General features: G+C 31.9%; 5 protein-coding genes across 10 annotated transcripts; 1 reads left to right on the top strand and 4 right to left on the bottom strand.

The window, feature by feature from the left end:
* Nucleotides 1-2667: 2667 nt before the first annotated feature.
* Nucleotides 2668-26745, bottom strand: LOC115884097. Its single transcript, XM_030902585.1, has 7 exons — nt 26602-26745; nt 26309-26489; nt 23484-23676; nt 18105-18217; nt 10560-10681; nt 6275-6497; nt 2668-2948 (listed from the first exon to the last, which is right to left on the bottom strand). Exons 1-7 carry the CDS (start codon nt 26605-26607, stop codon nt 2752-2754), a joined length of 1035 nt encoding a protein of 344 aa, XP_030758445.1. The 5' UTR covers nt 26608-26745; the 3' UTR covers nt 2668-2751.
* LOC115884090 (allergen Tha p 1-like) lies at nt 10435-18362 on the bottom strand. The gene is made up of 2 exons (XM_030902574.1): nt 18105-18362; nt 10435-10681 (listed from the first exon to the last, which is right to left on the bottom strand). Exons 1-2 carry the CDS (start codon nt 18295-18297, stop codon nt 10485-10487), a joined length of 390 nt encoding a protein of 129 aa, XP_030758434.1. The 5' UTR covers nt 18298-18362; the 3' UTR covers nt 10435-10484.
* Nucleotides 26746-40882: 14137 nt separating the features above from the next.
* On the top strand, nt 40883-48014 carry LOC115884091 (ejaculatory bulb-specific protein 3-like). Its single transcript, XM_030902575.1, has 2 exons — nt 40883-41122; nt 47420-48014. The coding sequence occupies exons 1-2, from the start codon at nt 40939-40941 to the stop codon at nt 47614-47616; spliced, it is 381 nt and encodes a 126-aa protein (XP_030758435.1). The 5' UTR covers nt 40883-40938; the 3' UTR covers nt 47617-48014.
* Nucleotides 48015-49613: 1599 nt separating this feature from the next.
* On the bottom strand, nt 49614-62151 carry LOC115884109 (uncharacterized oxidoreductase YjmC-like). Of its 4 annotated transcripts, none has more exons than XM_030902599.1 (8): nt 62065-62151; nt 61808-61999; nt 57358-57546; nt 57186-57301; nt 56402-56497; nt 56096-56291; nt 51472-51623; nt 49614-51416 (listed from the first exon to the last, which is right to left on the bottom strand). In XM_030902599.1, exons 3-8 carry the CDS (start codon nt 57542-57544, stop codon nt 51249-51251), a joined length of 915 nt encoding a protein of 304 aa, XP_030758459.1. In that variant the 5' UTR covers nt 57545-57546; nt 61808-61999; nt 62065-62151; the 3' UTR covers nt 49614-51248. The 4 variants fall into 4 exon arrangements, with proteins under 4 accessions (XP_030758459.1, XP_030758458.1, XP_030758457.1 ...); XM_030902598.1 differs by having other exon boundaries at nt 61844-61999; XM_030902597.1 differs by having other exon boundaries at nt 61844-62002; nt 62065-62132.
* A 7523-nt stretch (nt 62152-69674) lies between these two features.
* LOC115884080 (uncharacterized oxidoreductase YjmC) lies at nt 69675-115056 on the bottom strand. 3 transcript variants are annotated; one of them, XM_030902559.1, is made up of 8 exons: nt 114675-115056; nt 102091-102246; nt 87343-87531; nt 86188-86303; nt 81037-81135; nt 76817-77012; nt 73491-73645; nt 69675-70030 (listed from the first exon to the last, which is right to left on the bottom strand). In XM_030902559.1, the coding sequence occupies exons 1-8, from the start codon at nt 114808-114810 to the stop codon at nt 69845-69847; spliced, it is 1233 nt and encodes a 410-aa protein (XP_030758419.1). In that variant the 5' UTR covers nt 114811-115056; the 3' UTR covers nt 69675-69844. The 3 variants fall into 3 exon arrangements, with proteins under 3 accessions (XP_030758419.1, XP_030758421.1, XP_030758420.1); XM_030902561.1 differs by lacking the exon at nt 114675-115056 and adding an exon at nt 107160-107278; XM_030902560.1 differs by lacking the exon at nt 114675-115056 and adding an exon at nt 102312-102461.
* Nucleotides 115057-139749: the final 24693 nt, after the last annotated feature.

The raw sequence follows: 139749 nt of genomic DNA, 5'->3' as shown, positions 1-139749 counted from the left end.
ACGAAAAACGTAACAATAGGTACACTAGGCATTTGTTCAGTCCCATTTACGCTCAAATTAGTATTTTCATTTGAAAACTAGACTTTATTTCTAGATATAGAAAAAAGATTGAAAATAAAAGTTGTAGGGCTTTGCCTAAACCGCTATGGTCTTTTATCGCAATAAGAAAATTAAGAGGGCAAATCTGTCGAAAAAATATTAATTCGTATTATTTAAATACAAAATCCTGTATATTCAATATTCAGATATTGAATAAAAGGTATTCCATTGTATTTAAGAATTTTATTTTACTTATGTTAGCAAAGACCACATTTTGTTTGTTATTGGTTAGTTATGTTTTAATTTGTTTTAAAGTGCTATAACAACAATATTTTTTGATGTTCTTGCTTACCCGTTGGGTATATACCGGATACAAAACATCGGGTATTTACCCAAATTTCAATATACCGGGTGTTACCATTTATGCTAATTGCCTTGGACTGTTATTCTTTTAATGTCTATTGTCTATCTTATTGTCTAATCTAATTTAATTTACTTATATTAGAATTATCATTTTAATATTGCCTTAGCAGAAATTGTGTCTGTATTAATGTAAGTCTGTATTAATGAGTGTCTAGATTGATACAAATATCTTATTGCTAAAAAAATTAAAAAGTGTTCACGAATCACGAAAATTTTCTCCATTAAGTATAAAAAAATTGTGTGCGCCCTGTGCGTATACATGAAGTGAAACTTCTTACTAACAGCTATTAAATTGAAGGATTTGAATAATATTTGTTTGTTTATGAATGTTTTTCATAAATTTCAAATAAAAATAGAGGTGATCTCTCCAAAAAAATCCTTTATGGTTATTTCGCCACATGCACTGCAAGAAAATCTACAAAATAAGATAGTTATTTTTTGTAAACGCTTCTGCGTTAAACCTAAACAGAATAAATTTTAATTACGCCAAAACTATAATGAAAGAAGCGATAGCCTCTAAAAGAAAAATAAAAGAGGCTTTTTTAATACAATCTAATAAAAATAAATGTATTGCTCATGCATCTGTAGATGTTAGTAATGTATGGCAATCGCTTCTTTGATTTTAAAGAACATAACATAAATAAACATAACATACGTAAAATTTAAAAATATCATACAGAAAGTTTGGGGCTTTTTGGTTTTACCTTATTAAGTAATTGTTATCAGGTAGTAATTGTTAATTTTGAAGTTTAACTTGATATGCCATTTTTAACAGAACGTCAACAGTTTCTTGTAGACGTATCTGTTTTAATCTCGAATAGTTGAATTTAAATATTTTAAATAGTTTTTTTTTCTTTATTCTTTGTATTTTTTTGCTTCCGACGACCGAAAGAGATAACTTTCCGAAATGTTAAGCATTTTTTTCTTTGTTGGGCAAATTTGTATTACTATAAACATAACTTCTGACAAGCAGCGTCCGTTTATGTTTAACGCAGAAGTGTTTACAAAAAATAACTATTTTATTTTGTAGATTTTCTTACAGTGCATGTGGCGAAATACCCATAAAGGATTTTTTTGGAGAGATGAATCCGCCACATAGATATAGACATTTTTTACAATAGAGGTGATATAAAACCGTATACTCTTATAGCTTTATAATTTTATGTTTTTTTTTTAATTATTTTTATTAAAAACGATAATTCTATTACCTGGCCGGATAGCTATGGCCTTAAACCAAAATACTACTATATCTATATCTCTGACTACTACTAACTGCTACTAACCAACATTTTGTTTTGTGTAGTCTGTTTTTGTTTAAATGTTTTGTTCATTATTCATGGTGGGAATTTATTTTTAAATTAATTTTAATGGTTAGGCAACCAGTAAACTCATAAAATATGTATTTCTTTTACATAATCAAAATTGTCACTATAAATTTTACATAACCACTCTAAATTGCAGTCTTATTTAGACAGATGTCACTTGTCTTTTTATTATCCAATTCATTATTCGAATTCTCAGAATGTTGTTAACAAAAGTTTCATATTAAAATAAAATTTTAATCAATCACAATTGTTTATCTCCATCATTTACCGGATTAATAATACAGAAATTGCTGCTCAATTACAAACAATGCATTATTTATAGTGATTTACAGTAATTTTATTAAATTATACGAATATTCTCGTTGATTATTGGTTTGAAACAAATCTGACAGTGTCCTCGATTGAAAATGCGAGTTACTAACTCTAAATTCTAATTGTGAGCTAGCAAATGAGCTAGATGCCATCCCTAGACCGTTATTCAGAACCTACAAACCTATGTATGAAAATATGCATGAAATAAAGGTTAGTACAGTTTCAAGTTTATTATAGCTATTTTCTTAGCTGCGTATGGCAGAGATCGTTACCGAGTGTTGCCACAAGCTTATTTTTCACCGGGGTAGATTATCACGAGATAACGGGGTTAAACAGTTTTACAAAGGATCTATTTTTATTTCACTAGGTAGATCTACCCCGAATGAGGTAGATGTGGCAACACTGCTGCTGTCACTTTTCCTCTCGCTAGTTCGCGCGTCACGGCCATCTCGCATGCGTCTCGCGGCCGTCATTCAAGGTCGTGTGTTTAAAAAAACTGTTATATTTTCCAGATAAATAAATCTTTAATTTTTTTATGGTATTTCAAAGATACTGAAAGTAGATACGGTTTGAAAGCAATGATAATAATTTATTTATTATTTAATACAATAATCATTTCGTTCGTAATATAATGTTTCAGATATTATAATTCCTATAATTTGATTCCTCTTTCTTGAAGCTCCTTTTCGTACTTCTTCCTGTATATTCCGTTAGGATCGTATTTAGCTTCTAATTCGTCAAACAATTCTTTCCTTTTTTCTATCAGGAATGTGAGAGCTTTCTCACCAATTTTCCTTTGCTTTTCGCTACATTTCTGGCAATTGTTTTCTAATGCGTCAGGTATATTTTCTAAAAAAAAATGATAATATTTGATATAATTGGGTATAGAGATAATTTTAAACAGAGCTGCTTTTATCGATAGATTCCTCGGTTTTTTGTATTCGTCTCAATATCTTTATTTATATTAGAGATATTCGGGAGTTTAAAGAAGACAGTAGATATCAAGATAATAAGTTTTAGTATTAAAAGTTCCTTCCAGTCTTCCAGTTTGGATTTAATCAACACACCTATAAAATATTTTTTTTTTCAAACGTCACAAAAGTATTAATTTTTGCAACGTTGATTGATAAAAATATAAAAAAAGTTATTTTAACACATAGGCATAAAAATAAAGCATTTTTACGCCTCAGCGCCAAAGTATGAAAATATATTATTAAACTGACATAAAGTGTGAAGTGTCAAATTCAACGAGCCTCCCTCTCCTATATAATTACATACAAGGTATTACTTTTAAATCTTTTTATATTATTTGGAACGTTTGAAATTGTTTAAAAAATTATTTGTGGCGTTTGAAAAAAATAGCATGTTCTATTCGAAGTAAAAATGACTTTATGGGTTCGCTGTATGTCTACAGCCTCGCTACAAACCTCGCTACAAACCTACAGCCTCGTCTACAGCCTCGCTACAACTACAGCCTCGCTACAAAAAGTGTCATTTTTACTCCTAATAAAATAATATACTATTAGTGTTTTTGTAATGTCACCGTCATTGGAAAGTCATAACATTGTTGCTTGTTGACAGTCCAGAAGTTATATAAGTAGGCTATTGTTGTTTTAATTGTAAGATGTGATAGATATTTCAACTTCTAGGACTTTAAACCGATTTTTAAAACCTTGGAGTAACCAGGATCGGACTGGGATAGAGGGGCCCGGGTGGCATTGCCACTTTAAGGAATTTCTTCAAGCCTGGGTTAATTGTAAATGGGAAAGTATGGGTTGATAATAATAAAAATTAATAATTTGCAATTAGTTGTATTAAAAGATAAATATCGGGTGCGTCTCAAAATTGGCTCACCCCTATAACTTTTTTTATTTTTTTAGTTAAAAAAACGAGATTTGGTATGTTAGTATATGACATAAATAAGGATTGAGTGACCTCTTCACTTGTTTTTAGTCACTTCCGGTTTCACCAAACTTCTGATTTTTAAATGGCACCCTCGGTATTTTTTAAATTATTCGAGAGAAAATGACATTTTGAATAGAATGACATATCATATGTCAATTTTGACATTTTTGCATATGGTTTATTTGAAATTATACATTGCGGTTTGTAACGAAAATTTGACACGAAATACCAAGTGTGTGGTATCAAATTATTCGTAAAAAATGCTTTTTCCAAATATGCTAATGAACCACCCTCGTTTCATTTGAAAAAATTGAGATATGATTAAAAATACGATTTGAGCATTTTCTAACTGGCCAGGACAAGACACTAGAAACATTAGACGATCGAATCTATTTTTCCAAGGCTCATTGATTAAGAATTAGTGTTTTTAACATAGCCACGGCGCTCTAGATTGAATTTGAAAATACAATTTTTTATTAAGCGAGAATGTCAAAAGTTGACATATAATATGTCATTCTATTCAGAATGTCATTTTCTATCGAACGAAGTAAAAAAATACCGATGGTGTTATTTAAAAATCAAAAGTTGTAGTCATTTCCGGTAAAACAGGAAGGGACCAAAAACCAATTGAATACGTCAGTCAATCCTAATTTATGTCATATACTAACATACCAAATCTCGTTTTCTATCTGAAAAAATAAAAAAGTTATAGTGGTGAGCCACTTTCGAGAAGCACCCGGTATAGTTTCAATTTATTGAACTTTATTAAGCTAGCCAATCCACATTTATTGTAAAGAGAGTAGAAGTAGTCAATAAGTCGATCATTAAAACTGCTATTCTCCTTTCCCTGACTAAAGAAAAATAAATATATTAAATATTACTTAGTATAATCACAAGTTATGGACCCACGTATAAATAAGAAGAACATTATAACTAAATATAAGTTTAATTTTACTAATTAATTTATATCTATCTTAAAATTTCTTGATATGACACTAGATTGAAAGTGAAATTATTATACTAAGAAAAACGACATCCAATGCCGTGACTGATAAATATTGTTAATCCAAAAAAAAATTCGGGATAACCTCAGAATATTATCGGCACTTTTTTCTGTTCCATTTCTAGTTAAGAATAAAAGAATTATTTTACCTTTAGGTCATAAGACAGAGGGAGGTCCGCGGAGGCCGAGGCCCAACTGACAATCGCTACCCTGACTATATGGTCACTCTCTCCATGAAAGTTAAGCTTCATTCGGAACCTCGCAATTAGTGGAATAAATTAGCCGTTTCGATTACACTTTATACTTTTTAGTTTGTTTAATTCACAATGTTTAAAAAACACAATTAAAATGAATAGAATATCCTAGCAACAGCTTGCAATAATCAGTTCTATCGATAGAGAAAGTCTAATATTTAGCTTATAGAACAATCAACTTTTGATTTCTAACCACAATTTCTCTTGACGGAAGATAATCAAAGGCGAAAATGACATTTCTCGCAAATTTTGAAGTTTAATTAGTGGATAAGTTAATAGTCTGAAAATTTTTTCTACTAATTGAAAATGTCTACTACTAATTTTGACGTTCTGAATGCTTACATTGAAATTAAAGGAACGAACTTCTACGCTAATTGAAACCACTAATTTATTCCACTAATTGCGAGGTTCTGAATGAAGCTTTACTGCCAACAAACAACAATAATTTGAGTTTTCAATGACGGTGACATAAACAATACTATTTCATTGGTGGATTGATTGGGGCGAAACGCAAAAGCAAATTTATTAAAAACTAATAAGCTTCATTCTGAACCTCCCAATTAGTGGAATAAATTAGTGGTTTCAATTACACTTTATACTTTTTAGTTTACGATCATTCACAATGTCTAAAAAACACAATTAAAATTAATAAAATATCCTAGCAACAGCTTGCGGTAGTCTGTTGTATCCATAGAGAAAGCAAAATATTTAGCTTATAAAACAATAAACTTTTGATTTCTAACCAAATTTTTTCTTTTAGTGGAAAAGTCAAAAGTTTGTTAACTTTTTCGACTGATTGAAAATTACTACCACTAATTATAACGTTCTGAATGCTTACATTAAAATTAGGTGAACAAACTTCTACGACTAATTGAAACTACTAATTTATTCAACTGATTTCGAGGTTTTGAATGATGCTTTAGGCAAACTAATTATATATAACTTGGACTTGAATATTTAACTTGGAATTATATAACGGACGGACCGACGTGTTGTTAAACAATTATACTTACTTTTTAATTCAGCAGCTTCCGTTGTGCATCTTCCTCTATCCATAAGACAATTCATATAGTTTTTCAGCAACCTGTCGCTTTCCAGAACTTCATCTATGTTGAAATTGTCGTATTTTGAGGTGTACTTTTCCTCTTCCGGTCTTCCATAACACACACCACCGAATATAACAAAGACACAACTTGCTAAAATAACCGTTCTCATTGTTTGACGTTCGCTGACCAATTATCTGAATAGTTACATTTTTCGTTAATATAAATAGGATGGCAAGGAGCAACGATTAGGCAAATTACCTTAATTGAAAAACCCTCTCAATTAGTGATGTAATTAATGAATTTTATTTTTTATATTGGAATTTTTTGATGATAGTTTTTTTGCTCATTTTACGAAGTTTAATTACTTATTTCGCGGCTTTTACGAGGGTGTGTAATTAGTTCAAATTCACTAAAATATTAACAAAAGATTTAATAAACTATCCGCTGCCAGAGAGGTTTTTACATGCATAATAAGTATATTAAAAGCATAAAATACTAACAGTATGTGAAAAGTTGAAATAATAACACTAATTTATTTAGTTATTAAGTTATTAAGTACCAAAAAAGAACAAATTTGTGTCTTTAGCTTAAAAACGTGCTAACCACTTTTACGGACAATACATCAATTGGGCTCAAGGCAAAACCTCTAAATTTATCGTTACAGTCGTACCCCCCCCCCCCTGGTAGGTGAGAAACATGCCAAATAACTCTGTTTTGTTATTTTGACACTTCCCTTATTTCTTACTTACAGTCTTCAATTATTGTTTCTATTTATGAACTTCTTCTAGGAGATGTGAGTTCTTGTCGTTGGTGGGAAACTCTTAATCAGGTGCTAGGGGAATTCCCTCTGGCTCTTTGGCTAGATCTAAGAAGCATCTCACTGTTTTGTCCCTGGCTGTGGTGTCGTGCCCAGGAAATTGCACCTAGTCGTATAACATACCGGATGGGACTACCCTGTCCGTTATACAAGGCACCCTTCACTGTCTGTGGTCATGTCTCACGGGTGTTCGGAGTCTTCGCTTTACTGCCCGGACGAAGAGTAGACAACCTCACCAATAACTCCTAAGGTCAAAGTGATGCTTGGCTAGATAAAAGACTAGCCTCTACTGTTCTGAACATTGTGGCACCGGGGGGCACCTCGTTGTATTTACTCATTACTGCTACATGCGGCGCTCTGTAGAAGTGGACCGACTAACCCTAGCGACTCGTGGGAACACTATGAAATCAAGTATAAAGAACACCACCGGTGAAGCTGTATCGAAACCCCCTAGCAACACTGGGAACGATATTAATGCATGTACCAAGAGACCAATCCCAAAGGGAACTACAGGAGAGGCGACTGACACTTGCGCGAGACCAGCTTCCACAAGTGGCACACAAGCTATTATTTTCTTTAGTAAGGGTCGGGAGCCTACCTCTAGACCCAACAAGCTACCGTTTAGTCTACCCGGCCTGGATCAACCAGGCTTATCAACCAAGTTTGACAACCAAGTCTTATCGAAGCACAGACCAAAGAAGTACGCAGATACCTCCGCCAACTCCACAAAGGACTAGCTCAAGAAGAAGCAAAAGCAAAAATACTTCTTGAAAAAGGGGATAGGTACAAAGGTACAAAGAAACATACTGGCGCATCTCCACCAAAAAGTAAGCTCCAATGTAAGGACATCGAGTTGGCGAGTCATCAACTCGAGGGAGGAGAACCATGGTCAGATCCTCAAACTAGGAAATTACCTTCAATCCAAGGAGGCAATAGAGAAAAAGGTATATATCCTCTTTTATAGATTCCGGACAACACTGATATCAGGTCTAAGGAGTAACCAAGTTAAAGAGGTGAAGAAAATGGAGACATATCTTCCAGTCCCCACCTAACGCATACCTCAGCTGGAGAGAAGCTCCTCGACTGTGAAAGGTGCGGAGGGCTAAACCCCAACCGTGGAAGGGTGTATGTACATACGCTCGTAGAAGGTAGATGCCCGCTCCTCGGAGAATGAACATCTGTTGTCAGAAGAAGATGAGAAATACCCTCTACCCCCTACAACAGAAAGATATCCATAAATGATGAGTTATAAACTGTATGATGAGTTATAACTCAAGAAAGGGGGACACAATAGACTTTTAAGGTCGCGGTGATTAAACTCTGCGGTTAAGTTACTACTAATTTTACATTATACATTCTTCTATTTATGAAAGAGAACATTCAAAAGTGTAAAAAACTTATAACTATAATATACTATATGATTTCTGTAGGCGACGAACCATATATGCTGTTTTATGTAAAAAATATTGTCATACTAGAATAAATCCATTATATTTAGAATTTCATATTATTCAAATACTTTTCTATCATCCATTTACTTACAAATTTAATTAAAAAAATTATATTACTAATTATTTAATTTATATTTTTATTTTATTGCAAAAATAAAATGCTTTTTGTTTAACCAAGTATGAAAACAAAAAAAAACCTATACCATCCTCAGAATCTTAATTATTCTTTTTAATAATTAATCCTTTAAAAAATAAGTATATTGCAATAATACACAAGGATATTATTTATATCAAATTTGTTGACTTTCTGTACAAAATGGTGAAGGAGATTTTTAAATAATGATTCTAGTTTTATGGGATATAAAAAAATATTGGCGAAGAATGAATGGTCATTATTATATATTTATTAGCAATTTAATAAAATACGCTTTTAGATGCATCAAAAAAAAATTAACTTATTCACTTATACTTTTACAGTTTACATTAAACTACCTTCCTAATTTAACTAACAAAATATCAAATAATCTCAATATAATAGGATGTAAAACTATTAACGTAAATAAATAAAATTCCAATTTTATTAAATAATAAAGACAAAACTAATGTCAAAAATAAGTCGGGTGTATATAAGGTGGATTGCGATGATTGTGATGCTGTGTACCTTACATAGGCCAAACAGGTAGAAATTTAGATATAAGGATTAAGGAACATGTAAAGTCTATTAATAATCTCTAGCAAAGTTCTGGTCTCGCAACTCATTGTATAGTAAATAGTTACAAAATTAATGAAAACTCAATTAAGTTACCACATAGAGAAACAAAAGGCAGACGCTTAAATTACCTTGAACAGTTACACATACTAAAATCTGTTAAAAACTAAAATAATGTTAACGACCGACAAGGATTTTTAAACACATTTTTATTACCCTTATTGTAAACTCTCTGAATCCACCCCCATAGCAAATATATACGTATATAGTTACAGTGTAGTTAGACGATTAGTTTTTAAAAATCTCTTGAAAAAGGCCTAACAACCCGAAACATCTTATGTAGAGTTAAAGTTACTCTTATTAATTTTCTTTGATACATTTAAAAGCGTGTTTTATTAAAATACTAATATTTCAACGATGTTTCACAAGGAACAAACCACAGCCTCAGTACTATATATTTATTTGCATATATTCTGTAAATTCTAGATGTTATTCTGATATTTTTTATCAAGAAAATTAAAAAAAATATATAATTTATAAATGCTCTATACTCCCTGTAAACTGCACATAGCAATACTTCTAACGTCTAATACTCTTATAATAATAGAGATTTTTTTTAGTTTATTTCGTTATTTAGTTTGAAATCCAGAAATTTTCCCTATATATCATCCATTATAAAAATCTGTATTATTTTTTCCAGAAATTAAATTAAATCACATGATGTAAAATGCCAATTAATTAATGACAAATTATATGTTAATATAATGTAGGTATGCCAGAAGTAAAATATATTATTTATATAGTTTCTTAAAAAAGTTTTTGTATTAACAAAGATTTAGACAAAATGCGTTTTAATAAAATTACAGGTGATAACTTATTTCCAATCTGAATAATATTTACATCTAGTAGGAAATACTACCTTTAAAAAAACCTCGTATACTACATAAACATCAATAATTTAATTGAAAACATGCTAAATATACGTTAATAGCTTAATTACTTTTATACTCTCGATCGATTTGCCAAGGTCTCTGGTACAGGACATAACAAAAAATCGAAATATTACGATATTTTAGCAAAAAAATTACATAGGTGATTGAAAAATATTCTACAGTCGGTTTTTCTCTAGACCTATAATACAGAACACAAATTGATATCAAATCATCATACGTCTTTTATTACTGATAAAAAATCTATGTTCTACAAAGTCAATTTTTCTCTTTTTAGTTCTTCGTTGTATGCTCTTCTGTAAACACCCTGTGGATCGTAAATTACTTCTAACTCCCTAAACCATTGCGGTCTGTTTGTGATCAAATGTCGAATAATTTTCCGACTTCCTGCTTTTTGAGCTTCACTACATTTCGAACAAGCAGTTTGTAAAGCATCAGGTAGGTTTCCTACAATATGAAATAAATTTATTAGCATACTAGAGATAATAGTTATTTTTTATACAAGACGATAAAATGGTATTTTACTGTCGACCAAAAAAGCTTAATTCACGAGCGATGAAATCGCGAGTGAATTAATTTCGGGAGACGATAATGCAATTTAATCGTCGTGTATAAAACAATATTTTTTTCCATAGCGAGTTACGTTTTAAAAAATATTCAGAATTTATTATTTCAAGGAATTTATTACGAGTAGAAAGAATATTGTACTGGGTTGGCGTTGGTTTCTACGTAATTTGACAAATAAATAAAGCTGTCTCTTTAGTTGCCAGTTTTGAGTCAAAATTTTTTAATTCTCTTTCGTGTCGATTGCTGATTGATTTGGAGCCAGAAATGGCCCAAAACGAAATAAGTAAATTACCAACAGATATTCAGGCTGAAGCGACAAACGCCATATCTAAACTACTTCCATTTAAATCCCGAATAACTTATGAAAAGGAATATAAAAATTTTCAAAAATGGAAGCAATTAAAAAACGTGCGAGAAGAAATAAAGTTTTTAACTTATCCTCGCTTTTAAAGTATCATTTAATCTACCCTTGCGGCTAAAGTACTATTTTATCTACTATTTTTGATAGATATAAGGTAATATTAACAGTTGCTGTGGAAAAAATATAATTACTGATTCTGGTTTTGCGGTCTTTGTCTTGGTCTTGCAAAATAAGCAAATCCAAAACTAATACCAAGACTAGAGTTAGGTTTGCAAGACCAAGACCGAGTAGTGCCAGACTTACGCAAGATCAAGACCTAACACGCAAGACTCTTGTGGTCTTGCGATTTATTTTCTCACGTTTTTTATTTGCTTTTAGTAAAAATAGTAATTAAAAAATAAGATTTTTTTATTTACACTTGCTCACAATCTATGAAATTAAAAAAAATTGTGTGTGCATTATGTGCGCAGATTTGAAGTGAAACTTCTTATTAACAACTATTAAATTGAAGGGTCTGAAGGACAGGGGCGTATACAGGAATTTATTATAGGGGGGCCCAAATCAAAAAAGTAATATAGAATTTGCTTTTTAGGCACCATTTTAAACCCAAAAGCCTAATATTTAACACAATTTAGAGTTTTTAGGGGGGGCCGGAGCACCATGGGCCCCCCCTCTGTATCCGCCGCTGCTGAAGGACATGTTGTCCTGTAATCAAAACTATATTAGGTATTTACTGTATTGGGTCTGTACTTACTTTGTTACAAATATCGTAATCTTTAACCATACAAGGTGTTCAAAATTGTATACCAAACTTTTTAAAATATAAAATAGATTTTCTTCGTTGTATATTATTTCTTTGTTAGATGGAGAATTAAGAATGAATATTTTTTGTATTTAAAGTATTTTAAAATTTTCAGCGGTTTCGCAAATATTCTTTCAACGGTTAAATACCAGACAAAAATCATTGGGTCGCTTGATTTGGTTTGGTTAGTAAAAAATTACTGTTGAAAACCCCATATACAGGGTGGCGCCTCTCATACGCCACGGAGGCTCCAAGGAGAACGACAGTTTCTATTGAAATAAAATGTTGTGAGCGTATGTAGGTTAACTTAGAGCATTTTTTTAAAATACCGGGTGCGTCTCAAAAGTGGCTCACCCTTATAACTTTTTTTATTTTTTCAGATAAAAAATCGAGATTTGGTATATTAATATATGACATAAATTAGGATTGACTGACGTATTCAATTGTTTTCTGTCGCTTCCTGTTTCACCGGAAGTGACTACAACTTTTGATTTTTAAATGGTACCCTCTGTGTTTTGTTACTTTATTCGATAGAAAATGACACTCTAAATAGAATGACATATCATATGTCAACTCTTGACATTTTCCAATATGGTTTATTTGAAATTACAACATGCGATTCATAACGACAATTTGACTCGAAATACCAAGTGTGTGGTACCAAATTATTCGTAAAGAAATGCATTTTCCAAATATGAAAAAATTGAGATATTATTAAAAATACGATTTAGGCATCTTTTAACCGGCCAGGACAAGACACGAATAACATTTATTAGACGATCAAATCTATTTTTCCAAGGCTCCTTGATTAAAAAATAGTATTTTTAAAACATCCATGGCACTCTAGATTGAAATTTAAAATTCAATTTTGTTTTAAGCAAAAATGTCAAAAGTTGACATATATGATATGTCATTCTATTCAGAATGTAATTTTCTATCGTATAAAGTAAAAAAATACCGAGGGTGCCATTTAAAAATCAAAAGTTGTAGTCATTTCCGGTGAAACAGGAAGTGGCCGAAAAGAATTGAATACATCAATCAATCCTAATTTATGTCATATACTAAAATAATAAATCTGTTTTTTTTTTATCTGATAAAATAAAAAAGTTATAGGGGTGAGCCACTTTTGAGACGCACCCGGTATAGAAAGTTCTACAGTTTTGTGTGTCCACAAAAAAAGTTACACATCAAATTTGTGTTTTTTGTAATGGAACACCCTAAATATTAATTGATATTCGGATGCTTTTATGTAAGGAAGTTCATGTCTCTTCAATATATACTATTAAGGTTGCCTACTCTTTAGACAAATATTTTCCAAGATATTTTCATTTTTGTGATTTTGCGTCAGTAGATATTTATTATTTGATAAAATCTAGGCCGGCTGGTGAGATACCTTTTGATAATTTCACAAAAATTGTAAGGATGTAGAATAAAATCTTGAACGGTAATATAAAATTTTTAAACTTTTATAATTACTTTAAAACATATTTTAATAGTTACAGAATTAAAACTAGATATAAAATATAAATGTATAACTATGTGACAAAAATTAGCTAGATTAAATTAAATACTCAAAATGCTTCCTTTCCTGTTCACTGCATAAAATGATTATTTTTTCAAAAGATCTTTTCATGTTAATAATTTGGTGTTCTACTTCGAAAAGCAATTTAAAAATATTCAACTTTAGCTTGAAAATTTGTTTGAACCACACTATACTTTTTTTACAAAACTATTTTCATAATGTGCGTTAAAATTGCCCTCACATTACTTAAAAAAAATTGAAATGAATATAACAAACCAAAATTCCTATTAGAGCTTTTTCGGAAGCCTGGGACACCCTGCATGTTTTTTTAACTATTCAAATAGATAAATGTTTTAAAATGTGTATAAACAAAGCAGAATGTATTTCTCTTGTACTTTTTTTAATTTTTCCATGTAGAATTTTTTCTGTAAAGATCTGTAAAAAGTATAGGATTTGCAAGAGCCTTTTTAGATTTGCAAGACCAGGACAAAAGAACTTGCTCCTGCACCAAAGAACTTGCTCCTGCATTTGCTCATCACTAAATACAGTGCAAAAACTTTCTATAAGACTTTTAAAAAATAAATAAATTGAAAGTTGTTGTTGAAAATATTTATATTTATAGAACTAATTTTGTCTATTACATACAAAGTGGACTATTATTTTGGACATTTTTTAAAGTTGGACGTTGTATAATTATTGTCATTTTCAATAAAATTATGCTGTCATGTTATTTTTTATAAATTGTTATGGAGTAAAGTCTGATATTTGGAATAAATTTTAATTCTAATAATTAAGTCATACCATTATATTTTACAATTTGTTTAATAATAATAAAAAAAGAATTATTTTTTCTTAAGTCACTGTTCACAATTAGCTAAGTAGCTGAAATCATATGAAAACAAAACAGCTAATAAAATCAAAATAAACATAAAATGGTCAATACATATATTGAAAAAATATAGCGATTATAAATAATTTATGACAAAATTAAATACTGCTAAAGTAATAAAATTTTATGGACAAAAACTAAATTAAAAAAGACACTGTTTCTGGTTGTCGTTTTTAATAATGAACTTAGTTATGATATATTTAAAATAATTTATTAAAATATAATAATTCTCCTTAAAAATCTGTTTTTAATATTATACTTTATTTTTATTCCCTCTCATTATAGTTTACATTATCCGTATGATAAAAAAAAACGTCAAGTTGTCTTAGAAATGCAGGTCTATATCAGACACAACTTTAAACACAAAATAATTGTGAGGTTACTCTAAATTCATCATTTACTGCAACACTAGAAGAAATCTTTCGTTATCTTGACCGGACCAACAAAGGATTAAAAATAGATGGAGAATATATTAACTATCTAAGATTCGCTGATTAACATAGTCCTAATTGCCAATAGTCCTGAAGAACTACAAATACAAATTAACGCACTAAATACAGCCAGCAATAAAGTAGGTCTCAAAATTAATTAATAGGCCAGTCAATCTGGAGGTTGAGGTGGAAAAAATTAGTAACCAACCGATCTCAACGGGAATGTGTAGATAACGATCTCCTATTTAACCCCTCAAAAGTCCCATTCGGTCCCAGTGGGGGAAGTTTAAAAAAAACCGCCGCCATCTTGGATTTTTTCGTTTTTTTTAAATATCTCCGTTTGCGTAACTTTTTTCGAAAAAACTAAAGGTATGTTTTTTGTAGAGAATTAAATTTAGAATATTTTAGCTTCAATCACATTTTTTCCAAAATAAATAGTAATAGAGATAAAGGAATTTTTTACTATACGTTTTATAAATTTTCCAGTTATTTTTTTCCTAACCTAACCAATCAGTTATACTTCTTGCGTTAACAGTATAGTGTTAATATAGATAACCCAAGTATAAATTTAATAATTAAAACAGTTAAAAATAACGTTTAAATATTATTTATTAAAAAAAATATGGTTAAAAAAATTAAATTACAGTTATTAAATAAAATCTGCTATGACGTCATCCTGAGCGTTTCCTGCGCATTTTCGTCCTCACCTAAAATACAAAAGTTTGTGCAACTGATTCCGTAGCAATAGCCACACTTTGAAGAACATTTAAGACCCAGTTTTCTACAAGAGCAATTTTAAGAGCACTGACTCTTTTTGCAATTGCAAAAAATTAATTTTAGTAGGTCAGAAGGCACCGCCAAATCTTCTCTTTATTGAATAGATGTCAGATTGCCTTTTTGATCTTTCTTCCATCCATATTGTAAAGGATCTAACTTGCTACCAATCCATACTTGAGTCTAAAAAATACAACTTATAACATTTCCTATAAAAGATATAGTAGTCTTAAGGGCTTGTCTTGATGTAATCCTATTGTATAGAGCGTATCTCAGATGGTTAATATGTTTAATATACCTTGGGTAGTAATATAGCTTTAAAATATAATTTAATCCTGACTGAAACAAGTCAAAAATGTGCCTCTCGGTACTGAAAAAAATGATTTTTGTCAATACCTCAACGTATTTTTAGAAAAAAATTCTAACAAAAATGACTTTTCAGTCAGGATTAAATTATCTTTTAAAGCTATATCATTGCCCAAGCTATATTAAACATATTAAATATCTGAGATACACTCTATACAATAGGATTACATCAAGACAAGCCCGTAAGACAACCTTTAATTTAGCTAATTTGAACTGAGAACTCTGCAAAAGTCCATTTACTCAGGACATACTTTCAGGTAACTGTAAAGATATATTATCTATTATAGGAAATGTTATAAGTAGCTTATAGTAGATTCAAGAATGGATTGGTAACAAGTTAGATCGTTTACAATATGGATGAAAGAAACATCAAAAAGGGCAATATGACACCTATTCAATCAACAGAAGATGTGGCGCCTCCTGACCTACTAAAATATTTTTTTTTGCAATTGCAAAGAGAGTCAGTGCTCTAAAAATTGCTCTTGTAGAAAACTGGGTCTTAAATGGTCTTCAAAGTGTGGTTAGTGGTTAGTGCTACGGAATCAGTTGCACAGACTTTTGTATTTTAGTTAAGGACGAAAATGACGCTCAGGATGACGTCATAGCAGATTTTATTTAATAACTTTAATTTAATAATTATTTTTTTAACAATAATTGTATTTAATAAATAATATTTAAACGTTATTTTTAATTGTTTTAATGCTTAAATTTATACTTGGTTTATCTAGATTAACACTATACTGTTAACGCAAAAATTATAGCTGATTGGTTTAAAAAAACTGGAAAATTTAAAAAACGTATAGTAAAAAATTGCTCTACCTCTATTACTATATATTTTAGAAAAAAAATTATTGAATATAAAATATTCTTAATTTAATTCTCTACAAATAACGTATCTTTAATTTTTTCGAAAAAAGTTATGCTAACGAAGATATTTGAAAAAAACGAAAAAATCCAAGATGGCGGCCATTTTTTTCAAACAACCCCCGCTGGGACCGAATGGGACTTTTGAGGGGTTAAATAGGAGATTATTATCTACATATTCCCGTTGAGATTGGTTGGTTACTAATTTTTTCCACCTTTACATTATAAAACTCGGCTACGTTTACTGGCCTATAAACTAAAAGCAAAAACTAACGTAATACACAACGAACTAGTAAACAGAAAAAACATTCTAATAAATAACACCAAAACACCAAACCAAACACTGGAAATAAAAAGTTATAAATATATATTTGGAACAACTAATACACCAGCTCGGGATCTACCAGAAATCAAAAGAAGAATTTAGCATGGAGCACTTATTGAAGAAAGAAGAAACTCAATTATATTCAAATCTAGAATAGCTTTACCTAAAGAAGAAAACATTCTACCAATATAATACACTGGTGTATACGGTTACGAGTTGTTGAGGGCTGAGCCGTTTACTCTTTTTCTTCTTTTTTATACATTTCCCTCACTATTTCTTTCTTGTTCATTCTACCAATGTGTACTACCAGTCATGACCTATACATGCAAAACCTGGATATTTAAAATGGATATTATAAGGAAACTGCAGGTCGCACAATGCTCAATGGAACGAAATATGCTGAGAATAACTAAGAAAGACCGTAAAAGAATACAAATAGACAACAATAGGCCCAACTACAAAGAGATTATTTAAATATATAAGTAGACTACATCTTAATTGGAAATGGTTGGATAAGCTGAAAATTGTGATGATGATGATTAGTTGAAAGAAAAACATAAAAAATAAATAAATCTAAAAATCTCTGAAACCACACATAATTAAAAGGAAAATTGAATAATCATTACTTGTAACTTGTAATATTTTTGATTAAAATTTAAATTTTAACCGGTGGTTAAAACAATAATTATGTGTATAGTAGTATTACATTATAATAAAAAATACCTATTTATATAAACGGTTAAAGCAAATAATAAATAATTTCCATTAAGTACCTAATTATTAAAAATTAACTAATTAATTCAGTCAAATAAAAATAAGTTAGGTAATATTTGAATGAAAAACAGATCAAATAAGTACAAAATTATTATTAGTACAAATTATTATTATACAACAGATAAATGATACCGATATAAATAAAACATTTGTGAGGGCTGATAAATATTACTTATATAACTACTTTTAACTTACTTTTTAATTCTTCCCCATCCTTAGTACACTTCTTTCTTCCTACCATACAATCAACATAATTCTTCAACAACCTATCACTTCTGATAATAGCATCTAAGTCGACATTGTCATACCTAGTAGTGTACTTTGCTTGGGGTTTACACCAAACCAAGGTACATAAGCACAAAAGAACAAAAACAGCTAAATATTTCATATTCAAAATCTTAAAGCGTTCTTATTTTCTACAGATGTTTCATTCAGTCTGTGCTGATATGTACGAAATTTCTGGTTTTTATAAATGCGAATAAAAGAAGAAGAACAAGAAGATAGGCAGATGTTCAAACAGGCTTTACTGACGTCACTCAAAATTCTTTTTATTGTGGTGCTAAGTTAGATTACAAGAAAAAGACATAAAATTTTAAATAGTTTTTATTTGAATATTCATAAGTCCGTTCTGAAAAACAACAGTTATAAATAATACGTTATCTTTCATCTTTTCGTTCTTATTTTTTTATTTTTATATTGTTGGCCATTTAGCTAGCCATATACTCTCAGACGCATAAAACGCAACAGACAAATTTTTCGTCATTTTTGTAACAATCTCTATATAAATATATCAATTTTAATTCGTTACTCAGTTATTTATAAATTTCAGTATTTGGCTTAATATACAGGGTTAATTGAAAAGTTGTTTTTTACCCTAACTTTAAAACATCCTGTGAAATAATTTTGTGAGCAAATTTTCCTAATACATTATTTTATGGTCAGAACCATGACATTTGAGTATTTTTTTTTTGGTTCATGTCAATACGTACCTTGGTTAATTAAAAGCGAAATGAACTTGTCACCAACAATGCCCTTATATCATAGAGTATACTAAGTGGTTTTGAATTATGACCACGTCCTCATGGACGTCAATCTAGACGTCCAAGAACCTTCGTATGAGAACTTCTAATCGACACAATCGACTTATTGTAAGTTTATCTCTAAGAAACAGCCGCGCCGTTTGCCAGCTTTTCAAATTGATAATGAATTGCACTTAAGGAACGTACATATTAACTAACTGACTATAAGAAGAAGATTAAATGAAGAAAATCTTATGTCAAGAAGGCCTGCTTCGGGACCAGAAGTTACTAGATGTGTTGACTAGGCCCAAAAGCAAAGGCATGGTATTAATGTAATAATTACGAATAAATGTTAGTGTCTTCTTGAAAAACGAATATTTCCAACGAAAATATAGCTAATGGGATGAACCAAAAACAAACCATCGAGAAAAGATGTAACTAGATGATAAAATGATTTTTTAAATTTCTTGCTGTTTTAACATGTCACAGGGTGTTTCAAACTTTCACCAAAATATAAACATTTTGTTTTCCCTCGTATAATTAACAGATGGGGAGTTTCATTTTTAATTTAGAAAAAGATACTAAAAAGTCAAATAATTTGGCTACACACTGTTTAAAAAATTATCAAAATTGGCCCATTAAAACAAAATATATTAACCTTTAAAATGCATCAAAGTTTTAAGGTGCCCATTTTTTTGTGCCGGTGAATGTATTTCAAAAGCTATACATTTTAGTCATTTACTTTTCTAATGAAACAAACCTTTATTTTTTTACTAGAATCCAAAAATTAATTAATATATAGGGTGTTCCATTACAAAAAAAATAACTTTGATGTGTAACTTTTTTTGGGGACATCCTGTAGAACTCTGCAGAATTTTAGAAAATGCTTTAAATTGATAAGTTACATAAGCTCAAAAAATTTCGCTTCAATACAAACTTTTGTTCTCCTTGTAAAAACCGCGTCGTATATGACGCGCCACCCTGTATAATTCGATTTCAATCAAAATTTCAATTATTGGAATATAAGCAGAATAGGTATAGCTTATGCATTAGATTTATTTATTTCAATAAATTTACTTAGAAAAAGAATTAAAAAATCAATAAAATTAAGAAGGAAATAATTAAGAAATTACTAAAATTACTAAAGTAAGAAAATAAATGCAACGAAAAAAAAATGGGTAAACATTTTAGTATTTTATCTATAAAACACAATACAGAAGGTTTCAAATTAACACATTCACAGTAATTGAATTCTGAGATAAAAGTCTCTGGGTACTCCACTAATTTGCAATTTTTTCAATTATTATCAATACTTCTTGTTATTTTGGCATGTTATTTTTTAATATTACAAGGTGGCTTTGGTGTCTGTTGTCGTATTGTCATATTAACAATAATTGTATTTTGTGTACCGTGTACCTACGATTCAACGAACTGTTGATACACTCACATTCTTGCCTTAAACCTCCTGATACCGACTTCTTGTATGCACCGTTGTTAAATGACGGTCCCGCAAAGCGTTGATTCTAATATATCGATAGTCTAGAGCTTTAGTTTTGCGCTTTCTAAACACGCTTATTTCGGCCAGTATATCTAAAAAGTTTCACTACCCGTTTGATCATAGAGCTATTAGTGTGTTTTACTCTAGCATCATATTCATACTTTCTCCCATCTTCTTGGATTCACTTTTGCACAATCTTCGACATTAAGAACTATATTCAATCGCAGGTACAAAATATCACTAATTTTGAAATGAAGATTCTTTTACAAATGGGCTATCCGTTATTGTATCATGATGGGCTATAATATGCGAAATTTTTTAATGGTAATGATGTCATATTAGGGTTATACACACAACCAATATGGAATCACCCTTTATTTCTGACTAAGTAATTTATTTTGCAGTATATCCCTTATATTCATCCTGGCCTGGCGCAGTCCCTGTCTGTTAGTTGCTGGACACGCCACAGTACCTACATGTCTTTCCTTTGTGATTCCTGATCCTTCACTACCTTGACATAAAAGCCTAATTTAGAGGGCCCTAGAAGACAATCATCCCACATGAAAGTGCAGTAATGAGCAGAAGTTTTTCTCAATGCGCCCAAAGTCTCTTCAATTCCAGGCGTCTGCGTCCGTGAGGACGTTCTCTGTTTAACTGAAGAATAAAGAAATCAGAAAGAAACAATAATCAAAGAATAATAGACTCTGACTGGCCGTCAAAAGGCGCGTGGTCATCGTGAAACAAGAAGAAGAAGAAGAAGAAGGAATGTCCCAAAGAGACGTAGCAGAGATAGTAGGCGTTACCCAGGATCTTGTATCGAAAACATATATGCAAGGTACATATGTTCTTGGAATTAGGAACTCTCAAAAACAGGCACAGACAAAGTCGTCAAAGAATCACAATTGAAAAACAAGACCGCTTTGTGTGCCAAATTGCTAGAAGAAATCCCAATGTTTCTCATCCAGAGCTACAAAGACAACTTCTGGCAGCTACAGGTATAAACATTTCAGTTGAAACCATAAGAAAAAGGCTTCATGATCGAGGGTTGTACAATAGGAGAGAGTTACGGGTCTCACAGTTATCTCGGCAAAATAAAATTGTCCAGCTAAATTGGTGGCTTTAATAGCAAAACTGAACATTTGAGAATTGGCAAAATGTCCTTTTTTCGGATCAGACCAGGATTGGCCTAAAATATCTGATCTTAGGCCAATTCTGATCTCATCCAGAATTAACAGCAACCTAACCTAACCTAACCATCAAATTCGGGTTTTCAGAGCTCCAGGATGATGAGCGAGACTCCAGGCTGCCAAATCTGTACCAAAATATAAAGGAGGACTGTAATGTTCTGGGGAGGTATTATGCTGGGAACAAAAACTCCATTGTTACCACTTCAACAAACCTTAACGGTTCGTAGGTATGTTGATTTAGTGCTAGAACCAATCGTTAGACTTTGGAGACCTGCAATTGGGAATAATTTTAACTTCATGCACGATAATGCACCTCTTCATACCAGCAGAGTTGCTAGAAAATGTCTTGAAACGGAAGGTGTCATAGTTTTGGACTGGTCTGCATGTTTACCAGATCTAAACCCTATCAAACACTTTTGTGGGACCAGCTCAAAAGAAGGGTTAGAGCTCATTTCGTGGCCAGCTCATTTCGCTCCTAAAAATTAATCAAGGCATGTGTTGACATATGACCCAAAAAAAAAGATTTGAAGACATATGGTTTTGGCCGAAAAATAATGTTGTAGGAAAATCTGCTTAAGAAATTAATTCACAGGGCGTTTTAAAGTTACCGTAAAAAATAACCCTTCGATTAACCCTGTATAATAAGCCAAATACTGAAGTTTATAAAAAAAAACTCAGTTTACAAATTAAAGTTAATATATTTTTCTATCCCTGCTCTATAATATAGATGACAAATTTGGTTTACTTATAATAAATTCGCCACTATTAAATGAACCATTTATCTAATATACAGTGATCGAAATTCAAATGGCTATAACACTGGTCTACCTATATTGAGTGGCACGAAAAACGGACACATTAAAAATGTCATATACAGGGCGCGTATATGACTATATTTATTTATTATATATATAAATTATTATAATATTTTAGGGGTAGTGTATTTAAACGCTATCAGGAACACGTCTATGATTCTTTTACAAAAAAAGATGTTGAAAATGGTACATTTTCTTTCAAAATTCGGTGGCTCTCAAATTTTTTGCTTAAATTTTGAAACTTGAATAATTTAGTTATTTTGGACTTATTTGAAAAACGGTAAAGAGAAAGTATGTTCCTTTTATCGAGATCTACCAGCCCTGAAAATGCACTTGTTTAAGCCTCACCTTTTATTTTAAAATTCCTATTTTGTTATAGTAGACTAATTTTGAATATTTCTTAAGCAATTTGTAGCTTATTTTGAAGTGAATTGTTTTACTTTTTAGCCTCTTTTTTAAATTAAAAATTAAAGTTCCGATCTGTTAATTATACGAAAGAAAAATATATCGTTTAACAAAAAATTCATGAAAATAGGGTTACAATTAAGAGACATATCATGCCCTAAATTAAACGAAATATTTTCCGTTGCGTTTTTTTGCATCTGAGTCTAGTTCTGGTCATGTAATTTGTTCTTTCGGCGTTGCAGAAAAATAATTTACTTTTAAACAATAGAAGCTGACATTGAAAAGCGTTGTATTTATTTACTGTTACTATTTATTCCAATGAAAAGAAATTTTCGACCAACCAAGCTATAAAATGGTGGACCCTCGAGTGAACCTGATAGGTAAAAAGCTAATATTTGTTTAAAATAAATCAATTAAATTTTATATTACGAATCAAACAAATTTAGATAATAATATGTATGTGAATGACTATTTTGACTATATTGTATATAGGACTGGAAAATTATAAACAACAGTTTTAACGTTTTATTTTATTTTTAACAGTTCGACATTTACATTTAAATGGTTGTTCTGACAAACCTATATTTTCGTACTTCACTAATTAAAAAAAAGATATTTTTAAAATACTCGTTATTTTCTAGACTATTTACAATTTGATGCCTTCTTTGGCCAGTTCTTCTCTGTATTGCTTCTTGTAGGATCCTTCTTTATCGTATTTATTTTCAAGTTCTTTCCACCATTCAGGTTTGTTGTCAATTAAGTGACGCATAATCTTTTTGCTTCCATTCTTTTGGGTTTCGCTGCATTTCGAGCAGTCAGTATGCAGAGCATCAGGTAGAACCTCTATAAAATGATACAGCAAGTTAGAAATATTCTTAGTTTAAATAATATGTATGTTTCGATACTATTATACAGATTGGTTTACTGTTATTTTTTTCAAAGAAAAATTATGTTCTTTCTGAGTGGGTTATATAGGGCGGTGATAGGATCAAAATCATGCCTTTGATTTTGAGCCTAATCAACACAATGATATTATTATTGTTTGTTGGCAGTTACTTTAGCAGAGAGTGTTATTAAATCCAGAAGTTTTATAAGCTATTGTCGCAAATAAAAAACCAAATACAAAAAAAAATTGCGAAAATAAAGAAATTATTAAACAAAAAATAATAATATGTTTTTTGATGGCAGTAATATTACAAAAACAACAAACATTATTAGTATAAAGGGAAATTAAAACAACTTTCGGTGCACGTCATCAATGACACCATGCGTCGTCTTATGGAGTTTGCTGGTGGTCGTATTATGATGTGCAACCAAAGTTATTTTAATTTTCCTCTTTTGTTGTTCACGCTCTTCGACGCTACAATACTCTCGGCGTATTGTAGCCCAATGATTAGATTTTTAGAAATGATGTGAGTGATGAGGTATTTAGAGGACTACTAAATCTATAATTTAAAATTATTTTGAAAAGGTACAGAGTGCCCCAAATAATAAATATGAAAATTGCATTTTTTAAATGGAACATCCTGTATATTATTACGTTTTTAATTCCTACGATTAATATAAAGGTAAATTTGATTAAGGTTTACCGCACTTTAATCTTACCGTTTCTGAAATATTGACGATTTTGTAAAAATGCAGTAACAATTTTAATGCTTCGTTTCTCTAGGCGTATTAAACTATTTAAAACCAAATATTGTACTGAAGTAGTAGTTTTCCATTAACTAGTAGTAGTTTTTTAATAACTATGATTATTTTTAAAGATTTACCACATTTTCAAAGAGTAGAGATGCTAATATTGTGGATCTAGTTTCCTTATTTCTTTAAAAAATAAAAAAAGCTATGTAATATTTGTAAAAGAGAACCAATTAATATAATCCCAGTATTCGAATTACATTGATTGACTATTTGCGTCGATTAATAATTGCTCCATATACTAAAAATATTGAATTTTGTATGTGTATTAAGACAATGTGGTAAAAAGTAACACCTAAATTTTATTTAATTTTTTGACGAATTTTTATTTATAAGAAAAGAGACGTTCATAATCATAACTTATTAATATATTGATTTTTGTATTAAACCCACCTTTATTTAGAATACTTTATTACCTAACACAATTACGTATGTAATTAATTAATATTTGAGCAGAAAAAATGGTAGTATATCTAGTTGGTATACTCTTTTACAAATATATAAATAGTTTTCTTTTTCTAAACCAATTGGCTAGTATTATTATTCTTTTTAGCATCTGTACATTTTTTAAATTTGTTACTTTAAAATACAGGATGAGTCTTAAATAAATGCTAATATATTTAGGGGTAGTATATTGCGGCCCCAGAAACACCATCATAATTTTTTTTGCGAAAAAAAAATCGAAAATTTGGAATTTTTGAAAAAAAAATGATTTTTTTTAGTTAAAAACATAATTTTTTGATAATATGGCAACATAGGTAGTAGATTAATTAATTCAAGGATAAAATCTTTATTTTTTATTTTCAAAGTAAAATATCTGGGTAATTTTGGACTTGAAAAACGGTAAAGAGAAAAGTTGTTTTTTTTTTATCGAGATTTACCAGCCCTCAAAATATTTGCACTTATATAAGGCGCACCCTGTATATAAATGTCAATATTCCATTGATAAATGAGGTCTAACTATAAGAAAATTCATTTTCTACAAAAGGTTGAAGAGAAAATAATAATGTAAAATATTGATACAGTTTCATAGACAATTAAATTGTGCATCTGATTAGGTAAAAAATACTAGGCACTACATTTAAATCAAACAAGGTATTGCCGTTAAAACCTAGGAATTATTTAAAATAAATCTTTAAACACTTTGTATTTATTTTATATATATTTGTATAAGTATTATTTTTAGTATTGCAAGACAAAATTTAGTAAATAGAAAAACTTCAGAACAATATTTTGTTTTAAGAACTTAAACCAAAAAAATTGTTAAGTGCATTTTTACAAAATCGTAAATATTTCAAAAACGGTAAGATTAATTATTTGCATCCTTTTAGTGCAGTAAACTTTAATCAAATATATCTTTATTTTAATCGTAGAAACTAAAAAAATAATATTGTACTGGGTGTTCCATTTAAAAAATTCAACTTTGATATTTATTTGGGGCACTCTGTACCTTTAGCAAATAATTTTAAATTGAAACTTTAGTAATATCACTCACAGTTTTCAAAAATCTAATTATTTGGCTACAATACTCCGTGTGGAATAGCGTCAACAACCCTGTATATGCATTTTCATACATTTAATTTTAGACAAATAGGTATGTCTAGAATTTTATGAATAATCTAAACATTAAGTACATATACTGTTACATAATAATAAAAAAGTTATTTTTGTTTATTTATTATCGAATTTATTCTGTTTGGTTGCTACGCACTGAATTTATTAGTAGCTAGGCATTATTATGATTATTTCTAAATTAATTATAGTAAAACATAGTACTCACTTTTTAATTCTGCTCCATCGGGAGTACATTTTCCTTTTTCCAAAAGACAGTTCACGTAGTTCTTCATCAATCTATCGCTCTTGATAATTTCTTCCAGGTCAACATTATCGTACTTGGTGGTGTATTTTGGGTCTTCAGCCAGAGCCACACTGGCAATAGCAACAAAACATATCACAAACAACTAAAAATAAAAAACAAAGACCCTGTTAGTGCGTGCCAAAGAGAACTGTTATTATTTAGTAGTCTTAAAAAAATTATACTTGAAAAACTTATAAAAAAATCAGAGTTCACACCTTCATTATCACGTTCTCTCTAGATTTAATTGAACCAATCTATTCAGATTAATCTGTATAAGTAATATTTATATTGTTATGCAAAGAGCTCTTGTAGGGGGGCAAGAATGCAAGTCGACTTGTTTATGCAGCAATTAAACGTTTATATAAGAATAAAATCCGATCTATTTAATAACAATCGTATTTCTCGCTTATAGAAAAAGAAATATGTTGTGTGTTTCCTTTTAAGTGTATTCAACTGATTTTATGTACCTACCTCTTCTAAGAACTCTTTATATACGCTTATTTAAAAAATGACACAATGGACAATATTATTCTGATTTTCTAGGCACAATGTCTTCTTTCTTGAGACTATTTTACAATTTTAGAATACTTCTTTCCTGAAGTCCAATTGAACCTTTTAATTGATTTTCTAAGTGCTTTTTCTTCATGATAAGCAAGATTCTTGACTTAATATTAGATCCGACAGTAGTGCGTCCAGCTTCTGTAGCTCCTAGAATAAAAAACTTGGGATATTTTTTAAGTGTAAACCTAAAGTCTGTACTTAATGACGCATTATTGCCGGACCCTGTAGATAACAAATAATTACTAGTTAGTTTTTTTTGGTTTTATTTTGATACAAGTATTGTTGAAAAATCAAATTTTCTTAGAGTTGATGAAATTTAACTTAAATTTAATAACAAATATTGCCAATTTTAATAACAATATACACTCAGATTCAAAAAAAAAAACGCAACGGAGAAAATTCTGGTCAAATTTAAACTGTTATATTTTTGTTATTTTTAGCCCTATTTTCATGAACTTTTTAACAAGCTGTATATAATTATATCAATTTTAATTTGTAAACTCAGTTTTTTATAAACATTAGTATCTGGTATATTAAACAGGGTTAATCGAAGGTTTTTTTTTACTCTAACTTTGACCCACCCTGTGCAATAATTTCGTGTATAAATTTTCCAGAAATATAATTTTACGGTCAGAACCATATCTCCTGAGCATTTCGTTTTTTGGCTCATGTTGATACATGCCTTGATTATTTTTTAAGAGCGAAATGAACTTGCCACCAACAATTTGCAATTTTTTCAATTATCACTTCTTTTTGAAGTAATTTTTCAATATGACAAGGCGGCTTTGGTGATTATTGCAAACTATACACTACTTTGAACTGCTCATCATGTTCGACGTTTGGGAAATGCTTGACAGAAGAGTTAGAGGTCGCGCAGCCTTACCAGCTTCATTAAATGAACTTCGCTTGGTTCTTAAAGAAGAATGGGAAAGCATAACGCAATATGATAGATGTAGCCTCAATGACAGTATGAACGGACGTATACAGGCAGTTTGGTTTGGTTTGAGCCAGGGGAGGCAAAACAAACCATTAGTGTATTTTTTACAATTTTTTTTCTGTTTGTATACTTCAGTATTACAGAGGTTTTCTTTAATATTATTAGTTTTGTTATCTTTATTACTGTTTGTTAAAACCAGGACTGCAGCGTTAGCCTTTAACGTTTTTTTTTTTTAATTTAGTATAGAGTATCCAATGCAGCGTGATATGACGTTACGACAATAGTCACCAAAACCATCTCGTCTTATTAAAAAATTACATCAAATGTAATAATAAATAATAACTAAAAAATTTGCAAATTGATCGTGATCAGTTCATTTCGCTCTTAAAAAATAACCAAAGCATGTATTGACATGATTAAAAAAAACAAAATGCTCAGGAGATATGGTTCTTATCGTAAAGTTATATTTTAGGAAAATTTACAGACAAAATTATTTCACAGGGTGTTTTAAAGTTAGGATAAAAAAACAACCCCTCGGTTAACCCTGTATAATATGTCAATTACTAAAGTGTACAAAAAACTGTGTTTACGAATTAAAGTTGATATAATTATATACAGTTTGCTAAAAAAATCGTGAAAATAGGGCTAAAAATAACAAAAATATAACATTTTAATTTGACCAAAAATTTCTCTCTTGCGTTTTTTTGCATCTGAGTGATTGATTTGTTTTGATCTAACATATCTACACAAGCACAGATTTTTAGAAAAAAAGTCACAGTTAAAATAGCAACAGCAAGGACTCAACTAGTAAATAACTCTTGTATTGCCAAACTGAATTTTCAAAGCTGAAAACTGATGTACCTACATGATTTTTCAATTCTCATTTATATTGTTATAAATTATTGAACAGAGACACATAAATATTATATTAATAAAAATATATTTTATCTTAATAAATAAATAATACAAAAGTGACAAAAAAATTGGTATAATTTAATGACTATAATCATTATACGGGAGTCTTCAATAAGTGCAAATATTGAGCTAGTAGATCTCCATAAAAAAACATATTTTATCTTTACGGCTTTTCAAAAATAAAAAGTTCAAAATAACCTAGTTATTTAGGTTTGAAAATACAAAAAAAAATTGATTTATTTTTTTAAAAATTGAGAACCACCGGATTTTTTCTCTTTTGCATCTCTTTTGGCGCCGTAACCATAAGGTAAAGCCGTAACCATGGTAATATCAGAGATTAAGAAATTATACCGTAAGAAAATTTGCGGTGAACAGGCAGTTCTAAAAAGTTTTATTAAATACATATACAAAGAAATGTTTTTTAATAGAAAATGCACAATTTTTAACATCATTTTTGCGAAAAAAAACTCATAGGTGTGTTTCTGGGGTCGAAATATACCACCTCTAAGGGTAGCCTTTTTTCTCTCATTCTGTTTATATGCCCATACCAGACTAATTGTTTTTTTTTTGGATTTCTTCTACGATGGTTATCTCTTTCTTTGTTATTCTTCTTGTTTCTTTATATCGCCCTTTTTCCAATTTTGATTTTCTCGCCGATCTTCTGAGGAAGTCCATTTCAGTTACTAAAAGCTTTGGACTTGCTTATCTGCCACATTTCAGCGCCATATGTAAGTGTGCTTAACCATCGTGCCATATATGCGAGTTTTTGTTGCGATGTTTATATTTTTTTGCCAAAGAATAGAATTTACAGCGCTTTCAGATGAAGCGGACCGTTCGCGATGGACCGTCCGTCGTGTTTTTTCAAGATAGTCGTCGGACGAACTCCGTCGAACGGAACATACGCACCCATATGAAATTGTTCATATAAACTCATGGTACTTGCTCGAAGTCACGGACGCTCCGTCGCGGACGGTCCGCTCCATCTGAAAGCGCTGTTAGTGCCCCTGTAACAGCGCTTTCAGATGGAGCGGAACGTCCGCGATGGACCGTCGACTGTCCGCGTGTTTTTATATTAATGTGTTTATGTATATTGCCGTCATCCGCACGGAGCATACGTGACCCATGTTAAATTGTTCATATACAGCGCTTTCAGATGGAGCGGACAGGAGCGGGCCGTCCACGTCCGCGCGGATGTTTTCTTAAGATAGCTCATCCGGACGGAGCATACGCGACCCATATGAAATTGTTGATATAAACTCATGGTATATTTGGTCGAAGTCGCCGACGCCGATGCTCCGCTCCATCTGAAAGCGCTGATAAACTCTTGGTACTTGCTCGAAGTCGCGGACCCCATCTGAAAGTGCTGTAATGCTTCTGGCTTTGTTGATTCTGTTGTTGATGGTATTGCCGTTTTCTCCATTATTATGTATGTTAGTACAGTTTTACAAATATAGGAAGAGACTTGGGGATAGCACCGGTCGACCGGTCGCTTGTTATTTTATATTTCTCACGTCTCTAGCTATACTTGTTAAGTTGTACCTAGGTATGTGAATTCAGTACATGATTTTATTTTGTTTTCCATATCTAGATCTTCTCCATTGAGACACTATGTGTGAAACAAATAACTATTAAGATAAAAAGCGGTCAAAACTTATATAATATTTGCAATATGACGCTGACAAATTTGTATCTGCGAATTCGCAGAATATTAAATTAACGTTAGTGTTACATAAATGTTTTAGCTAAATACATTTTTAATGTATCTGTCAACTAATTATTCTATGAAATTATTTTGAATAACATTTACATAATGTGTCATCGTTCTCCAAATGTTTAACATCATTAATTTTTTTTCGGCTTCCAAAGATCATCTGACGCATATGATGAGTAAACTAAAACTGTTTTAATGATATTAACGGTAGATTAAAGTAAGAAATAAAATAATTAAGAGTATCATTTCATTTTCTTTTTTTTTTCTGTTAACCTTTGTTATGCATTCTTTGTACGTATGTTTGAAGTGAATAAAATAAGAGATATTATTGAAGATTAAATGTATGCAAAAAATTAAAATATATTATCGAATAAAGAATGAAGCATGAAGAATGAGTGAGCATATAGCAACAAGACACTAATTATTTTCTTCTTACTTGACTGCTTCCAGTTATTTTAGTAACCAATCAGAGGTAAGTGATAAATTTAAAAATAATAAAATAGGGAAATCGCTGGTTTCAAGGCGACGTTAATCAGTGGCGTGCCACTCGCAGAAGAAACTAATTTATTATATAAAAAACTAAATGCAGAGAAATTAGTCCTATCCAAACTTCTATAAATTTCTAAACTATTGATTACGGTAAGTATGATAAATATAATCAGTCCTACGATAAGACGCATGACACACGAGGGGCGTTTCATGTAAAGGGGTAAAAAATATACTTCTAAATACTGCCAAAATATAATTTTACTGCCAAGCGATTGCCAATGACTGCGAAGAAGACGGCCATATCATTATAGACGACTGCCTTAGGACTGATGCTAACGAAACGCCAGCGACTGCCAAGAAAAATGTACAAAGCGGGCCAAATTGAACACTATTAAATGGAAACACTCTTTTCTATAGGAGATAGACAAAACTAATATCGGTGTCTGAAGCTCCATTTTTATCAAAAACATGATGGTAAAAAGCGCACAAGCGGAGTTACGGGATGTTTTTTCAAAAATATACATTTTTAACAAATCGCTGTAACATTTTAGCTATGGAAAATTTTGTATTTTTATGTAAACATTTCCAAAGCACCTTTTTACGTAGAATTTCATGGTTTAAGTTTAATTTTTTTAAAGTTAATAATTTAAGATTTTTAAAATTTGATTTTTTATTTATTGAGAAGAATTTAAAATTGCCTTTCCAAAAATATAGCATACTTGATATTTTGCTCGATTCCTCTTCGAGATATAGTGTTTTTAAAAATTCTCCCACTTTGAATAAGTAGGCTTTGAACGCCGGCTGTAATGAAAAAAAAATCTAGCCATCAGCAGCAATTAAAACGAAAATTATATTTGCAATGAGATATGCAGAATTTTATAACAATTTAAACTATATCTAATAACAATAAAAATAGATAGCAAACCAAGACATGATATTTTGCTACAAGTGTTCGACATGTCGACCGTCTTCTGTTATGGATAGACATGATTCATTAATATGGGGGGTTAAAGATACCCTATCAATAACCGCTAAGTATTTCTAATTCTTGCCTAGAATATACGGGCAATTTAAAAATAAGAACCTTTATTCTTCCGCAAAGATACAAATCCATAGGCGCTAAGTCCGTCGGCCTCGACGGCCAACGGCTGGGATCTTGCTTACCTATTCAATTATTCTCGAAATTGGCTGCAAAAATTTGCTGATAATTTCAGCGTTCTGAGTTCTGAGGCGATGCCTGGTCTTCCTGGAAAAATATGTTGTCGAGTTCCATTAGGGGCATATCATCAATAAGGGATCCAAAGCCGAGTAGTTAAAAGTGGCAAACTTATAAAAATGCTGTATTTCGAAGGAGACTATAACAAAATATTAAGTGTGTTATATTTTTAGAAAGGTAATTTTAAGTTCTTTTCAGTTAATTAAAAATATAGAGGGTGTCTCAAATAAAAAATAATTTTTTCTGTTAATAACTCTTAAATTATTAATTTTAAAAAAATTACCCCAACCCAACCCAGCATAAACGATTAAATTCTACGTAAAGAGGTGCTTTGAAAATGGTTTCACAAAAATACATAATTTTACAGAGCGTAAAGTTACAGCGTTGTGTTAAAAATGCACATTTTTAAAAACATTCCGTAACTCCGAAACACTTCGAAGACACCACCTACCTGCTGAGCCTTATCCAAGGTCAGAACTTCAATGTAAGGACATCAAGTTGGCAAGTCATCAACTCGAAGGAGGAGGGTCATGGTCAAGTCCTCACAATAGGAATTGACCTCAAATCCAAGGAGGCACTAGAGAAAGAGGGACATATCCCCTATTATAGATAGGGGACAACACCGGTATGAGGTCTAAGGAGAGAGTTATTATAGTCCAAGTTAAAGAGGTGGAGAAAATGGTGACAGATCCTCCAGCCTCCGTCTCACGGGTTCCTCAGCCGGCGGCAAGCTCCTCGACTGTGAAGAGCGGCACGGAGGGCCAAACTCCAACCATAGCTCCAACCGTGGAAGGGTGTGTACCCTCGGAGGAAGAACTGTTGTCAGACGAGGATGGAAAATACCCTGTCCCCTCTACAACAAGGGTATGATGGGTTATAGATTGTGTAATGACTCAAGGAAGGGGGGCACAATAAATCTTTAAGGTCGCAGTGATTAACCCCCCCTCTTACTCATTCTATATTCTACAACTCCGAAACAGTAACAAATATTGATATGCGATTTTCATCATCATATTTCTGATAAAAATTGAGCTCAAGACCCCGATATTAGTTTTTGTCTATCTCTCATAGAAAAGAGTGTTTCCATTTAATAGTGTTAGATTTGACCAACCCTGTACATGTAACTTCAACAATGAGATGCCCCTCGATGACAATGATCCTCTGTCAAAAGAAAACGGGGTTTCTGTTACTTTTCGTATGTCGATTGCTAAGACTTGAGTTGCTATGTAGGTATATTCAATTTAAAGAAGTTTGTATTGATACATTATCTTCAAAATAAATTATCACAATTGAAATAAAAAAAATAAATGCTTACACACAGAAAGAGGAGTTTATACATATATACATGTAACATTAATAAAAATGTAAATGTATGAGAATAATAAATCAATATATGATGCCAATGCCACAAAGACCACTTGTTCAACTTTTAAAGTACTTTCTACAATTTTCAACGATCATTTGCAACGGCAAGACATTTGTGTTAGAGTTCTATGGTACCAGAAAGAGGTATAGGTAATCTTTATTTCTTTCTTCAGTTTCATTCTTGTGCTTCTTGAGTTGTTTTCGAATTAAGTTATATACACAATACAATTTTTTCCTATATAATATAAAATTTGGAAGGGAAACATAAATATGCCGAGTAAAACAAGTGACTCCGAGGGGTGTTTCACTATTGTAATTACATGTACATTTTCTTGGCAGTCGCTGGCAGTCGTTGCCATCAGTCAAGTATAAAATATATAGCAGACATAAGCAGTCTTCTTCGTAGTCACTGGTACACTGTAAAAAATCAGCCTGAGTGAACACATATTTCTCAGGGAGTGAATTTTTTGAGTGAAATAATTGAGTACATTTTTATCTAAAATAGAGTAAATTCATCATTTTACTCAAATATGATCTCTATTTAATCAATAGCTATTGAATAAGCTCATGTTCGAGTTATAACCCCTATCTTTGAGTAATGGAATAGAAAAATTCACTTAAAAACTCATGTTATAGTTTTACACAATAAAAATTTGAGTTAAATCACCCAGTTTAGAGTATTTTCGCTCATTACTAATCATACGTCATACGCGCTTCTTCGATACCGAATAAGCTATTTCCCTGTTCCTCAGTTTTTAATTATCTGTTCGAGTCGTTCGAATCAGGTTGTCTTGTCCTACAAATAGGTTGTCTTGTTCCTTCGAAGGTGCCCAGGTTACAAGTCCATAGTGTATGTGTGTGTGATGTAAAGTGTGACAGTGGCCGCGTGGCGTGGTGAAGCGAATACGAACTCATAACTCCTAAGTATGTTTTATGTTAAGAACATTTTTTTTCACATCGCAGAAATCCGCCCAACATATATTCAAATTCTACTGCATCTACTGATTGCCGCAATGCTCGGATGTTTCCTGGACTAATTAGCGTAGCGAAAATCTAGGTACTTTCCCTCAATCTGGAACTGGGAACTGGAACATTTGGCAGAATAACATTTTTTTTTAATTTTCAGGAGGAAAAGTATCTGGATTTTCCGGAGGATTTTCGTTATTAAAAGTTAGTTTAGAAATTAGAAATATTCGAGAATGTTGGTAGCCGAGCTGACGAATGCTCTTAATAAAGCGGATTTTTGCGATGTGATGCAACTTTTCTAGACATCTAGCTTAAAAAGTTCCTGTATTTTTTCCAAAAAGAGTTGAAAACTTTTTAAAATGTTTTTGATATTATAATAATAGTGTTATATTTGGTTTTATTTGTTTTTTTGTCAAATAAAAATGACAAATAAAAATATTTTTGAAGGTTCTACAGTTTTTTATTTGGTTTGTTAAAAAAAACGAAATATTCTAAATGATTTTTTTAAAAGCTATGTAAGCTAACTTGTTATTTTATTACAAGTGACCAGATGCCTCCCAAAAGTGAATTTTAGGAAATGGACATGTTCGAGACCATGTCCTAAACTGAAACTTACCTTTGAAAGGCACCTGCCCACCTGTTATAAAATAACAAGTTAGCTTACATATAGCTTTTAAAAAAATAATTTAGAATATATTTCTCAATACTGAGTGAAATTAATACTCAGATATGAGTACTAATCGAGTTAAGTGTAACACAAATTTGAGTAAAAGTCACTCAATAAAAGGTGTCTTGAACTCAACACTTAGTGAGTTCACTCATTTTAAAGTGAATAAATTATCAAAATCGATCAAAATCCTACTCAAGGTAAACAATAATGAGTAAAAAAGGAGTCTTTCGTCTAATCTCGATTGAGTGAAAACACTCAGTGCTTTTCACTCTGAGAATTGAAGATTCATTCGGTTCTGTAGAGTGGAAATTTCACTCAATCGGGTGTGGACAGAAATTGAGAAAGTATTGAGTGAAATCTGAGTGAAATTTCACTCATTTTTTTTTACAGTGTAATAGCTTGGCAGTGAAATAATATTTTGACAATACATGTAAATACATTTATTATGAGGTTATAACTTTTTGAGACACCTTTGAATAAGAAGACTAAGGAAGGAGCATATCGAAAATCTTAGGTCCACAGCGATGGGCCTCAAATATGGCCGACTTAAATTCCGGTTTATCAGTGCCGTTCTAATTTTATTTTAAAAATATAAATCTATGATGTAGGGTAGACGTCGGGTAGGCTCAATAATATGTTGTTTTATTTTACGTTGTGAATAAATGTTGGTAGTTATTAAAATTGTTACAAAAATATATAATTCTAATAAAAATAGATAAGTTATAATAATTTTTTATTAACACAAACATCCGATACGCTACTGAAGCAAGTAAATCAAATTGACGTATCTAAATTCTTTGACATCTAATCTTTGACGAGTAGTAAATAAAAGCAAAAATGCAAGAAAAATATATAATTAGTTAATTTAAGTGAATTTCATAAATGATCGGTTTACTACACGTATGTATATTATATAGTCACTTACTAGCGAAAAGTTGATCCATTATTTCACTCGATTTTTGCCGAGATCTACCGCACGCTACACGACCAACTATTTTAGAGTCTTTTCGATAAATCGCGATAGTGTCACTGTTAATTTAAGTTCTGCCACAATTTCCATCTAGATTTACTACCTTTATACAACTATCAGTAGTAGAATAAATAATAAATAACATAGAATAAGCTCCATAAAGACTGACAAATTTTCAATCAAATTCAAATGTGTCAAATAAATCGTCAAAGCAAACTGTCAAGGATCCCCACCATAGAGTCCTTTTTTCGCCCACCATGCATGAATACAGGGATAGCATTATGCTCCTTCCTTAGTCGTCTTATTCAAAGTGAGACACCGTTTGATTTCTTTTGTCTGAAACATAAGTCTACTAAAAATTAGGATGTGAAAAACTAATACGATATCCCCACCCTGTATATAAAAATTACAATAATTAAAATTTGTTCGAATCTTGCAATCATTGTTTTGTATTTGATCTAAATTGTCCCTCCAAAAAAATACAAAACAAATTTATGTCTTATATAAGAAGAAGTATTCTCATTCATGAAGCTAGTGATATGTGTGAGTATTACTTATAAACTTTAACTTTGTTAAGGTGACTTTTAAAATAGCATATACCATCTAATTTGGTTACATATTTGCAATAATTATTGTTTCAAGTTTCAAGTTAAATACAGCAGCGACGTCACTGGGATTTATTGTAATTATCATGCGTTTATTATTAATACAATTATTTCAGTTTTTATTACATTCAAGCTTGACTATTTATGCAAATTATTAATTATTGCGTATAAAATCAGCGCATTGTTTATGCATTTTTAGTTCGCTAATACATAATTGATTGAGAAGTTAAGTAGATTTGAATAAGTCTTGGTTGGAAAATTTTATTGAAAACTTTATAGCAAACGCCGTAAAACGCAATGGCTTTTAAAACGGTTTCAAAATTATAACCTGCTTTTCTCGGAAGAATGTGTCATGAAAATGAATGATCCGCAACTTTGCTTAATGTCATTAAATGATCTATGCATTTTTTCAAAGAAATAAAAAAAATTCTCTGAATCGTAGATCTAGAAATAATTACCTATTATAATTTATAGCAATCTTTAATCTTTCCTAGAGATTTGGTTCAAAGATTTTTTAAACCATACTGTATGATTTAAAGAAATACCGTCAAGTGGACTTGGAAATGACGATCGATGACATTAGCCATATAATTTTGCATATACAGAGTGGTCCGAACGTCCGGAAACTTTGGCAGCATATTCTGCAGTTAGAAAAAATTAAAAAAGTTCGTATAAATGTATGTCCTAAAATGCTTAGTTTCGAAGATACAGGGTGTAGAAGTTTCATTTTAATTTTAATTTTTTCCAAATAATCTCTAAAGTAACGTCAATAATTGGACGAAAAATGGTGTTTGGGAGTTTTTGACATGAGAAATTTGATTTTGATGTCAATATGACTCCTACTTGTAGAGGACGCCACCTACATATTTTTTAACTGGTTTGAAGAGTAATAACTTTTCGTCCGTACCTGTATAAAGCTACTGGGTGAGAAAATATACATTTACGCCGTTTTTTACGTAAAAAAGATTTCTTGGTAAAAATCGCTACGAGTAATAGTTCTTGAGATATTTGGAATCGAAATTATCAATACCTGTCGTCATTGACATAAATTAAACATGTTGACTAAATAGTTATTAAACTGAAATCATAAATTTGAATTTGAAATGTTTTTGTGTAAAAAGTTCAACAGAAACTTTTTTATCATCATTTTTTCAAAGAAAAATTTATGATTAATTTAAAAAAATAAAAAAATTCCAAATTTACTATTTCAGTCAAATAACTATCTACTCAACATTCTCGTAGGTATGTTTATTTCTTGTTAATAATGACATGTATTGACTATTTCCATTCTAAATATATCGAGAACGGTTGCTCGGTAGCCATTTTTACGAAGAGATATTTTTTAAGTAAAAAATCACGCAAATGTATATTTTTTCACCCAGTAGTTTTATACAGGTACGCACGAAAAGGTATTACTCTTAAAAACAGTTAAAACACATGTAGGTGGCGCCTCCTACAAACAGGAGTCAGATTGACATCAAAATAAAATTTCTCATGTCAAAAAACTCCCAGACACCAGTTTTCATCCAAATATTGACGTTACTTCAGAAATTATTTGGAAAAAATCAAAATAAAAATGAAACTTCTCTCCAAAACTAAAAATTTTAGGACATACATTTATACGAATTTTCTTACTTATTTTTATCTGCAGAATATACTGCCGAACTTTCCGGAATACAGTTCAGACCACCCTGTATATGAAATGACACAGTTTTTAGATGTTTTTAAATTAGGTTATTAAGTGCAATAGTCGAAAAAACGGCGCCATCAGATTTGAATGACAATCACTCTCAATAATTTAGATGTAAAATTATGTACCAATTGTCATCGCTTATCATGGCCAAGCTTTTTTCGATCATACGGTATCAAACCAAATTGATTTCAATCATCAAATTATCTAGATTAGCCTTATGGCATAAAAAGAGATTATTATGAAATGCACAAGTCTGTTTTTGCTATACGGGGTGGCGCCACTCATACTACTCATAGAGACTCCAGAGAGGACGGTAGTTTTTATTGAAATGAAATTCCACCTGAAATGAAATTTTGGAGTTACAGGGTGACCCAAAAAAAGTTCCGAATCAAAGTTTTGTTTTTAGTAATAGAACGCCATAGAGTTTAACCGAATTTTACACCTGTCCATCATACTAGGCACCCTCTACTGTTTGTTGACATGTCCCATGCTAGAGGGTGTAGAGGGGATCTTGGCTTAGCCGCTTGGACATAAAAAAGACAACCTCGCCAAAAACCTAAATCCTACGATGGCGGGACTAGGCCAAAAGGATGCGTGGCTAGATACTATGTCTTAGCGGAGCAGAAGTACGGCTATACCTCCGACTGCTCCACGAAGGACTTGCTCCATATCGGAAGCAAAAACCAAAGCACTGCTCAAAAAAGTGGAGAGTAAAGGAACCAAGCTTGGTGCATCTCCACCAAAGAGCAAGAGAGGGAGCAAGAACCTCTCACCACTGCTCCGACAAGGAAAGAAAAAAGCCAGAATGGAAAGCCGTCCAACACCGGGAGGCAAGCAGAGACGTATCACCAGCTTTACCGCTATTGCTGAACAAGTGAAAATTTTGATACTGCCAAAGGATTTTGGTACTCCCAAAGGCTGAACTGACCACCCACCAGCAAATGGCTCTAGAAAAGGTGACACAACGATTCACAAAATGTGGGCCAGCTGCGATTTGCGAGTGGGACATGGTCAGGTCTGCATAATAGAAATTGACCTCAAATCCAAGGAAACAATAGAGAAAGAGAGAAATATGCTCTATTATAGATTTCGGGACAACATCGGTATCAGGTCTGTTAAAGAAGTGAGGGAAATGGGGAAAGATCCTACGACCTCCACCTCACGGATACCTCAGCCGGAGACAAACTCGTCGATTATGAAGGTCGCGGAGGCCAAACCCCAACCGTGGAATGGTGTATACACTTGTAGAAGGTAGATGTTCACTCCTTGGGAGAAGAACTGTCTGTTGTCAAAGAAGGATGGAAAAAAAACCTACAACAGGGGGACAGAGGGGATAGTACGATAAGTTAGACTGTATGATGAGTTGTAGCTCAAGAAAAGGGTACAATAGATCTTTAAGGTCGCGGTGATTAACCCCCATCTCACTCATTCTACATTTATTTTAACTGATTTTGGATTCTAGGAAAAAAAAATAAAGGTGAGTTTTATTAAAAAAACATTTGACTAAACTGTAAGGTTTTTCACATATTTAACTTTTTATGAAAATGAAGAGTGAACTTTAATTTTCAAAATAAAAGCTACCTAATTTGAGAGGTCCAGAGGAAACCTCTGATAAGCGCCATTTTACTAATTATACAGTCCTGGACGGCTGGTCAGGTTCTTTCCCTGTATCAGGTTCTTTCCCTGTATGTACGATTTTACTGGGCATATATCATAAGATTTAACAGTTTATTGTCCTGCAGAGAGAGAGGGTGACTCTCTGCAGAAATTAATATTTTTAAAAAATGCTCTAAATTACACTACATATGCTCCCAAAATTTAATTTCAAAACAAACTGTCGTTCTTTTTAGAGCCTCCACGCTCGTAAGAGAGGCGCCACCCTGTATATAATTCTTAATAAAACTTAATTGAATTTCAGGTATTTATAAAAAAAAACTTTAAGATACTTTTAAAAAACTAAATTATCACTGGTGTTAACCTTTGTACTATTGTTTTTAACTGTTTGTGTAATATAAATTTTAATCGAATCATTGAAATGTCATTGCTTTTATTGACATACCTTGTTTGTATATATAGGAAAACATAATTAATTAACAATGTATCTGAGTCACGTTTAAAACCTTGCTCGGCAAATAAAATTGAAAGAGAAAATTTCCACTTGTTTCTAATTGTAGATTATTTTACGATAAAAATACTCTAAATTCCCGATCGTAAGAGAAAAACAAAGCTTTTCCTACGTCAACATAGTAGAAATTTTAATACGTATGTAATTTCATAGATCCAAGGAAACAAATTACCATCCAAACCTTTAATTTTAAAAAGCCCATTTAATATAATTAGAGATTTCTGATCCAAACGTTCAATTAAACATAGAATAAAAGTATTTAAATCCTTCATCAGTTTCATATATGCGTGCACTTTTCTTAACAACGCACATCATTAAATGCAAATAAGATGCACTCAAAAATAGTTATGTTATGTATTGTTTCAGTTGCGATAATTCAGGCAGATGAATCGATTTCAAGGTTTGACAGTATCGATTACGAAGAGATTTTGGCAAGTGAAAGATTATTGAACAACTACGTAAACTGTCTTTTGGATAGAGGACCCTGTACACCAGAAGGAAACGAATTAAAAAGTAAGGATAACTTATTAACATCTTTATTAAAATGTTTTGAATATATTTATTTTCGACATCTTTATTACCTAGTCAATAAAACTCTTTACAATTCCTCTAAAACCAAATTTGGCTACATTACTATTTTAAGTCAGTTTTTAAGAGAATATAAAATATTTTGAACTATTTTTTTAATATTTTATTTAAATACATTTTATTTGTTTACAATTTCATATTTCGAATGGGTTTGAGAGTTCAAAACATATTAAAGAATGAATTTACATGTTGATGAGTCAGTGAGTCTTCATCAAATTGCATAAAACTGTTTATTGTAACACCATAATGCTTATACTTGGAAAGCTCAAAACTTGACAAGATAATTGCATGAGATAAATCCTGGATGGAGGATGTAGAATAGGGAGGGGGGTTAATCACCGCGACTCTAAAGATCTACTGTGTCCTCTTTTCTTGAGTTATAAGTCGTCATACAATTTATAACTCATCATCATATAACATACAGTTTATAACGCATACATGGTGGCCCTTCCTGTGGTAGGGGGGACAGGGTATTTCCCATCCTCCTCTGAACAACAGTTTTTCATCCTCTATCCTCTGATGTGTTGACATCTACCTTCTGCGAGGGTATACATCCTGCCACGGTTGGGGTTTAGCCCTCCGTGCCCTTCACAGTCGAAGATATTGTCGAGATGGAGGCTGGAGGATCTGTCTCCATTTTCTCCACCTCTTTAACTTAGTCTCTCCTTACATCTCATACTGATGTTGTCCCGAATCTATAATAGAGGATATATTCCCTCTTCCTCTATTGCCTCCTTCGATTTGAGGTGAATTCCTATTGTGAGGACCTGACCATGACCATGCCCCTCCTCCCTCGAGACTCGCCGACTCGATCTCTTTTCTCTTCAGTTCTGGCAAAGCTTATGATACACTGAAACGGTTAGTCGATCCACTTCTACAGAGCCCTGCATGTAGAAATAAGCGAGACGAGATACCCTGGTGCCCCAAGGTTGAGACCAGTAGAGGCTAGTTTTCTATCTAGTCTTCTACGCAACACTTTGACCTGGTCCTGCCATCGTAAGAGTTAGGTTTTTGATGAGGTTGTCTCCTCTTGGTACGGGCGGTTAAGCCAAGACACACCCTCTATCGTGATATATGACAGTAGATGTGGTATATAGATAGTAGAGAGTACTCGGTATGACGGACAAGGCAGTCCCATCCGGCGTCGTTATATGTCTTGGTGCAATTCCTTGGCCACGACACTACTGCCACAGACAAGATAGTGTGATGGTCCTTAGATCCAGCCAAAGTTCTAGAGGGAATTTCCCCTAGCACGTGAATAGGAGCTTCCCCACCAACGACGAGGTCTCGTATCTCCTAGAGGAAGTAGATGGGGTATAAAACTTGCTGTGATTATGTTAAAATAGCGACAGTGCCAGTGCTTCAGTTTCGTATTTCTTTAGAAATATTGATGTTTTATTAATAGATATTACTAGTTGGGGGTTGGAACCTTACAATACACCAGCAGATGGATGTTCAGCATACTGGATATACAATATAAATATGTTGGATAATAAAAAAATATAAATAATAAAACAAACCATATTCTCTTAAAAATTGAACTGGTGTTTAAAGTACTTAAAAATATGTTAATAAATTATGATTTTCTGTTCGTAATAACGTTGGTTGAAGGATTAAAGTCTTTCAATCGACGGTATAATCGGTGTTACATTCTTAGTTTAGAATTTTGATATAAACAATCCGTTAAAAAGGATTTATTCTCTGTTCTTAATATTTTGAAAATACATTTATGTGGTTGATCTTTAATGTTTATTATACTTTTTATACTTTTTGTCAATTAATATGAAATGTATACAAATTTGCAATTAGCTAAACTATTATGTTAACTTTTCACTCGTACATACAGGGTGGCGCACCTCATTCGCCTCTGTTGATTATACGAAAACTGAAAGATGTAGAAATATAATATTTTATGAGTATATGTGGGGAGACAATGTGCACAATTTAAAATTATTTTGAAATATACAAGGTGTTTCAGAACTAAGGTCCATACCAAAGTTATATTTTTTCTTATGGAACACCCGGTATTTTATTTCACTTTTGGATTCTGGGTCCCAAAATAGGCATTTATTATAAGGATTAAATATGTTTAAAATCTTTGGTTTTTGAGATATTTAAAGATATTTAAATTTGCATGCTACAATAGAATAGATTATTAACACCCTGTACAATACTTTTCAGAATTAATTCTTGTGCTGAGTTTAAAGGCAGAGAAAAAAACTTTACAGAAAAATGTTATTGATTTCTTAAGTTTATACAGGGGTATCAAAAATTACTGATCTGTTTTAAGAATTTATTTTACATAAAAACTTTATTATTTTAAATACAACACCCTGTATTTTTTAAATAAATCGAAGCAGATTCAAATGCTCTTTCAAACTATATTAGGGTTTCCTATACCGATCTAGCTCAGATTTTGAATAAAGAACAATTTTCCAATAAAATGTCAACGAAAAGGGCTAGTGTCGTCATGGCAAGTTTCTAGTGACAGTTGTAGCTATTTTCAAAATCGAATTTAGTTTATGGACTTAAATTTGTACCAGTTTATTTTATTTAATTTAGTTACAATAGTTTAATAAATAATATTTATTAAATATGTATTTATTATTCTATCAAGAAAAACGAAGAAGTAGTGCTTTGATTAATTTAGGATGACTTGTAGATATATGGATTTTCTATAAAAGAGCCAATTACGACAAATTCATTTTCTTCACTTCCAACGACAGGTTTCTGCAAATAGGTTTGTGTGGTTTATAAACCACACTACCCAGCTCAGCGAAATAGGACAAGTACTTTTTCAAAGGAACGCTTATCAGGAAGATTTCTATTTGGATATCTTTGACCATAAGCCCTTGAGGCCAAGAAGCATTTTTCCTGACAAAATAAAATCTCTAGTAACATATCTATTTGTTTCGCCAGCAGATACTGCTTTATTTTTCTTGATAAAATAATGAATACTTACTTATTAAACTATTGTAGGAAAATTAAAGTAAAATGTTATAAATTATAAATAATAATGTCTATAAACTAATGTCGATTTTGAAAATAGTTACTAACTGTCACTAGAATATTGCCATGGCGACACCAGCCATCTTGATTGCAATTTTATTTAAAAATCGCTTTTTATTCAAAATCTAAGCTAGATAGGTATAGGAAACCCTAATGTAGTTTGAAAGAGCATTTGAATCTGCTTCGACTTATTTTAAAAAATACAGGGTGTTGCATTTGAAATAACGAAGTTTTTGTATAAAATATATCCTTAAAATAGATCAGCAACTTTTGATAGCCCTGTATAAATTTAAGAAGGCAATACCATTTTTCAGTAAAGTTTATTTCTCTACCTTTAAACTCAACATAAGAATTAATTCTGAAAAGTAATGTACAGGGTGTTAATAATCTATTCTATTGTAGTATGCAAATTTAAATATCTTTAAATATCTCAAAAACCAAAGATTTTAGACATATTTAACCCTTATAATAAATACCTTTTTTGAGCCCAAGAATCCAAAAATGAAATAAAATACCGGGTGTATTATAAGAAAAAATATAACTTTGGTATGGATCTTAATTCTGAAACACGCTGTATATTTCAAAATAATTTTAAATTGTGCATATCGTCTCCCCACATGAACTCTGAATAGACTTTTGTCATCAACTTTTGACATTTTCGCTTAAAAAATCGTATTTTAAATTAAAATTGAAAGTGTTATGGCTGTGTTAAAAACACTAATTTTTGATCAAGGAGCCTGTGAGGGTTAGGTTAATTAATAGTTCATTAGCATATTTGAAAAAAACATTTTTTTACGAATAATTTAATACGACACACTTAGTATTTCTAGTCAAATTGTTGTTATGACCCGCATGTTACAATTTCAAAAAAAAACATATGCGAAAATGTCAACAGTTGACATATGATATGTCACTCTATTCAGAGTGTCATATTCTATGGAATAAAATAATAAAATACCGAGGATGTAATTTAAAAATCAAAAGTTGTAGTTATTTCTCGTGAAGCAAGAAATGATCGAAAACAATTGAATACGTCAATCAATCCTAATTAATGTCATATACTAATATACCAAATCTCGTATTTTTTATTTAAAAAAATAAAAAAGTTATAGGGGTGAGCCACTTTTGAGACGCACCCGGTATGTAAATAAATATACCGGGTGTTCGGTATATTCATCGTCGGACGGGACATAGGAAATCCCATGTAAATTTTAATGGGGTCAATTATTGGCTGCCCTAATTATTTTAGAGAATAATTCTATTTAGGTTTATTGAAGAGCACTAAAAACCCACATTCAGAAGAATAACTTTAAATATTTTTCATTAGCTCGTTTACGAGTTATCGCCGATTTCTTTTTAAATATTTCTCCTTTCTTATGGCCCTGTATTTACTTATGACCACCAGTCAAGGCAAAAGATATATGTCAAATGAAGTTGTCATTTCCGAAATTTACCTATTTAGTGCTTTATTACAGAGCTTTATTATTATTGAAAACTCATTCCTACATCGGAAATCTTAAAGATGTATTTATAAATACAAATTAACATTGAAGTAAAATAAAGTAATCAATTACAAGGTTAATTATAGTATTATTACAATATTCAATAACTATACTTAATTATACTTAAGTACTATTAAATTGTTAGAACTTTAGGATTTAAGAAGATATTCAAATATTCCTCCATCGACTGCTAGACAATAACCCAGGCGATCATAAAATTATCTTCTTACATTCACTAGTTGGTAAACTGAAATTATATTGCATTCGGCAGAAATAGCATTAATTAACTCGTCTAGATTTGGGTATTTTTTATCCTTGTATATCCTGTTTTTTAAATGGCCCCAGAGAAAGAAATCATTTGGCGAAATATCAGGAGACCTTGCTGGCCAATTTACTGTATGATTTAGGTCAATAACGTTTCCGTTAAAATTATTGTCTAAATATTCCCGAACAGCCAGGGTATACTATGTGCCGGGCAGCCATCCATTTGGTACCAAACTTCCTGATTTTCCCTAGCGGCATCATATAAAGCAGGTAAAATATGATTTTCTAGTAGTTCACAACCAAACCAAACCAAACCAAACCAAATAATATTCTGCATTTAAATTTGGCGTAAGAAATAATGGTACGATAATATTGTGTCCAAATATCCCTGCCCAAACATTTACTTTCTGTGGATATTGCGTCCTTGTTTCGACAAACCTGTGTTGGTTTTCTTTTAAAATTTTGAACATTGGGTTCATTATTTAAGGTAAACGTGCATTCGTCAGTGAAACATATGTTTTTTTTTAAATTCCCTATCCGTGTTTGTTCTTTCCATCATATCAAAACAAAACGCCTGCCGCCGTATTTCGTCCCCATCTCGAAGCTCTTGGTGCTTTTCATATTTGAAGGAATAGTATTTATGCCGTTTGAAAATTCAAAACGTTGAAGTGTGATCTATTCCTATTTCATCCTCAAGTTTCCTTGTGCTGATCTTTCCATCGTTCTCTTCCACGCACAATAAAACTTCCAAGTCGGTATCATTTCTTGCATCTTCTCTTTGTTCCTGCCTTGCTTCACATCTGCAGTTATTTATTAGGGTACCTTTGGTCTCAAATCTCTGGATATTCCTTGCGATTGTAAATTTTCCAGGTATCGGTCTATTCGGATAGCAAACATGTCCGACACCTTTTGATAACTATTTCCTTGATAATACTATTTAATCATCAATACTTTTTCTTCGGTAGTGTAATTCGTGGCTAATATTGTCGATGTAGGTATGAGTTTTTAATAATAATAATAAAGCACTAAATAGATAAATTTCTGAAATGGCAACTTCATTTAACAGTTATCTTTTACCTTGACTGGTGCTCATAAGTAAATACAGGGCCATAAGAAAGGATAAATATTTAAAAAGAAATCGGCGATAACTCGTAAACGGGCTAATCAAAAATATCTAAAGTTATTCTTTTGAATGTGGGTTTTAGTGCTCTTCAATAAACCTAAATAGAATTATTCTCTAAAATAATTAGGGAAGCCAATAATTGACCCCATTAAAATTTACATGGGATTTCCTATGTCCCGCTCGACGATGCAACACCCGGTATAATTACAAGGAACTATCCAATTTCCTGTACCTAATGATTTCACAACTATGTCAAAATAGCGTGAGAAATTAATTTATGAACACTCATGTTACAAAATGATTAATACGTTATTAAATCTTTAGAATTTTTGCCGGATGCACTTGCCACCAACTGCGGAAATTGTTCACCGAGCAGACAAGAGAAATATGACAAGATTCTAACGTTTTTGGCGAAGAATAAGAAAGTCTCTTGGCATGAACTAACCGTCAAGTATGATCCCACTGGAGAGTACCGGTTGCAATACAAGGAGAGCAGAGGAGTCGATCTCGACAGCTTGTAATTTAGAGTTGTAGCTCTACTATTGTATATAATAATGATAAAAACTGTAGAAATAAAATCCAAAACCTTTTAAAGTTACATTGAATACTTTTTTATTCGCTCATGTTTACCAACTATTGTTCTGGTAGATGCTATGACGCTAATTTATTCCATTCCGTGAAGTAAAATACAGTATGATCGAAAAAAAACGGCGTGCAGTTGCTTGGAAATGACGATCGATGACATTTCCCATATAAGTCTGCATTAGTGATTTTGATTTTCGTTACTTTTGATTACTCGTTACGAATCGTTACTCGACTACTAATAGTGGAGTGCCCAGAGACTTTTATCTCGGAATTCAATTACTTTGAATGTATTAATGTGAAACCTTCTATACTGTGTTTTATAGATAAAACACTAAAATGTTTACCCATTTTTTTTTTTCGTTACTTTTAATTTTTTATTTTAGTAATTTTAGTAAATTCTGAATTATTTCCTTCTTAATATTTTGATTTTTTTAATTCTTTTTCTAAATAAATTTATTGAAATAAATAAATCTAATACATAAGCTATACCTATTCTGCTTATATTCTAATCATTGAAATTTTGATTGAAATTGAATTATACAGGGTGGCGCGTCATATACGACGCGGTTTTTGCAAGGAGAACAAAAGTTTGTATTGAAGTGAAATTTTCTGAGCTTATGTGAGTTAATTTAAAGTATTTTCTAAAATTATGTAGAGTTCTACAGGGTGTCCGCAAAAAAAGTTACACATCAAAGTTATGTTTTTTGTAATGGAACACCCTATATATTAATAGATTTTTGGATTCTAGTAAAAAAATAAAGGTTTGTTTCATTAGAAAAGTATATGACTAAAATGTATAGTTTTTGAAATACATTCACCGACACGAAAAATGGGCACCTTAAAACTTTGATGTATTTTAAAGGTTAATATATTTTCTTTTAATGGGCCGATTTTGATAATTTTTTAAGCAATGTGTTGCCAAATTATTTGACTTCTTAGTATCTTTTTCTAAATTAAAAATGAAACTCCCCATCTGTTAATTATACGAGGGAAACCAAAATGTTGATATTTTTGATGAAAGTTTGAAACACCCTGTAAAATATGTTAAAACAGCAAGAAATTTAAAAATTATGTTATCATCTAGATACATCCTTTCTCGATGGTTTGTTTTTTGCTTCATCTCATTAGCTTTATTTTTGTTGGAAATATTCGGTTTTAAAGAAGGCACTAACATTTTTCGTAATTTTTACATTAAGACCATGCCTTTGCTTTTGGGCCTAGTCAACATATCTAGCAAGTTCTGGTCCCGTAGCAGGCCTACTTGACATAAGATTTGCTTCATTTAGTATTCTTCTTGTAGTCCGTTACTTAATATGTACGGTTCTTAAGTGCAATTCGTTATCAATTTGAAAAGCTGGCAAACGGCGGTTTCTTAGCGATAAACTTACAATAAGTCGATCGTCTCGATTAGAAGTTCTCATACGAAGGTTTCTGGACGTCTATATTGACGTCCTCATGGACGTGATCATAATTCAAAGACCATTTAATATACTCTATGGTATTAAGGTATTTTTGGAACCAGAATTTTATAGCAAATTCACTAAACTCGAATAAATAAATGATATATATTTGACTCACCCCGTATATCTATAAAAATATTTTTGAAATGCTACTATTAAATATATATATATATATATATATATATATATATATATATATATATATATATATATATATATATATATATATATATATATATATATATATATATATATATATATATATATTATATAAAAAGGCTTGGAGTGAAAATCTCAGATAGGAATCCTGATACAGATCTTTTCCGGAAAACGGAGCCATCTTGTATGTATGCATTTGTATATGTGTATGTTTATTTAAATACTAAAGTGAAAGCAACGAATTTAAATAGGTAAACTTTGTAATATATCTTATTAACAATACAATGCAAAAAGTTTTATAAAAATTCGTTCACAGTAAATGAATTCGGAGGTTTGTATCTCATAAGGGCTTAAAGCACTCTACTATAAGTAATAATTTCAGATAATCGTTACTTTGATTACTATGATTACTTCTTATATTTTAATATTTAATCATATATAATATATGATTTTGGTACTGATGTCAATTTTGTCAACTATTGTCAACCTTTGTGTCTAATTTCACCTGCTTAAGGGATATATTTTCAAAAATAGATTCTTCCTACCCACTTTTTTCATTTAATGGACTCTCTGTGTATAAATTTAATACTTCTAGAACCATAACAATTTTTTGTACAAATATTCAAAAGTTCATTTGTACAAAATTTCACCCCTATTTTCACTCTCTTAGGGGATTTTAAAAATCGTTTCATAGTACTTACTTCATAGAACTTTCATAGTATATCACTTAAGGGCACAAAATTTTATATATAATAAATCTTCATACTACTAAAATATTTTTTCTGAAAATTCACCCCTCATCTCACACCCTTAAAAGGCGAATTTCTAAAAATGGATCTAAAGAAACTTCTACGCAAACTTTCATACTTCTAAAACCCATTATAATAAATTTTTGAAATAATTTTCACCCCTTATTTCCCCTCTTTGGAGGTGAGTTTCCAAAAAAACGCTTCGCCACTTAAGAAATCTCTATTCAAAATATCATACCCCTAGGACTAATTTTAAAAAAATATATACAAAATTTCACCACGTATTTTACATTATTATTTTACTATTATTTACTATTATTACTATTTACATTATTACTATTATTTACAACCTAACCTAACCTAACCAAACCAAACTTTACCCTCGTAGGGAATAAATTTTCAAAAATCTAGTATCCACTTTCGTCAATTTGTATTTAAAAAAATACAAATTTCCAACCCTAGTTTCGGTAGTTTCACCCTCTGAAAAGTTGAATTTCCGAAAATCGCTTCTTAGTGTTCAATTACATTTTATTATTCTCTCTTAAGGGAATAAAATTAGGGGTAAATATTGTAAGTATAAAAAATTAAAAAAATATGTCCTAGAACTATGAAATTTTACACAGAGGTCTTTAAAGGGGTGAAACTACTGAAAATAGGGGGGAAAATTTAACTATTTATAGTATTTATCATTTAATCTATCTTATCGTAATATGTAATCGTATCCCTAATATGCTTAGTATTATATCCTAAATGTAATCAAATGACGAATTCTACGAAAATATAATAATCGTATAATAGTATCTAGGGTATTTGGAAAATACCCTAGATACTATTATTTGTAAAATAGGGTATTTGGAAAATAACCTAGATACTATTATACGACTATTATGTTTTCGTAGAATTCGCATTTGATAACATTTTTACAATGCAATACTATACACATTACGTATAAGTACGACCCATTATAAATACTACAAGTAGTAATAGTAATCAAAGTAACTGTATGGCTTTAAATTCGGTACCTTTTACTTCGGATATAGATGAGTAACGAGTAGTTACATTTTCAACATCCCTATTTTACATTTAAAATTAAAAACGATCTTCATTTCATAGCCATCGCTGACGCCTTTTTTTCGATCATATTGTAGTATTCGCCATCACACATAATTTTAAACTTAAATATTTATTATTATAACTTTATTATTTCAATTCAAACGATTTCATCGGCTGAATCTTCAACTTTTCAGCTAATTTGGCACATGATATACGTTGATCTTGAATATATCTCAATCCACCCTGACTATCGACTTGAGCCATGTGTATTCTTTCTGGATCACCAGGCACTAGGACTGGTTTAGTTTTGTCTTTCTAAAATTATAGCGAAATTGATAATAAAACTAGGATTGCCAAAACTAAGACTTACTGGTTCTGTGTTTCTAACTAAGCCTAACAAATCTGACAGCCTGTCTTGGAAACCAGGTGCAAATACTTCTGGATTGATTGCAATAAAGGTTTGTCCTAAGTTGGAGGTTTCCACGCCACCGAACATTGGGACGTTAGTGCCATAATTTGAGCCTAAAAGTAAGCATTAATCTTAAATAATAAAAACAATATTGATTATGATGAAGTGTTAATAATTATCAACTTATTAATATTCGACGCTAGAGATCTAAGAAAAAAATAATACTCATTCTCAGCATATATACAGGGTGAGTTTATTTCGATGTTCTCTATGGGTATCTCGGGATTCTAAAAGAAAAATAAAGGTGAGTTTTATTAGAGAAATATATGACTAAAATATAAGTTTTTGAAATATTTTACATTTTCTATATAGTAGTATAAAATAAAGAACAAATTTTAAATTTCAATAAAAGCTACCTAAATTGGAATTGGCGCGTTACAGCTTAATATTTAGTTCAAAGAAGTATTGTACTTTAAATCAAATTAAAACTTGACCCAAACAGTCATACAGGGTGAGATAAAATTAATATTGAACGTTGGTCGCCTTTAAAAGCAATTTACTCTTTTATTTTAAATGGAACATTATTTCGATATTCAATGGGGAAGTTATGTCTCTTTAAAATACTATTAAGGTTGCCGAACAAGATTTTCCTAGTAATTTTAGTGTCAGTAGATCATTATTATTTGATAAAATCTCGGTTGCTGTGATATGCCGAACGATACTTCAACATGGCTGTCAAATTAATTCAACTTTAACAATTAGTTAAATCATCAATCAATTAGTCAATCATTTCGTGTCACTTAAAACAAAAAAAATTCTCAGAAATCGGCCGTAAATGGAAACATATCCTACATCAGACAGAATTGATTTATGATTCTATTAATTGATGATCTCAGTGTACATTCACCAATGCATAAAATGCTTAACTGCTTCTGATTTACCTAGTCTGGGCTTTTTATGGAGATATATTAAAAACTCAGTGTTTACTAACTCGACCATCCATTGTCAACCTGAGAGAAATGATTGTGGCTGCTTTTTGGTAGTAACATCCATACACATAGAAAATTTTAGCATGCAAAAATATTTTCCAAGAAAAAAGAGAATCATTTTATGCAGTGAATAGGTATGGAAGCATTTTTAGCATTTGTTTACATCTAGCTAACTTTTGTCACATAATTATACCTTTATAGTTACTTTTATTTCTCGAAATATCGTAACAAAATACGGGGTGTTTCCTTCTATACCCTGCTAGTAAGCGAAACCTTGAATCGGCGCGGCGCGGCGTTTACATTTATAGAAGTGAATCGCTATGGCAATCTAGTAAGTCGGAGAGAGCAAAAATACGAAGTATTTATTTCATAACCACTTAATCTGACGCTAGATTCTATGCGCTTGGGAAAATACTTCCTTTCTGTCTTTATTCAGTACCGGGTGGCCAATTAAGAATGGACGCCGGCTGTATCTCAGAAACTACATATCGTATAACTTTGGGAAAAAAATTCTGATAAGTAAATCGACCAAGAGAAATCGCTGAAAATTATTTTCAAGTTCGAAAAATGCCCGCTAGGGGGCGTTTCTCTAATAGCCAATCAGAAAACAGTTTTTTTCTCAAAAATATGCAGATGAACAGGTATTTTAAATATTACTATTGTAATCATCGAGAAATTTGTAATTTTTTGGTATACAGTATTTTCTTTATCTCACAAAATAAAGTGGTGGGGGAAGGTTAAATTTGCTGTTATTAAAATAAGGATAACTCGGGTTTGGGTTACGCGATTTAAACAAACTAGGGCTCGTTTAAAAGCGCGTTTCTTCCTTAATGATCTCCAGTATAAATTTTGTTTCCATAATTTTTTTCGTGGTAGCTAGAGGGCGCTGTTTGACATCATAACAGATATTGCGCTTTTGCGTAAAAATTTTAAATAGGAGGCTATATTTCCCTTTGCACAGTTAAATAGAGCTCAAAATTTCCAAAATATCAGTGCAAACCGCAACTTTCTATCTTCTCTCTAACTGAAGATATTAAGATAACAAATCATGTTAGTCTGCCGCTTAGGATTATATGGTCTAAAAATTATAGTAGTAGGCTAGGAAACAAAAAGAAGTAAATTGGTTACATCAAAATATCAAAACATATATTTTAATTTCATTTTAATACCATTTAATTGTTATTTATCCATGTTCGTTCTTGATTCGACCCCATAATTTAAAACCCGGGCATATTGAATCCGATGACCCAGCTGGCCATGGAAAAATGCCGTTCCAGCGTCTCTATCTACTAAAGTAAGTAGTATCCAGGAAGCCCCACACATTCATAGCAAAATAAGCGGCTCCACTGCCTCAACTATACCAACTGCATTCATGCTGATGAAATTGCAACAAATGCCCGCTAGGGGGCGTTTTGTTAGAGGATCCATCATGATGGATCCTCTAACAAAATTGGCAAGTAATTTCTTAGAAATTATGGATAATATACATTTATTTTTTTCTTTTTTTTTTTTTTTATATATACATTTCATTCAGATATTTAAAAAAGTTCAATCATTAACCAGGAAATTCGTAAAAATTATATGGATGGATGATAATGTTACATAAACACGTTTAAATAATTATGACGTCATTTTTTTAAGAAAACGCCCGAAATTCGGATGCACGAAAACTGAACTTAAACGTTTTGATATTTTGACGTAACCAATTTACCTTTTTTTGTTTCCTAGCCTACTACTATAATTTTTTGACAATACAATCCTAAGCGGCAGCCTAACATGATTTGTTCTCTTAGATCTCAGGTTAGAGAGAAGATAGAAAATTGCGGTTTGCGCTGATATTTTGGAAATTGTGTGCTCTATTTAACTGTGCAAAGAGAAGTATAACCTCCTATTTAATTTTTTTACGCAAAAGCGCAATATCTGTTATGATGTCAAACAGTGCCCTCTAGCTACCACGAAAAAAATTGTGGAAACAAAATTTATACTGGAGATCATTAAGGAAGAAAAGCTCTTTTAAACGAGCCCTAGTTTGTTTAAATCGCGTCACCTAAACCAGAGTTTTATCCTTATTTTAATAAATATGGGTTTAACCTTTCCCCACCACTTTATTTTATGAGATAGAGCAAAATACTTTATATCAAAAAAATTACAAATTTGTCGGTGATTACAACAGTAATATTTAAAATACCTGTTCACCAGCATATTTTTGAGAAAAACCCTGTTTTCTGATTGGCTATTAGAGAAACGCCCCCTACCTGGCATTTTTCGAACTTGTAAATAATTTCCAGCGATTTCTCTTGGTCGATTTACTCATTAGAATTTTTTTCCCAAAGTTATACGATAAGTAGTTTCTGAGATACAGCCGGCGTCCATTCTTAGTTGGCCACCCTGTATATCTTATTTTGCTAAGCGTGTTGACCGTACTCTTCGTACATACGAACATCCGCACCTAATACCAGAAATGCCAGACCTAGTATACTAGGTGTGTAATAGGGTGGTAGTTAAAAATTATTTTTTTCCGGCGCCCCAAACGATTCTTCCTTTTGACGAAAAACTACAGGGAATATTTTTGGTTTAAAACAATAAGAACACGTGTCGACGGCCAAATAAATTGCTACAAATTGCTACTTCAATGGCCACATATTCATAGAAAACTTCAATTGGCACGTGTTCTTTGTGTTTAAAACCAAAAAAAATCCCGTTTTTCGTCAAAAGGAAGAATTTCTGGGGGCGCCGCGCCGCTCCGGCAGCGCCGGAGAAAATAAATAAATAAATTTTAACGACCACCCTAGTGTGTAACTTGCTTTTAAATGTAACCAATGTTCAATATTAATTTTATTTCACGTTAACGTTTCGGGTCAAATGGTCCCAAAATTTCAATTCGATTCAAACTACCGTTCCTCTTAGGAGCCTCGGCGTGGTATGATAAGTGCCACCCTGTGTTGCTGGAAGCTTAACAATAACACTTTTTATCAGATCATGGCAAAATATAGTTTTCGATTAAAAAAAGAGGTCTCGTTTAGGATGTGATTGTCTTCAACTTTTACCTAAAATCTTGTCTAAAATCCATTCTAACGGAAATAGGGAATATATTTAGAAAATAGCCAATTTTTTTTTCGAAATATCTACTTGAGCCACGTATATTCTTTCTGGATCTCCAGGCACTAGGACCGGTTTATTTTTGTCTTTCTAAAATCAACGAAATGGATAATAGAAATATTATTACCAAAACTAATATGGTTCTTATCTAAAAAAATAGGATTGCCAAAAACAAATCTGGTTTTCGTTTAAAAAAAAGAGGTATCGTTTAGGCTGTGATTGTCTTCAACTTTTAACTAAAAACTTGTCTATAAAATCCATTATAGCAGAATTAGGGAATATATTCAGAAAATAACCAATTTTTTTTTTCGAAATATCTAGTATTAAGCCACAAACTTTTTCAAAAATTAGGGTGTATGATATATCAAGGTGTATAAATTTGATCTCACAAAATTGAATTATTTTCCCATTTGACCGACCGTAGTAGTAGTTTCCGAGATACCCATAGAGAACATTGAAAGAAAATCACCCTGTACATACAAATTCAACAAAATTACCTGAAAAAATTCCAGACATTACATCAACTAGTAAGCTTAGTCCATAACCTTTGTAACCACCATTTTCTTCCTCGCCTCCCAGAGGTAAAAGCTTACCAGATTTCATTCCAACTGATGGATCTGATGTCACGTTACCATCATTATCACAAGCCCAACCTTTTGGAATAGACTCACCTTTTCTTTTTTTGATCTCTAACTAATAAAAGAGTCCAAGAGACATTTATAACAACCTTCATTGAAATGTAAGTACCTATATTTACTATTGACATTGCATCATTTTTATTCTATATTTGCCTAAATGCTTACTTTTCCTACAGCTACAGTGGTAGTGGCCATATCCAAAACAACTTGATCATGTGCATTTCCAGCTCCAAATGATAATGGATTTGTTCCCAGCGCAGACTATAACATCAAACTAATACTTATTTTTTATACAAGACGATAAAATGGTATTTTATCGTGGACCGAAAAGATTAATTCACGGGCAATGAAATCGCGAGTGAATTAATTTCGGGAGACGATAATGCAATTTTATCGTCGTGTATAAAACAATATTTTTTTCCATAGCGAGTTACGTTTTAAAAAATATTCAGAAACTATAATTTCAAGGAATTTATTACGAGCAGAAAAAATATTGTGCTGGGTTGACGTTGGTTTCTATGTAATTTGACAAATAAATAAAGCTATCTCTTTAGTTGTCAGTTTTGAGTCAATATTTTTTAATTCTTTTACGTGTCGATTGCTGATTGAATTGGAGCCAGAAATGGCTCAAAACGAAATAAGTAAATTACCAACAGATATTCAGTCTGAGGCGACAAACGCCATATCCAAACTACTTCCATTTAAATCCCGAATAACTTGTATAAAAAAATGGAAGCAATTAAAAAACGTGCGAGAAGAAATAAAGTTTTTAACCTATCCTCGCTGTTAAAGTATCATATAATCTACCCTTGCGGTTAAAGTACTATTTTATCTACTATTTTTGATAGATATGAGGCAATTTTAACAGTTGCTATGGAAAAAAGTATATTATTTACGGCATATTTCAAAATAAGCATACAATACTGGCACATGATAACAATATATTTACTTGTCTTCCTCGAGTAGGAAGCATTACAGGTGACGTGTTCGTAAAACAAATACCGACACAGTTCTGCTTCATCGCTTGAAGTGAATATATTCCAGCTATACCAAAATGATTAGAACCTGGAACACAGAAACTCTTATTATTCAAAAAATCGTTTAATAATGAAGATAAGTACCATAAGCTGTAACCATGCTAATTCCTACATCTTTGGCTTTCCTTATAGCCAGATCCATACAAAATTTTCCGACCACAGATCCCAAACCATTATTGCCATTTACTAACGCTGTAGCTACTGTTTCTCTTTCTACTGCTGGTTCAGCGTTGGGGTTGCATGATTTGTTCAGAATTACGCTGATGTACATTTCTACAAGAAAAAATGTTCCAAACAAAAAAAAAATATTTGTTCGTAATTTGAAGACCTTGAGAAGTCTGATCTTGATAATAAGTCTAATCTCAGACTTACATTACTTATATTTTAAGTTGGTATCTTATAACTATTAAACTTAAAGAATACCAGAAAAATGCAAAACATGGAAAGACGACAAAATCACGCATTGCCCAACGCATATAGATTAACTAATAGGTACTACACGATTTGTTCAGGCACAGAATTGTTAGGAAATGAACCAAATTGAAAAAAAGAAAAGTTTAAAAAGGCTACATACAGGATGGCGCCTCTTATTAGATGCGGAGGCTCAAAGGAGAACGACAGTTTGTATTGAAATTAAATTTTGTGAGCAATGAAATAGAAGTTCACACTTGATAACGGTCAGTGATACTTCTGACCAAAACGTTGTGTCAGCGAAATAAAGACAATGAAAGTCCGAAACTCTTTTAGTTTTAATATGTAGTTTAATTTAGACCATTTTTTTAAATTATAAAGAGTTATACAGGTTGTCTCCAAAAAAGCTACATATCAAAGTTGTGTTTTTTGTAATGGAACACCCTATATATTAACTGATTTTCAGATTCTATGAGAAAAGTAAAGATGAGTTTCATTAAAGAAGCATATGCATAAAATGTAAGGTTTTTGACATATGTATGTACCATGAATATGCTTTAAATTTCAATAATAGCTCCCTAAATTATAATTTACCCTGTTTAGCCAGAAATTTATTTAAAACCTATTACCTATAGCCATTGCCATTTATTACCTATAGCCAATTGTAGTTTAAACGAAATTAAAGTTTGACCCAGAAAGTTACACAGGGTAAGACAAAATTAATATTGAACATCGGTCATTTTTAAAAGCAAGTTGCTCTTTTATTTTAAATGAAACACCCAGTATATTATCCCGATATTCAATGGGGAATAAATGTTTCTTCAAAATACTGTTCAGATTGCCTACCCTTCAAACAATGAGTTTCCAAGATATTTTCATTTTTATGATTTAGTGTCAGTAGATCTTTATTATTTGATAAAATCTACGGTATGTCCCCGGATTTTGTCTTTTCAAGAGGAAAAACTTCTTTTATTATTGACATTTTGAGAAAAAGCATTCTTCATACAAAATTTTTGCTGGTCCTAAAATGGGTAATTCCGTTTATACTTTTTCAAATTTCCATACCGTTTTAGGGAAAATTAAGAAGAAAAATTCCTAGAAAGTCATAAAAATCAAAACGCGTTTCGATGGTAATATAATTTCAATTTCATTCTTTGATATATTGTTATTGATAAAATTTTAAAAGGGTGATAATACTTATCGAAAAATGTGATACTTTAACAATAGCAAAGTACATGATGTTAACCAAAATTAATAACCTATCTATCAAAGAATAAAATCTAAATTATATTACCAGAGAAACGCCTTTGATTTTTAGGACTTTGATAAAATGATTTTGATATTTTCATGTTTTTTTTTAATTTTCTCTAAAAGGATATGGAAATATTGAAAAGTATAAACGGGATTAACCATCTTAAAACAAGCAAAAATTTTGTCAATATTAAAAAAAAGGCTTTCCTCTTGTAAAGACAATCCGGGGACATACTGTACATAGCTGTGATTCGCCTGATGTTACTTCAATAAAGCTGACAAATAAGTTCAACTTTAACAACTTGTTATCATTTGGTGTCAGTTAAAATAAAAATTCTGAGAAATTTGCTGAAAATGAACACGTATCCTATATCAGAGAGAATTGATATGATTCTATTAATTGGTGCCTGCAGTGTGCATTTACCAATTAATAGAATGCTTAAATGCTCCTGATTTATCTAGTCTGCACTTTTGGATGTGAAAGTTAATTATAGATAGGAAATTTATTTTCGATTGACAAAGATGAATCATCTATACAGGGTGTCCCAGAAATAAGTGCAAATATTTTAACTGGTAGTAGAGTTAAACCCTAGAAACACGCCTATGAGGTTTTTTTGCGAAAAAAAAAATTAAAATTCGAAATTTTTTGAAAATTTTTTTGGAAATTTTTTTAGTTTTTAGTTAAAAAACATAATTTCATGATAATATGAAAACATAGGTATTAGATTAAATTTACAAGAAAGAAAAACCAGAAAAGATCCAGTGGTTCTCAAAATTTTAGCAAAAAATCTTTTTTTTTTGGAAATTTTCAAAGTAAAATAACTCCGTTATTTTGGACTTATTTGAAAAACGATAAAGAGAAAATATGTTTCTTTTATCGAGATCTACCACCCCTTAAAATATTTGCACTTATTTCTGGGACACCCTGTATATCTAGCTATTTGTTATATCCTTACAAATCTGTGTAGTTCAGTCATTGGGGATTTTTCCTTTCAAAAAAGTCCGGAAGTTTTGCAACTTTGCAGGTTTATAGGTTTTGGGGTCCCTAACTAAAATCCATAAAATGAACATTTCCAAACACCGCCGGCGCCGCCATCTTGCCAAGATGGCGCCCAAAATCGGTATTTTGTAAATATCTCGAAAACTATGCGTTCTTCGCAAAAATTTGAGGAGAGAAAAAATAAAGAGAATGAAATTTTCTATAAAAAAGGTTCTATGAAAATTTTCGCTAAAGTCAACCGTTTAGGCACAAAATCCCTGGAAATTTTACAATTTTGCGTAAAATATGATATATTATGTTTAATCGATTTTCCGAAATCAAAGGTCGATTAGGGTTCACTAAAACTAGTTTTAGTTTAGTTTCTTCAATTTTGTCATGAAACAGTGGCGTATCATTAATTCGCTTATTAATTTATGAATAATTAATTTTAATTATTGAAAATGTACGTACTTGTTTCCACACCACCCAAGAGGTAAAGTATATGGGGCGTTTATTTTAACGTGGTCTCGCCGAAGGCCTATTCCACTAGGTAAATTAAAAACTTTAACTTATCTGCACAAGCCCGACGGACCTGGCTCATTGATTTAAAGACGATCGTATCTGCTGTGCTGGGCTCATCAGGGTGGTCTCTCAGTTCGTTCAACTCTTCATCTTCAGCCGCCAGAGGGATATCTACAGGCAAGTCCAACTCCTCTTCATCGGACTCGTCGAGTGACACTTCAGTGATGTTGTCACAGGATTTCCCATTGCAGTATGCACATATCATTGAACATTTTAATCCTGCTTTTCTGCATCCACAGGCTTTACCACAGTTGTTGGTTTTGCATTTACAGGATAAAAATGCCAGTAGGGATTTTGGAGCTGGATCTGTCAAGGTTGTGAGTGGAGTAATGCCTGTTTTTGTTTTCTTCCAACCCCATTCTTTGGCATCTTTGGTACAACCAGACCAATGCTGAACCTGGTGGTAAGTTCGCAATGAATGCTGTCCAGCACGACAATTAATTATTCATAAATTAATTATTATTATATTAAATGAATTAATGACACACTACTGTTTTGGAAAAACTAAACTAAAACTAGTTTTAGTGAACCCTAATCGACATTTGATTTCGGAAAATGAAAGGAAGCGAAGAAAATGAATTTGCCTTAATTGGTTCTTTTATAGAAAATCCAATATATCTACAAGTCATCGTAATATAAATCAAAGAACTACTTGTTTATTTTTCTTGACATAATAATAAATGCTTACTTACTAAACTGTTGTAGGTAAATTAAATAAAAAGTAAACTGTTATAAATTTAAATAAAGTCCATAAATTAATGTCGATTTTGAAAATAGCTACTAAGTGTTACTAGAAAATTGTCATGGCGACACCAGCCATCTTGATTACAGTTTTATTGAAAAATCGTTTTTTTTTTCAAAATCTGAGCCAGATAGGTATAGAAAACCCTAATGTAGTTTGAAACAGTATTTAAATCTACTTCGACTTATTTAAAAAAAATACATAGTGTTGCATTTGAAACAACGAAGTTTTTATGTAAAATAAACAGCAATGAAGATACCCAGACAAACCAGCAATTTTTGATAGCCCTGTATACATTTAAGGAAGCAATCAAATTTTCTAGTTAAGTTTATTTCTCTGGTTTGAAAATCAGAACCAGAATTAATTCTGAAAAGTAATGTACAAGGTGTTGACAAACCTTTTTAGTATAGCATGTATATTTAAATATCTTTAAATATCACAAAAACCAATGCTTTTAGACATAACAAACCCTTATAATAAATGCCTTATTTTATGTCCAAGAATGTCAAAGTATTTTCGATTGATAAAGATGAACCATCTATATATCTAGCTATTTGTTATATCCTTACAAATCTGTGCGATTCCTTATAATTAAATGATATCACCTAGTCTGTTTAAACCATGACTGTAATGCCCTCGATAATCCGCTGTCACAAGATTTTCCGCAAAAATTTTAGCATATTCTTCTTTCGTCCCCACTGCTTTTAAACAATCGACGATAAAACGATTGACTTCATTTAAAGGAGTAACCAAAACAACTTCTGCTAAAATAATTATTTTTTTTTAAAATAAATAATTGTTTAATAAAATAAAAAATACTACTTACACATTTTGCCTTCAGTGCATGTAAAATGTCAATTGATGTTTAGTTAATGTTTCACTTTATAATTAAAAACACAATAATGGAATATTCTTATCTTAATCCTTTTAATAAACAGTCTTAAGCTTAACATATTTATAGGTTTGACTTTAAGTTCTTATCATTTAACATTCAATGATTAAACAGTAAAAGTGAGTAGCTTTTAATTTTCTATATGCATAAAAAATATCTTCCCAACGTAAATGTAAATAACGTCTATACTACTGTGATGTATTCATCTCTTCATTCTTTTTTTGTATTACTAATGTAATATTAACTAATATAGAATTCGTATCACACCAAGTAAAATAAATTTGTTGAAACGTAAATTTTACATGAAAGCAAAATTTACTGAGTATAAACGGTAAACTTTGACTAAACTAACCTATGGTAGGTCCACATCAAATATAAAATGTGTATGTAATATAAAACATCTCAAAAATGAGCTCTCCTCTTAGAAATTGATGAGATCTCCTATGGTCACATTATTAAGTTCAAATCCACCGAAGGTGAAAAAAATAAATAGGCAATAAACAAACAAATTCAAAATAATGTAGGGTAAAGTGAAGTAAGCGTATTAAGTAAACAATTTATATTTTGAAATTTTATAGAATAGTTTAAAAATATTATGGATAAAACCGAAGTAGGTAAAAATGTATAATACTTTTTTAACACTTCTCTCTCGTTTTTCACTCTAACTTCAAAAATAATTTTAATGTTTACTATTTTACATCAAAAAATCATCAGTTATCACGATAGTCTGCATTAGCTACAACCATAAAACAGAATAAAAGTCGTGATCACTTAACGTAAAGTATCACGGTATCAGTTGATACGATAACCTGCATTAGTTATATAAAAGAATGTAGAATGAGTGGAAAACTCAATAAAGTGTTAATCACCGCGACCTTAAAGATCTATTGTGTCCCCATTTCTTGATTTATAACTCATCACACATGGGGAACTTCCTGTTGTAGGGGAGAAAGCTTATTTCCCATCCTCCTCTGAAAACGAATGTTCATCCTCCAAGAAGTGGGTATTTACCTCCTACGCAGGTATACACCCTTCTACGGTTACGGTTTTTCCATCCGTGTCCTTCACAGTCGAGGAGCTTGTCTCCGGCTGAGATACGCGTAAGGTGGAGGCTGGAGGATCTCTTCGTTTTATCCACCTCTAACTTGGTCTCTCCTTAGGACTGATACCAGCGTTTTCTCGAATCTATAATAGAGAATATATCCCTCTATCTATAGCACACGGATGCAACTCATTGTGAATCAGTTTCAATCAGTTGGTGTAGTATTCAATTTAAATAAGTTTAATTGTTTCTTACTTCTTAAACCTTTAGATAATATCCATATATGTTTTTTTTTTCTTTTCTTGAGTTTGGATTGATTGTCTGTATTATTACAGATCCAGACTGGTGCTAGCAAGGCGACTTCAAGAATAAAGTGCCTGAAAAAGCCCACTATGTTGGAGCAAAACGTCGCATAAAAAAAAGTTTCCATCTTTTCAATTTATTTAAAAAAACTCCATACCCATGAAAAGGAAAAAAATATATGAATTTAAATTAGTTACTATGTCAAACTTCGAGTATTCGGACTCAGATGATCAAGACATAGTTAAGTATTATCAATACCAGACAACGCAGAACCAAGACAACGCAGAACTCAGACGAAATAAAAAAAACAAGCAACTTTTAAAATACAACACAACTGCGACGCGACGGCGGGAAAGGATCGCGAACAACAGATCTGCGACTGATTGCAAAATAGTCCCGTTTGAATCGATTCGTGTGCAGCTTCACATTACTATATGTTCCCGAGGTTGCAAAATAGTTGCAAGCGCAACTGATTTTCAACTTTTATCACAAAACAGTCGCACTGTGGGCGCTGGGGCTTATAGTCATAGAACAGATTGAAAGTCTGTAATCACGCAAGTTATGCTTTTAAATCACCCATATTAAAAATCGCGGTAATCAAATGCCACAATGGTCTGCATTAGCTACAATCATGGAACGGATTAAAAGTGGTGATTCCGTCACTCTTAAGAATCCCTCATATTAAAAAATTACGGTAACAGTTATCAATATTTAAAAATCACTGTGTCACTCATCCCTAATCTAATCTAAATCCTAAAACTACTGAGCTTATTTACTAGAGCAATCCATTCACTCGAAAAATGTTGTGTACAGTAAAGCGAAAGGTTGTCCAGCATTTGTCTGTTTGAGAAATGGTTCAAAATTGTGAAAATCTCCATATTTGGATTGTTAGGGATGTTTTTAATGTTTGATATAAAAAGAAATTCTTTAAATTTACGCTTTTTTTCGTGAGATTCCATGTGGACAAATCGAGCTTCCGGCCACTTTATATTGTGCTATTTGGACTACAATATCTGGCTTCATTGTTTTACTTTTGTACAAGTTGATTGTTCGTTAAATAGTACGTGTAGTGGATGTTCTGTCTGTCCAATAAACGACTCACCCTTGGTATATTCTTTGGACTCACCGCATTCGCAAGTTGTGTCAATTTTACAAGTTTTTGTCAAGACGTTTCTTAAAGACGTTCTAGATCTGAAAATACTTTTAATGTTGCATTGTTTAGTTATTTGCCTGATAAGTTTCCAATGTTCATTTTACATATGGAATAATTCAAACAGTGATCTCAGACTAGTCAAAGGGCTAGTGCACCAATAAGTAACTATTCTGAAGTAAATCCTTTTTAGTACTATTTAATTCAGGATTAGGTAATGCTTGGTCACAGTACATGGTAAGTATTTACTCGATGTCATAAGGATTTAATAATAATTTCTTCCTAGTGGCATCAGAATGGTTTGACTGAAACTATAAATATTGTCCCATGTGTGTCGGTTTCCTATACCGGGTGGTGCATCTTCATTGGTAACAAGAAATTCCATGCAAATGTTGAACTGTCCAAAGATTGGCTTTCCTGTTGGTTTTGCAGCAAGGACGTACATAAATTTTTGAAAGGTATGGGTATGCTAAATACACAAGCAAAATTTGAATATTTTTTTTTAATTTTAACAAGCCGAGTTGAACTAATTTGGGAAATTAAAACAACTTTCGTTGCACGTCATCAATGACACCATGCGTCGTCTTATGGAGTTTGCTGGTGGTCGTATTATGATGTGCAACGAAAGTTATTTTAATTTCCCTAAAACTGAACAGGTACCAATGCAAAACCAGACAAATACCAACATATGTTAAGTTGTCAACCTATGATTTAGTTATTGTATGGTATGGATCAAGTATGAATATTGTCAAATTGGACTGCCCAAACTATATATTTTTGTCTAATTAAAACATTTTTTTTATCATCTAAAATTGCCATTATGACTCACTAATAGAAGGTAATATGATGTATCCGTGTACACAACATAACAAATTGCATTTGCATAAATACTAGGTATTAAAATTGTTAAATAATTTAATTAATATTTTAAAATTACATTTGGCAATGACAAGATCATAGGCAAACTTAAGGTATATTGGCATTTGCCTGCCATATTTATAAATTAACTAATATAACACCCGTGTCACAGAAAGGATAATAAACCTATTGAAATGTATTATAAAATAGTTTTTACACCAAACAAAACTTAATATAATACACAATAACAATACATTTATCAGAAATAAACTTTCTACGATACTATACAGGGTGGCGCCTTTCATAGGCCGCAGAAGCTCCAAGGAGAACGGTAGTTTAAATCGAAATGAAATAGCAAAATAAATGTTAGCATCATCAGCAGATGATTATAAACTAAAGTACAATCTACAAGTTGAGCGTTTATATACTCGCTCAGTGGGCACCGAGTGGGCGTGGCAAAATCTAGCCAACCGAGTCAGAGCCAACTGAGCGTAACAGTTATATTTCCGCCACTAGAGTAGTAGGAACAAAGAACTTGAAGGAATTGGACCGTTGACTCTGTTCATACTATCTTTACATTTATTAATTCTGATGCTTTCATATGCATCTAATGGCCTGTAATTTGAGACTTGTTTAATTAATTTTAAATTATTAAGATCTATACAATGTTCATTATTAACAATAAAATAAAATATACTAAAACCATTAAATTCTACGTAAAAAGGTGCTTTGGAAATGTTTTCATAAAAATACAAAATTTTCCATAGCAAAAAAGTTCCAGCGAGTTGTTAAAAATGCATATTTTTGAAAAACACCCCGTAACTCCTAAACGGTAACAGATATTGATGTGCGGTTTCCACCATCATGTTTTTGATGAAAATTGAGCTCCAGACACCGATATTAGTTTTCGTCTATCTCCTATAGAAAAGGGTGTTTCCATTTAAAAGCGTCGAATTTGACCCACCCTGTACATTGCCTTCCCACATACACACATAAAATATTTTGATTCTACATCTTTCCGTTTTCGTATAATCAACCGAGGCGAATGAAGTGCGCCACCCTGTATATTATTTTCATTTAACCTTTCGAAACCTGTAACTTTCTCGGGAAGCATTTTAAGGCATATATTTATGTAGGAACTTTTTATTTTATTTTTATATGTATAATCACCCACGGAAGTTAGATACACTAGTTTTTGACACCCTGTATAAAAATGAGACTTTCTCTAGAAAACATCTTACCATATTTCCAAGCTAACAGGATGCCATCTTTTGGATCATACGGTATAAGTACCTAAATATACCAAAAATATATCTTCCAGTTCAAATATTATGTAATCATATTCCCAAAAATATCAAAAAAATTCCGAAATACGCTAAAATGTTAGTGCTAATTTACCAAATAATTACGTAACATTACAAAAATTAAACGAAAATTTATGACACAGTGTTTGATTAATATTAAACATGAAGAAAATGTAGAAATATGCTAAATTTACAACACGGATTTTCAGATGTGTAACTTAAATTTTGATACCAACTCCCGTAATACCTCATAAATTAATATAAAATCTTACAATAGCATTTAAAAAGCACTGAACATCAGAAATATTAAATCTATAAGTAATTTATAACCTTTCAAGTTCAGATATATCAAGTCAATCAAAATATTCTTAAACTATTACAAAATCCAAACATCTTACCTTATGATATCACGCCGAACACAAAATATCATCCATAAAACACACTGAACAATAGTTTTATTGTTTTTTCATTAATTTTAACCACTTAAAACACATCCGCGGAAAACACTACGCAAAATAAAGCTTAAAATATTTCTATCAACGCAGTTTATGTCGATCTTTTCCTGCAGACACGTCAAATAAAAACATTCAGCTTTTTTGTTGCTAAGATACTCCGACCGTCAAAGCCATCTATGTTGGATGTGGATACTAAATAAACAGTTTGAATAGAATTTCTTCAGGATATCATTAACTATAAATAATATTTTTGATGGCTTATTTTAGTAAAATTTATATAAAATAAGTATATATTGTAAGTTATTACGTATTTATACAATATTTTGATGTTTTTTATTGAAAATATGCTATCTATTTTTATATAATACGATTTGAATTAAAGAAAAATATATTTAATTAAATATTGAGACTTATTATTCGCACTTTGGTAATAAAATGAATTTGTTTCTTTTGATATTTTATTTTTTATGTAATTTTGTTCGTAAAACGCTAATTATTGAGGTGTTTTAACTATACAGGGTCCGGCAAAAGTGCGTCGGGCATCTGTAGCCTGTAGCTGTTCTAATAAAAAAGTTAGAAATTTTTTTTCGTCCAGAATCCGAAAATCAATTAATATATAGGGTGTTCCATTAGAAAAAACACAACTTTGATATGTAACTTTTTTGGGGACACCCTGTAGAACTCTCTATATTTTTAAAAAGTGCTCTGAATTAACCTACATATGCTCATAAAATTTCATATCAATACAAACTGTCGTTCTCCTTGGAGTCTCCGCGGCGTATGAGAGGCGCCACCCTGTATATACAGTCAGATGTAAAAAAACGCTTTTTTTAATTTAGAGACAGTTTCCAACGCAGCGTAATATGACGTTACGAGAATACTCGCCAAAACCATCTCGTCTTATCAAAAAATTGCATCAAAAAGTAATGATAACTGAAAAAATTGGAAATTGATCGTGATCAGTTCATTTCGCTCTTAAAAATTAACCAAAGCTTGTACTGACATGAATCAAAAAAACAAATTGCTCAGGAGTCATCGTTCTGACCGTAAAATTATATTTTATGAAAATTTACACTCGAAATTATTGCACACAGTGTTTTAAAGTTAGGGTAAAAAAACCACTCCTCGATTAACCCTGTATAATATGCCAAGTAAGATATAAAAAATATATATAAAGTAAGGCACAAGCAACTAATAGAAGCGTTAGTACAAAAAAATCTCGATACAAGAGATATACAAAAAATAGTAAAACTGTACCTCAATCAAAGTGCGTCTGTTCGCGTCCTATCTGAACTGACGAGAGCAGTGGATATCAAACGAGGAGTTAGACAGGGAATATGTCTTTCACCACTCCTTTTCAACGTCTACTCAGAGGAAATCTTTAACAAAGCCCTCGAAAATGATGCTGGTGGAATACTAGTTAACGGCATACCACTGAACAATTTGCGCTGCGCGGACGATACTGCCTTCTGGCTGAAAACATGCAAGACCTTCACAATATGTTAAATAACGTCATCACAACTAGTCGAGAATATGGTCTGACACTCAATGTTAAGAAGACCAAATACATGATTGTCACTAAAACTGGAGTGCCCAATGAACATCTGTACGCGGAAGGCGAGGAGCTCGAAAGAGTAGAGTATGACTACGTGGGTACAAGTGTCGACTGCACCGCGGATTATTGTTCAGAAATAAAGATTCGCATTGAAAAGGCCCGTGCATCCTTTGTGAAGATTAAGAAGCTGCTCTGTAGCCGCGATTTGAGCCTAGATCTGAGAACTCGTATGCTCAAATGTTACCTATTCTCAGTCCTTTTGTATGGTATGGAAGCTTGGACCCTCAACGAGCTTTGCGAGCGGAAACTGGATGCCTTCGAGATATGGACATACGGATGTTGAGAATACCATGGACAGTTCTGAGAATAATGAGGAAGGACGTAGAGATCCCCAAGGAAGTGAAAAAAAGAAAATTGCAATATCTCGGCCATATCGAGAGGTCCAAGGTATGAGATTTTGCAACTCATAATCCAGGGAAAAATTGTAGGAAAAATATCTGTTGGAAGGAGAAGAATATCCTAGCTCAGAAACCTGCAAAAATGGTTTAATGTCACGTCATCTGACCTATTTAGGGCCGCAGCTTCCAAGGTCAAAATAGCAATGATGATAGCCAACCTCCGATATGGAGACGGTACATAAAGAAGAAGAAGAATATGCCAAGTACTAAAGTTTATAAAGAACTTAGTTTACAAATTAAAGTTGATATAATTATATACAGCTTGCTAAAAAATCATCAAAATAGGGCTAAACATGACAAAAATATAACACTTTAAATTGACTGATTGATTTTTCGACCAAAAATTTCTCCGTTGCGTTTTTTTTTTCATCTGAGTGTATATATATAGTATCACAACATTTCTAAAATAAAATGCAATATAAGCAACAAACAATATATTTTTCAACAATTTGTGCGTATTACATTATCATCTTTATTTAGTCAAACAACTTTTGCATCAACGTGCCATATTCGATAAACATCAAAGTGTCAACAACCACAGAAAAGCAGATATTATTACGCCTAGGTGCATTGCATCTTGTATTTTCTTCTAATCATCGTCAGCTGGAAGATTGACAGTCTTGGACTCCATCGGTTTCACCTTAAGCTCTTTCGCAAGTTTATCATTCGTAGAGTGTTGATTTTCTACGTATCTGAAACCTCCATCTTTCTTGACTTTCTCCATGTGTTGCCGTTCTTTATCGCCATGCGCCAAAACGGGCTTCGCCGGATCTGCCTAAAAAATTCATATAAAAAAATATACAGGGTGTCCAATTTTGGTTGAAATCATATGGTATTTCTGTTATTAGTAAAGAGGGAAGGATGCGGTTTGAACAAACCTGTCCCACTTTTTTGTCAAACGGAAGATATTGTAAACAAATGTTCTTCGTTTCTGAAGGGTATTTTCAAAATTTTGCAATTTGGGACAGCCCCCGTATCTCCATTATTGTGGAAGATATCGAGATGATAACTGATTCTTGTAGAACTTTTTACGTAGTGGCGTAGTCCGTTTTTCTCCCAAAAAATATTTTTGAAAATATGAACTAAAGTTATGTTTTTTTTTCAAATGGAACACCCTGTATATTTATAATTCATATTATCTGTCCTGCTGTATGAGCTTCTCAAAAACATATATCACTCTATATTTATTTTCACTATCTATTGCACTATTTAAAATATATAATTTTCTTATTAGTAGGCCATGCTAGATAACAAAAAAAAAATCGAAATGGTATTTACTAAAATAGTCATACACATATTAAAATTTTATTTGTGATTGAAACATATGAATATACAGCCTGCTTTCGTCGCCTCTTAATTTTAATTTTATACTAGTGATGGTCTTGTTTTTGATTTGATTTAGCTTTCCCTGGTGCCCTAGCCTTCCCCCTTGTCATACCCGTTGATTGCATCCTCTTTATCCTCTTTTTCTTTCCTTTGTGTTTGATTGCATTTTTTGTATTTTCTTTTATATAATTACTTAATTTGTGTATTTATATATTTTTGAATGTCTGCGGGGCTGTGCGACACAAAAACATTTAATGTTTTTGTATATCGGTTTTTTTTTGTAATCGCGACACAGTCCCTTTTACCTAATTTTTTTACAATGATTGGTTTGTATATTGGTATTTGGAGAGAAGGGTAAATAAACTATTTGAATTTGAATTTGAAATATTTTACTTTTGAACTGTTACTGTTCACTTTTCACCGAGCTTTTCACTTATTCTCTGAATATATTTTTCTTTTTTTTATAACACGATTTATTATAACGGGATGGGTTTGCAATATCTAAAGGTTGCCTGGTAGCATTCTCCAGATGTTTGACACTGTTGTTGTTGCCATGATATATTTCGTGTCAAAAATCCCCAAATACAGAAATCGAGAACGGACAAATCAGGTAATCAGGGAGGCTATCGTATACATATACATACGTCCCTTGGTTTCAATCTATTGATTTGGGGTTCCAATCCAATGATTTGGTCATTTAATAAAATTCTAACATTTTCGAGGTTATGAGGTGGAGTCCTATCTTGCTGAGAGTATATTTTACATAAATTAGCTAAAGGAATATCTAAGTTCTGGTACGATAGCTACCAAGATTTACAAATAGCGGTAGAGAGTTAACTATCCCTGATATAAGAAAAAATTATTAGTGGCTCCCAAAATAAAACAAGAGAGACAGATAACAGTATATATACTTTAACTATACAGTGTGTCAATTTTAAAACTTCCCACCTTTAATATCTTTCTTGCAGTTAAAAATATGAAAAATCAACCCCCTAGGCGGGGTAGATATCACCTTTACAATCGTAAAGGGGAATGGGGATCAAGTAGCACATCGTTTTAAAGGGCGTTTAATTCTCTTTTCAGTGGTATCTTACTTTGTTGCTTTTTGTCCAGAGGTTTCCGAATAATTACGTTTCAAAGTTGCAGAAACAATTAAACCTCCCTGCATTGAGATTTTGGTTTTCAGGCTAGTGTTTACAAAAAAAGCATTGCAATGGATCTCCTTGTAGTACAAATGATTAGAAGATTAGGTGGCAACATAGGCATAGCGATTAAATTTTTCTAGGGGGGTCGAAATACTAATAAACAGAAAACATCATAAACATTTTTAGTTTTACAGGAGGAATTGTTAACATTTCAGCAGGACGGTTCTCCACCTCATTATTTTCTTCCGGTCCGACAGTGGTTAAACGAGAGATTTCCGCTTACATGCATTGGCAGAAAGGAACCAATTCAGTGGCTTCTAAGATCACCGGATTTAACACCCTTAGACTTAGACTTAGACTTAGAAAAGCGAATTACAGCAGAATGCCGGTCAATTCTCGGTAATTTTTTCCGAAATGTTAGGGAGGAGTTTGAAAACAGACTTTATTATTGTTTAAAAGAAAATAGACATTTTCAACAATTTAGAAGATAAGTGGTGTAACCTAATTTTCTAATCATTTGTACTACAAGAAGATCTATTGCAATAATTTTTATATAAATACGAGTCTGAAAACCAAAACCCCAATTCAGGCATATTTAATTGTTTCTGCAGCCAACTTTGAAACGCGATTGTTCGGAAACCTCTCAACAAAAAGCAACAAAGCAGGATACCAATGAAAAGAGAATTAAACGCCCTTTAAAACGATGTGCTTCTTGACCCCCATTCCCATTTAAGATTGTAAAGGTGACATCTACCCCTCCTAGGGGGTTGAAAGAAAAAGAGTAAAAATATTCATTTAAATTGTCCCCCTTACAAATAAAATTGACGTGTCTTTCCAATTTTTCATATTTTTAACTGAAAAAGGGATATTAAGGGTGGGAAGTTTTAAAATTGACACACTGTATACTTTAATAATTCTTTAGTTCTTTTATTATCAATCATGGCCTACTAATAAATATGATCTTTTAATAAAAACCTTTAAAAATTGCAGTAAATAGTGAAAATAAATTGGGATATATATTTTTGAGAACTTTATGACAAGCCAGATCATATATTTTATAAATATACAGGGTGTTTAAATTAAGAAAACATAACTTCATTTCATATCTCTAAAAATATTATTTTTGTAGAATAACAGATTAAGCCATTGTATTCTACGTAAAAAGTTCCACCAGAATGTTTTTCACTTTGTCGATACCTTTAACAAACGGATATTTTAGAAACGTCTGGATTTACTTATTTCACTGAGATTTATGCAAAAAGTCCTTTGCCTCGGGTATAGATACTGCCATGTTTTGGAAACAGTTCGGAACGAAACGAAATTGAACGAGGCAACAGGAAACGGCCAAAAAAATCCACCCACGCCCTTCTCCGCAATTTTACGGGTAGTTTTGAGGCGCTTTAAAGAAACGAAAGTGGGTCGAGACCAAGCCAAAACGCGACAAAATTAGGCGACGAACCGCCACCTCGACCTGTTTCGTTCTATTCTCCGAATAGTGTAGAGCGTGTTTAAAACTGCGTCCTCACTGAGTCGACACTGTCGATCGACCATGTCTATCGACATTGTTGATCAACAAGTCGACAAAACTGCATCCGTCCACACCAGATTGACAGAAATGTTTGTCAATCAGTCGAAATCAACATGTCTGACGAAGATGACGCCGACGATCGACGATTAATTCTGTCGATCTACACCGTCGATTGCCACGTACACACCAAGTCAACAGTGAGGACGCAGCTTAAGAAAGCGTGTTTAGATACTCACCGGCTCCAAATTTCTGGCATAATTAAGTAGATCTGACAGTCTGTCTTCAAATCCAGGTTCAAAGGCGCTGGGGTCTATAGCCATAAATGCGTGACCCAAGTTGGCCAACTTGTCCGCCTGACCCCATTTTCTAATGTGCGGACCGTAGGCCGAACCTGAAAAGTCAAATTACAGATCAGGAGTGCTTTAAAATTGCTTGAATAGAATGTATAAGTTTGATATTATTTCTAGTTTCAAGTCAAGTTTTTAGCAACATTAATGATGACTAACTCAGACCAAATTCCTTCCTAACAAATACAGGAGTTAGGCAGGGATGTGTCTTAATCCTGCTATTGAACATATTCATGGCAGCGCTCTCCATTATTGTGGACAGCAACTGCAGAAAAGAGGGTTGGGCATTAGATACAAATACGACGGTGGTCTGTTCAACATAATAGTCTAAGTGCTAGCAACGTTTTCGAGAAAGTATTTTAAGACGTCTGGTTCTTTGATATATCTTTTATTATGCTTTCTGGAACAGCGTGCAGGCCGTCTGGCTGCCGATACACGTTGCGTTCACTACTGCGCATCCAAAGAAGATTCTCTATTTTTTACTTAGCGCTTTAAATTCTAGTATTGAATAAAAGTCGAGTAAGTCTCCATTAGCTCGAACCACTGACCTTCGCTTCATAGGCGAAAGCTCTACGCGCCGAGCTAATGGAAACTTGCTCGATTTTTATTCAATACTAGAATTTAAACCGCTAAGTAAAAAATAGAGGATCTTCTTTGGATGCGCAGTAGTGAACGCAACGGGTATCGGCAGCCAGATGGGCCGCATGCTGTTCTAGAGAGCATAATAAAAGATATATCAAAGAGCCAGACGTCTTAAAATACTTGTTTTCCCGACGTTGCTAGCTCTCGTACTATAAAGACTCAGGGCAAAAACACGTACAAAATTCATCACAAAACTTCAATACACTGATGACTGCGCTCTAGTTACAAAAACGTTACAGGAGTTACAAGAAATGTTGAACACAGATACCTGGACATACGAGGTTTTGTGCCTTAAGCTGAACATCCTATCTACTCAACTAAACATGTTGTTTTGTTAATATTGACATCTATTGACAATTTTCATTCTAAATATCTTGAGATCGGTTGCTCGTAGAGATTTTTACCAAGAGACATTTTTTACGTAAAAAATCACGAAAATGTATATTTTTTCACTCAGTAGTTTTATACAGGTACGGACGAGAAGTTATTGCTCTTCAAAACAGTTAAGCCACATGTAGGTGACGCCCCCTACAAATAGAAGTCATTTGACATCAAAATCAAATTTTTCCTCAAAAAACTCCCAGACATCACAATATTGATAACTAATTTTTCATCCAAATATTGACGTTACGTTAGAAATTATTTGGAAAAAATCGAAATAAAAATGAAATGTCTACACCCTGAATCTCCGAAACTAAGCATTATAGGACATACTGCATATCACTCGTTTTGAATGGATTAAAGTAGTTACCAATACATGAATCTACCCATTATGCAGCATTCCAATGCAATTTTTCTTTTATGAACTTTATATAACTCTAAAAAATTATTATTATCAGTAGAAGTATACCTACTTGCTAAAGTAGATTACGTTGAAAATAAATGAGAACAGGTGGTTAATAACAGATGTTATAAGTAAAACAAACAGCTAGAAATGCCCTGCCATCACAAAAGTTAACACATGATTGATTATCTATTGGTAAATTAATTGATGCAAAAAAACGACATGCACCTGAAAATATATTGTGATTATTTTTAAAAGCTGCAAAACATTTGCATACACAATACACACTAGATAAAGGTTGTTTCCAAAAACAAAAAACATAATATGCCACCTCTCGTGGGGTGATTCCTCACGTTCAAATAATATTTATTTTAAAAAATATCTGTACCTATGTGGCGGATTCATCTCTCCAAAAAATCCTATAAAGGGTATTTCGCCACTGCATTTCTAATCACAGTAAAAGCGTAAAAAAAGGTGTTATAAAAAGTTTATAGGATAGGGCAAAAATAATATGTTCAGATGACATTTTACTAAACAGAGATATAAACCACATAAAAAATACATTAATAAAAAACGACTATATAACGAAATACAAACCCCAAATCATAGACACAATGATAACAATACACAATATATACAACTTACAATTCCATACATACGAGGCGTTTTCGAAAAAATAAGAAGGATAGGAAAACAATATAACATACGAACATCTTTCAAAACACAAAATACACTTAGATCTATTTTATCACATACTAAACCAATGAATACCTAAATAAAACAACAAACAAAAATGTAATATACAAAATACCATGTGAATGCGATAAATTTTGCATTGGTGAAACATTCAGACCCTTAAATGTTCGAATTAAAGAACATAAAGATTATTTAAGAAAGGAAGATTTTCACAAAAATCTTTTTTCAAACACAGAGCACAGAATAAATTTTAATAACGCCAAAATTATACTGAAAGAAGCGATAGCCTCTAAAAGAAAAATAAAAGAGTTTTTTTTAATACAATCTAATAAAAATTTATTAGATTGATAAATAAAAAATATATATAATATAATAAAAATAAAAATATATTTTTTGTATTGCTCATGCATCTGTAGATGTTAGTAATGTATGGCAATCGCTGCTTTGATTTTAAAGAAAATAAGATAAATAAACATAATATACGTAAAAATTATAAATGATCATACAGAAAGTTTGGGGCTTTTTGGTTTTACCTTATTAAGTAGTTGTTATCAGGTAATAATCGTTAATTTTGAAGTTTAACTTGATATATAATGTCATTTTAACAGAACGTCAATGGTTTTTGTAGACGTATCTGTTTTAAAAAAAATAAAGTGTTCTCGAATAATTGAATTTAAATATTTTAAATAGTTTCTTTCTTTATTCTTTGTATTTTTTTGCTTCCGACGACGGAAAGAGATAAACTTTCCGAAACGTTAAGAATTTTTTTTCGTTAGGCAAATTTGTATATCTGTAAACCTAACTTCTGACAAGTAGTTTCCGTTTGGATTAACGCAGAAGTGTTTACAATAAATAACTATTTTATTTTGTAGATTTTCTTGCAGTGGCGAAACACCCATATAGGATTTTTTGGAGAAATATTTATTTTGTATATAAACTAGGATTGCCAAATTGTTATAGCTAAATTCCAGGAGGATAAAAAAGCGAGAGCAAAAAAAACAGGATGCTCTAAAAAAATACACGAGAAAATCTCTCATTACCTCCGATCGATCTTCCATCCAAGATCCTCCACAAATAACATCCGAATACCAACCTGATAAAATGCCTGAAAATATCTCGACCAGCATGCCCAGTCCGTAGCCCTTGTAGCCCGAATTGACCTCCGTGCCTCCCAACGGCATCAGCTTGGCGCTCTTGTACGCTATGGTAGGATTGGTTTCGGGCATGCCCTGGTCGTTCAGCGCCCATCCCTCGGGAATCGGCTCCTGTTTCCTGCGGGCCAGCTCTATCTGATTAAAAAGGCGGAAAAAATAAAGGGGGCAAACGAAAATACGGGTCGGTTAGTTTGGCTATTGCACTCCGGTCGCAGCTAAAATGCGATTTTATTTCGGTGCCGGATTGAAATATCTGTCAAAGACTGGTTTCGAATAATAGAGGTAGAGTATAAAATAGCAATAGCTGAGAAACAATAGTATGTTATTTACGGAGTAGGTAAGTATTTTATTACTGTCGCGAGATTAACTAAATCTCGCTACAGTAATGAAAACTTTCTTCAGAGGTTTATACCGGGTGTTTCTCAAAAGTGGCTCACCCCTATAATTTTTTTTATTTTTTCAGATAAAAAACGAGATTAGGTATGTTACTATACAACATAAATTAGGATTGATTGACATATTCAATTGTTTTCGGTCGTTTCCTGTTTCACCGGAAATAATTACAACTTTTGATTTTTAAATGCACCCTCGATATTTTTTTACTTTATTTGATAGAAAATGGCATTGCGAATAGAATAGCATACCATATGCACATAACATCCCCCTTTAGAACATTTTCTGTAATGGCAATGACTGGAAGCACAGAATATATAGTTGCGTATATATTCTGTGCTGGAAGTAAAAGCTATACTGTGCAAAACAAACACTAGAGGCGCTACTAGCCATTAAAAAGATTATTAAAAAGTTAACAAATATTCATTTGTTTTTTAAATATGTCAACATTTTTATTTCGTTGTGTTATGTGAATATTCGCTGTGTATGTATATTTGTATGTGTGATTTTGGCAATTTCCTCATTAATTACTGGTGTATTTGTACTTATTTTTCCAAGTACATTTTATTTTAATTATATTCAAATTTAATAGCAATGGATTTTTTCGACCGAGAACACAAACCTGCGAAGAACTGCAGCGTTCCTAATTATTGCAACAACGAAAATGGCAGTTTTTTCGTTTTCCAAATCCCCGGAAAGATTCAAAATGTTTTGTACGTTTTTTTTCAGTTTATAGGTATGTAATATACATAGTTTATAGTAACATCAATAATTGTCTTATTTTTATAAATGTTCGATCGGGTATTGACATAAACATTTTTTTTATTGTTACAAAATACAAAGGTATATTAAAATTAAATTATATAATATAATATTATTTTAATTACAATTTTAATTTAATTACATTTTTTTATTGTAATTTTTAATATATAATGTAATTTTAATATACCTATTTCGTTACAATTAAAAAAAAATGTTTCTGTAATATTCAAAAAAAAATCAATTACATAAATATAGGGATCGATATTTCATGAATATAGTGCGCGAACAAACTCAAGGGGGCGCTTCTTTTACTTTCATTTCATGACATATAAATCAAAATTCTAAAGAGGGATGTTTTGTGATCGTATGTCAACTTTTGACACTTTTAATTTAAAAAATACCGTATGATCGAATAAAAACGGCGTCAGCGATGGCTATAAAATGAAGATCGCTGTCATTTTATATGTAAATTTATATGGGAAATGTCATCGATTGTCATTTCATAGCCAACGCTGACGCCGTTTTTATTCGATCATACGGTAGCATTTTAAATTTCAATTTAGAGCGACAAGACACGAAAAGCGTTAGACGATCAAATCTATTTTTCCAATGCTCCTTGATTAAAAATCAGTGTTTTTTTACACAGCCATGGCACTTTAGATTGAAGTTTAAAATACAATTTTTTAAAGCGAGAATGTCAAAAGTTAACATAATATCATAAGTCATTCTATTCAGAGTATCATTTCCTATCGAATAAAGTAAAAAAATATCAAGGGTGCCGTTCAAAAATCAAAAGTGGTAGTCAGTAAAACAGGAAGTGCCCGAAAACAATCTGTCAAAAGAATATGTCAATCAGTCTTGATTTATGTCATATACTATTATACTAACGTACCAAATCTCGTTTATTTATCTAAAAAAAATAAAAAAACTACGGTTGAGCCACTTTTCAGAAACACCCTGTATAGGTACTATTTTATTTACAGCAATACTAGAAACATTTTAAACCGAAAGTAGGTACAATATTTTATTTTAAAAAAGAAAAAATATAATAAGAATGGATAGACGTAGCTACAGTTTGGTCAGTTTGATTTAGAGTGAGTAAAGGCAAAAAATGGCAAATCAGTACCAAAATCTGTTTAACCTTATACCCAAAGCATATACCTACTACGTTACTTATACCTATTTTACTAAACAAAACAATATCTTTGTATTAAAAGTAATCTAGGAGGACTCTGGCTAAATCTTTAAAAAAATCGATTTCAAATTCATTTTTTGCTTCTTGAACCATTTTGTTTTCATCTTAATGTGATTAATAATTGTTTTTCATCTTAATGTAATACCGTATGATCGAAAAAAAAACGGCGTCCAGTTGGCTTGGAAATGACGATCGATGACATTTCCCATATAATTTTACATGTAAAATGACAGCGATCTTCATTTCATAGCCATCGCTGACGCCGTTTTTATTCGATCATACGGTGCTTTGGCTATGTTACTACGTTGAAGGTGTGATAAATGATAAAAGCAAAGGTACTAGTAAAGAACTTTTTTTGATTAATTTTTTTTTGTGGGCAATTCAAATAGGTTAGCAAATTTTTTTTGCTACCTTTTTTAGCAGAGTTTAGGTAATCAAAAGTTGCTGGCATGTAGTACTCATAAATGAGTTAATCGGTGTATAAATAGAGAAATTATCTAAATGTGTTCCAAAATGTATTGATTTTCGTTGTTGATTGTCATTTTTGATATACTATACATTGCAGAATTTAAATATAATAATTTTAAAAATTCTTTCTTGCAAACCTGGTTCACTTGAAAGATTTTCCACTGTATTCGATGAAGGCAATGAAATCTAAACATAATTTTTTCGGTGCTTAAAGAGTCAACATAAACACTTACACACAAAATACATTTTATTTCGTTGCTTTGCTAGTATATTTACTCATAGTTTTTATCACAGCTCACAGCTCCAATGGCATTACTCTATCAACGTCTACATTTCCACACTCTTTTTCTTTTAACGATCTTTTATCACTTCTATTATTTGTTTTAAACTCAGTAACAATGTGTTCTATTTCACTCAGTATTATTGTATCGATATTGATAGAAAAAGAAATTATGTTATCTTATGTAGTATTAAATGCGCCCCACCCTTGACTACGCCTGTCAGAAAGCCAAAAAATTTAGGAAGGAAAGGTCTAATGTATTTTAAACGATCTAAAATTTAATAACAAACATAAGTAAATGAAAATATTTGTTTAAAAAACTCACTGAGTGAAAAATAAACCAAAAATACATTTTCTTCTTTTAAGCTTCCTGTTTGTCAGCAGTAATGCGAAAAACAAAAATTGCAATATGAAAATTATTTTTCATGAACTGTACCTTAATTTTCAAGATATTTTTCTGTAAATATAAATATTTCAGACAACTTTTAATATTAAAAAAGATTTGAATCATTGCAAAAAATAATAATAATTCATATAATTATTAATAAATATAAATTATATATGACAAACGTTAAAAATATTAATATATAATAAAAATAAACGGCGTCAAGTTGGCTTGGAAATGACTATAGATAGCATCCCCATTTTACATTAGGTACATAAAAAAATAAAATTTGTTTTGCGAGTCAAACGTCAATGACAAGCTGTTTACCGTTTGGATTCTAGGCGATTATTTGTGTATTGTGTATTGTTGTATAATTTTATAAAGAAATACTTTATTTTTTAGATTTCCCTTTCAGTGGTGTTTTTTTTTCTTTAAGTCCATAGAGTTTTTTTGAGAAGTGCACCCTTACCATCAAAACTATACTTAAACATAAAAGTGGGTTTACATGCATCCGTCATGCGTCATCCGTCGCTGCGTCACACCAATCGTGTTGAGGTATTACTTGTCATTTATGAAATAAACCAATAAAATTGCATAAAATCAACGACGCAATGCAAATTTAAAAAATAATGCCACTTTATTAATTTGTTATTTATATAAGATATACCAAACTCACCTTTCCAACAGCGACAGCCGTTGTTGCCATGTCTAACACAAAGCTGTCACCTTTTGTTGCAGGTGCCCCAAGCGATAAAGGGTTTGTCCCTAAAGTAGCCTATAAGAAAACTAAATGTTACTCAAACATATTATATAGGAAACGTCAAATAAAATTGTACTAACGTCAATTAAGCTTTATTTGCATCTTCTATCACTTATTAAAACATCAAAATTATTTGTACAAAAATTTTTTTTTGCCTTTGGAAGAAATCTAGAAAATACAATAGTTATTTTATGTAAACACCACTGCTTTGAGTCCAAACGAAAAAACCAGCTTGTCAGTGTTCTAACTAAAGTGTTCTCTGCATATCCAATCTAGACATAAAAATGTCTAGATTGGATTGAACTATATTTTTTGGACGACACCGACGGGAGGAAATATAGAGGAAATGAGGGTAATTCGGAATACTGTTGGTAATTTGAAATGCTTACCTCTCGAAGCTACAATTCAAAAATATATGAAAAATTATTTGTAACGTGAGAAAAACTTTTTTAGTGGAAATTAAATCGGCCATTGTTCCGATTTTTTATTTAAATTAACTTTGATTGGGTCTTCAGGTAAGTATTGATTTATATTTTAATTTGTTAAATGTATTTTTTTCGATATGTTAATATATATCTATATTTTTTTACAGATTATGGCGTAGGTTTTTATGTTGCTAATTTGGAATAGTTCAAATTATATATATTATTCTATGAAATATTATTATATTATTCTATGAAAGTATGTAAATTTCTTCGGCACGCACTGTAGCTCAAATTGCTTGACAGATTTTAACATATGAGGTATCGATAGATTTGTCTTAATCTGGTCATAATTGTAGGAGTTTAGAAGTTATATCGACGATCAGGAGACTGTACCTTTGTTCGGGTTCTTGTTATTATTATTCCGATTCTGAACCGTCCTAGAACACTGCCAGCCATGCACAAATGTAATAATTGCTTCATATTTCCTTTTGCGCATGCGTATTACAGTTCTATGACGGTTCAGACGCGGTGATAAGAAAAACTCGGAGACATTATGTTTTTTTCTGCGAAAGAAAGATAGGGGAGAGAGAATAGTGAGTTCAGAGCCTCACATGCGAACCATGAGTACACTTTGATTTTTGCCGGATATGACGCTGGAACATTCTCTTTTAATAAATATACGGATACTTTCTTAACAATGTTTTATTTGCCTTTTTAACATAAATAATATATCTGCTGCTACTTTGGTGGTATTCCAAAATATTATTCCTGCATGTTACGTCAACAGATATTTTTGGCACTTTCTTTTCATGAGTGAAAAAGTCATTTAGATTACTATTTTATTTTTGATTTAAATACTTTGAAACTTTCGTATGGCATACTACAAATAAATGTAGATCTAGAGCACGCTATTTATTTTATTGAAAATAATTACCATTCGAATTTTTTGCAATTTTTTGAAATTACTATTCCAAAATACCGCCACTTCCTCTACCTCCTAAAACGATAAGCGTTTTTTGCCTGTTAAGCAAATTTACTTTACTAGTAAAAAACCACTGGCAAGCTATTTTCCGTTTGACTTAACGCAGTGGTGTTCACAAAAAATAACTTTTTTATTTGGTAGTTATCTCTTCCGTCTTCGCCTCAGATATACAAAGTCATTATTTATCAAAATTATTGTAGCAACTATATAGCACTATATCAATTTCATAAAGCAAGAAATGCAGTAATAAACTTTATAAACCATACAGAATTTTTTTTTTTTTAAAAGATGAATCCGCCACATAGGTATAGACATTTTTAATAAACTTTATGTCACACTCATAAAAGTTAATAAAGTTTTTGAATGGTTTTATTATAGAGAAAGGTAATAAATCAAATGCATATTGGTGTAGATTTAGTGGCGGTTTACGAATCTGGAAATTTAATGGCCCTTAGGGAATCGGATTAACTCCTAAACAATCGAGATCGATCCCTATTATCCAGTCCACAAACCTGTTATGCGGTTTCATCATTACTTTCAATAATTCTCCAGGGCAAAAGCAGTTTGGGCGATACAAACATTCCGCTATAATCGACACAGCAATAAATTTAGTTATATTTTTGAATTAAGATAAATTACAAACTCTTTTTTTTTAGAAAATTGCAGTTTCATTAAAATATGACTAGTATTTTCTTAGGAAAAAATAAAAAGGAAAATAGTCCACATTTTTAGTATTGTAGTTGCGAAATCTTTTGGATAAAAAGCCTAAGAAAAGAGTTTAATACAGGGAGTTTTGTAATAACTACTCATATAGTTTTGTTTGATGTTTCACATCATCATCATCATTATTTTCAGGTTATTCAACTATTTCCAATTATGGTGTAGCCTCTCTCACATATTTAGATACTTCTTTTGTAGTTCGGCCCATTGTTATCCATTGTTGGTTATGCGGGCCCAAGTTATCCCTGCTAAATTCCTAATACCATGGTTCCATCTCAGGTTTGGTCTCCTAAGTCTCTTAATTCCTTGTGGGTACTATGCTGTAATTTTTCTTGCCCATTGCCACTTGAGGGATTTAGTTCCTTCTTCACCAACCTCTTCGCATCGTTGAACTTTTTTAATAAACGTCCTATACGCGTTTCGTATTTCTTGCCACGGGATATTTTGAATCACTTGTCTAATTCTGGTTTTTAAATTATCAAGATCAGGATCCAAATGAGTTGCATACACTTTCTGGGTAAGGTAGCCCCATAAGTAAAAGTCCATTACTGTAAGATCGGGACTTCTTGGCGGCCAAGGAATTGGTCCATATCGCCCAATCCAACGCTCGGGAAATTGTCCATCCAGCCATTCCCGCACAATGACAGGAGAATGCGCAGGATGACCATCTTGTTGAAAATATGTTGTATCAGTAAGTGACATTATCTAAGTAATCAAATAAAGTTGTATTTAACATTTCAAAATAATTATGCTGATTCATATTTCCATCAAAGAAATATACGGTCCAATTATTCCGTTGTACGTAACTGCACACCAAACGTTAACTTTTTTGGAGTACTGGCTTCTGCAATGAATTCCAAAATTTGGATTTTTATTGCCCAGAAGCGTAAATTTTGAGAACTCACTACTCCATTAGTTGAGAATGTTGCTTCATCGGAAAAAAATAATATTATGGGAGAAGTTTCTATCTTGCATAAACAAAAGTTAAGCCTTTTAGCATCGTCATTCGCTTTTAGAGTATGAATGAATTTGGGTTTATATGCCCGGACCTTATTAGCCTTGAAAATTATTTGTAAATATAATTTACTAACGTTCCCAATTTGGGATGCTCGGTTTCTTAGCGATGTTTTGGGGAAACGTCGAACAGAATCCAGCGCCATAGCTGCCACAGCATTTTCTTCTTCATTGATAGGAGTTTTTTTCTTTTTATAACATTCAAAACGCTTCCTGTTGTTCTAAATTTGGAAACAACGGATTTTGCTAGCTGTTTTGTGGTCAATGGTAAGATTTGGCCATTTCTCACTAACCATTCTTGTTACGTACGAGTATAAAATATTTTCTCCTAAGCCGTAACATTGAACAATAAACACTTTTTGTTCTAACCAAAGGTTCTAACGTTAGCATTTTGACTTTTTTACTGTCATAAACTAAACAATGTGACATTGAAAAAAAAAATATTATTGTTAAAAAACTTTGGTTATATTCTTTTTAACTGACAACCTGCTTTTGTTTGCAACAATATTTTTTTTTTATTTTTCATTCGTTTTCTAAAAAAAAGTTTGGTTTGGTTTGGTTTTTTAATAATAATTAATCGTGTATAAGTTTTATTTTATAGCCTCTATTGGTTAATTTAAAAAGGCAAGTAATGAAATTGCGTAAAGGTAAACAAGGATTTAAAAGTTATTCAAAAAATTAAGTTAATTTAGAGTAAATGGTATTTTATATGGAGAGGAATCTTTTACCAATCCCTTTACATTTAGGTAGTGAGATAAAATTTGGTAACGTGGTGTAGTTTTTCAATCCCTAGAACTTTTATTAATAACTTTTCATCGTATTTTTACATATACAAGTACTTTGTTCTTAGCGTTTTCCATATTTTTTAAACTTTTTAACACTCGGTATATACATTTATAAAAATAATATGCCTGTTGGTCGTTTAAGCTCAAGCAGGAGTTTTTATGAAGAATAACTTTTTTTTCATAAACCCACGAATAAAAAAGTTTTCCCTTTTTGGGAGTCAATCCGTGGATACACTGTATAATATAGTCTTCTACTATTTCCAGTATTGTTTTATGTATTAGAATGCCTTTTCTGCCTACTGGCTTGTTGTACGTTACTTTAGTTTTTGCTAAATTCATTTTGAGAACTTTATTGCTGGCTGTATTTAGTGCGTTAATTTGTATTTGTAGTTCTTCAGGACTATTGGCAATTAGGACTATATCATCAGCGAAACTTCGATGGTTAAGATATCCCCCATCTTCTATCACTGTCAAGGATTTTGTCGTTGGACAGACTATAGCTTATAAAATAATAAACTTTTGATCTTTAACTACAATTTCTCCTGACATGATAAAATCAAAAGCCAAAATGACATTCTTCGAAAATTTTGAAGTATAATTAGTAGAAAAGTTAAAAGTTTGTTAAAGCTTCATTCAGAACGTCAAAATTAGTGGTAGGAATTTTCAATTACTAGAAAAAGTTACCAATCTTAACTTTTCCACTAATTATACTTCAAATTTTGCGAGGATTGTCATTTTGGCCTTTGATTATCATATGTATTGTTTTCCAAGCTAAATATTAGGCTTTCTCTATGGATACAACTGATTATCGCAAGCTGTTACTAGGATATTTTATTAATTTTAATTATTGTCTTTTGAATGTGATCGTAAACTAAAAAATATGAAGTGAAATTCAACCCACTAATTTATTACACTAATTGAGAGGTTCTGAATGAAGCTTAACATTTTCTGCTAAATGAAAATTATTACCACTAATTTTGGCGTTATGAATGGTTATACTGAGATTAGAGGAACAAACTTCTACACCAATTAAAGCAACTAATGTATTACGCTAATTTTGAGGTTCTGAATGAAGCTTAAGAACTAATTTAGGAAATTTCCTAAGAAGGGTTTATGTTTAACAAACAAACATTTTTATTACCGTCTTCGCTCGCGTTGGCGTCATGAAAGGTGACGTATTCGAAAAACTCATCCCTAATAAACCCTCATCGATTGCTTGCATTGCGTATTTTCCAGCTATGCCAAAATGGTTTGAACCTACAAAAAAAAAAGAAAAATATTTAACCAATTTTCAATAAATATAAAATCTATTGTTACAATACAGCAATAAACTATAATATGGAAGGTTACTAAAGAAAAGACGATAGGGGAAGTTAGGAGGTTTTGCCTTAAACATGTATTGATAATACCGGGTGTTTTTCAAAATTGGTTCATCCCACAACTCATCCTTATAACTTTTTTATTTTTTCAGATAAAAAAAACGAGATTTGGAATGTTAGTATATGACATAAATGAGAATTTATTGGCGCATTTAATTAGTTTCGTTCACTACTTGTTTCACAGAAAATGTCTACAACTTTTGATTTTTAAACGGTATTCTTTTACTATATTTGATATAAAATTACATTCTGAATTACATGACATATCATATGTCAACTTTTGAAAATTTCAATTTAAAAATGCATTTTAAATTTTAATCGAGAATACTGTGGCCTTAAATGTAACGACAATTTGACTCGAATTACCAAGTATGTGGTACCAAATTATTCGTAAAAAATGCTTTTTCCAAATATGCTAATGATTCACCCTCGTTCCATTTGAAAAAATTGAGTATTAATATAAATATGATTTGTGCCTCTTTTCACCGGTCAGGAAAACAAAACTCACTAGACGATCAAATCTATTTTTCCAAGGCTCTTTGATTAAAAATAAATGGTTTTAACACAGCTATGGCACTCTGGATTGAAATTTAAAATACTGTTTTTTTAACTAAAATGTCAAAAGTTGGCATACGATATGTCATTCTCTATTATATTCTACATTCGCTATATTCTCAGAATGTCATTTTCTGTCAAAAATAGTAAAAAATACCGGAAGTACTATTTAAAAATCAAGTAGTCCGATTTATGTCATATACTAATTTAAGTGATACTAAATTAACATTAAAGTGATACTAAATTTCATTTTTTTATCTGAAACAATCAAAAAGTTATAGGGGTGACTCACTATTGCAAAACACCCGATATAATATCAAGAGTACATCTTATAGAGTTACTACTGGTAATGTTTTATTTACCTCTAGCCACAACAAAGCCTATGCCAACCTCTTTAGCCTTTTTAATTGCTAGTGCCATACACCGTTCGCCCACTACAGCACCCAATCCATTTTTACCATCCACCAAAGCCGTAGCTGCAGTTTCCTTCAATATACAAGGCACGGCTTTAGCGTCTGAGGAATTATGTTGAATGTCCCTGATGTACATTTCTAAAAGTAATAAATTTGTCGTTAACAGAAGTATGTAAAGGGTTTTGTAATAAAGGCGGGTCGATTTTAAAACGGCGATATCTGTGATCATTAATTCTGAGCTCCTGAGTGAAATGGATCTTATGCGAGTGCAAATTATCTAAGTTTAGATGCAAAATTCGCCAAGCTGGCGTCTGCGAAAAACCAACTTGTTAATGGCGAATGGAAAATTCCGGTACCGAAAGTACCAGGAATTCCCGGTTCTTTTAGGACATCGAAAACTGCGACTCGAAATCATCCGATAATGATGCTAACATGGTTAGCGAAACGCGCGTCCAGTATAGAAGTAAAAGTGTTTTTGTGTGTTGTAGTGATTTAGTGTTTTATTTTGCTCTTTCGGGACTTTCGGTAACAATAACAAAAAAAATATTTTTTGTTACATGCGAAAAGCCATTTATACTTTCTAGCCGTCGAAATCAAACTCTTCTAAATAAGTAGCGATGCTATTATTGTTCATACTTCTGAAGTTCTTTTGGCAAAGTTCCTTTAATGTTTATTAGAATTATTCAATTATTGAAGTTTAAATATGTTATTTTATTATTTAGTATAATGTTGTTCAATGCACTAATTATATTTTATGTTATGTTTTAATAGATATTAGCATTTTTAATTTAAAAATGTAGCGTTTTATAGTAAAATTAGTCTATGTTGTTTGATGTGAATTTTAAGTTCAATTCAAAACTCAAAAAATAATAAGAAAACTCACGAAATAATTTCAGGGATACCGGTGTATATTGGTGAAATCCTCCCCCACCACCGGTGAAGACTTTTTGCCGCCAATTTCTTAATTTTACGATTTTACAACATTCTAGTAGGTCTAACTGGTCTCTAGTAAATGTATAAACTCTGCAGGGCAATAAGTTGTAACCCTATTATATACTAGTAAAAATATAGAATGCACGGAAAGAACCTGATAACCACCAGCCGTCCAGTGCTCTCCTGTAAAATTAGTAAAATGGCGCTTATCATGTTTGCTCCTAAGGAGCTTTTCCAATTATCGGTTTCTGCCGATCGGTTAGACCAGTGTTTCTTAACCGTTTTCAGTTCGCGGACACCTAAAAAAATCGAGCACAATTTCAAGGACCTCCCTAATTAAAAAAGAAAACACAGAAAATTTAGGACAAATTACTTTAGTACAAAAAAAATACCTTTTTTTAAAAACTAAAAATACTGTATGAATGTGAAGGTTAGTGCTGCTTTCTTGCAACTAAATTAGTAATATACGGGTTGATGTTTTTACTTAGTTGTAATTTGTAATCTCAAATCGGATTCCAATTGTAATCTATTTCTGTATTTGTGTTTGTGGATGAGAAAAGCAGCACATGTTTCAGTGCTTCTTCTGATATTTCTTTATAAACTTTTTTTAAATTCACCCAAAAATTTGATAAAGAGGTTTCTTTGAAATTATGCTTTAAAGCTGAATGACGTGATATTTTTATTAATCGATTTTCCTGTATCGTTGTCAAGCCGTTGATGTCTGAAACATCTGCGTTAAAAGGGTCTGCTATCCAGTTTTTATTTCTGTCGGGTTCAGAAAAATATTCCCGAAAAGATGACCTCAAACCGCGGAGATGTTTGATCATTTCGTCTCCTACTTGCATTGGCAACCTTTCCCTACCAGATGATTCCAAAGACGCTACCAGTCAGTGTAGGAAAATGAGTATAGTTTTTTTTATTATACAATTAGTTCAAAGGTCAAGTTGTGATGTAAGTGCCTCTTGAAATTGTTTTTGGACTAGAATACAATGAAGACAGTCGAGAGAATACCGGGTGCGTCTTAAAAGTGGCTCACCCCTATAACTTTTTTATTTTTTTTAGATAAAACGACGAGATTTGGTGTGTTAGAATATGACATAAATTAGGATTGATCTACATACTCAATTGTTTTCGGTTTCACCGGAAATGACTAAAACTTTTGATTTTTAAATGACACCCTCGGTATTTTTTACTTCATTTGATAAAAAATGACACTCTGGATAGAATGACATATCATATGTCAACTTTTGACATTTTCGCATATGGTTTATTTGAAATTATAACATGCGGTTCATAACGATAATTTGACTCGAAATACCAAGTCTATGGTATCAAATTATTCGTAAAAAAATGCTTTTTCCAAATATGCTAATGAGCCACCCTTGTTCCATTTGAAAAAATTGAGATATGATTAAAAATACGATTTGGTCATCTTTTAACCGGCCAAGACAAGACACCAAAAACATTCGACAATCAAATATATTTTTCCAAGGCTCCGTGATTAAAAATTAGTGTTTTTAACACAGTCATGGCACTCTAGATTGACATTTAAAATACAATTTGTATTTGAACGAATGTGTAAAAGTTGACATATGATATGGCATTCGATTCAGAGTGTCATTTTCTATCAAATAAAGTAAAAAAAATGCCGAGGGTGACATTTAAAAATAAAAATTTGTAGTCATTTCCGGTGAAACAGGAAGTGACCGAAAACAACTGAATATATCAATCAATCCTAATTTATGTCATATACTAACAACTAAAAAAGTTATAGGGGTAAGCCACTTTGGAGACGCACCCGGTATATCTGTGAGCGTTCAGCGTGCGCCAGCAACTGAGACTGCTTGCTGGCGCACGCTCGCCGTGCTAAGCGTAACTATTACGAGACTTGCTGACATTTAGTTATAAATTAAAATATTCATATATAAGGTGGCGAACCCCCATACATATACTAGCGGACCCCCAGGGGTCCGCGGACCACAGGTTAAGAGACGACAGGTTAGACCGATTTGTCAAATGCCAATCAGCTTTTTGGCGTTTTTGGTGATGCCAAGAAGCTGAAAAACTTTAATTTGAACAGTTTATTCCGTCGATAAACCGAATTCTGCCGTTCGATTTGGCTATGCCGATCGATTTCAAGTAGTTTATATGTCTTTCTAATACTAGTGTGCATTTCGGCCTATTCTGATCGACATTAAATGCCGATCGATAAACCCGAACCGTATCCATCAAAAGTCGATATATCAAAGAGAAGACGAATAACCTCTTCAAATTGAAGACTCAAAAAAAATTGAAGCCTCACAGCATCACCAAAAACAACAAAAACGCCAAAAAGCTGATTGACATTTGACAAATCGACTTGGACTGATCGGCAAGTGCCAAAAAATGGAAACGGGCCTTTAAAGATTTTTTATTCTCTTCTGTGCTTTAAAGGTTAGCGAATGTTCGTTCTCACGTCACGAATGTGTTCTCTATTACAACACTACATGCACAATTAGAATTATTGATTCGATTCAAAAATAATTCGTATCATCAGCCGCAAATTTAATCTATTTTCTGAATTAAAGCGGTACAGAGTAAATATAAATAAAACGCCATGTGAAATTCCTAACAGCAATTTCAATTAGCGATTACGTTTAAAGTGACAGATAATAATACGCATGATGTATATATGTACATACATATATACGCACATGCTATCAAGGCCACCAAGGCCACGATATCTATAATAATTGGACCTGACATATGAAATTTAATATGTTTTGCTAGAGAGATCAATTAAAAGTAATTAAATAAATTAAGTGGGATACTCGGGAGACAATATAACTTTAAATAAACACCAAGGTGAAGTTTATCTTTAATAATTTTATTTTAATTAATACAGTTAAATATTAACAATTTATCTGTCGAAAAATTAATAAAATCGTACACTTATTTTTTATAAGTTTAAATAGATTAAAAACACATTTAACAAAACTTCCTAGATATTTTAAAAATATACAGTGTGTTTCAAAAAACATGTGCCATCTCTAGTGGGGAGATTCCTCACGTAAAAATAACATTTATTTTTCATATCAACATAGGCCCGATTCTGCTTTGTTTCGTAGCTACAGGGTGTTAAAGTCGCAATAATATTACAATTTATTATAATTTTCTTCCAAGTACTTTTAGTGATTCGAATGAAATTTTGAGGGTAAAAGTTACTATAAATGCTACATATTTTAATGCTATAAAGGTGTCAAAAATTCATCAGGAACGTGCATATGGGTTATCACTGGAATATTTTTCAAAAAAAAACATGTGTACCACTGACTTTTTTTCTTCTCATATCAAAATTGTGTAGGCCGTTTAATGCCAATTAAAAGTTATCTCCTGATATTTTGTCGAATTCGGCCTCATTGACGAGATGAACGTATTTTTATTAATCACAATTAATGAAATTAAAATTAAAATAAAATTAATAAATTATATATTTTATCTAATTTGTTATTAAATATTACTACCATTAGTTATTATTACTACTAATCCAAACTACAGCATTTTCAAATAAAAAAATAATGACATTTAAGATAATTAGAAAATACCTAATTTTAAAAAGTTTTAACATCCTGTAACTCTATGCATTAACCTGTAAAACTATGCATTTCCATACCCATGGTTATAACAACTTTTTTCATATTTTTTGATGAGGCATCAATGAGTACTTATTTAAGACTTTCGCAAGTTAATGATATTAAAATTTTTTAAAGGTTGCTACTAGACTTGGATCAAGGTAAATTAATAAAATTGCGATTATCTCATTAAAAAGGCCGAAATCGACGAAATATCAAAAGACAAATTTTAATCAGCATTAAACTGCTTACACTATTTCGCTAACAAGAGAAGAAAAAGTCAGTGGCATACATACTTTCTTTAGAAAAATATTCCAGTGGTAACCCATATGTCCCTGGTGAGTATATCGACACTTTTTTAGCTTTAAAATATGTCGCATCTATAGTAACTTTTACTCTCAAAATTTTATTCGAAACGCTAAAAGTACTTCAAAGAAATAAATCGAAAAAATAATAAGATTTTAACACCCTGTAACTACGAAACAAAGCAGAATCTATGTTGATATGAATGATATGAATGATATTGATATGAAAAATAAATCTTATTTTTATGTGAGGAATTTCCCCACGAGAGATAGCAAATGATTTTTGAAACACCCTGTATGTTTAAAATAATAATATAGATTTTTTTAAAAATATTATAGATATTTATGTAACTAGTAGGAAAAGAAGAAGAAGAATTCGCATCAGCTGCTGAGCCATTTAGCGGCTATGGCCAAATTAATGTAAAATTAAATTATATTAATGAATTTAAACCAGATATGACCTAACGATTTGAAACAAAGACTGTATATTATTAACATCAAGTATGGAAGCCAGATCACCATTCAGACCAAGTGATTCTCTTAAGTTAATGAAAAAAGGATATTCTATAAGGAGATACCACATTGAAAGGATATTCTATAAGGAGGATGAGTGAAAGTAGGTTGAGGGTCACCTTCTAAAAGAAAAGAATGCGAGAAATAGCCAATCTGAGCCGATTCCAAATGACTTCTTAATTTCTGGATAAAGACCGAACTCCAGAAGCTTGGAAAAACTGAGGTTTACATTTATATAGTTTATTTGAATCTCCAGTTGCTTCCCATTCTACTTGAATACCTCTTTTTAATATGGATAGATGTAAAAATTTTAGTTCAGAGATAGTGAATGTGAGTGGTACAAAATCTCCATCATTCGCCGCAGTCTTAGCAATCTTATCAGCATTTTCATTACCTCTAATGAAAAAACTAAACTCTATCCATATTAAAAAGTAATATGGATATTGCTGTGTCAGTGTCAGAATCAATTTATTTTAAATAAGGGTACCCAAACTACTAAAATGAGCGATGCTTTCAGTGAACTATTCAGACATAAATTTCTTTTAGAAAATTAAGCCCATTTTATCTTAAAATGAACTTCTTAGATAATTTCAATAAAGTCTGATGTGGAAAAACATGTTTCTCATAAAAGATATTCTAAAAAATGTTGTTATTTTATTTTCTATATGAAATTCTATAACCGATAATGAAAGAGTCGCGTACTTGTTTATATCCGTTTCTTAGTTTATGCCAAGTTTATCCTGATAGTAGTGAAGGTTCAATTTTGACAAACATTGCGGATTGATACATGGTTACCAAATCAATCAGTAAATTATCCGGATTTTAAGCCTAGTTTTCATGCATTCCTTTTTTTAGGAGGGGCTCAAAAATGTAATGATTGTTCGGCGATTGGTGGACTTTACGTTAAGTTAATGTCTAGCTATAGCTAACAGCGTATTTTGATTGCTTTCGTTGCACTCTTTTGTTTTTTTTTCTCTGTTTGATTAATACGCATTACACAAAATTTAGTAGAAATGGCACCGTTGCCTTTTCTTCTGTCTGCGTCATGTCAAATCATGTCTTAAAATTCTCCGTAATGCCAAATATGTGTCAAATAGGACCAAAATTAAATCAAAATATTTTAAAATTCGGTGCATAATCCGCCTATTTTCTTATTTGAAGTTACTACTAAAAATGGTTAATTTTTCATCAAATAAAGAAAAATACAAGAATTGTGTAGTATCTGAATAGTTCACCGGGCCCATGAGCGATATTCCCAACGATATAGAAGATATTGCCCAAAAGATACTGGAATCATTAACTCCCGAATATAAAACAGCCTACAAAAAATTCAAGTCCTGGTGTAAGGAGAAGTATGTTAATACAGCGAATGTGCACAGGTTTTACTGGCATATTTTGAAGAAATAAAGACCAACTTCAACCTACATTGTAGAGATGATGGGCTTACTCTCAAAATGGTCTCTGAACTTCCGGAATGCACATTAATCTATCTTACTACTTTAATTAATGAGTCATTCCAAAAAGGAGTTTTTCCAAACTGCCTTAAGACAGCAATAATTATTCCTCTGCATAAAGGAAGAGATAAAGATCAAGTTTCGAACTATCGCCCAATTGCTTTCCTGCCCACATTATCTAAGATCATTGAAAGATTGGTTAAAAAGAGGCTTCTATCTTTTCTCCTTAAATATAAAGTACTTTCTACCCATCAATTTGGATTTCTAAGTAATAGTTGCACAAACGATACTATGTTCGACCTTTTTAATAATGTATACTCAAGCCTGAATAACCATCACTCTACTGCTACAATTTTCTGTGATTTCTCTAAGGCTTTCGACTATGTAAATCATAATATCTTAATTAACAAATTGCAATACTATGGATTCAGGGGAGTGCCGCTCGAATGGCTTAAGTCGTATCTAGGCAACAGAAGGCAGCTTGTGAGGATTGATACGTCTATGTCTTCTTGTAAGCCTATAGAATGTGGTGTCCCTCAGGGTTCAGTACTTGACCCTATTTTATTTCTGGTGTTTATCAACGACATTGCAAATCTAGACATTAGTGGTAAAATCTGCCTCTTTGCGGACGATACTAGTTTCACTTGGAGCGGCCCAGATGTTACGGCACTATATAATACTATATCCAGTGACTTACGCACCATTAAATCTTGGTGCGATTCTAATTTCCTATGCTTCAACCTTTTAAAAACTAAAGTTTTGTCATATAAAAGTACTATACAACCTTTTGTACTTAATAACACCACTATTGACGTCGTGGACTCTGTGAGATTCTTAGGCCTTGTTGTAGACAACTCGTTAAAATGGGACTTGCACATCGAAGCCTTATTAAAGAAACTAAGCTCTGCCTGTTTTGCGCTAAGATCAGTTTCTAAGGAACTTAACTCATCAACCTCGAGAATGCTCTATTATGCCCTTTTTGAGTCGCATCTTCGTTATGCCCTTCCATTCTGGGGTACTTGCTGCGCGACAAAATTTGATCGTATTTTCAAACTTCAAAAGAGAGCAGTTCGATACTTATTGGGACTAAACAGTAGAACTCACTGCCAGAATTTCTTTAAAAATTTCAAAATACTGACTCTTCCTTATTCATTTTCGAATCCGTTTGCTTAATCCGCAAGCACATATTCTCTATTCCGGAAAGGCCTTCTCACAACTATCCACTTAGGAATGAGGAGCACGATATTTATCTAACCCCGAGCTCAGAACTAGTTAAGGGCTCAATACTGCACAATGCCAAGAAAATGTACAATCATTTGCCTTCAATTATCAAGTCACTTTCATTCTTTCCCGCATTTCGCAAAGCTCTGAAACAATACTTACTGGAGAGCTCTGAAATCATACTTACTATATGCGGTAAACGACTTTTTTGCTGATGTTTAATCATGAACAATTTTGAATTTTAAAATTTTGATCATCTCACACACTGGTTAAAGGTCTAGTATTTAATATTCAATATTTTATAACTCTTGATTTTATGATATATAACATGATTTTATCCATTTACAGTTTTCCTTTTGTAAAATTTTCTAGATACGCCTGTGTTCTGCAATGTCTATAGTATATGTTTTATTTGTAATTTTATGACGTAATTTTTTTTTAATTGATTTGTATTGTATGACATTTTTTTTATTATTTGTATGTTTGTTTTTGTGCTTTTTTGTTTTGTGAATGCTTTGTCGATGAAACTGTTTTGACTTTTTGTACAATAAAGCGTTGTTTTTTTAGAGCATTTTTTCGACGTTGTCTAGCCAAATTTCACTTAAAGATATCGACATAAAAAAATACTTTCAATTTGTGGCTTAGTCAAAGTTCCAGAGCAGTGGACATGTAAAAAACGATTTCGTCACTAGTGACAAAAAGAAAAATAGTTCGTTATTAGTTGCGAAATGACACATCACAAAAATGTCAGGCAATTATGAAAAGTATCATTTTAAATGTCAAAATTATAAAAAATAAATTTCAGAACGTTTCAGAGCTTTTCCCAACCTTCTTATTAGATATATTTTTAGCCGACCATACCGACAGTTATGGTAGGCTATTAAGATCGGCAAAAAAAGTTTTTTTTTAATTTCACTCAAAATTAGTTATTTGGGTCATAAATGACCTAAATACAAAATATTTTCATGGTGTTCGTCTGTCCGTCTGTAACACGATAACTCAAAAACCGCTAAACCGATTTTAACCAAATTTGGCACAAAAATACTATGGCACCCGAGAATCTGGCCATTAGTTTTTGGTAGGGATGGGTGGTTGGTAAGGGAGTATGGGAGGGGGTTAAAAATTTTAAAAAATCTTAACTCCAAAATTACAGTAGCTAGCGATACCCGGTTTTCAATTTAAGATTAGGAATATTTGCAACAACATTTGTAATAATATCAAAATCAGTCAAAGTCGCAGTTTTCGAGATATTCCGTGTTTCCGTAGTCCGTTTTTGAGAAAATCCGTGTGGAGAACTCCAAACTCCCATCAGAAGCGACCCCTGGTGGGTGTATGGGTGGCGGATAGGGGCAATAACCGCGGACCAAAATTGGAAAAATGCCTTTACTTTGAAACTAAAAGAACTGCCTACCAACTTTTTCTTAACATATTTTAGTATGGGCGGTTATACGTGCCTCCCGGCGCCAATTTTTTATGAGGTGACTGGCTATTAATCTATTCCACTTCAACCTTTACAGATAATCCTTTTCTTCTATCTGGATTACATTATCCTTTTCAAAAAGTCAAACTAGAAAATTGAACTGTGGAAATCGCCAAGTGGAAAAAATAGCCAAACTATCGCACTGACATGACGGCTGTTGTTTCTTCTCATTGACATAATCCGCACATGACTTCGTCTGTCAATCCCCATCAGCTTACAGTTTTCACAGTTTTTTTCACATTCTACCATACAATCGAAAAAAACGGCGTCAAAGAAAGCCGAGGAATGAGAACTGATGACAATTTTGGCGAGGTCAAGACGTAGACGTCATTACTTACGTAACTCTTTTAATGGTGCTTACTGCCAGTTGGCCTTCTTCTTCTTATCACGCCCTCTCCTGTCGAAGGTTGGCAATCCAAATGGCAATTGTGGCTCTGGAAACTGCAGCCCGGAAGATTTCCGCAGACGAGCGTTCAACCATCTCCTCAAATCTTTTAGCAAAGAATAGTATAGTTAACACAATAGAAAACCCATCCCGTGTAAAATTTTTGGAACCAAAAAGGAACCCGGCTTTTTGAGCCGGAATCCAACGCCGCGCCGCAACGTTAAAAAGCGATTCCTTCCTTGTCTATGTTGCCAAATCGTACGCCAAATGCTACCGGCACACGCGGCGGCCCGACGTCGATCATCAAAGCCTTCCGTATTCCCCCGCACCTCGTTGTGAAGGCTTCGTGGTGTGCTCATTTTTTATATTTTGAATTGTGAATTTTGCTTTATTATTTTGAATTATTATATTTTGATTTAAGTTTTCGTATTTTAAAAATATGTCGGACAATGTATGTCAATATTACAATTGTAGACTATCAAGGAGGGACAATCCTTATTTAAAAATGTTTAGGTTCCCTTATAAAAATCAAAGTATATGCGAACGTTGGATTTTAAATTCGGGTAAGCAGAGGCGTGACTGAATATTATGCTGGATATCTTCTAAAAAAATACAAAATAAGTTTAATTGTTTAGAGTGCAGTTCGAAATTTCACAACCAAGACCTTATTGCTCATCAACTTGATCCAAAAAAAACTTTTTACTGAAGAAAAATTATGAGGTGGACAGACTTTTCCTAATTGTGCCATGTACAGAAATTTCGGACTTAGTCCAAAAGATGTTTATTTTGTCGAAAAAATATTTTAATGAATATAAAGAACAAGAATATTTAGGTCTTAAAATAAAAAGCAAAATTATTGCGAAAAGTGAGATTTCGTTAGGTAGTAAGGAAAAAACATGCTACCCACACAAACTTTTTTTAATGAATTATTTAATTATTACTAATATTTTCAAATTTTGCAAATGGGAAGAAATTAAAAAAATTACAAACAAAAACCAAAAAGTTTAAAAAATAAGTAGAATTTTAGCATATCTACCCTACAGAAATAACAATTTTACTAGTTCATTTGAGCCCGTTAATGAGATATTTTAGGGCTTTTTTGTAATGGTTCTGCTTTACAATCTAGATCCGCCTCATCTGGGGATGCGAAACAATTCATCCCAAAAAAATTGATTTTAGTTACTTGTTGCAAAAAATTCCCCTTTTTACTATTTACACTGTTACCGCCAACGCTTGTTTATTATGAAAAATTAGATTGTCTTATTTGTGATTTGTTTAGTAAAATAAAATTATTTAATTTGTTAACATAAATTTTAGAATAATTGTAGATTTCGTTTATAGATACCTAACTTAACCGGTAGTTAGTTGTTGTCTGATGTAAACAATCTACAGTATTAGCATTTTATTTTGTGCCATTTTTGCCAGGCTATAACTTTTCTATTTTAGTATAGAACATTCATTGAAAAACAAATTTTAGGGTCTTTAGTCAAGTTTTATTGTTTATTATAATCAATAATGTCATAAGTTGCCAAATGTCATGTTATTGGTATGAACTATTTTTTTTTAAATGGGACACCCAGTATGTTTAAAGTGTATTTATACAGAGTGTTTCAAAAAACATGTGCCATCTCTCGTGGGGAGACTTCTCAAGTAAAAACAAGATTAATTTTTCATATCAACATAGGTCCAATTCCGCTTTGTTTCGTAGCTACAGGGTGTTAAAGTCTTAATATTTTTTCGATTTATTATAATTTTCTTATATTATTTCTTTCCATGTACTTTTTGGCGGTTTGAATGAAATTTTCAGGGTAAAATTTACTATAAATGGGACATATTTTAAAGCCAAAAAAGACACATTCACCAGGGACGTGCATATGGGTTATCACTGGAATATTTTCTTAAAAAATCATGTACGCCACTGACTTTTTTTTCTCTTGTTAGCGAAATAGTGTAAGTAGTTTAATGCCGATTAAAAGTTGTCTCTTGATATTTTGTCGATTTCGGCCTCCTTGATGAGATAAACGCAAAACGATATCCTCATCAAAAAATATGAAAAAAAGTTCCTATAAACATGGGTATGGAAATGCATAGTTTTAGAGTTACAGTATGTTAAATTTTTTTAAAATTAGGTTTTTTGTTGTTATCTTAATAACCAATATTTTTTTATTTGAAATTGTTGTAGGTATGTTGGATTAGTTTTATGTATTATTACTAGTAGAATAATGACATAGTAATAATATTTAATAATAAATTAGGTACAGATATAATTTATTACTTTTTTATTTTTATTTTAATTTTATTAATTATTGTGATTAATAAAATTGCGTTTATCTTATTAAGGAGGCCGAATTGGACAAAATACCAAGAGATGCCTTTTAATTGGCATTAAATGGCCTACACAGTTTTGATATCAAAAAAAAGTCAGAGGCGCACATGTTTTTTTGCACGTCCCTGATGAATTTATTGACGCTTTTTTAGCATTAAAATATGTAACCCTTATAGTAACTTTTACCCCAAAAATTTAATTCAAATCACTAAAAGTACTTGGAAGAAAATTATAATAAATCGAAAGATTATTAAGATTTTAACACCCAGTAGCTACGAAACAAAGCAGAATCGGACCTATGTTGATACGAAAAATAAGTCTTATTTTTATGTGAGGAATCTCCCCACAAGAGATGGCACATGTTTTTTGAAACACCCTGTATACTTAGTACCTTTTTATTCTGTTATAAAAATTAAATGTATCACACATGTTCTTTCTTTTAACAGTTTTATCGAAATTCGAAAAAATTATAAACCAATGTTAATATGTAATTTGTTTCAAGTTCGGTAGTTTTTAAAGGGACACCCTGTATATTCTTTTTGTTTTATTTGCCATGTTATGAGCTTTCTACAAATATAATATACTTATTTGTCACAAAGTAAAAAATTCATTTTTTAACTTTTTAACATAAATTAACTTGTTTAAAAGAGTATTATTATTTTATTTTATTTTATTTAATCAGATAATTAAGCTTTCCACGGTGTTATCTTAATAAACTGCACTGAAAATGAACTTGTCTAATTTTTACATAACACGGCTGTCAATCAGAGTTATAGAAATTGTTGATGCACTTGTGCAATAATTTTACACACAGAAGCGTGGAATAACCAACATCTAAAATTTGAAGTCGAATAAATTATTCGATTGTGTTGATTACGCAATTCAAACAAGCCGCGTAGGTATGTGAAAAAGTTAAATATAATGCATTTTTTACCTTATTTATAAAAATAAATATAGATTACCTTAATTATATTTTTAGAAATCTCATAGAAAGGCAAATCAAACGAATAAATAATAAAATACTAAATAGTGAAAACCTCATCTTTGTACCTCTACTCATAAATGAGAAACCATGAACACACGAAAATGGGACACTCTGTATATACTATAAATATCAAAATTATAAATACATAATTTTTTTTCTCCTCTATAAGTCAATATATTTAAAACTTCTTTTCATTTAACTAATTTTTAGATTTGACTCGACAAATTTTTATTTTGTTTCTTTGATTGTCAAATGTTGTTATATAGCTTTTTGTAAAAATGAGTGTTATCTATTCAAATATGTTTAGTTTTAGTTTTTTTTATTTCAAGTTGTATCAAATTTCCAAAAAAATTCTAAAGATATATGCTAAATTTTCTAACTAAATAGATGTCTTCTACAATACAGTTATTGGCAACGCCGCGTCTCGTTCACGAGGGTTTCCGCACGAAATATTAAAGTTTACGTGTGCATTGATGTCTTTTGGCCGGTTCCAGCCGTCCCATTTACGTGGGTTATCTATTCGTAGTAGAATTATCTTTGCTTTTAGCCATGAATTCTGGAGTCTTCCTACTGATCTTTTCCCTTGCACTTTGCCCTCTATTATGAGACGCAGTATTTCGTATCTACCACCTCTCATCACATGAACCAGGTATTGCATTTTTCTTTCCTTAATGGTGTTCAGTATCTCTGTTTCTGCATGCGCTGGAGTACTTCATCGTTGGTGATCCTTTGTACCCATGAGATTCGCAGCATCCGTCTGTATACATACATTTCGAAGGCTTCTATTCTCTTTTCGGTCTGTGAATCCAGTGTCCAACTCTCACATCCATAGAGTAACACAGAAAAGACGCAGCATTTGGTCATTGGAGTTCCGCACTGAGGTATATTCCGTTCAGTTGGCCTTTCATTGCTATATCGAGTTGTATGTTGTATCAGAAGGTTGTAAATTCATTGTTATCTCGAGTTCAAATTATTTTAAATGGTGTAGTTTGAAATTCGCGAAAAAAAATATTTTTTTTGAAAATAGATTAGTGTGTCTGGAAACGTTTTATCCTTTTTTAATTCTTCTATAATTTGTGTTAATTTTTGACAAGTTTTATGTCAATTTTTAGTAAAAGACTCGCCTAAAATATCATTCCCCAGCCGTCTTTGACACCATTTTTTATTATTTCATACGATACTATGAATTGATTCGTCTGCCTCTGTCCTGGGGAATTTTCCGGCAATTCTAGAGATTTGTTAGCTACCGAAAACCTTCTCATTAATAAAATAAAAAATGATAATGTAGGATTACATTTGGCGAAAATTTAAACTTTTCAAAAACTTTTGGGAAAGACCGCTAAAGTTGAAAAAATTAATCAATAAATCTAATTGTAGATCATTTTTGTGTAAAAAATACCGGACCTAGTTATTACAGATTCCTATAAATTTGCACTGTATGTGTTCTAAAAAATAAAGAAATAAACTGATGTTTGCCCACTTACCGAGTCTGTTCATGCCATGGCTGTAGTGTCCTCTATAATCTGCCTCAAACAGATTTTCAGAAACAATTTCTGCATGTTCTTTTGGAGTACCAACAGCTAGAAAGCAATCGGTCATGAACCTCCTTGCTTCCTCTATCGGCGTTATCAGTCTTGGACCTGAAAGAGCCAACTTAAATAGCTTCTATATCGTTATGGCACAAATTACGGGTATATTTAATTACAAGTTTCTGCACTGGCCTTGTCCTTAACTGTACTAAATTTCCTAACATAGCAAATCCTATCAATCCATAAGCGCCAATTTTTTGGTGCAGTTTTATTTAAAAACATTTTATCTGTCTAAATGAAAGATTTATTATTGACATTTTTATTCCTTGATCGACTTTTCCAGGTACGAAGTGATAAGTATTTTAATACCGGTAGTTTTGAAACTTTTGTCAATTAATAATAGAGGTTTTGCGAAAAAATTGATGTTATAGCAGATGTTTTTAATTGAATTTTTAGTCATTTTAATGAATCTATCACACAGAGCTACAACTTCACAGAAAATTTAAGTCTTTTTTTGATTTAAATAAATTTAAATTAAGGACATTACATTTTAAGGGCCTAAGTCAGGGAAAGCTAACTTAAAATTTAAGAATCCATTTCACTAATCCGAAAAAATGGCAAAATAAGCGTTCGGCATTTTATGTAAAACTGGCTAAGTATTTTTACACAAATGAAAAAGGAAATTAAAGATAAAGGATTATACTATATCCGTATTGTAGCACATTTTTAGACAACTTCTTTATTTTTATGATTTTGATGGCTCAAACATCAGCAAAATATTTCTTATATTTGGACTAAATTTTCTCGAAAATAATGACATAATTTAAAATTCCGTTACAATCCCTGAAATAGATTGAAGTTTTGCGATTACAGTGATATATAATTTATATGATTTTGTAACAATTTGCTCGTTATTTTATGGCAAATGCTAAGAAGTGTCTAGCCCCAGCAGGCAACTATTAAGCTTGATCAATCAGGTTGGTTAGCGTGGTTATTTGGAGGGTGTTAATTCATTTGTGTTTGTCAAAAACTCTAACGTGATTGGTCGGGCTGAATAGTTGCCTGCTGGTGCTAGACACAAGTCAAATGCTGAAACTCTACAAACCTTAATCAAGCCTTAATCAACGCACGTGTATTTCGAATTTTGGGTGTGGCAATTAAGTCAGATTTTTATACACTTCCTATTTCACCGGAAATTACTACAACTTTTGATTTTTAAATGACACCCTCGGTACTTTTTACTTTATTCGATAGAAAATAACACTCTGAATAGAATGATATATCATACGTCAACTTTTGACATTTTCGCATATGGTTTATTTGAAATTATAAAATGCGGTTCGTAACAAAAATTTGACTCCAAATACCAAGTGTGTAATACCAAATTATTCGTAAAAAATGCTTTTTCCCAAATATGCTAATGAACCACCCTCGTTCCATTTGAGAAAATTGAGATATATGATTAAAAATACGATTTGAGCATTTTCTAACTGGCCAGGACAAGACACATAAAATACTAGGCAATCAAATCTATTTTTCCGAGGCTCCTTGATTAAGAATTAGTGTTTTTAACATAATAATATGTCGCTCTAGATTGAATTTTAAAATTGAATTTTGTTTTAAGCGAGAATGTCAAAAGTTAACATATGATATGTCATTCTATTCAGAATGTCATTTTCTATTGAATAAAGTAAAAAAATACCGAGGGTGCCATTTAAAATTTAAGAATTGTAGTCATTTCCGGTGAAACAGGAAGTGACCAAAAATAATTGAATAATCAATTCTAATTTATGTCATATACTAACATACCAAATCTCGTTTTTTTTTTCTCTGAAAAAAATAAAAAAGTTATAAGGGTGAGCCAGTTTTCAGACGCCGCCCGGTATATTCAAATATCCAGAACTCCCACAACTTAAAGAAACATGTATGCTTTCAATATCTTCTAAAATATACTTAAATAATTTTTTCTTTTAAATATATTAACATCGCGAAATTTTCATACATATACAATATACAATCTTTAGTTAATAAAGTTTAGGATTGAGTTATATTCTAAATTCTGTATCAAACAGACTGTTACTTCATAAAAGATATGATGAAATGTAAATTAAACATTTAAATTACCTACTACTTATCATTTAATCTGTAGATAATACTAAGCTATTAAATATTTTTACTAAAAAATAATATTAGTTAAATATGCACGCATTAAAATAAATAAAGAACTATTTTTTCAAACGTCACAAAAGTATTAATTTTTGCGACATGATTTTTGACAATATAAAAAAGTTATTTTAACGCCTAGGCATAAAAATATATTATTAAACTGACATAAAGTGTCAAACTGAACGAGCGTAACCATAGTTTCTCGATATATAATAATTACATACAAGGTATGACTTTTAAATCTTTTTATATTATTTGAAACGTTTGAAATTGTTTAAAAAATTACTTGTGGCGTTTGAAAAAAACAGCATGTTCTATTCGGAGTAAAAATGACTTTTTGTGCCTTGGCTGTATGTCGTAAGTCAAACGTACAGCCTCGCCAAAAAAATGTCATTTTTACTCCTAATAAAACAATATACTGTTTAGGCGAATACATTGTTTTAATACTAATTAATAACAAACACAGTTGTGTTAATGAATATTATTAATTTTTAATAATAAAAAATATTGTATACAAAATTGATTCTTTTCAATCACATGTTCAGAAATAAAAATATCATTGGTATGTTAAAATATCATGTAATTTTATTAAAACTAATAATTAAATTTTTTGTTTTTAGTATTAATATTTTATTTGAAAACAATCAATACATAATCACTATGTTATGTTCATTAGTATATGTTACATATATTAATTATACAGGGTACTACAAATTCGAGGTACGAGCATTGGAATCTCAAAAACCGTAATAGATAAGAAGATGGTTAAATTGAAGGAAAGTTGCGTCTTGAGATATTCACCAAGGCGCTATCAAAAATTTTTTAAAAATCTCAAGGATTGCTGAGTTTTTTGGAAAAAACGGATTTTTTTTGAAAATCAGTTCTATTTTTTCAGAAATCAAAAAACTAATTGCATATTCTCATAGCCACTTTATTAGGGCTATCTGATAGTATTTTTATATTTCCAAATTAGCTGATAATTTGTGAGATACAGAGGCCAACTTTATTTTTTTAAGTACGGACCTGCATTTTTTATTTCAGATTTTAAAAGAACTCGGTTTTCTGAGTACAACGATGTGCCACACTTTATACTTTTTTTTTGTTTTGAGTACCTAACAACAACAAAACTATTTAATTATTATTTAAAATAATTTCAAATCCGACTCTGTTTTTTTTTAATTATTTAATCTGATTATATTCATTGCACCAATATTGATCAGCGCTAATTAACATTGAATAAGGAAAATCGAGCAAATTGAAAGATTTGAATAAATAATATCCAGGTGAGCAATTTAAAGATATTATCTTTAACTTTTTTTATTGTGAATTTAACATCTCAGTGTACCATCTAATAATATGCATAATATTAATCGTAATTATTATAAATAAATCTACTTCTGCAAACTACTGTTTAATGCTCTACATGTTTGAAAGGGTTAGCGTTAATCTAGCGTTTGAAAGGGTTAGCGTGATCAGCGCTAATTAACATTGAATAAGGAAAATCGAGCCAATTGAAAGATTTGAATAAATAATATCCAGGTGAGCAATTTAAAGATATTATCTTTAACTTTTTTTATTGTGAATTTAACATCTCAGTGTACCATCTAATAATATGCATAATATTAATCGTAATTATTATAAATAAATCAACTTCTGCAAACTACTGTTTAATGCTCTACATGTTTGAAAGGGTTACCACCCTTCCTATTGCACAAATCTATTATTCGTTCAGTTTTATTTGTAAATCTTTGAACATATCTTCTTATACTTCCGAATACATTTCGTACTCTTTATTATAAATGTTGAAAAATATTAATTGGATTTGATTTGGATTTTTTTAAATTTTTTATTGCATTTGATTTTCCGTATTCAATGTTTTACCCCACGTCATTGTTAAGTTTGAAAATCTTATCAATATTGTAACGATGTATAGATTAAATATTTAAAAAAAAAACAGAGCCGGGCCTGAAATTAGTTTAAATAAATTGTGTTCAAATGTTCGAAACAAAAAAAGCATAAAGTGTGGCATATCATTGTACTCAGAAGACCGAGTTCTTTCAAAAACTGAAATAAAAAATGCAGGTCCGTATTTAAAAAAAATAATTCGGCCTCTGTATCTCACAAATTATCAGCTAATTTGAAAATCTAAAAATACCGTCAGATAGCCCTAATAAAGTGGCTATGAAAATGTGCAATTAGTTTTTTGATTTTCTAAAAAGTAACGACAGGAAAAAATAAAATTGATTTTCGAAAAAGTCCGCTTTTTCCAAAAAAACTCAGCAATCCTTGAAATTTTTGAAAGTTTTTTGATGGCATTTTGGTGAACATCCCAAGGCACAACTTTGCCCCAATTTAACTATCTTCGTATCTATTACGGTTTCCGAGATACCAATGCTCGTACCTCGAATTTGTAGCACCCTGTATATTAAGTTATATTTATTTAGTTATATTTTGTATTAGTTATATGTTCACTGTATATTAACTACTATTCATGTAATGTACTACGCAAAAAACGCTATTAATTATTTACATTCTTTATAAACAATTATACTATTAAGTAATAACATTGAAATGGTCAGCAATAATATCGCCTACAATATTTATACAAGCTCTTGAATAAAGTAAAATAAATTAAAAATTTGGTATAAAAGTAGATATGTATGTATATCATATTACAGAAATATTAATTACTAAACTTTTATAAATTGAATTTAAAAATATTACTAAATCTGCAAAAATAAAGTTCAAATTTAACTCGTCACTGTACACTGTACACTAAGGCATAGCCAAAGAAAACAATTTCTTTAATGCAGTTTGAGTAAAAAACTTCAATAAAACAAACATTATGATGCACTTACGTGTTTGGGTCATTTTTAAAGGTGCAACAATACGTCAGATTCTCCCGACTAAACTGCGACCGAGCGAATGGCAAGACCGGCAATTTTTCTATTAGTTTTTTAAATAACACATCAAATAATCGCAAAAGCTAAATTATCCGAATAAACGCTTGTTACGTATGATTGTGCGTGCGCAATACAAAACTATTTTGCATGCAATAATTCTTTATTGTACAGGTTACAGGTTGGTATGATGAGTTATCGCCGTATGTCATCGGTTTATCGCAATAATTCTATACATGGTGTCCCAATATTCCGTAGACATAGACCACTACCTATTTTTGAAATCAGAATAACTTAATTAGACACAATTTACCTCTATACAAAAGTGCTTCGTTTGTCAGCTAGACACCATCAAACTTTAAAAAAATAAACAGATTTTGTAAGAATCATTAATCCCATTTGAATGAGATTTGGGGTGCCTATGTTTTGCTAAGTGCTTTAGCATTTGACTTTCACAAAAATCAAGAAATAGAACGGAAAGGGTGAAAAGTACACCCATCCTTACATAAATGTTAGTATAATTATTTTCCAACTTAACCGACGACAGATTTTTTTTTTCGTAAAATGGTCCCTCTAGTATTTATTGCTACATTTTTTGTCCCTTGTAAAAAACGCCACCTTGCATAGTTTTTGAGAAAATAATTTTTGGAGAATTTATTTTTCCAAAGCAGACCTACAAAATATACAGGGAGTTCTAATATTCCGTGGACATAGAACACGTACGTACTTTTTGAGTCAAAATAAGTTAATCGCCACCTATGATCGCCACATAATTTACCTACAAACAAAAGTGCTTCCTTTGTCCGTTAGAAGGCATCAATAAAAAATAAACCCGAACGTTAATTAATTTGCGGCGAACTGGGCGAACGTAATGAGCGAGGAGATCGCCTTCTACAATATTCCCAAGAAAACTCCATGATAATAACTAATACGTTCTTCAAACTACCAAAACGTCGCCTAAACACATGGAAAGCCACGAGAGTGAGAACCGCATTGTCCGACACCAAATTGATTATATTATCCTCAATCAGAGATACAGGAAAGCAGTGAAAAGTGTCAAAACATACCCAGGAGCAGATGTAGGCTCGGACCACAACCTACTGGTGACGGAGATTATGGTGAAGCTCAAGAAGCTGAAAGTTTTGTCGAACCAAAGATCTATTGATACCAGCCTACTAAGAAGTAATAACGCGAAAGTGAAGTTGTACCAAGGTATAAATGAAAACCTAAGTAAATTGATAAATTGCTGTTCGGCAACACAGAGCCAACCTGAAGACATGTAGCAAAGTTTAAAATCGGCTGTTATAGAACCCTGCAAGAAATATCTGAAACCAGAGAAAAGAACAATGCGAAATGATTGGATGACTGTGAAATTTTGATGCTTAATTATGGGAGAAAGAAGGAATCTGAAAAATACAGACAGACAGGAATATAAAAGAATATAGAAACTCATCAAATATAAATGTCGTTAAGCTAGGGAGGAGTGGATAAAAGAGGAATGCACTGAAATAGAAAATCTGCAAAGACTTCACGACTCACACAGTATGCAAAAAAAAAATAAAAGAGTTTACTGGAACTGTTCGGAGGCAAAAATCGTACATTCTTACAAATGATGATGGAGACATTGTGTTGGATATTAAAGATCAATTGACTCTATGGGAACAATACATCGAAACCCTTTTCAACGACCAAAGAGAAGAAATCACTACCAGCATTAACAATGAAATGGGGCCATCTATTTTAAAGGAAGAAGCGCAAGCGGCAATAAAAGCAGCCAAAGATGGGAAAGCGCCTGGCCCTGACGATGTACCTGCAGATGCGCTCAAGTTGATTGAAGAACAACACTTAGGTGCTATCACTTCTCTATTTAATAAGATCTACGAAATAGGGATGATACCAAAGGAATGGCTCCAGTCGACGTTTGTCACAATTCCAAAGAAGCATAATGCCAAAAAATGTGAAGAACACCGCACGATCAGCCTTATGAGTCACACACCTTAAGATCTTTCTCAAAGTCATCCACCGCAGGATTTAGCAGAAAATTAGAAGAAGATATAGCAGATACTCAGTTTGGCTTTAGAAATGGTTTCGGTACTAGGGAGGCTTTGTTTGCCTACAATGTCTTAATGCAGCGATGCCTTGATGTCAATCAAAACGTATATGCCTGTTTTATTGACTATAATAAAGCATTCGGTAAAGTAAGACACAAGCAACTAATAGAAGCGTTAGAACGAAAAAATCTCGATACAAGAGATATACAAATAATAGTAAAACTGTACCTTAATCAAAGTGCGTCTGGTCGCGTCCAATCTGAACTGACGAGAGCAGTGGATATCAAACGAGGAGTTAGACAGGGATGTGTTCTTTCACCACTCCTTTTCAACGTCTACTCAGAGGAAATCTTTAACAAAGCCCTCGAAAATGATGCTGGTGGAATACTAGTTAACGGCATACCACTGAACAATTTGCGCTACGCCGACGATACAGTCCTTCTCGCTGAAAACATGCAAGACCTTCAGAATATGTTAAATAACGTCATCACAACTAGTCGAGAATATGGTCTGACACTCAATGTTAAGAAGACCAAATACATGATTGTCACTAAAACTGGAGTGCCCAATGAACATCTGTACCCGGAAGGCGAGGAGCTCGAAAGAGTAAAGAGGTATGACTACCTGGGTACAAGTGTCGACTACACCGCGGATTATTGTTCAGAAATAAAGATTCGCATTGAGAAGGTCCGTGCATCCTTTGTGAAGATTAAGAAGCTGCTCTGTAGCCGCGATTTGAGCCTAGATCTGAGAACTCGTATGCTCAAATGTTATGTATTTCCAGTCCTTTTGTATGGTATGGAAGCTTGGACCCTCAACGAACTTTGCGAGCGGAAACTGGAGGCCTTCGAGATGTGGACATACCGTAGGATGTTGAGAATACCATGGACAGAACATGTAACCAACGTGGAGGTTCTGAGAAGAATGAGGAAGAGCGTAGAGATCCTCAAGGAAGTGAAAATAAAAAGAAAATTGCAATATCTCGGCCATATCATGAGAGGTCCAAGGTATGAGATTTTGCAACTCATAATCCAGGGAAAGATTGTAGGAAAAAGAAACCTGCGAAAATGGTTTAATGTCACGTCATCTGACCTATTTAGGGCAGCAGCTTCAAAGGTCAAAATAGCAATGATGATAGCCAACCTCCGATATGGAGACGGTACATAAAGAAGAAGAAGAAGTTGATTAATTTAAAATTTATTATTATTTATTAGAGCATAATACATTTTATTCGCCTCCAAAGCTTGATGTGACTAAAAAACATTTTTTTGGAAATCAGCTTCGGAAAAATATATCATATTTTACAAGAGACAAAAAATATAGTAAATACTAAAAGGGTCACTTCGAGTTTTTTTTGATTTTTGTGAAGGTCAAATGATAAAGCACTTTATTAAACAGGGATAATCCTAATTCAACATTATATTTCTATAATTATGGTGTTATCTTTAGTTTTATATTGCAAAATTCTAAGATTCCAAACCAAATAAAAATAAAGGTTTTAGATACTAAAGTGTTCTGTAAAGTAACGATAACTATTAAGCTATATTGTATAATTTATATATTTGATACCAATTAAATTTTAGTAATCGGGGGCGCGATTTTTAAATTCATTGTTGCCAACCATGGACATATTCAGCGCCGAGCAGACTAACTGGAATTTAAATTTCCCGTTGGGGATGCAGGTGGTAGCTCTGCTAAAATGTCAAGTTGCCACATTTATTTCTTTATTTCCTGACATTGTCATTCGTTTTGACACTTCAGTTTTGTATTAGGTAGGAGTTTTTAGTTTAAATAGTGTTGTGATAGAGAGTGTGAGATGTTTACTATAGCAGCCCTTGCAGTCGAACATTGTTCTTTTAAGAACCTCTTTTAGTGCGAAGTGTACAAAATACCTTAATAATCGTAAAAAAACTCATCGCAACTTTATTAGAATATTTTGAACGGGAAAGCGGTAGTAATGGTCCTTTATGTCCCTTAAGTGCTATTAAGAAGTTGAGTTTTGTTGATGTAAATAATAATTGTTTATATGTTTATAATTAATTTATTTTTGTTTCCTAAAATATTTTGATTAAAAAAAATAAGTAAAACTGGGCAACGTTGTGCTGGTCAAGTTTACTCACGTGACTAAAGGTTTATTTTTAATTGATATGAACTCTAGCTATAGTAATACTATAATAATAATAATACATAATCATATTAATGAATTAGATAATGTCTAATGGGTGTAAAAGCTTTTTTTATTTAATATTTCTCACAGACAACAAATTTTTTGAGACTTTTAAATATTATTTACCTATTAATATAAAACAAAATATGGTGACGATGGCACCAAAAGTGATAACGGCACTAAATAGCATATTGAAACTAGATCAATGGTTCTTTGCAATATGCGTAAAATCAGATTGCAACGACAATTAAAAAATAGAATACAATAATATAGATTTTTAAGTTAAGTCGATACGATAAAAAAAAGCGTCAAACACGAATAACAATCGTTGATAATTTTTTGGCGAGGTCAAGTCCTAGACGTGATTACTTGACCCGTACTCTTGTTGATTTTTTAATCGCGCTTACTGCCAATCGGCCTTATTTTTAAATTTTAATTTTAATAATATAGATTTGTGTGTCTGGAAACGATCTTTTTTTAATCTTTCTATAATTACTGTTAATTTTTAACAAGCTTCATGTGTCGATTTTTAGTAAATGAAGTCTAGAGACTGATCTCACCAAAATTATCATCGATTGTCATCCCCCAGCCGTCTTTGAAGCCGATTTCTTTCGATCATACGGTACATTATTACTAATGCAATTGTTTAACAAATATCCCATTGATTCTTTTGGATTTCACATGAATGGATAATTATAAACAAATATGACAACATAATTCAAAATTTGTTAATATCACAAATATTATTATCCTTCTAGATATTTCTAGCATCGTCTCACAAAATACATTTTCAGGGCTAATTATATCTCTTTGTTATAGTTTGATATCAGTAAATACTCTTCCATACAATGCTTACATCTGAAGTTGTAAACAGAGCAAAGGGTTAAAGCTCGAATTCGGCCAATAAATAAAATATACATAATAGAAACTGTCCGTATTTCTATTGCCTTGTTGCGAAAAAAATGCTGTTAAATGTCAAAGAAAATTATTATTCAAAAAAAAATGAAATTCAACTCTTGAACGCCTTATGGCTTGCATGTTTACAACATGTTAACAGTTAATATATACCAAATAAATTTTAAAAGGAAATAAAACAATAAATACAGCTTGCTTGTAGGTTTTAAATCATGCCATTTTAAGATACATTTAAAATTTTAAGATATACCTAAAACACATACTGCAAATATAGAAATTATTGTGTATAAAATTCAAAAGCAAGGTTTGCATATAAAAAGTTTTGAATTATTTTTGAAGATATACATTTATAGACTATAATTTATTTATTTATTATTTAAATAAAATTTGCTGTCATGCTTTCAATTAATAAATTATTTTTGTGTCTTAATGAAATATATGTTTTGTTTACATTTCTTTTTGTGGGGAAAAATCTGCAAACCAGAGACCGTATGTGTAGGGGCGCAACTAGACATACACTTTTGGGGGGGGCTCAAGTCTTTTGGGGGGGCTTAGGCCACTGTAAGATACTATTGATGTGAGGTTGAAACCAATTTTATACGAAACGTACTGGTCACCTGGGGGGGCTAAGCCCCCCTGCCCCCCCCCCTAGTTGCGCCTCTGCGTATGTGGTACTGTCGGGGTGGTTGAGATACCTTACCGACTAAAAATAATTCCACCAACCGCTTTGAGTATCTCACCGAGGAACTACCTTTCGGCATTACTACTGGAGGAGGCAGTTTTACTGTGATATTTTAGTTACTAGCTCTAATTCTTTTTTCTTTCAAATCTCTTGCTAGCTCCATAAAAGAGTGCACCCCATTTCAATTTTCTGGGAATAGAAGCATCTCTGGAACTGGAACTAGATCGGGAATCTTAATTTCATCGACTCTTAGTTTTTTGTATATCTAGCTATGCAACTCTACGTTCGGCTGTCCATCGGTTACATTCCAACACGGTAGGTTTTTTGTTTATTATAAATTCTATGTAATATCTATGATAGAGACCCTCATTATCATCGCAATTACAAGAACATATACCGCGTGCGTCTTAAAAGTGGTTCACCTCTATAACTATTTTATATTTTCAGATAAAAAAACGAGATTTAGCGTGTTAGTATATGACATAAATTAGTATTAACTGACGTATTCAATTGTTTTCGGTGACTTTCACCGGAAATGACTACAACTATTGACCTTTAATTGGCACCCTCGGTATTGTTTTACTTTATTCGATAAAAAATGACACTCTGAATAGAATGACATATCATATGTCAACTTTTGACATTTTCGGATATGGTTTATTTCAAGTTGTAACATTCGGTACATACCGACAATTTGACTCGAAATACCAAGTGTGCGGTACCAAATTATTCGTAAACCCTTTTTCTAAATAATGAGCCACCCTCGTTCCATTTGAAAAAATTGAGATATGATTAAAAATACGATGTGAGCATCTTCTAACCCGCCAGGATAAGACACTAAAAACATTAAACGATGAAACCTATTTTTTCAAGGCTCCTTGATTAAAAATGAGTGTTTTTAACACTAATTTTTAATAAAAAACGCCATGGTACCCTAGATTAAAATTTAAAATACGGTTTTTTAAGCGAAAATGTCAAAAGTTGACATATGATAAGTCATTCTATTCAGAGTATCATTTTCTATCAAATAAAATAAAAAAATACCAAGGGTGCCATTTAATAATCAAAAGTTGTAGTAATTTCCGGTTAAACAGGAAGCGACCGAAAATAATTGAATGCGTCAATCTATCCTAATTTATGTCATATACTGACATACCAAATCTCTATTTTTTATCTAAAAAAAATAAAAAATTTATTGCCGTGAGCCATTTTTGGGTCAAACCCCGTAAATCTATAAAATTATTTTTAGCTATAAAGGATTTTATTATATATTATTTGTTTACTAATAACTTGATATAAAGGATACTAAAATTTTCTAGAATATTTTAAAAATTAATAATAGGCAAAAAAATTTACATTTTGCCAGCGATTACGCATTCTAAATATTTACAATACTTTATACAACATTTGCTTATAACATTTTAATGTATCCTGCAAATTTACAAAACTATTTTATTTCGTGAAAATACCGCATATACATATTATATTTAATTCTATTTTTAAATTATAAATGTCGTAATATCTAAATATTAAAGCCTAACCACATGCTAGCTATGCTAATATCTCTTAATTAGATCTAATTAAAACATTAAGTTTTATGATATCAGATAGTATTAAACCAGGAAAGATTGTAAAAATAATAGGAAAAAGACACTTACCGACAGAGTAATGACATTTCGTTTCATTACCAACCGCGGGCCTCGTTATCAGCAACAATTCGCCTTGACCTCGATCCAGTGGCCTTAGAACCGATTGATTTTGCGTCAAAAACAATCTATAACATCGAAGTGCCATACTTAGGGGCCTCCAACCTGATGAAACCACAGCAAAATAATAATATAACTGGAAATAGCTCGTAGGCAAAGCTCTGGTTTATTGCATTTTTTGAATTGAAGGTCGTCAAGGCTTTCTATCGAGGCTTTTTGATATGAATATTATACGCACAATTTCTCATTGAGGAGTCGCCGATATAATCATGTTATTGTGTTATCGGTGTTTCGCAGTACCGACAGTGTCTGGTAATGGAGTGGGGGGTAGAATCTAAAAAATAAAAAAAATCTCGTTTCAAGTGATTATCCCAACAACAAACAAGTTAGTACTAATAATAAAGATGCATTGTTTAAGAGAATACAGTAATGTAATTTTCTCATATACAACTATATACAGGGTGGTCTGAATTGTATTCGGGAAATTTCCGCAGCATATTCTGCAGATAAAAATAAGTAAAAGAGTTATAGTAAAAATGTATGTTCTCAAATGGTTCGTTTCGGAGATACAGGCTGTAGAAGTTTCATTTTTATTTCGATTTTTTTCAAATGTCTGAACTAACGATATTTGGATAAAAATAGTAGTGATATCTAATTTTAATGTAAATATGACTTCCGCTTGTAGGGGTCGTCACCTACATAGTTTTTAACTGGTTTGAAGTGTATATAATAACTTTTCGCCCATACCTGTATAAAATTGCTAATATACATTTCCGCTGTTTTTTACCTAAAAAAGTCTCTTTGAAAAAATTGCTACGAATAATAATTCTCCAGATATTTGGAATCGAAATAATCAATACATGTCATCATTAACAAAAATTGATATAATTTACATGCCAAATATCTTGAAAACGGTTAGTCGTTAAATTTTTACTAACAGGCCTTTTTTACGTAAAAAACGATGGAAATATCTATATGTCTATTTTTTTACTTAGTAGTTTTATACAGGTACTGATGAAAAGTAGTTACTCTTCAAACCAGTTAAATAATATGTAGGTAGCGCCCCCTACAAGTAGGAGTCATATCATCAAAATCAAACTATCGATGTAAGAAACAAGTAGACACCAATTTTCATCCAAATATTTCATTAGTTCAGAAATTATATGGATAAAATCGAAATAAAAATGAAACTTCTTCACCCTGTCCGAATCGAAGTATTTAATGGCATAAATTTACAAACTTTTTAACCTATTCTTATAGGTAGAATATGCTGCCGAAGTTTTCCAAATACAATTCGGACCACCCTATATATCTCAAAATACACCACATACCGGGTGTTCCAGTTGCAATAGTAGAGAAAAATAAAATATATCTAGTTTCGACGCATGCTGTATTTACTAGCAATTTATCCCATTTTAGTATGATTTGTTTATAAAAAGGCTAAATAGACTAAAAACGTTATTTTAATATAAAAGTGGCCGGATGCATCAAAAAATTGGCTCACCCCTATAACTTTTTTATTTTTTCAGATAAAAAACGAGATTTCGTATGGTTTGTAGTATATATAGTACAATACGACATAAATTAGTATTGATTGACATATTCAATTGTTTTTGGTCACTTCCTGTTTCACCGGAAATGACTACAACTTTTGATTTTTAAATAATACCCGTGTGTGCTATAGCTGTGTCAAAAACACTAATAATCAAGGAGCCTTTGAAAAATACATTTGATCGTTTAATATTTTTCGTGTCTTCTCCTGGCCTAAAAGATGCTGAAATCCTGTCATATGTCAATTTTTGTCAAATGAAATAAGGGTGGCTCATTAGCATATTATTTAGAAAAATCATTTTTTTACGAATAATTTGGTACCACACACTTGGTATTTCGAGTCAAATTCTCGTTCAAATGTTCGCATATTACAATTTCAGATAAACCATATGCGAAAATGTCAAAAGTTGACATATGATATGTCATTCTATTCAGAGTGTTATTTTCTATCGAATATAGTAAAAAAATACCGAGGGTGTCATTTAAAAATCAAAGTAGTCATATCCTGTGAAACAGGAAGTGACTAAAAACAATTGAATATGTCAATCAATCCTAATTTATGTCATATATTAACATACCATATCTCGTTTTTTTATCTCAAGAAATAAAATAGTTATAGGGGTGAGCCATTTTTGAGACGCACCCGGTAGAATATGATATTATGGTATTTTTGGAGTGAGAATTTGGTTCAACAAACTCGCGAAGTTTGGAGAACAAATTCGCCAAGCAAAAATATACAAAATTTAATTTAAAGAGTACAGCTTTGTACAGTATAAAACCAACATAAAAATTTCAAAAAAATATACGATAATGAAGAAAAAAATATTAAACCTGTATCATTAAATTTATATAGGTAATTTATATTATCAATAATTGCAATCAATAAAATAATTACATCCAATTTATAGCAAAATATATTAAACAATAATAAAATACAATATTTGTGTTTACATGCGGCTACGGCTCGGCTGATTTAAGTATACCAAGTTATTATTTCGAATTAAGTTACGTCCATGTTATTTTGTACGTATATTTCAACAAGGACAGTTTACATATTAAAGAAGTACATATTTTATCTGGTACAGTAAAGTCTAGCTTGGGAAATGTTATGTGAATATACAAAAACAAACAAAAAAAATACCGGGTGCGACTCAAAAGTGGCTCACCCGTATAACTTTTTTATTTTTTCAGTTAAAAAAACGAGATTTGGTATTTTAGTATATAACATAAATTAGGATTGATTGACGTATTCAATTGTTTTCGGTCACTTCCTGTTTCACCGGAAATGACTACAACTTTTAATTTTTAAATAGCACCCTCGGTATTTTTTTACTTTATACGATAGAAAATAACACTCTCAATAGAATGACATATCATATGTCATTTTCGCATATGGTTTATTTGAAATTATAACTTGCGGTTCGTAACGAAAATTTGACTCGAAATACCAAGTATGTGGTATCAAATTATTCGTAAAAAATGCTTTTTCTAAATATGCTAATGAGTCACCCTCGTTTCATTTGAAAAAAATTGACATATGATTAAAAATACAATTTGAGCATTTTCTAACTGACCAGGATAAGACACTAAAAACATTAGACGATCAAATATATTTTTCCAAGGCTCCTTGATTAAGAATTAGTGTTTTTAACATAGCCATGGCACTCTAGATTGAATTTTAAATCACGATTTTTTATTAATGTCATTTTATTCAGAATGTCATTTTCTATCGAAAGTAAAAAAAAAACCGAGGGTGCCATTTAAAAATAAAAAATTGTAGTCACTTCCGGTGAAACAGGAAATGGTAAAAAACAATTGAATACGTCAATCAATCCTAATTTATGTCATATCCTAACATACCAAATCTCATTTTTTATCTGAAAAAATAAAAAAGTTATAGGGGTGAGCCACTTTTGAGACACACCCGGTATATCAATATTTTGTTTTCCCTCGTATATTCATTTTTAATTTAGAACGAGATACTAAAAAGTCAAATAATTTAGCTACAAATTGCTTAAAAAAATCATCAAAATTGGCCAACTAAAACAAAATATATTAAACTTTAAATAATAATACTATGTTTATCTAAAATAAATTTTATCCATTGAAATTTATTGATATAAAATTTTGATTTACCCTATTTAAAATACCCTGTATTATAATATTACGTAAAGCCCCCCAAAAAAACAAAACATTAATTGTGGTTATTATCAAAGAAAAACCAAAAATATAAAAAAGTATTACCTTGGAAAATTTGCTTTAAAACTAAACACGAAAATGTTATCTCTTTTTGAACATAATTAAAAAAGAAACTAGAATTTGTAGGTCTTAACAAATTTATTATTGAGTCAGTGCGAGCCAGCACACTGAAACTGATCTGGGGCGCAAGCCCGACGTCAACGATTGGAAAATGTGGAAATTTCAGCTCGAAGGACCGCTAGTTTTTCCGCGCGTCCTACCTAACCTCACATTTCCGCGAAAATGTTTGCATCGTTATGTTGTTATTGTTCGGGATGGCGACCTTTGTTTTTATGAGTAAGGAGAACGAGAAAGCCATAAAAAGCTTGCTTATCAAGGGGTATGGTTGACAACTAAGTTAGTTAATTAATGTTTCAATTATCGTTGAGTTTCGTTCCGTAACAAGAAGGGATTGATGCGTTAGGTTCACGTATGTCAGGTGATTGATGACAGCTGATAAAGCATATTAATATTAAATATTTACACACAAATTTTTGGAAATTCCCGACAAGTGAGCTCTGAGATCCAGACAAAATCTGGACCTCGTCGAAAAATAAATTACACATTTATTTAGGTATGTAAAGTTTGTCTAACGAGATACCCCAGTCAAATTAGTTAAAAAAAGGCCCTTCGATCGGTGGAAAAAATTCTCACAGTTTTGAAAATGGTTTTAAACGATTTCTCTAGACTTGGGCTTATATGTGTTAAAAGTCCCCGAAGATAGACGATGAGCTCGAGGAGTGGGAAGGAGTTAAGTGTCAATTTTTTCATTCTTTCTTGCTTATATCTCGGAAACTATGACATCTACCGAAAAATGCTCTATATATAAAAAAGAAGCTGACAAAATTCTCTATAAAAATGGTTCTATACATTTTTGTTCCCGGACTTATAGTTTCCGAACTATGCCCTTCATAAATTTGGATACTAAATCAAATGGCATATTCCAAATCCGTACAAACACATTTCTTTTCATTGTACGTTTTTCGTTCAAATAGCGTTGAAGAAGTACGATATCATGATTTTTTAAGTACTAAGTATAACTTTTAGTATATACTGTGATTTTATAAATTTTAGATGTGATGCGTTCACGCAAAATCACTCCTTGACTGCACAAGTTATTTGTTAACATAAATAATGTTTTCTGTTCATTTATTTTTCTATATATTTTTGTATAATTAAAGAATCAAAACCGACATTATGTACAAAATATATCAATTTCTACAATATTTGCAGCTGCGCTAAATGATGTGGTATATTTTTTTACCGTAAAGCATTAATCTTCAACTTGCAGTTATTGTTAAGTCCTGTGTGCACTAGTACTCTCCAACGGAAGACAAAAATGGCATTTTAATTCGCAGGAAAATTGTATTTTGAATAATTGTTTGGATGGTAAATTGGTTTTTTGACGATATTCTTCCCGGACTCACTGGACTGATGGACAGACTTTAAAGGGAAAATTAAAGGGAGTTGAAAAAGTGTTAGGTTTATTAGGTATACAGAGTCCGACAATATAGTGGCGTCGGGCATCTGTAGCTCCTAGAATAAAACACTTTTGAATTTTGTTTAAATACAAACCTAAAGTATGTACTAGGATGTATTTCACAAAAATATTTTAACTTCTACAGGGTGGCTCAAAAAAGTGTGAGTGGATCAGGATGATTTTTTTTAAATGGAACACCCGGTATATTGTTACATTTCTGGCTTCCTTTCAGATCGATTTGCATAATCCTAAGATATGATTAAATATAATTTGGTAGTTTCAGAGATATTGATAAATAAATAAAAAAATACCTATATATATTTTTCAACCTTTCTTAAAAAAAATATTAAAAATACAAGAGCCTGTCCTGAAATCAAAACCATATTATATAGTTACTTTAGATAGTCTGTAATTACTTTGCGATAAATATCATATTCTTAAATCATACAGGGTGTTACAAATTCCACTCCAAACTTTCCAAAATATAAAATAATATTTCTTCGTTTTTTTAAACGGAACACCCGATAGATTATTTTTTTTTAGTAGATGGAGAATTAAAAAGAAACATTTTTGTATTTTGAGTATTTCAAAATTTTTAACGGGTTCGCTAATACTCGCGGTTTTATTTCATATGGCCAGAGTAAAATACGAGACAAAAATCATTAGATGGCTTTGAAAATTTACTGTGGAAAATGCCATATGAAATATAAAACCGCGAATATCTGCGAAACCGTTGAAAATTATGAATGCTCTAAATATAAAAAATGTTCATTTTTTAATTCTCTCTATTAAACCAATCATATACAGGATGTTCCATTAAAAAAAAACAAAAAAATATATTTTATATTTTTCGTAAGTTTGGCATAGAGTTTTGAACACACTGTATGAATTAAGGTTCCGATATTTAAAACAAAGTAAGTATAGACCCACTAAATCTAAAGTAAATACCTAATACAGTTTTGATTTCAAAACAATTTGTAATAATTTGATTAAGAAAGGTTGACATATACAGGGTGGCGCACCACCTCATTCGCCTCGGTTGATTATACAAAAACGGAAAGATGTAGAAACAAAATATTTTATGAGTATATGTGGGAAGGCAATGTGCATAATTTAAAATTATTTTGAAATGTACAGGGTGTGTCAGACCTAAGATCCAAACCAAAGTTATGTTTTTTCTTATGGAACACCAGGTATTTTATTTCATTTTTGGATTCTTGGACATAAAATAAGGCATTTATTATAGGGGTTTAATATGTTTAAAAGCTTTGGTTCTTGAGATATTTAAAGATATTTAAATATGCATGCTATAATATAAACGTTTGTCATATACCACACCTCATATATTACTTTTCAGAATTAAATCTTGTGCTGCCTTTCAAGCCAGAGAAATAAACTTTACTAAAAAACTTAATTGCTTCATTAAATGTATACAGGGGTATCAAAAATTGCAGGTCTATTTTAAATATTTATTTTACATAAAAACTTCGTTATTTCAAATGCAACATTCTGTATTTTTTTAAATAGGTCGAATCAGATTTAAATTATCTTTCAAACTATATTAGGGTTTCCTATACCTATCTGGCTCAGATTTTGAATAAAAAGCGATTTTTAAATAAAATTGTAATCAAGATGGCTAGTGTCATCATGGCAATTTTATAGTGACACTTAGTAGCTATTTTTAAAATCTACATTAGTTTATGGACTTTATTTAAATTTATAACAGGTTATTTTTATTTAATTTACTTACAATAAGGTTAATAAATAAGCATTTATTATTTTATCAAGAAAAATGAAGCAGTATCTGCTGGCGGAAGGAATGGATTGTTACTGGTGATTTTATTTTGTGAAGACAACTAATGCTTGTTAGCCTGAAGGACTTATGCTTAAAGATATCCAAATAGGCATTTTCTTGACACGCATTTCTTTGAAAAACTGCTTTTGCTATTTCGCAAAGCTGATAGTGTGATATATGAAAAACCTATTAGGCAGAAACCTGTCGTTGGAAGGGAAGAAAATGAATTTGCCTTAATTGGTTCTTTTATAGAAAATCCAATGTATCTACAAGTCATCGTAATATAAATCAAAAAGAACTACTTTATTTTTCTTGATAAACTAATAAATACTTACTTATTAAACTACTGTCGGTAAATTAAATAAAACTAAACTTCTGATGGATTTTATTTAAACTAATGTCGATTTTGAAAAGAACTACTGTCACTAGCAAATTGCCATGGCGACACTAGCCATCTTGATTGCCATTTTATTGAAAAATCGCTTTTTATTCAAAATCTGAGCTAGATAGGTATAGGAAACCCTAATATAGTTTGAAAGAGCATTTAAATCTGCTTCGACTTATTTAAAAAAATACATAGTGTTGTATTTGAAATAACAAAGTTCTTATATAAAATAAATATTTAAAATTGACCAGCAATTTTTGATACCCCTGTATACATTTAAGGAAGCAATACATTTTTTTAGTAAAGTTTATTTCTCTGGCTTCAGAATCAGCACAAGAATCAACTCTGAAAAGTAATGTACAGTGTGTTGACAAACTATTTTATTACAGCATGCATATTTAAATATCTTTAAATTTCTCAAAAACCAAAGCATTTAAACATATTAAACCCTTATAATAAATTACTTATTTTATGCCCAAGAATCCAAAAATTAAATAAAATACCGGGTGTTCCATAAGAAAAAATATAACTTTGGTATGGATCTTAGTTCTGACACACCCTGTACATTTGAAAATAATTTTAAATTATGCATATTGTCTCTCTACATATACCCATAATTTTTTTTTTCTATGTCTTTCCGTTTTCGTATAATCAACCGAGGCGAATGAGGTGCGCCAACCTGTATATTTTTTTTTATTTAGTTATTTAGTTAAAGTTAAATAAAAAATGCAATTATATATAGGGTGTTGCGTTTAAAAAAATCATTCCGATTCACTCACACTTTTTTGAGCCACCCTATAGAAGTTAAAATGTTTTCCTAAAATACATAAATAAATAACAGGTGCCCGGTGGCGTAGAGATACAGGCTCAAATACATCCTCGTATATAATTTAGATTTATACTTAATCAAAATTCTCAAGTTTTTTATTCTAGGAGCTACATTTGCCCGAAACTATTGCCGGAGCCTATACCGGGTGCGTCTCAGAAGTGGCTCACCTCTATATCTTTTTTATTTTTTCAGATAAAAAACGAGAATTGGTATGTTAGTATATGACATAAATTAGGATTGATTGAAGTATTCAATTGTTTTTGGTCACTTTCTGTTTCGCCGGAAATAACTACAACTTTTGATTTTTAAATGGCACTCTCTGTATTTTTTTACCTTATTCGATAGAAAATGACATTCTGAATAGAATGACATATTGTGTCTCAACTTTTGACATTCTCGCTTGATAAAAAATCGTATTTTAAAATTGAATCTAAAATGCCATGGCTATGTTAAAAACACTAATTCTTAAACAAGGAGCCTTAGAAAAATAGATTTGATCGTTTAATGTTTTTAGTGTCTTGTCCTGGCCAGTTAGAAAATGATCACATATGTATTTTTAATCATATTTCAATTTTTTCACATGGAACGAGGGTGGCTCATTAGCATATTTGGAAAAAGCATTTTTTACGAACAATTTGATATCACACACTTGGTATTTCGAGTCAAATTTTCGTTACCAACCGCAAGTTATAATTTTAAATAAACCGTATGCAAAATGTCAAAAGTTGACATATGATATGTCATTCAATTCAGAGTGGTGTTATTTTCTATCCAATAAAGTAAAAAAGTACCAAGGATGCCATTTAAAAATAAAAAATTGTAGTCATTGCCGGTGAAACAGGAAGTGACTAAAAACAATCGAATACGTCAATCAATCCTATATTAATGTCATATACTAACATACCAAATCTCGTTTTTTTAACTGAAAAAAATAAAAAAGTTATAGGGTTGAGCCACTTTTGAGACACACCCGGTAGAAGTTACCTAAAAGTTGTTTGTAGTTAAAATGAACTGTCAATGAAAACTTATATTCAAATATAAAAATAATAAAGTACTAACCGAATGAAAAATTAAATAATTGATAACGAACACTAAAATATCTTGAGAACCATTACTCTAGGTCCATTACTCTCTAGAACCATTACTCTTATATACAATTTCGAGACGGACGATTATTTAGTTGCAAAAATGAAAACAATATATCCTTATGCAGTCCATCAGCCGACTATTTGATTGCATTCGTGCGCAGCCTCATAAGAATATATTGTTTTCAATTCTACAACCAAATAATCGGCCGACTCGAAATTACATGTTAGAATAACAATAGCAAATTCCAAAGACATCTAAGATGTCTTTGGCAAATTCCATACTATTTTTTTCTAACTTGTTAAAGCTTTTTGTTATACAAAACAATATACCGCAAATAATATAACAATCAAAAAGTCAATGCTTTTTAAAAATTAAATTGTGATTTTGATATAAAATTGTTTCATTTGCAGTTTTCTTAAAAAAGTTATTTTCTTATAATGCATATAAATTACTGTACTAGTCGATTTGAAAATATGTATGTAATAGACGATATAAAAACCTGCGCATTCACCATATTTTAAAAATAATATTTTAATATTTTTTCTTTTGCATGAAAATAATATTTATAATAAATTTTACTATGTACGAAAGCTAATTATTTGTTGATAATATAACCTTCGATAAATATTAACCATCCTTTGCCCTTCTCCTTGTTTAACAAAAAATTTACAACAATAAATAAACCTAATTTTAAAAAAATTTCTGTACTTCTGTGGCGGATTCATCTCTTCAAAAAGTCTTATGGGTATTTCGCCACTATAAGAAAGTCTACACTCTTACAACACTGTTAGATTAATCCAAAGGACAGCAGTTTGTCAGCAGTGATTTACTAATAAACAAGTTTGCCTAACAGACCAAAAATTAACATTTCGGAAAGTATATCTCTTCCCGTCGTCGTCAAAAGCAAAAAAAACACAAAGAACATAGAAAAAAAATATTTAAAATATCTAAATACAACAATTCACGAACACTTTAGTTTTTTCATCAGATACGTCTATAAAAACCGTTGACGTTCTCTTAAAATGATACTATGTCAAATTAAACTTCCAAATTAACAATTACTACATGATAACAATTATATAATGAGGTAAAAGCTAATTTTAATAAAATATATTATTTAATTTTTACAAGTTCGAAAATAATAAAAATGAAATAAAAATTATATTAAAATTTTTTATTTCATTTTTTATTATTTTGAATTCCTATATTTATTTCTTTTCCTACAATTCATAAAAATTTTAGCATACAAATTAATTTTAATGAATCATATTGACATTCAAATGAAAAATAGAAAAGCCTAGGTAGACAAAAATTACAAAAATTTTTCTTTTCTGATGACATCCTTCTTAAATGTTGTTTCTTGTTAAATTTTGCACAGCGAGCAAGCATTTGAGATTTTCTTTGTTGTATCCCTTCGTCCTTGTATTTAAATTTCGTGGTCGGTACTCGATCTTATCTCTATCTTATTGTAATGCAAAAGGTTGCGAAATGTGAAGGACTATGATAGGTTGCGTCTGCCTCCGAGGTATAAAATAAGAAAAATCTACTTAAAATCGTAGATGATTTAACAACTCAGTTAGTTAACGACAATGAGTCAATAAAGTAAATTTACGTCAAGAGCAAAATTATATCTAATTAAATATTTTTAGACTTCCGAACCTCAAAAGCACAGTATATATTCTGATGTGCTCAAAAGGAAAAAACGGAACCCTTACAGTCTGTGCTTACAGGATCACTTTGTTGTCCGTCCGTCTTTTTGTCAAGATCCTTTATCACGAGAACGCGTGGAGATATCGAGTTGAAATTAAAACCATATACTCAGGTCTACAGCCTCTAGAAGCTGTGACTATTGTTGCTATTGGCCTGGTGCATTCGCCGCCGGTGCAGCCACCATCGGAGAATATCGTAAGCAATTGGTATACAGGTTGTTAATTTGTATATTACTCGCGGCAAGAGCTTTGTGGTTGAAATATGGCAACCTCGGCCCGCTCGTCGAGAGACGATGGACGCGACGGGACGAGTCGGCAGCTTAGCTTAGTAGTACTCATTTGGAATGTAGGCAGTGTTGCCATTCTGTTCCCCAATAAGTAACCGTCCTGTTAACAATCTGTATATGCTACGGCTATGTATACTTGGCTAGTTTTCAAACAAACCAGCTGTTTTGCAAAAAGCGCTGTTATTTTGTTGGTTAAGTGTTAGTTTGCGATGGTGGTTGTGCTGTTGTTTGCAAAATAGCTGGCTAGTTTGAAAACTAGTTACATATCCATTTTAGCCGTAAATACACAGGTTTAAATAGCGAGTATACGAAAAAGTTATTATACAAGGTGAGTCTTAAATAAGTGCAAATATTTTTAGGGGTAGTATATTTCGATCCCAGAAACACGGTTATGAGATTTTTTTCACCAAAAAAAATTGAAAATTTGGAATTTTTTGTTAGTTATTTTTAGTTAAAATAATATAGTTTCTTGATAATATGGCAATATAGGTAGTAGATTAAATTTATAAGAAAGAAAACCCAGAAAAGATCCAGTGGTTGTCAAAATTTAAGCAAAAAATCACTTTTTGGAAATTTTCGTATAAAATAACTCGGCTATTTTGGACTTATTTGAAAAACGGTAAAGAGAAAATATGTTTCTTTTATCGAAATCTACCAGCCCTGAAAATACTTGTTCTTATTTAAGACTCACCCTGTAGAATTATTCTAAAAGTGTTAGGAAGTATAATTTGTGAAAATTCTAAAAATATATCTTCAGAAGGTCTAACTTGTATTATAATTTATTATTCCAGCTAAAAACACTTTGTAGATGAGTGATTAGTTCAACTACAGTAGCGAGCACAGTTTCTTTCACCGATTTTGCTAGTGGGGTCATAACTGGGGCTATTTCGCCTATAAAATAAGAAAAGCTTAAAAAAATTTTAAAGGTAAATAATTATAATTTTAGATGTTCATAAAACATATATGCACAATTTCACATGGGACGCGTATGCTCCGTCCGGATGATTTCGTCCGAAGGCTATCTTGAAAAACACGCTGACGAACAGCGCGGACGCTCCTCTCCGTTTGAAAGCGCTGTTAAGTACTAGTTGATTAAAAAAGTGTAGCGTTTTTTTAAACCACTACTACTGCGAACGGCAGCTTTTCATCGGAGAGCAGTCGTGGATAAGGTATTTCACTGGAAAGAAAACTAATTAAGAACAATAAACAAAAAAATAGATATTGGGCGCCAGGCATGTACAGAGAAAGAAAACACAGTTGTATATTACTTAAAACTAATGACTATATTTATTCATGATGACTTCTGATGGTAAATAGCATTGTACAATTTTAATAATTATTATAGTGGTTATTTGTTGAGTAAAACTATGTATGTAAATAATATTAAATACGTTCTATGAAAAGACTATGAATAAATACAATGCGTGTAACGTTATAGAAAATATAAGAAAAGTAGCATTACTTTACTTAAATTGCCAAATTTTATGCGGTGTTAAATCTGATGTGTTGCAACCCGTAGATTCTAGAATCTATGTCTCGTTATTCATCTGTTAATATAGCGCAATAATAATATCTATAGAAAGTAATACTATTACAAGGCGTAATATAATGAAACCTAAAATCTAAATCACATTGTAACTACTGAATCGACATAAATGTTCTTAATAATCTAACCACTAAATATAGTCTGTACGATATTATTTAAAATGTACGTTACTGTTTAAGACTGAAAATATTTTAGATGTTAAATGTAAAACTAGAACTTAAATATACACTTAGCTGTTCTTTTACAATAACCTTGCTTCAAACAGTAGCAGCGTGAGGTGGTCTAGCATCTCTGTACTGTCTGTCGGCGATCCTGTTGTTTAAACCTGTTGGATCAAAACAACAAAAGGGGCCAGATTGAGGACACCATGAATCCTTACAGCTGTAGCTACTGACTAGGCTTAGAAATGGGAGTGAAGCAGCATGGGACTCAAGCTACATCCACGCTGTGGCACTTAGATGTAAGAAAAAATCGTTCTTACTGGGGACACTCGTCCACAGGACATCTGTACATAAGATAATGTCTGTACATAAGACACTACCCGTACCTTGGAAATAGTCCGTACCATGGACACAGTCCGTACCTTGGACACAGTCCGTACCTTGGAAATAGTCCGTACCTTGGAAATAGTCCGTACCTTGGACGCAGTCCGTACCTTGGACACAGTCCTTATCTTGGACCCTAAAAACATGAAACTCTTGTTTAAAACCAAACAAGGTCTAATAAACAAAATAAACCTACCTCGAAATTCTTCCGAGGGCTCAATAAATAATAAACAACATGTCCTTTCTTCCATGTGACATTCTGGAGGACAAAAGAAAAGGGACGCCAACGTGCCAGCACAACACAAATACAAGTTGGAACATCCGTAACTCTACCCTAAAAATATTCAATAATAATATCGAATCTATAAAAGGTAATAACTCATCTTTACCTGTAGCCTCGAAATAGCAGCTGATTCAAATTATACAGCAAGACTTAAATAATCACCATTTCCAAAAGCTGGGATACAACAGAGCGTCAAAACAAAGTGAGGTTAAGCACGGAGAGAGTTGACAGAAGCGCTGTTGACAGCGCGCGCCTCCACAGAATAGTAACAGGGTTGTGTCGAACGATAACAGGGTTGGCGACTAGGGAACGAAAAAATTACGCGTCAAAAAAACTAAAGGTGTAAAATTACTTAAGTTAGTGGTCACTGGATACGCCGTAAAGTACAGAGATACTCGAGCCACTGTTCGCTAAAAAAAATAAAAATACGGAGGTACATCTGCTAGTATGGTACGCAAGATTAATAAATACTGCTATAGTTAGGTGTTTTATAACGATATAGGTGTAAATTATCGATAACTCAGGCTAGACATGTGTAGACTCCAAAATACGCTATGTTCTAAAACAACGCGACTCAACAATAATTAAAGAGAACGTCGATCCATTCATGGTATCGATACGTCTCGGTTTATAACCTTGATAGTTTCTGAAACCAACATTCTAGTTCATGTCAGATCAACTACGCCAGAGAAGGAACAATACACTACTAGAGCAGCTAGAGGTATATAACGGCCGGTAACCTAAAACCAAAACAACCAAACAAATTTACTGTACGGAATGTATCATACTAACAACGTCAGACAAGGAATTACAGACTAGAGCAACAGAGGCTGAAGAAGGCTAACCGAGCCTAAACACCTCAACAAAATTTGCACTAGCTCAACCCTTCTCTCCAACGCAGTGACTGGAACCAACAACAACAAAAACCAGAGATAATCACCAAGAGACAGAACTGCAAAGAAAGATCAAAATGAAATGAATATGGAAAAATAATACCCTACATCTGTCAGCATGAGCGGATGCACTGTAGTGTACATCAACTAAAATGGGATAAATAGAGCATATCTATAACGATACCCCAAAATGACTCTACATAAAAAAAAATACAACTAAAAACCTTCTGAGCCTTAGCTCAGAAAGAAAGAAAAAACAAAATACGCATCGCCTAGGGTAGTTGACGGAAGGTCAACGCCCTGTCAAGCAAATGGCGACGGAACCCTCACCAGGTATGCCAATCGAATCAATTTAATAAAATGAATAAATATAAGTTTTACTTACCAAAGTAAAACCTATTAAATAGGTATTACGATAAAGTAATACTATACAGGTAATACCACATACGTAACACTATTTACGTAACATCACCCATACAACACCACACACGCAATACCATATACGTAGTATGTGGATAAGGTGTACGGAAAGAATTTCCGACACTCTCGATGTTTTGAGACTTACCACATACTACGGTGGCATTTGACGGACTCTTACCGTCACGAGGAACCCGTACATGGCTATTCTTTACTGTTGAGTATGCAACTAACCAGTAGCACACTCAACTCGCCCACCATGTAGAGCGGATACGAGCCACACGGCCCAAACCATGACCATAGGCTAGGTCATAGCCATAGATCAAACTCAATACCAAATGTCAAAATGACAACCAAACTCAAAGAGTTACAGAAAACTATAAAGTCAAGAATCACAAAAATGTCAAACACGACACTGCTCAAAGCCAGACTCAAAAAAATCACAATTGCCAAACGCAAGTAAACTGTAGGCAGGGTTCGGAAAACTACATGTTACTTTTAAAAACTACATAAACTACATTACATGTAATTAATATGTAGTTTATGTAGAGGATGTAGTTTATGTAAACTAACAACTATCTCACTGACAGTTATTCTAAACCAAAAAAGTGGTGTAATTGCTCGCGAAACAATACACCTGGACTAAAAAACCAGAAAAACTAATAAAACAGAGCAATCATCATCTCGCTATGCACGCCGCTAAAAAACTCAATGCATCTGCACATTCCATACAGACACAGCCAAAATTCACTAAAAAAAACTAAAAATGATATCGATGTCACCAAGACAAAAATATCTCACAATACAAAAAGATCTGAACATGACACAAGTGTCATCAAAAAAATATCTCTCCAAATAACCAGAAAACTAGACCTCCAACTAAACTCAACCTATTGACGCGTTTTGACACAGATATAGTTCTTCGGAAACATTGCATTGTGTGGCTATCAGATCTAGTAAAAACTATTAAAACCAGGCAACAGAATCCGAGAACAGAAATGTCAAACGTCAATCCTCCATAAACTTGAGTCACAAGCGCTAAATCGCTCAAATAACTCAAAAACAATCATCATATCAAATGATGACAACACGTTAATGATCTTGGACGTCTCCAAAAAAAAATCATTAACAACCAAAATGTTCACAGTAGCATCCTGCTAACTGTAAACCATAAATACGACAAATGCTCACCGCATATGTCGTCTGCAACACAAAAACGTTACAAAAGGTATACCATTAATATTGCAAATTATATGCTTTCATGCCTATTTAATTTTTTGATTATGTAATGAGCACTTTGTATACTCACTTGTTTCGTCGAACTGTTTGAATCCATTTTTGCTTTTGATCAAATCGATTTGAGAAGCTGTAAAGCTATAAAATATAAAATGTTGTTTCGGAAGAGTTGAATCTTCAGGAAAGTTAAGTTATTGAATGATAGTCCACCCAGCAACCACCTAATTACGCCCTTCTTTACGCATTAACATTTTTTTGGTAATTTTATTAACATTTGAAATTGTCACAACACAACACAACGCGCGACGCCTACTTCGGATTCTTTTTCACTTAATTTTTACTATCCAAAACAGCGTTACATCACACAAACCTCGTACCTGAGTGTTTTCAGAATGAAACAGAATGAAGAGAATTTCAATAACTGCACTAGTAAAAAATCAACTACTTCAATATTATGTCAAAACCACGATTTTAATATTATTTCAATGCGATCGACATGAACGGTAACGGGACTACGTGAAATACTTTAATCCCGGCACTTCGAATTTCTGCCGTATCGAGCGCTGCAGTTGGAATTTTTAAAATGAACTAAAATGCATGCACAGAGCCTATTTTTTTAAATTTAGTCCAAATACATTTTTTGAAGCACATTCAGACTTTTTTATGTAAAAATTACATAGTGCGTCAGTACTATTCTTCGAAAAATTGTACGCTATTTTTTTGCCATGCATCCGCCATTTTCTGATTTTTTTCTCACTTATTTACACCCTGTATAATATGAAATAAATGCTTCAACATATGAATTACATTAATAGAACTTTAGATCGATTTATTTTAACTAAACAAAGCGAATTTGAATGAATAAGTGGACATTCAAAACACACACATTCGATTCATGTCAAGCTTCAAATTCTCATTAAACTGAAATACCTACACGTTTATGTCAAGGCATTTAACTCAAAATTCGTATATCGTCACATTTTGACCTGGCTGATTCGAATTATTAGCCATCTAATTGGCTTTCCTATATTCCTATCAGCAAATTCATTAACTTTCCATTACAGAAACCCCATAACGTTCAATCAATAGATCGTAATACCGGGTGCCCGGTAATGATGTTCTTTTATATTGGTCGTAGTTTAAAAACGGTAAAGGAACCGGAAACAGCACTTATTTCGCGACGGGTGTCACGGTTTCATCCGATAGAACTGTCAAATTGCGCGAAACAAATGACGTCCGCGTTCGTTGGTGGTCGCATTCGGTCACTGAAACGAAAAAAATTGCACAGTGTGTCTAATTGTGAAGATCTGTCTATTACTGTAATTATCGCTATGTCAGAAGGCCAGACAAAAAGAATTTATTGGTTAAATTTTGCCTTGGAGTGTTATACCGTAAGATCGAATAAAAACGGCGTCAGCGATGGCTATAAAATGACGATCGATGACATTTCCCATATAATTTTCCATATGAAATGACAGCGATCTTCATTTCATAGCCATCGCTGACACCGTTTTTATTCGATCATACGCTATTACACATGGCTCTTTCAACGGTAAAATTCAAGTAAAAAATAATTTGATAACTAAAAAAATTAATTGGGTATTAAAATTTATATTATTTTTTTATTATTTCTTTTTTTAGTTTGGTTTATAGAGCCATATACAGGGTCGCCCATTAGTGCGAGGAAGTATATTATCGTCATTGTCATCATATGAAAAAAAGTTTTATACCTATAGATGTTGTATGGTTTATACAGGGACATATTCTAAAAATATTTTGTTGTATACAAGGTCTCCCAAAAAAGTTATGATAATATAATATATATAATTTTTATAAAAACTAAAAAAATAAATAGAAAAATAATCAAAATTTAATAAAATCACGCACGGTTTTCCAAGCTCGGTCTACTACCGTTGTATAAAAATTGGATAAGCATGGAAGAATTCTACTTCTAAGAATTATAAGTTTAATTTTTAAATTATTTTCATATCCATTAAGTCCAAAATGCTGCTATTTCAGTTCTTTAACAATGCATTAAAAATTTATTCGTTTTTGGACTTGTATGTTTTGCTTCTAGATCGACGATATTATAAATAACATACAGAGAAGACCAGGCTACTAGTAACATAGCAAGTTGCCGGACGAATTTACGTTTACCCGATTTGCGTTCGTAGAGACTAGAGATTCACTGCCGACTAGTCGGCTGGTCACTCTGGTCAGGCAGTACGCAGTTGCAGTTGTGCTTGGACGGGTCGATCCTGACTCTAGGAATACGACGCGAGGAGTGCCGTGTATTTATTATTTTCATTTTTTGCCGTGTATTTAGTATTTATTATTTTCACTTAAGGTAACATTTAAAATAAAAATACTTAAATATTATTATTATAGTGAAACACACTGAAATATTATATTATTTCAGTGTGTTTACAAGCCAAAATTAAAAATAAATAAATTCTCTAAACCCGAAAAAAACTAAAATATTACTCTAAATAAAAAAAAGTTATAACAAGCGTTCAAAAAGACCGCCTTCTTGTGCTAGACAGAAGCCTAGGCGGTCGTAAAATCCCCGTCTGACATTGCTTAACATATTAGGGCTAATAGTTTGGAAAGTCTTTCATATATTTACTTGAAGCTCATCCAGATTATTAGCCCTATTATGACCATACACTTTGGATTTTACATAACCCTACAAAAAGAAATCATTGGGAGAAAAATCTGGTGATCTAGCGGGCCACAAAATAGTTCCATGTCCACTAATTAAACGGTTGGGAAAAGTATTGTTCAAATATTCTTGAACAGTACGGGCATTGTGGGCAGGGCAACCATCTTGTTGAAACCATTGTGGAATCTTTCTCCCAATAACTCACGAATTCTAGGAACAATCTGCTGCGGTAACAAGTCCAAATACTTTGCAACAGTTAAATTACCCTTTACAAAAAAAGGACCAATCATATTATGTTCCCCTACAAAACCACCCCAAACATTTGCTTTAACTCCTGTTCTTCATTAATCAACACATCAGGCTTTTTGTGTTTTTGTGGGGACACGCACCCATGTGTTTCAAAATTATTAATAACTCTTGATATAGTAGGTAAAAATGGAATTGTCCAGTTTACAAAAGTTTGTGGAAAAATTGTTTGTATATCCCGATAAGACCTATTTTGGAAATACCATTTTACAATTTACAATTTGAATTTTCTCACGAACTTTGCAAACATCCATTTTTTTACTTAAAAAATAAATTTTACACGAGAGCTGTAGCGAGAATCTATGTATTCGTTTTGGCTATTAAAACACGAATAAATACAAATTCTGTTAACATTCTTATCACATATCTACCTATTTTTATTTTATCGCATATTTTCGCCTGCTTTTTATCCGGCGGACGGGTATACGCTAATTCGTCCGGTTCTGCCTATGTTACTACTACGGTGGTCCGGTCTGTATATGGTTATGAATATCATATTTTTTAAATTTAATTGATTATTTCTAAATCTGTTTGGGTAATATTCAATTTCATTTTCAAAATTTCAAACAAAAAAGGTTGCTATCTCCAGAAGTATATTTTTATTTCTTATTTCTGCAAGACGAATATCTGCTATCCCCCTATTGCGTCTGAAAAAAATGACGTAACACAAAATATTGAGTTTTATTGTTCCCCAGCAAATAAAATTCTTTTCTCTTTATCATATTAACGCATGAAAATACTTCCTACATGTGTACATATTTTTTTGTACCGTTTTTTTGCTCTCCTGTAAAATTAGGAATAATGGAGTTAGCAGTTTATCACATTTCACCGACGATATGCTCTTTACCGGGGTGATATAATTTTTATATTTTTTTTATAATTAGCCCCTACCCCCGTTGGTTAAAAATGATGAAAACTATTCTTTCTATCTAGATCAGAGGTTCACAAAATGTTTTTTCTCGTAGACCACTTTCAAAACTTTCTTGGTTTTGATGCACCCTCTCTGCTGCTACATTTCTACCATATTCCCAATACTCATAAAAATTTGAAGATTAGACCTAACGATGGGAGTTTGCGTCGTGCCGTTAACACTAGCGGGTCCACTTTGACCACATCGGGAATCACTGGTTTAAATGAATTGTAAATGCATAACATAGCACTGCATAGATGGATGAAATTGGTTCACAAAATGGGCCATATAATACGAACTTAGATATTATACCTCACTTCTTATTATATTAAAACACGTTTTATATCACTCTAAATACTATATAGTACTATAATTGTTATATAGGACAATAATAAAACGCCACAAGGAACAAAATGGGAAAATAATTATTCAAAACATGTTTTTTAGCTGCACTGCCACTGATTTCAACGGAGATCATGGTCGTTTGGGCAAAAACAAAAGCTAGACGGTCAGAACCGCTCTTTTACGTGTGTAACGAGCTGATGGTCGAGTTGGCCGTGGACAAGGACCCTGTATGGGTTTTGATTCGGTTCTTGTACGTCTGATGTTGATGGTCAATGAAAGATTTATAGAAAGCAGAAAGATAAATGCGTATGGAAAAAAATCCTTTGGGGAGCTGCATTAATAAACTTATTATTAATAATGCTGCTTATCAGAAATGCCTTTATGTCTACACAGATTTACCATCTATCAGTGATACGTGATGTCTAAGTTAACTTTGGATAATATCACACAGGGTGCCTTCATGTTTCCCCCGAGCGACCATGACTATGTCGTCTGCATACCCAATACAGTGTATTCTCGCTAGGGTTAATGTGCGTAGTAGTTCATCCACTACCAAGCTCTACAGAAGGGGGAGGCTACTCCACTTTTTGGAGTTACTTGCTTTGTTTTAACAGCTACAGTTTCGGTTGTCATACGGAGCCTCTGCTGTTATTTCCCTAAACCAGCGAATAATAGTTTTCTTTGCTCCTCTTGTTTCTAGTGATCACCTGATCACCTTGTGTTGTATATTGCAACCAACATAATATCAAACATCCCCATAATATCTAAGAAAGTATAAATTGCCGTTTCTTCGCTATCCAAGTTTGTCTGTAATTAATTGGGACAGATCAGTTTCTGCGGATCTGTCCCCCCTATATGCATGTTGACCATCGTGCATCGTGCAGTTATTTAACATATAGATGATTTTCTCTAATATGGTTGTCCACTACTTTCTCCATCTGATGTTGATAGTCAAAGAAAGATTTATAAAAACCGGAAAAAAGATCACATTATCTAAGAAGCTGCAATAATAAACTTTTGGAAATAATGTAAATAAATACTTTTGTGGTGATGATCAGTTAAATAGGGACGGGTTCTAAAATATATTATTATTATTAATGGTTATATGATTTAGAGTAATACCTAAATTAAATAATTAAAAGATAGAAATGATATAAAACGATAATGGAACAAGAAAGGACGGTGTTTGGTAAAGTATACCACATTTTTCTAAAAAATTATTTTCTCGATTCTATACTAAGTGACATTGAAAATAGAACACCCAGTAAAAATTGTTTAATTTAATAATCTTTTGTACATGAATGTAGGTTGACAAAAGGCGTAAATGATCAAAATTTGGAGTGAAAATATTGGCTCCTTACCTTGTCCTTGTTAATAATGTGTTGGACCACCTCGATGTTCTATACATTCGTTGAGCCGTCTTTGCATGGAACTAATCAGATTATTTATGTCTTCTTGCGGTATTTCATCCCATGCTAACTGTATCTCATGCCGAAGAGCTTCTAGTGTCTGAGGAGGATGCGGTAAGTTTGTCAGTCTCCTGCCCATGATATCCCATACATGTTCAATTGGTGAGAGATCTGGAGATCTTGGTGGCCAGGGTAGGAGATTAACTTGGGCATTATGTAAGTGGTTCACAGTTAATCTAGTAACATGGGGACGGGCATTATCTTGTTGAAATATAGGATCGTGGAGCGTTCGTAAGTATGGTAAGAGATGAGCTTCCAGAATTTCCTCAATATAGCGTTGGGCTGTCACATTACCTCGAACAAACACTAGAGGTGACCTGCTACCATATGCGATTGCTCCCCAAACCATAACTCCTACAACTGGGTTTACGTGCCTCTCCATGAAAAACTGTGGATTCCGCCTTTCTCCACGGTATCTTCTCACTCGCGCCCGACCGTCGTGCATTCCCAAACAGAATCGCGACTCATCACTAAAAACGATAGCATTCCATTCTGCGCCCCATTCTTGTCGGGCTCTGCACCACTCTAGACGTTGTCGTCGATGTTCAGGGGTCAATGGTAAAACCCAATGAGGCCGAAAAGAAAACAGCCCAAAAGACCGTATTCGTCGGTAAACAGTTCGCATCGTGATGAGTCTTCCCTGTTCCGTAAACCATTGGTTAGCAATTGCTCGGGAAGTGGCCGAATGGTCTCTGACAGCTAATTGCATTAAACGGCGATCTTGACCCTCAGTGGTTAATCTTAGACGCCCTGTACCTCTGGCACGATGTTCACGGTGTTGTTGAAAGTAAGCTCTACAACAATTGGCAACATTGCAAGCACTTCTGTGGACCCTATCAGCAATCTCTCGAAATGATAATCCTGCCTCCCGCAAACCCACAATCCGACCCCTATCAAAATCACTGAGTTGTCTAAAATTGGCACGTCTACGTATTCTAGGCATTATAATAAACTCAGAAAAACACCTGAAACTACTCTGTAGCAGAATAAGTAACAAACTTTGCGAAAGCCGGGTCTATATTGGATGATTGGAATTTTAACATAAACATGTATAGCACAAAAACTAGTGTGTTGACGATGTTCCAATTATAATCATTGTTATCCAAACAATAATAAACATGCTTACAAACATGTATTAAAATTAAATAATATTTAGTAGGTGTTCTATTTTCAATGTCACTTAGTATATACTAAACCACTACACAGATTTACCATACAATTTTCGAAATGCTTTTGGACACGTTCCGCCAATTCCATCTTCGCAGGCCACTTTTTCTACTAGCTCTACCTCCATGGTAACCCCAGATCACTTTCACTCCGATACACGGCCAATGCCGCTACTCGCTATTCCTCCGCCGATGCGATGGTACATCGAAGATCGGCCGAAACCATCACCACTACCTCTTAAATACTAAAGCCAACGATCTGGTATCGCTACCGTACCATAATATGCTTGAAATAGCGGCGTCGAATCTGGCTTGGAAATGACGATCGATGTTATCCATCGATACCATATTTTTGCATATTAGCAAGTCATACATCTTCATATTGCAGTATACTTTTATAAATAAAGCCTCTAACGCTCTTGTCAGCATATTGTCAAACGAGTGTTTCAGTTTTTACCTTCACCACTATCTGTCATTCTATCTTTCTTTATATATCTGTCTACTATCATTAGGGTTGTCGCGACTGACGTCGCATCCCCACGCCGAACCGCCATCTATTATGATCCAGAACATCTTCCTCTTTCAAGTTACGGTCCTCCATTACACTCCTAATTACCTCATTCCCTGATTTTCTAGATTCCGGGATGTCTTCTTTTTCTTTTCCAGAACTTGACCAGCTGTAGATACGATAGAACTATCTTTGATATTCCAAGCGCAGTAGATATCTAAACCAGTTAAGGCCCATCAAAACTCAGGACTCAGGACTCAGTCTCTTATATTAATTGTAAAACAATCGTTTTTTTTTTGTTTTTCCCCTTTCTCCCTTTTTTTGTGTAATGATATGAATTAATTTCATCTCTTTATATTTATTATTGTAGTTACTCCTGAAGAAGTTAATAAAAATTAACGAAATATCGAGTTTAAAAACAAATTAGTTTAAATTGAATCTACAGACCGCTACCCGATATTGTTCCACATTAAATTTAGAAGTACGGTCGAGATTACCATTATCACATAAAACTATTGAGTTAAAAAATATATTTCCATCATTTTCTACAATGAATAAAGAAGGTATCTTGGTTAAAATCGCTACAGGTACTCGTTTCCAAGATATTTGTAATGGAAATAGTCAATACATGACATTATTGACAAAAAATAAATATGTTGACTAGATTGAGTTATTTGACTAAAATGAGATAAATTCGGGAACTTTTTATTTTTTTCATTAATCATAATTTTTTCTAGACAAAATTATGGTAAAACAGTTTCTGTTGAATCTTTAGCACAAAACATTTTAAATTTATTCAGTCTAATAACTCTCTCTATTCAACATGTTTATTTATTTTCAATGATGGCATATATTGCAAAATAAAACCACTAATTTACCACAATACACCAAAACACTTTACTTTTGCACTTTTGCGTGTCCAGTGCAAAAGTAAAGTGTTTTGGTGTATTGCGTTGAATTAGTGCTTGATTTTCCTGTTGTAACACCAAAGGCTGCAACCCTCAATTGTAATGACATGTATTGAGTAGAATATAGAAGAATGTAGAATGGGAAGTAAGAGGGGGGGGAGTTAATCACTGCTGTTAAGATCTATTGAACCCCCTTCTCCTTGAATCATGTATTCAGTATTTCTATCCCAAATCTCTTGGGAACCATTACTCGTAGCGATTTTTACCAAGAGACCTTTTATATGTATGAAACAGCAAAAATGTATATTTTTTTATTCAATAGTTTTATACAGGTACAGACGAAAAGTGATTACTCTTCAAAACAGTTAGATGACGCCCCCTATAAGTAAGAGTCATATTGACATCTAAATCAAATTTTTCACGCCAAAAAACTCCCAGACACCAATTTTCATTTAAATATCAATTATAGA

Source organism: Sitophilus oryzae, unplaced genomic scaffold (genome assembly GCF_002938485.1).
Source record: "Sitophilus oryzae breed Bouriz unplaced genomic scaffold, Soryzae_2.0 scaffold_2014_pilon_pilon, whole genome shotgun sequence".
NCBI classification, from domain to species: Eukaryota; Metazoa; Arthropoda; class Insecta; order Coleoptera; family Curculionidae; genus Sitophilus; species Sitophilus oryzae.
This window is presented reverse-complemented; position numbering and strand designations above follow the sequence as displayed.

What these genes read in the sequence shown, in the direction of transcription:
- LOC115884109 (XM_030902597.1), bottom strand. An exon ending in TCATGGTTTAAACAGACTAG is followed by an intron (nt 57,547 to 61,843) that starts GTGATATCATTT and finishes TTTTTCTTGTAG; the next exon opens with AAATGTACATCAGCGTAATT. An exon ending in CCACTGTAGCTGTAGGAAAA is followed by an intron (nt 56,292 to 56,401) that starts GTAAGCATTTAG and finishes CTCTTTTATTAG; the next exon opens with TTAGAGATCAAAAAAAGAAA.
- LOC115884091 (XM_030902575.1), top strand. Translation starts at nt 40,939, where the DNA reads ATGCACTCAAAAATAGTTATGTTATGTATTGTTTCAGTTGCGATAATT. An exon ending in AGAAGGAAACGAATTAAAAA is followed by an intron (nt 41,123 to 47,419) that starts GTAAGGATAACT and finishes TTAAATCTTTAG; the next exon opens with AATTTTTGCCGGATGCACTT.
- LOC115884090 (XM_030902574.1), bottom strand. Translation starts at nt 18,297, where the DNA reads ATGAAATATTTAGCTGTTTTTGTTCTTTTGTGCTTATGTACCTTGGTT. An exon ending in GGATGGGGAAGAATTAAAAA is followed by an intron (nt 10,682 to 18,104) that starts GTAAGTTAAAAG and finishes TTCATATTGTAG; the next exon opens with GAAACCTACCTGATGCTTTA.
- LOC115884080 (XM_030902559.1), bottom strand. Translation starts at nt 114,810, where the DNA reads ATGGCACTTCGATGTTATAGATTGTTTTTGACGCAAAATCAATCGGTT. An exon ending in GAAATGTCATTACTCTGTCG is followed by an intron (nt 102,247 to 114,674) that starts GTAAGTGTCTTT and finishes TGGCTCTTTCAG; the next exon opens with GTCCAAGACTGATAACGCCG. An exon ending in AGGCTTTGTTGTGGCTAGAG is followed by an intron (nt 86,304 to 87,342) that starts GTAAATAAAACA and finishes TTTTTTTTGTAG; the next exon opens with GTTCAAACCATTTTGGCATA.
- LOC115884097 (XM_030902585.1), bottom strand. An exon ending in CGATGGAGCAGAATTAAAAA is followed by an intron (nt 23,677 to 26,308) that starts GTGAGTACTATG and finishes ATCATTTTATAG; the next exon opens with AGGTTCTACCTGATGCTCTG. An exon ending in GCCAAAGAAGGCATCAAATT is followed by an intron (nt 18,218 to 23,483) that starts GTAAATAGTCTA and finishes GTACACTACTAG; the next exon opens with GTATGACAATGTCGACTTAG.